The 121,896-nt window shown below is 31.5% G+C and overlaps 10 protein-coding genes and 1 long non-coding RNA gene across 24 annotated transcripts in view; 6 read left to right on the plus strand and 5 right to left on the minus strand.

The window, feature by feature from the left end:
- The window catches only part of LOC123906977 (trihelix transcription factor DF1-like), a 3,597-nt gene extending 2,423 nt beyond the window's left edge, over positions 1-1,174 (plus strand). The window contains exon 2 of the mRNA XM_045957058.1: positions 1-1,174. This exon is cut by the window's left edge and continues 1,034 nt beyond it. Coding sequence (XP_045813014.1) covers positions 1-647 — 647 coding nt within the window. The 3' untranslated portion in view covers positions 648-1,174.
- A 16,069-nt stretch (positions 1,175-17,243) lies between these two features.
- On the minus strand, positions 17,244-20,646 carry LOC123907047 (trihelix transcription factor DF1-like). Its single transcript, XM_045957151.1, has 2 exons — positions 19,993-20,646; positions 17,244-19,155 (listed from the first exon to the last, which is right to left on the minus strand). The coding sequence occupies exons 1-2, from the start codon at positions 20,232-20,234 to the stop codon at positions 17,703-17,705; spliced, it is 1,695 nt and encodes a 564-aa protein (XP_045813107.1). The 5' UTR covers positions 20,235-20,646; the 3' UTR covers positions 17,244-17,702.
- Positions 20,647-45,414: 24,768 nt separating this feature from the next.
- On the plus strand, positions 45,415-49,399 carry LOC123907113 (tubby-like F-box protein 8). Of its 3 annotated transcripts, none has more exons than XM_045957335.1 (6): positions 45,415-45,671; positions 46,095-46,171; positions 46,661-47,122; positions 47,441-47,528; positions 47,912-48,044; positions 48,182-49,399. In XM_045957335.1, the coding sequence occupies exons 3-6, from the start codon at positions 46,775-46,777 to the stop codon at positions 48,903-48,905; spliced, it is 1,293 nt and encodes a 430-aa protein (XP_045813291.1). In that variant the 5' UTR covers positions 45,415-45,671; positions 46,095-46,171; positions 46,661-46,774; the 3' UTR covers positions 48,906-49,399. The 3 variants fall into 3 exon arrangements, with proteins under 3 accessions (XP_045813291.1, XP_045813371.1, XP_045813212.1); XM_045957415.1 differs by having other exon boundaries at positions 45,480-45,984; XM_045957256.1 differs by having other exon boundaries at positions 45,489-45,671; positions 46,095-47,122.
- A 10,519-nt stretch (positions 49,400-59,918) lies between these two features.
- LOC123907293 lies at positions 59,919-65,347 on the plus strand. 3 transcript variants are annotated; one of them, XM_045957692.1, is made up of 6 exons: positions 59,919-60,946; positions 61,998-62,036; positions 64,557-64,629; positions 64,718-64,792; positions 64,938-65,073; positions 65,114-65,347. In XM_045957692.1, the coding sequence occupies exons 1-6, from the start codon at positions 60,933-60,935 to the stop codon at positions 65,140-65,142; spliced, it is 366 nt and encodes a 121-aa protein (XP_045813648.1). In that variant the 5' UTR covers positions 59,919-60,932; the 3' UTR covers positions 65,143-65,347. The 3 variants fall into 3 exon arrangements, with proteins under 3 accessions (XP_045813648.1, XP_045813481.1, XP_045813561.1); XM_045957525.1 differs by having other exon boundaries at positions 59,927-60,946; positions 64,938-65,347; XM_045957605.1 differs by having other exon boundaries at positions 59,929-63,804; positions 64,938-65,347.
- Positions 65,348-66,713: 1,366 nt separating this feature from the next.
- LOC123907472 (pre-rRNA-processing protein TSR1 homolog) lies at positions 66,714-74,888 on the plus strand. 4 transcript variants are annotated; one of them, XM_045957805.1, is made up of 21 exons: positions 66,714-66,945; positions 67,759-67,885; positions 67,973-68,049; positions 68,133-68,210; positions 68,582-68,713; positions 68,933-68,983; positions 69,092-69,232; positions 69,338-69,460; positions 69,579-69,656; positions 69,742-69,831; positions 69,904-70,026; positions 70,728-70,811; positions 71,132-71,230; positions 71,336-71,521; positions 71,655-71,724; positions 71,974-72,077; positions 72,172-72,461; positions 72,543-72,854; positions 73,217-73,295; positions 73,440-73,503; positions 74,305-74,888. In XM_045957805.1, exons 2-21 carry the CDS (start codon positions 67,798-67,800, stop codon positions 74,421-74,423), a joined length of 2,388 nt encoding a protein of 795 aa, XP_045813761.1. In that variant the 5' UTR covers positions 66,714-66,945; positions 67,759-67,797; the 3' UTR covers positions 74,424-74,888. The 4 variants fall into 4 exon arrangements, with proteins under 4 accessions (XP_045813761.1, XP_045813822.1, XP_045813899.1 ...); XM_045957866.1 differs by having other exon boundaries at positions 66,742-66,945; positions 67,688-67,885; XM_045957943.1 differs by having other exon boundaries at positions 66,742-66,945; positions 67,721-67,885.
- Positions 74,889-76,498: 1,610 nt separating this feature from the next.
- LOC123907702 lies at positions 76,499-85,060 on the plus strand. 6 transcript variants are annotated; one of them, XR_006809384.1, is made up of 5 exons: positions 76,499-76,940; positions 77,651-77,723; positions 77,884-80,301; positions 80,377-80,415; positions 84,090-85,060. It is a non-coding gene; the product is annotated as an uncharacterized LOC123907702 (long non-coding RNA). The 6 variants fall into 6 exon arrangements; XR_006809441.1 differs by having other exon boundaries at positions 77,884-80,415; XR_006809371.1 differs by having other exon boundaries at positions 76,500-76,940; positions 80,377-85,060.
- Positions 85,061-91,518: 6,458 nt separating this feature from the next.
- Positions 91,519-93,510, plus strand: LOC123903345 (protein ROH1-like). Its single transcript, XM_045953263.1, has one exon. It carries the CDS (start codon positions 91,963-91,965, stop codon positions 93,193-93,195), a length of 1,233 nt encoding a protein of 410 aa, XP_045809219.1. The 5' UTR covers positions 91,519-91,962; the 3' UTR covers positions 93,196-93,510.
- Positions 93,511-97,843: 4,333 nt separating this feature from the next.
- LOC123903361 (18.1 kDa class I heat shock protein) lies at positions 97,844-99,078 on the minus strand. The gene is made up of 2 exons (XM_045953264.1): positions 98,850-99,078; positions 97,844-98,436 (listed from the first exon to the last, which is right to left on the minus strand). The coding sequence occupies exons 1-2, from the start codon at positions 98,995-98,997 to the stop codon at positions 97,937-97,939; spliced, it is 648 nt and encodes a 215-aa protein (XP_045809220.1). The 5' UTR covers positions 98,998-99,078; the 3' UTR covers positions 97,844-97,936.
- Positions 99,079-104,012: 4,934 nt separating this feature from the next.
- LOC123903377 (abscisic stress-ripening protein 5-like) lies at positions 104,013-105,818 on the minus strand. 2 transcript variants are annotated; one of them, XM_045953266.1, is made up of 3 exons: positions 105,225-105,734; positions 104,956-105,083; positions 104,013-104,500 (listed from the first exon to the last, which is right to left on the minus strand). In XM_045953266.1, the coding sequence occupies exons 1-3, from the start codon at positions 105,607-105,609 to the stop codon at positions 104,315-104,317; spliced, it is 699 nt and encodes a 232-aa protein (XP_045809222.1). In that variant the 5' UTR covers positions 105,610-105,734; the 3' UTR covers positions 104,013-104,314. The 2 variants fall into 2 exon arrangements, with proteins under 2 accessions (XP_045809222.1, XP_045809221.1); XM_045953265.1 differs by having other exon boundaries at positions 104,956-105,818.
- A 7,501-nt stretch (positions 105,819-113,319) lies between these two features.
- LOC123903403 (thioredoxin Y1, chloroplastic) lies at positions 113,320-116,135 on the minus strand. Its single transcript, XM_045953267.1, has 5 exons — positions 115,793-116,135; positions 114,847-114,935; positions 114,570-114,747; positions 113,636-113,706; positions 113,320-113,508 (listed from the first exon to the last, which is right to left on the minus strand). The coding sequence occupies exons 1-4, from the start codon at positions 115,982-115,984 to the stop codon at positions 113,641-113,643; spliced, it is 525 nt and encodes a 174-aa protein (XP_045809223.1). The 5' UTR covers positions 115,985-116,135; the 3' UTR covers positions 113,320-113,508; positions 113,636-113,640.
- Positions 116,136-117,633: 1,498 nt separating this feature from the next.
- Positions 117,634-120,547, minus strand: LOC123903419 (protein PHLOEM UNLOADING MODULATOR). The gene is made up of 4 exons (XM_045953268.1): positions 120,022-120,547; positions 119,022-119,416; positions 118,370-118,563; positions 117,634-118,254 (listed from the first exon to the last, which is right to left on the minus strand). Exons 1-4 carry the CDS (start codon positions 120,309-120,311, stop codon positions 117,856-117,858), a joined length of 1,278 nt encoding a protein of 425 aa, XP_045809224.1. The 5' UTR covers positions 120,312-120,547; the 3' UTR covers positions 117,634-117,855.
- Positions 120,548-121,896: the final 1,349 nt, after the last annotated feature.

Genomic DNA, 121,896 nt, shown 5'->3' on the forward strand with positions numbered 1-121,896 from the left:
AGCAGCAACAGCAGTCGGTAACAAATATGGAAATAGTAAAAGTTGATAATAATGGTGAGAATTTCATGGGAGTGAGTCCGTCGAGGTGGCCAAAAGTGGAAGTTCAAGCACTGATAAATCTGAGAACAAGCATGGATAATAAGTACCAAGAGAATGTACCAAAAGGCCCTCTATGGGAGGAAATTTCTTCAGCAATGAAGAACCTTGGTTACAATAGGAATGCAAAAAGATGCAAAGAGAAATGGGAGAACATAAACAAGTACTTCAAGAAAGTGAAGGAAAGTAACAAGAAAAGACCAGAAGATTCCAAGACATGTCCTTATTTTCATCAGTTGGATGCTTTGTATAAGGAGAAAGGCAAAGGGGACAATTCCGGTGGCAGCGGTGGTTCGAGCCAGGTGGTGAAGGCGGATAACATGACAGCGCCGTTAATGGTTAGGCCGGAGCAACAATGGCCACCTCAGCAGGAAGAAGATAGGATGAATCGGGACCGTGGAGAGGAAGAAGATGATATGGATGAAGATGATAAAGAAGGAGAAGACGAAAACGAACAAGATATGGATGAAAGTGGCGGCTGCGGTGGAGGTGGTAGTAGTAACTTTGAGGTAGTGGCAGCAAGCAAGCCTACGGTGGATGCATCAGCTTGAGATGTAGCTAGTGATAATGGAGCATGCAAAAAGGTCCAAAAGAATATAAACAAAAATGAGTTTGTTGGGTGGGTCAGAGAATATTGCAGGAGTTGTCGAAAAGGTGGAGGAGAATGGTGGTGGTGGTGGTGATGGTGGAGAGAGACACTATCTTGTGTTTGTGGAAGAATTTGAAAAAACGTGTACGGTGGATCGAAATTGGAATGACAGATGGGCTTTGTGGAGGGAAACTTGGTGGGGGTTAGTTGGTACTTTTGTTGTAGCATTGATTATATATGTTTTTCAATTTTATAAAATTTGTTTATTTTTTGGGGGGTGATTAATAAGTGAGAAGTCCAATTAGAGAGAATTATTCAAGATATTAGAGAGAGTCCATCAGTTCATATTTCAAAGTGTCAAAATAATCAAACTAGAGACCTTAATTAATTAAGGTTGTATTTTATTTTCATCTTGTTTTAAGTTTATGCTAGTGTAAATTGGACAAGATTATTTGGGATTTTAGTTTTTTCTAAAATGTTTTGTTGGTAGAATATTTCTCTGCAAAAATATTTTATGGACATTATTTTTCTATACATCTGCGGTACCTGATTAATCACATGCATAAATATGATAATGAAAAATATTATAACATGTGCCCTTAGAACACATGTTAACATAATTATATAATTATATGTATCTTTACGGTGTACTAGGGAGTTGGATTAAACAAAGTAATTGCGTGGACACAATTACTCGTCGTAGCCATCCGATCTAAAACCGATGACTAAGATTGTTTATAGTTGTTTTTATTAATACTCTCTACTCTCTAGTCTTATATATAATAAAATATTTACTTTTTAGATACATTGTAGAATTGATGTATCTAGACTATAATAGTATCTATAGATACATTAATTTTACAATAAATTTGAAAATCAAAATTTTTCTTATATATAAAATTGTATGGAGTATACAATATGAACCATTCGATTAAAGATTAATGACTGCTATAGAAAAACTGTGTGAAACTAGAGTATGTTAAATATCTAGATTTGTCCTGATAATAATATTAGATCCAACTCGGAAAACTATGGTGTTAGATTAAGTGTGGCACTGAAACAAAGGGAGAAGTTAATTAAATGATTATTTGACATTGAAAAATGTGATGAGGTTAATTAATAGCATTGGAGAAAAAAAAGGAGGGCATTAAATAGTTAGGATAGTGACCCTACATTTAACAATGCAACAACAGACCCTTATGATAAACAGAAAAAACCAGCAATACACATGGATGGAGTAATAAAACCCTTGAAATAGGGTCCACTTTCTCACTCACTCACTCACTAGTAGAGGAATCTTATGAGTAAACAATCTCTCTGAAAAAAGAACCCAAAATCACTATTAGCATGCAGTTGTTGTCTCTATCATACACACACATAAGCTGTTTGTGTCTCTCTTCATGGATAGTGTCAGTACTAAGATCATCTATAGCTTCATCATCTTATAAAACTTTTTCAGCTCTTAATTTTTGCTTTTTGTCAGCTTTAATTTCATCATCTATTGTTTTTGTGTTAAAAGGAAAATAAAAGTTAATTATAACTAATTAAGCTTGATTGTTATTTCCATAAAGACGTATAAATTGATTGGTTTACATGTAATGAAATGAAAGTGATTATATAAGTGCTTTTGGTACCTACAGTATTATATATGCACATCAAAGAAGTTGGTATAATGTAGGAATTTTCGTATAGAATAAGGCAAGTCACTATTTTTCTTTGAAATTTGAAACTTGTAATGATATGTTGAGAGAATCCAATTCTCCTATTTAGTGGTATACACTTAATTTAGATTTTTTTTTAAACTATTTTTTCTATTAATTGTTCAATTTTTTAAGTGATTATTTATAACAATAAATTTTTCACCGTTGTAACCTAAAAATACTTAGATGAGATGACGTGAGTCTCTACTAACTTAATCAATGTCATTGGTTCGATCCGTGATTTGAGTATGCAACAGTGTTAAAACTCTTAGGAGAGTTTGTCACTCATTTGGATCCAACATAACTCTAGAGATTAGACTTTTCAGTTGCGGACAGAAAATACATGATTTACAATAATAACAACAAAATCACCGTTGTTTAACCACAGTTAACTTGTGAGCCACATAAAATTATTCGCATCCCAATTTATTTATTTTTTTACAGAGTTTTGTAAGACATGATCTAATATTTATAATTGACAACAATATTATCACTTCCTAAATCGGTTTTTGCATGATTGAGTTATGTTTAATTTAGAAATACTAAGAAATTGTACTCTTCAATTCCACGTGTTATTTAATTATCATTTTCCAAAGTCCAAACTCGTATTAGAAAGAATCATATGCAGGTCATACAATTTTCTTTTGAACTTTTTGACGCATATAATGATTGGGGGCATCCAATTCACCTCTCATATATTCTTTAATTCTATTTGTCTTTTCTTTTTTACATTTCTTGAATTATATAAGTATTTAAAATTTGTGTTAAACTTAAAACAAATGTGTATATTTAGCCCAAAATCATTTAACTTCCTAAGTGTAAATTATCTACGACTAATGAGTTTTGTTAAACAGAATAACATTATTATATAAGCGTTCTAATTATCTTTGGATTTCATTTTGTGGAATTTTTTCCTTATAATCTCTCTATGGTTTTAATTCTTTGTCAGATAAGGTACTAGCACTTAATTAATCTCCAGATCTAACGGTAATAAATTCTTTATCACTAGTAGTACATTTATTTTTACCAAATTTATTACTAGTAGTATACTAGTACTTATAATTGTTTATTGGATCTTGTAAAAAAAATTGTTTATTAGATGATGAATAAAAAAAAATGGTTGGTGCATATATAATGTGGGTAATTGTTGTGAACTTTAGAGGATTAAATTCAATTCTTAATCATAGGAAAAGTTCTCCCATCATTCTTAATCTATAATCTCATGTTTTTTATACTAGGTTTCCAATTGTTTTTGTTTTGTTGTCATGCTACTAGTCCCACACCCGTGCGATGCACGGGTGTTATGCGGTATTTTATATTATAATGTTGAAAAATCATTCGTATAAATTAAAACAATAAGTATTATGAAAATTATAATAATAACATCAACAACAACAAAATAATAATAATAATAATAATAAAAAGTGATGTAAATATAAGATAGATATTAAAGATGTGTTTATACATTTCGAAAAGATTACAATGGATCCTATTGCATCTACCAAAATAAGTTGGTAATCCATAAATTGTTATGTCACTATGAAAACGGTTTGTGGTCATACTCATGTGCATTTGATTCTTAATTGGACACTATAATTCAATATATAGTATAAAAGATTAATTAGTGCGTATAATTTAGTAAAAACTATTATTATTAGTTGAGTGAGTGTATAATGAAAAGTCATAGGTATATAAATGTAGACATATGAAAAAATATATAGAGATGACAATGATGTAAGTAGAAGTGATGTGGCATTATTGAGTGGTTTAATTGGATATAAGTGGCTGACGTGGATTAGGGTTAGATTAGTGGTTGCACAACTATCTAGGAATTATATATATAGATAGATGTTTATACATTTAAAAAACTTATTTATACATCATATTTGAAATTACTTTGTTATCTTGTTCATTAACATTGATTAACAATATCTTTAACTCATTATTCAAAATAACTATGGAAATGACAACATATAATTGACCATGGAAAACAATCGATGTTGAAACATAAGTTTTTATTTATATTATAAATCTCATTGGAGGATTCTGAGTTGGATAAACTACTTTATTATCTCTTACCAAAAAACTACTATATTATCGAATTTGACATTTATATTAATTTGAAATTTATTGGAGTAAAGATAAACCAACTTAACTCTTACTCAAATATCGAATATGATAAAAATCATACAGGGCATAACAACCATTAGTAAATTTTATTTTATCTATTTTTTTTTTACTAACTTTAGAAAGTAGTCCTCCAACTCCTTATATTTACAAAGATTGAACAAAAGATTATTAGCAAAAACATTAACTTTTTTGAAGAAAAAAAAACAATAAAATACACAAAATAATAAAATGAAAAAAAAATTAAAATGAATAATAACCCAAAATAATAATAATAATAATAATAATAATTACAATTAGTACCCCACATTAAATGGATGTAAGTGGATGATGTGGCTAAATGAAAGGTTTTCATTGGTTTGTGGATTAGGGTTTAGATAGTCAATTCCACAACTATCTAGGATTTATATATATAGATATGTCCAAAGTTTTTACAGCTGTTTAATAGCGATTGATCTCTATCAGGAAAACTTGTAAGACATACAATTAAATTTGAAGAATTTATATAAACCCTCCAAAATCTTCCTCCGGTACAATTTTTCAGTTCCATCAAATTAAGATTTTATACTATGAAGAAAAAAAATGAACTCTCCAAACTTCTCTCCTTTCAAATTTCTCTATTTATTTGGCTTGTTCAATTTTTTTCTTCTTTTCAAACCCTTCCCTCCACTCTCTTTCAAACTCACAAAATTATGTCTAAGAAGTTGAAGTTATTTTACCAATAAAACCTATCAATTTGTTGGTAGTTTGCAGTTGCTATAATATATATTCGAAATTGTGGATTTGTTAGGTTTGGGTGATGCACGTCAAGTGAATAAAAATTGACTTGTATATATGCCCTACAAATTTGTCTATTTTGATGAAAATGCTGTCTATTTGTGAGTGGCCCACAATATTGATTGGCTTGAATTTACCTCCTATGGTTGGAATAATTATTCTGTTACACAAGCACTGTATAGGACATAAACGCTCCAGTTGCAGTACCTTCTTTTGCATGCATAAAAGTCTACGGACTCTATTCCCTTGTCGGACCCTAAACAAAACAACTATGGATTCCCATCATAACTCATCACCTTCACCACCTTATTACTAATTGCCATCAATCACCGATATAGATTCACTGCTATAGCATAACCATATAGTTTCACGTTGTAAGTAATCACAGCCGTTGATTGTAGATGAGACGATTTAGATTTAAATCTCTATTTTACAATGTGAAAATTCTCATCCGTTGATTGGAAATCGAACGGCCCAGATCTACGTATAGAAAATCTGATTCCATCAATATCTACTGCTTAGTACATTATCGAATGTAAAATTTTTGGTATTATTATAGTTTGGTTGAAAGTTTGAATTTCTTTTAATATAAGTTAATATAAAATATGATATGATATTGAATTTTGTTTATGAGATATCGATATTAAACTAAATTCTAAAATTTTGGGATATTATTAATATTTATATAATTCATCCGCTTTGAAAATTTTACGCTAAACTTTTACTTCAATCTAAATTTAGATGATTTTTTTTAGATGAGTGTGATAATGTGTATTATTTTTCGAGTTAAATATGTTTTTCAATTTTTTAAAGATGCTTTGCCAATCAAGATATAAGAGATAATTAAAGTTGATATATCTGATTTAAATTATAAATTAAATAGAAGAAATTTTTGTTGATCATTTTATCTCTTGTATTTAGGACTAGAGAGATTAATATTTTAGGTAAACATCATGTTATCTTAGATTATTTTTTTTATTAATAGATGAAATGACAAGTCATTGAGAATTCTCTCATACAAAGTGGAGAAAACGGAGTTCGAACTCCGATCATGACGTCTGACCTAATAATTTTGACATTTCTTTCTGTTGAGCTATGATTCGTGGACATCTTAGAACTTTGTTGGAGCTGCTCATCATTTAATCATTTAAGGTCAGACCATCTTTTTTATATTTAATTACTTTAGAATAATTTCTAAATTCAAAATATTTTGCCTATAGGCCCACCAACCAAACTCAGGGCACCAAAACATCTCCCCTACTTCTATTATTTCTGTGTTTAGTTTAAAAAAAAAACATTATAATTCAAATATTTAAAATTTTAACTCAATAAAATTTTTTAATCTATTTTCAAAGATTAAAGTCATCTAATTTTAAATATAAAACTAAATAACATTTAAATAAGATGAATTTGTAATTTTTTTTTTAAAAAAAGTATCAGCTATTATATAGAGTTGTTCATCATGACTCTCATCTCAAATATGCAACACTGCATTTGTTTTTGGCTTAAATATGCAAAAGGTCCTGCAATTACGGGTCATTTGATTTTTAGTCCCTGCATTTTAAAATGCTTTCATTTTGTCACTGCACTTTCATTTTACTTTAAAAATGGTCCCTGAATCCATTTTTTGTTGAAGTGACACATTTTTTTATGATGTGTCAATTTTATTTTACTTTTAAAAAATTACTTATTTAAGGGTATTTTGATCAATTCACTGCAAAATTAAATGAGTCATCAACTCTAAAGTCCAGTCAACAGTGACAGATCAGCAAAAATGTGTCATTTCAACAAAAAAAAAGGTCTGGGATCATTTTTAAAGTAAAATGAAAGTGCAGTGGCAAAATGAAATGTTTTAAAATGCAGGAACTAAAACTCAAATGACTCGTAAGTGCAGGGACCTTTTGTATATTTAACCTTTTGTTTTTAATATATTGTTTGTTTCGAGCCTTAGTGTCATATCTAACAAATTTGTCGGTTATAAATTTGTCTCGTTGGGTTGAGGAGTATGTGTTATATATAAACTATGTACTTTGACCTCGATTCCCAGACAATGTGAGAGTTTTTAGTGTGTCAGAACAGCAGTCCCTCACTTGAGTTTAAGGGGTTAAAGGGTATGCACCTTATGCCCCCCTTAAATTCTAGCGCACGATTTTGACCTCAAGTCCGCAACATTGTGTTTTTAAGATATTGTCTGCTTCAAACCTTTGTGTAAGTTCTCACAGATTTGTCCTTTGTAAAAGTGCCTTGTTGATTGAGGTGTGAGATTATTGTATGTAAACTAACACTAACCTAACTTCTAAGCGATTCGAGTCTTTTTAGTATACGGAACAATTGCTTTAAAAAGAATCAGATCAGATATTTGAAAAATCCACTCTTAGAATAAAAGATTTTGGTATAAAATATGTGAGAATCTGATTAGCAGCCAATTTAGAACTCTAGCATGTGCATTTGCCGGTAGATGATAAGCAACAGTTTCTCTGAATCACATGAACAGCTATAATATAAATACTAAAGTACGAAAGGAAGCAATTGTGAAGAAATAAATTAATCTCTAAATTTTCTACATTAAAATGCAGAAGGAAGAGATTTGATCAGAATCTTAAATTGAAAAAGTGAGATTGGTGTGGTACAATGAAAAAGTGTTTCCATAATTGAATAATAAGTCCTATCATCGAGTCTTATGGTGTAAACATGTGGTTGTTTTTTTGTTAACAGCAAAATACTATTTTGAATAATAGTGTTTTCAATAGATGTGTTCAATGTACACTTAAATTTTTTGTGTACTAGTAATTGTACACATACTTTCTATAATATGTATTTCTTACCTCCTAAGAGACCATTTTGTGATTTGTTTCTGATGGTTGCATTATAAGTCTCAAAGTGTATAGTAAATTTTAAAACATTCTTAAATATTGCTTCTATGGAAATTAAGTTTCGATCAAACGTGCAAGGTGAATAAGGACATGAATATCGGTTAGAGGTTATATTCAATGAAGATATGATATTGCTAATTAATTACCAAAAGAAATTTTGAGAGCAGAGTGGAGCTGATGGAGGGAGTTGACTTTCTTTTTGGGTAAATGAGAATGGAAATTGACATTTTGTGAAGCTAGTACTTTTTAAAGTGTAAATTTATCTGAGTTGAGTTTACGGTGCTAATTTGAATTAGAATTAGAATAGACTTCAAGATTCAAAGAATACATACAAAATTACTCCTTTTAGTCCTAATTATAAGAAAATATTCATTTTTTAGATACATTCAAAATTTAATGTATTTAGATAATAACATAGACTAGATACATTGAACTTTCAATGTATCTAAAAAGTAAATCTCTTCTTATAATTAGGACCGGAGAAAATACTTATAAATTAGTATCTATTAAAGAGGTCTTCCTCTAACATTGGAAGTTCAAATTGACACCCTTATAAGGTACCACTCTCATGCCATGAATTTGAACTCACGCTATTTTAGGTATGTCCAACTGCTTAAGTGTGCATTAAAAAAAACACTAAATTTTACACTTTCAACTACGATCGGTGGCTGGAATTATCTGATGTCAGAACTGACCCTCGAACCAAATTCAACCGGTGGTGAAAATAAAAAAAAAAAAACACTAAATTTTACACTTTCAAAAAATTTTGGGATTTTATTTTCTTTTTCAATAAACTTTTTTTTTATTTTAAAAAAGTAACACTTTACTTTTGAATTTATCAATTGGAACAAGGAAAAAAAAGACTATTTTATTTGAATTTGTCAATTTTTTTGTTTACAATGAGCTGGGAATCGAACACAGAAGCTACAACGTACTACCCAAATTTAACACCACTAAACCAAACCTGGTGGTTTTGAATTTGTCAATTTGAATGTTAGGAAAAACTGTATTTTTTTTTTTACAAATTGACACATTCAGAAGAGTGTAGTTTTAAAAAAATCAATGGATGATAAAAATAGGTCTTAAAGTCTAGTAAAGAGGACAACTCCTAAGTCATAAGTTGAAGTGTCAAATAACTTCAAATTCATAAATTTTACTTATTAAATATCTTAATAATAATCTCGACCAAAGATATTCAGGTCAATGATATAATTGAGAAGACTAAATTGATGTCGTGAAAATGGATCCAAGCAAAGAAAGTTCATTCACCATGCATTTTTGATGAATGGTGTGAGAATCCATTGGATTGTATAGCTAGCTAGATAGCTTTCTTGATGATATAGGGGAAAAAATTATACTATGATACGAACATATATTGTATTTTGTTTTGGTTGTAGAATTTTGGGTTGAGTAGAGTATCTCTCGTACTTAATTCTATTTTTTGATATATAATAAATAATTATTTTGCTGTTCAAAAATATTAAATTAAATATCTTAATTATGAGTGTCTATTGAAAGGACTTTTTTCTAAGATAACTTTTTACTAACTCGGTACATTATGTTAAAAAAAAATTGCGGGCTTAAGTCAGTGACTTCAAAGTCCAATATTTTTATCACGCAAAAAAGTTAAAATTTATTTATTTTAAATATAACTTATTTTTTTCCCTAAAAAAATATAATAACCATTTTTGGATTGTTTTATTGGGAAAAAAAAGTTTTTTAAGGATTTGTCTAGAATACATATTTTGCCTAAGTTTGATGATGTACAGAACATTTTGAATAAAGAATGCATATAAGCTTGAGAAACTATATTACAGTATTAATTTGCTTGATTAAGACTAATGTGTTAATTATTTTGTGATAGACTTTATAGTGGAGATAAGTTTCAACAACTGTTTGAAAAGGACCTTAAAACAAATTTATAAACAAATGTTGTGGAATATTTGGTCACCAAGTTGAAGAAGCCAAAGGTTTCATTACAACCAGCAAGGTAGCAAGACTCCCTTGTAGGTGCCTATGATTTTTGGTTTCAGTGTCAGGACCACAAGATCAAATTATATACTAATTAGACTATTAATTATTTCAAATGCATGCTTGAAGTAAGGGTAATATTTTAAAAAAAAATTGCATTATAATAAAAACTAAGTCATATCACTTTGATTTGTTGCCCCCACCCTTATGGTTCAACTAAAGCAAAAGAATTTGAATTCTTTCCTTTCTCGCATTCAGTCATATCAGCGGTTTTTGAATCGTAATTAGACTATTTAGATTTTAAATTTAATTATTTAATTTAAAAAAAATAGAAGTTTTTTTAAAACCTACACTGTCCGATGGCAATCAATAACCATGATATGGCTGAATACGAAAATCTGCATAGAATTGAAATTTAAGTGTTCAATTTGCATTTTATTTTATTTTTTAGGCAAAGTGTTCACTTCATCAATTCTTAATTATAGCATAACTATAATAAATCATAAATTATTAGGGGAATATAATGTTTTTGTATAATTTCAATTCAATATTCACAAGTCATCATATGTAGATAACTTAATTCTTCAAAGAGAAAAATAGAAAGACCTATCTATGATTCTATATAGGTTACCGTGTAAGACTATAATATAAATTAATATTTTACACATTAAGCTAAGAGCTATCTTTGTATAAAATTGTAGTGGCTCCAGAAATTATGGGGTGATAAATCACTTTTGAAAGAAAGTCAAATTAACAATTGATAATGTTGCCACTTATGATGATATGTTAGAGATATAGTCGTGTTGAAAAGGATATCATCAAATGATTCTTATATAAATCATTATTAGCTTTAAGTAGTTGTTAATTGTTACTACTAATTACTAAACTATTAGTTTTTCAAAGATGTTCCATTTCGTAGTAGAATAGTAGTATAATCAACAATTGACTAAAAAATTATTGATAAGCACGCGTATAATCACTTTGAATTTGACATTAATACAAAAATATTTCACATATTGGACAAGAATGAAAGTATAAGCATCAAACCAAAAATCAGATGCTTTTCTACATCTAGAGCCACTAAGATATACTTAAATGGATATATATTATGGTCCAATTGATAAATGATTAATCCAAAAGATCAAGAACTACAAATCGAGGTTTATCTTTGGAAGAATGTGTTAATCACTTTACAAAACTAGAGAAAAGACGTATAATGTCCTTGTCATTAACTTTAGCTATCATCATTAGTCACTAAGTAATATTTTTTCAAGGCACGATATCTTGTTTAGTCAAGAAATGGGTTGGGACAATTAAAACCAATTGCTCCATGATAAAGAATGTGATGATCACTTTAAGGAGTTGGAGCAATATAACTAATCAAGACTTAATTATATGAAAGTGACATTTTTTTTTTTATATATATATACTTAGATAATTTTTATAATGATTGGATGTTTGTGGTTTAAAATATTGTCTATGATTAATGACGTAATAATATGGATGCCAATATATACACATATTTCTGAATGGCCCAGGCCCATCCTAAGTAGAGTTGTGCTTTTTAGGCCCATCGATGTCCATGGAACATTATGAAGGATATCTTGATAGCATGATCTCAATTAAGAATCCTACTTCCGGCACTCCTAGCATACATGCGCGTCCCCTAATACTCTGAATTTATTCTTCTCGCTACTTAGAAAGCGAATGCGTAAATAGAAAAAATTATAGCAAACTATAAACTGAGTTCGCTTTCTAGGATGCGAACCTTATAAAAATCAATTTTTTTTGTCCTCTTCATAACACAACGTCTGCGCCTCCTAGAATGAAAAAAAGAATTTGCTTTCTAGATAGCAAATTGCAGCTGAGTTTGCTTTCTAGATAGAAAACTGCAGCTGAGTTTACTTTCTAGAATGCGAACTCCTTTTTTCATTCTAGGGGGTGCATACGTTGGCTTTAAGCTAAAAATATTGTCACTCACTACTTAGAGTGCGAAAAAGTGCTCGCATCCTAAAAAGCGAGAAGGTTAGTTTGGTCATTTCAATGGGGGTGATTGGGGATTTTCAGGGGGCGCGAAAACTAAGATTCCTCAATTAAATGTTGATTTGCACTTCATAGTAAGATCATCGTGTTTGCAGGTATACCACCTCTATCGAGTCTTCGCCCTCTACCACACTCTTCAATACCTTCATTGGATAATTATATCATCACTTTGTTTACAAATAAATTTGTATCAAAATGAATATAAGGGGTACTAAAATTTATTACATAAAGAAATAATTTCAAACACATTAAAGATAAGATATTCCGTTGTTCCACCAAACAGAAAATACAAGTTTTGTTCTTACGTTCCCACTTTATGAACTAAGACTATGACAAGTATTTAATGTGATCCACCACCACCACAACCTCCGGCGATTTTTCCACTTTTCCAATGGATATAATATCATTCCCCTTCATATGCACCAAGTCGAAGACATCCCAACATGTGAAATAATATCGTGCAAACATCTTCATAGGATTTTTTTTGTCAAGTAGCCTAATAGTTAGAAATTTCATCCTTAAAGTGAATAAGTGGGGTATCTAAAATTCAAATTTTGGCCCCTGCATATCATGTGATGTCCTTACCAACTGAGTTAAACTCGCGGGGACGGTGGTAAGAATCATTGTCGTTGAAAACATTACATCTCCTTCCAGTTTAACCTCATTTAATTACCCAAAAGAAGTTTCAACTTTAATGCTAACAAATTCAAACAATATTGGTTTTGTTAAGGTAGTTCAGTTGGTGGGTATTAAGGATATTATTGGAGAGGTCGAGGTTTGTTGAGATACATCGTGTATGATTTAAAGTCTCACATTGGTTGAAAACGTTGATGTTAAGCATCATATAACTGAGATGACTCATAAATCTAATGCATTAAGATTTTGGGTGAAGATGCGTTGTCAAAATTTACTTATATGGTTGCTCTTGGCTCAGTGTATTGATTTAACCCAATGAAGCTCCACTTCATAGCCCAACAGAGGTATCAGAGTCTGGTTCGACTTGATGGAGGCAATAAGAGAGTGGTGTGGTGGATCACATATGATTAGAGAGACTCACATTTGAGGGAATATGTTGAAATATATCAAGTGAGTTAAAGTCTTACATTGGTCGAAATAGTTGATGTTGAGCAACATATGAGAGGATCCGTAAACCTATTGTCATAAGATTTTTTATGAATATAGTGTAAAAAATCATTTGTGTGGTTGCTCTTGACCTAGTGTGTTGATCAAACCTAATGAGACTGCCCCTTATCATCCAATAGTTTGAATTAGGGGTGTACGTGGGCCGGATTGGGTTGGATTTGACCAAAACCAAAACCCGAACCACATAGGGTACTCCGGTTTGGGTCTAGTAAAATAACCACCCGTTATAATGTTGGGCCGGGTTGGGTAAATCCATTAAATTCTGGGTTGGGTAGTGGGTTACCCAAATTATTTTTCTATTTTTTTATATTAAATATCTAAATGTCGAATCATTATATTTTTTCATAAAAATAAGTCAACCATTCTATTTTCTTAAAAAATAGTGTAACTTTTTTCACTATAAAAAATAATCACTCATTTTTTGTGTAAATCCACTAATTTACGGATTGGATAGTGTGTCCAAATAGTTTTTTATTTACTTTTTTAATATCAAATGACTAAAGATGAATAGTGCGATTAATTATCATATTTGTTTATAAAAAATTTTCAATCTTTTTTTTTTTCATAAAAAATAGTATAACTTATTTTCAATATAAAAATATTTAATAATCAGATGGCAAATTCTTTAGTATTTTCATAAAAATTATTTCAAAATTACATAACACTAGTGGGTCAGTGGTTTTTTTGGGTTGGGTCCGGTTTTACCCGAAACCCGATTTTCTTTATGAGTTTTCCATTTTTGAAATCCATATCCACCCACTAGCCCGACCCGACCCACTTTTTTGGATTGGGTGGATTTGACCGGGTCAACCGGATTTGCCCAATCCATGTACACCCCTAGTTTGAATCCCAAATTTTGCATTTCTTCACACTTATAATACTCTCAGTTATAAGTTTTGTTCTTACGTTCCCTCTTTATGAACTAAGACTATGACAAATGTTTAATGTGATCCGCCACCACCACCTCCGGCGAATTTTCCACTTTTCCAATGGATATAATATCATTACCCTTCATATGCACCAAGTCGAAGACATCCCAACATGTGAAATAATATCGTGCAAACATCATCATGGGATTTTTTTTGTCAAGTAACCTAATGGTTAGAAATTTCATTCTTAAAGTGAATAAGTGGGGTATCTAAAATTCAAATTTTGGCCCCTGCATATAATGTGATATCCTTACCAACTGAGTTAAGCTCACGGGAACGGTGGTAAGAATCGTTGTCGATGAAAACATTGCATCGCCTTCCATTTTAACCTCATTTAATTACCCAAAAGAAGTTTCAACTTCAATGCTAACAAATTCAAACAATATTGGTTTTGTTAAGGTAGTTTAGTTGGTGGGTATTAAGGATATTATTGGAAAGGTCGAGATTTGTTGAGATACATCGTGTATGATTTAAAGTCTCACATTAGTTGAAAATGTTGATGTTAAGCATCATATAATTGAGATGACTCATAAATTTAATGTCTAATACATTAAGATTTTGGGTGAAGATGCGATGTCAAAAGTTACTTATATGGTTGCTCTTGGCTCAGTGTATTGATTTAACCCAATGAAGCTCCACCTCATAGCCCAACAGAGGTTCGACTTGATGGAGGCAAATAAGAGTGGTGTGGTGGATCACATATGATTAGAGAGACTCACATTTGAGGGAATATGTTGAAATATATCAAGTGAGTTAAAGTCTCACATTAGTCGAAATAGTTGATGTTGAGCAACATATGAGAGGATCCGTAAACCAATTGTCATAAGATTTTTGATGAATATAGTGTCAAAAATCACTTGTGTGGTTGCTTTTGACCTAGTGTGTTGATCAAACCTAATGAGGCTATCCCTTATCATCCAATAGTTTGAACCCCAAATTTTGTATTTCTTCACACTTATAATACTCTCAATTATAGTGTGTGTGAATGACTCTAACCACTAGATAAAAAAAATTAAAAAAAATCAAACAATATTGACTACTTGAACTAGTTGATTTATTTATGCAATATTCCTTTATCATAACATTTTGAAACATTGTGCACAGATAATCATCTTGCAAGCAACAAAATTAGTTAATCAAGTGATTTGATTTAGTGGTTAATTATTGAGATCTCTAGGATGAATTATTTAGAAGAAATTGAATTCAAATTTTAGGAGAAAAATAATTCTTTGTCGGATTAAATTATTTCACGGTTGAACTTCGAATTGTCAGATCTTCTTCTCTTAAAAACCTGATAATTTTTTTTTTCTTTCTTAGTAAATTACTATCTTGTTAAGAAAGAAAAGAAATAGTTATTCAACAAAGGAGGAAAAGAATTAATTATATAATTTACTTATGCTCTGTATGTTCCTTGTGAGTTACGGTGATTAACATTTTCAACTCTCCCACTAAGTCCAAATCCAACAATAATGAAATTGATGATCTGGAAAATCCTATCCCAATTAATTAATGTCTAAAGTCAAGACAGACAAACACATCAGAAATAGAATATTGTAATTGGATGGCTTAATTTTGGGTTCACATGAGTCATAAGATTCCTCTTTATGGACCCTTAACAGAATGCCTCTTGCAAACTTGTCATGTTGTTGCAAGTAGCTTTGGGACGAGGAGAATAGAGCTGTTATATTCATTTAACAACAAGTACTACTAATTTAATTTTTCTCAAGAATTATTTGTTGAGGGCTTGAGGCTAATTTTTTATTGATGAACAGAACATAAAAAAGTTGTTTCGTTTTATATATGAATAATAAAATAATGTAACTTGCACAACAGTATTTGCCATGATAAATGATCGAATATGGATCAGCTTTAAAGTTAAAGAAGGAATTTACTGTCGTAACGGCGTGACACAGCTATAGTTGTGGTTTATTCGATTTAAATAAACGGATAAAATTATTTAATTGTATACTTAATCTGAATTAAACAATCTAAATTTAATGGATGGAATTAAAAACTATGGCAAGCTATGTGAAACTGCTACATCAGGCAATCCACATCTGTTAAAGAGCGCATGTCGTAGTCACACAGTTATAGTTTGTAGTCGTTTGATTGTGATCAAATATTGTAGATTTTGACCTCAAAATTTTATATTGAATAAAATAAACGGTATTAAAATTTGAGCCGTTTGATTTTGAACCGTAATAAAACGTTGAACTCAAATTGCACCAATCTTACTTTATTGCATCTAATCTATTTTTCAAATATATAAACAAAAACTCAATGGTGAAACCAATTATTAGTCGGTGGTGATTGGTGATGGACTTTGTAAGGATGACCACGGTTTGATCCCTCGCAACTGCGATCGGAAAAGACTGAAATCATTTGATGTTAAAACCGATCCTCGAACCCGTGAAATGGTGGAAATATTTTTTAAAAAATTAACAAATCATGCAAACCCTCTAATTAAGTATTTAATAATTCACATACAAATACACCTAATTAAAACTTTCAACAAGAAAAATTGAAATACAGGGTGGTTCTTAGAAGCATCCACCTCCACAACTTTAATGATAACTAATAAAGGAAAATTACAAGACTATATTATTGCATGTGACATTTTTATTTTAATCATCCTATATGGGACCTCTATGTCATATTCAAATTTAATCTACTTTACACATAAATATTTATTACTAGCCTAAAAAAACATGTACTCATCCCACTATACTTTGCTTTGCTTTGCTGGCCCATGTGAACTGTTTGTTAGTGTTTATAACAATTTTGCATCTCTGATCTATCCCAGTTCATGACGGCTTCAATCTGACCCACAACTCCAATCATCTACTTTTAAGTTGGTCCATGATTTTCAGAATGTATTTTGTGTCAGAAACCCAGATGAACATGAACATACATAATGATGCTTTTTTTTATTTAAATGGGACCATAGTTTAAAAAACAAAACAAAAATAAAATATATGAATTTTTATGGTGCAGGTTTTTGTGGTATATGCTTTTAATATATCACTATATTTGCAATGACAAAGTTCAATAACATCTTGTAATCCCAAATGCACAAAATAATTTAATTAAAATAAAAAATAAAAATCTATCTCGAAATCGAAACATCTTAAGATTCAGGTGCTTCGGTAGGACAGTTAGATTTAGAGTGAAAATTTATCTCTCTAAATCTAATTATCCTTAAAGCTGAAACACTATACATCAGTTGTAGATGATTGATGATCGAGACTGTAATGCCACTCTCTTAGAAATTGAATCATCTACAGTTACAGTATTGTGATAAATCTGTAAGAACTGTTGGATTTAGAAAACGAAAGTATAACCTAAATTTTGATCTCTAAATTCAACGGTTCTTACGGATACACAACACTGCACCGGATGATTCAAGACCCCCTCTCTCTCATTACCATCCAATCAGAAACTTCCTTATCTTGTCTCATCCAACTGTGTCCATTGAAGAAAGTTTATTTGTTGTGACAACTTCATAACGGCTACTAACACCTCCTTCATCTTCTTCCATGCTATCTCCATCTTCATATTCATCCATATTTTCATCCTCATCATCAACATCACCATCATCTTCATCTTCTTTTGCTTCATTAAGATTCTTCTTCACCACATTAGCTTCTTCATCTTGAGTTGGAGGTCTCCATTGTTGTTCTGGTTGCACCATCAATGGCTCCATCATCTCACTTGACTTAATACTATGAAATGAATTAGAACCAAAAGGGTTCTGTAATTTGTTCTTTTCTTTGTAAAGAGCTTCAAGTTCATCAAAATAAGGACATGTCTTACTATCATCACGTCTTTGTTTGTTACTTTCCTTCATCTTCTTGTAGTACTTGTTGATATTCTCCCATTTCTCTTTGCATCTTTTTGCATTCCTATTGTAACCAAGTTTCTTCATTCCAGCTGATATATCTTCCCACAATGGTGCTTTTGGTCCATTTTCTTGATATTTTGGTTCAAGACTTGTTCTTATCCTTATAAGTGCATGGACTTCACTTTTTGGCCACCTTGATGGAGAAGCAACACCACAATCACTTTTGTGACCATTATTCATGTTCTTAATTTCAACAATGTTGTTGTTTGGTATCACAAGTTGTTGTGTTTGTACTTGTGATATCGGAGCCGGAGACATCTCTGGCACTGTTGGTGGTGGTGGCGGTGGTGGTTGTCCAGACAATTTTTGGAGAAAGGCAATAATGGCGGCATTTTTTTGAGCGGCTGATGATCTTTCTTGGACAAGAAGTTCATGTTCTTTATTGATTCGATTTATTTCTTGAATTCTCAAAGCGTCTTGTTGAGCCAAGTGTTCTTTTTCGCGTTTGTCTATCGCTTCTAGAAACTTCTTTTGCATTTCATCTTGTTTTGCCAACACTTGTCTTGTCAATCTCCTGAAATAGTCCTTCCATTTTCTTTTCTTCCTGTACTTCTCTTCCAAGTCTTCATCTGAAGCCGTCGAGGACGAAGTTGAGGTAGGTGTGTTTGAGAATAGGTTATTCATGTTTGGTAAAGAATATGGAACATTGTTGTTGTGGTTAGGGTTGGTTGTGGTATTGGCTGATGGCGGTGAAGGAAAAACGAGTGCAGTAGGGTTTGTGGATGGAATAGTAGTATTGGTTACATGTGATATTGGATTTATGGTTTCATTAGGCTTTGTTGTTGGTAATGAGGATGTGTGATTATTATTTGATTGTGGTTTTGGAGAGTAAGAAGAGAGTGTGAATTGTTTTTCAAGTGCTTGTAATTGATCAAAAAATCTATAAGTTTTTCCTTCTGATTTTCCACTTCTACCTTCTTTGGTTCTTTTGTGATATTTGTATACATTCTCAAATTTCTCTTTGCATTTCTTTGAGCTTCGGTGATAACCAAGTTCACCTAGTTTTCTACATGTATATATAGAAGATGGATCAAGGAAGAGTCATAAAATAATTAATGATGATGATGATTGAATTTTGTAATCTCAATCATTTATATGCCCATTGAAAATGAAAATAAAACACGGTTGAAGAAAAAAAATAAAACTCACGTGAAAAAATCAAGGTAAAATTTGTGATGATGAAAAATACAAAATTAAGTACTAGTAATAATATATAGTGTACTAAATAATTAAAGACACATGAAGCTAGCTAGCTAGGTAGTTCATACCTAAAAGAGTGAACAATAAATAAGACACACAAAGTAATAATAATTAGATGGAAGGATGAATGAAACAAAGAAAATTGAAGAAGAATATGAACTCAACATTAAATTACTTGATGAATAATTAAATTATGGAGAAACAAATTATGATTAAGTTGATCAACATATGCAACTAGCAAGATTATATTAGAAGAATTTTACTTAGATGATTCTAATAAAAAAGATTATATATCTTATGATTCAAAATCTAAGATGACATGAATTATTGTCTCATATACTTGAGAATAAGATATGGTAGTAAAGCTAGCACCCCCATCCTTTTCAACCAAAAAAAAAAAATGATTCCAATCCAAAAGCTATCTTTGACAAGTTCCACTAATAGAAAATTGATTTGATCAAAAACTTATTGGTTAATTTTGAGATTGAAAATAAATTCTTAGTACAATAGATCTTCTTCTTCATGCATGATAAGTTGAAGAAGTGAGAAAACCAAAAAAAAATGAAAAAAGCTTCATAGAATTTAAAAGATGAAGAAGAAAACAAAAAGAGAAAACAAATTATTGAATCAAATTAAGGTATACCTTGAAACTTCTTCCCATAGGGGACCCTTAAGACTTGAATCACGAAAAACACCATCCATATCTGATCTTATCTTCAAGAGTGCCAATGTTTCTTGGCGGGGCCACCTATTTCCTCCACCACCATTCATATTAATCTTATCATCTTCCTCAATAATCTCACTTTCTTTCTCTTCATGACCACCGTTAGCGCCGTTTTGCACCACCACGGACGGAACAATATCCTCACCGGTAGAAATATCCATCACTAGTATAGATAGATAGATAGATATATATGTCCCTACCTTGATAGAGAAAAGAAGAGAAGAAGAAGAAAAAAAAAAGGAAGAATAAAAAGATGAGAAAATAAACAAGAGGAATAGTATAGTTATAGTATAGTATACTCACAATCTCAAAGGGTTTTTATTATGCACATTGAGATGCTTTCATGAGAGTGAATATATTTCTTTATTTTTAGGTGGGATCTGTCAATTTCATTATTAACATCTAATTAATTCATTAGCTAGCTATACAAATAATTAATAAGTAAGCCAGGTAATTAACTTTTTTGCTTTCTGTATTTGTATGTGTGTGTATGTAATTATTATTGTTGGTATTATTTTAAACTTTATGATTAGGGATATGGAATCTTTTTTTATTTTTTATTTTATTGTTGTTGGGTTGAAAAAAAGAAAGACAAGGATGAGTAGCTTTGGGTTGTATTATGTGTGCCATACGTAAGTGCTGGAAAAGTAGTAAAAGAAAATTATACTACTAATTAACATGTATGCAGTTGCAGCCTATTGCTTTCGAATTCAATTCTGAAAATGCAGTAGTGTTAAATTTTTTGAAGTAGAATTTAATTTAATTTTATCGGGCTCGAGATTAATCTTATGCATAGAAAATATACTAGCATAATAGGAGTTCAAGAAGTGTCAGCTCAGTAATAAAAATTTGACTTTAAAACTTAACACTGGTGCATTTTTAGAATTGGTTGAAGTCAAATATTTGGGATTAGATTAATCTTGGGCGCAGTGGATATTTAGTTCACACAAAAATTGATTGAGTTAAAATTAATTAGTGTATGCATTATTGATAATAATTCAATTTCAAAAAATTAAAGAGAAAATAATGATAGTGAAATATATTCATTTGAAAAGATTATAAAATTAATATTATTTTTTATTTACTTATATATCTATAGGATATGTATATTTTTCTAAAAATTTAACAGATGTATAGTGGGAACAGCCTGCAGATAGCGACGATGGAGATAATAAGTTGGCCCATTTGTAGGTCAGCTTTGCTTATTGGGGGCTTTTGGATTTCAGTGGCAAAACGGATTATAAAATTACTGAGTTACCCTTCAGATGGATGCCATTGACCTTTTGTTAATCATGGAACTCTAAAAATCCCAAGATTTCTTTTTTTACAGCTACATAATGAGCTTAGCATTCATGGGCAGCTTTCAATAATTCTTCTTGTACTTATCATTAGGTGCTTTATCCCCATATTCCCAATAATGTGTATGAAATTGATTTTTGTTTAAACGAGTATTTTATCTGTACAATTATTAGGATCATGCGACCCAACTTAAATAGGATTTTGATTTGACGCTGTAAAGAAGTATGCAGTTTTCACGCTTTAATCTCAGCTGTCGATTATTGATAGAATGACTTGAGTTGAAAAAATTATAAAATCATTTAAAATCATATGTAGAGGTTCAAAATTTAAACTGTGTGAAAATCGTGGTAATTTTAACAACAGCAAACTTCAACATATATAGAGGTCTAAAGTAATAAAAATAAAATAATGAGACCTCGAAAAAACATAAATCTTATAAAAATAAATTAAAAATATCAAATTTTAAAGAGTCTTAGGATTGAATCTTAGTTAAGATCTCATTCTGATCAACTTAGTTAGTTAAATGTTTATAAATAATTTATTATTTAATTATATGTTTATAACTAGGCAAATGCTAAATAGTGTCCCTGGGACACTCTTTAAGCCCTTAAATAGTAAGCTTTTTATAGAATTTTTATCGGAATGCGTAAAGTCAACGTATTGGAAATTGTAGTGTTTAACTTTTTGAATAAAAAGTTTTTTTAAATGGAATGCTTAAAGAGTGTCCCGGGGGCACTCGTTAGCAAGACCCTTATAACTAAACTAAAAAAAAAAAGATTTTTTTAACTAAAAATAAAAGGCAAATGCTAACTAGTGCCCCCGGGGCACTCTTTAAGACCTTAAATAGTAAGTTTTTTATAGATTTTTTATGGGAATGCGTAAAGTCAATGCATTGGAAATTGTACCGTTTAATTTTTTGAATAAAAAATTTCTTAAAATGGAATGCTTAAAGAGTGCCCCGGGGGCACTCGTTAAGACCCAAAATAAAATTCTTGCTCAAACTGTTTGGCCATTAAACTGGTATTGTCAACTATAATTGTTGAATTCAAATTTAATACCTTATATTAGGTTGAGATAAGTTCAAATTATATATTGATATAATCTGAGTCCTCTTATATATCAAATTGATTTTAATATTGCTAATGGTGGAGTTTATATATCATTTATATATAAAAAATGACAGATTTCTATCAACTTTTGAAATTTTATTAATAATTCAATTTCTTTACATCGTGATGTATCATTTATTTGTTTTGTAGAAGAAAATTTAGGTGAGTGTGCAATGTATCTAAGTTCTTCTTTCTTTGTTTTTTGGTCGAGTATATCTAAATACTTCTATTAGCTTATTAAAAAGATAATTATTTTATATCTAAATACTTCTAAGTTCTTCTTTCTTTCCTACTCCTCTTTTGGTCTAAAAAAAAAAATATATAAGACGTAGTTCAAGTGATTGAGTTATGACGAGGGAAGAATTTGAAAATGGGATCTTAATTCAAATTCTGAACACTATTATTTGCCTATAAAAAATTAAGCTAAATTATATTTTAATCCTTTAAGTTAATTTTTTATTTTATTTTAATCTCTTATGTTTTATTTTTGTTTGATCCTTTAAATTATAAATGTTAAAATAATTTAATCTTTTAAGTTTTTTGTTTTATTTTATTCTCTTAAATAATAAATGTTGAACATTTTAATCCCATAAATTATAAATATATATTTTGATCTCTAAAAAATAAATAATAGGAGGACTAAATTGTTCAAAGTTTGTAATTTCATTAAAAGATCAAAGTATCCAACATTTATAAATTAAGGAACCAAAATAAAATGAAAAAAACATAAAAGACTAAATTGTATAATGTTTGAAACTTAAGAGACTAAAATAATTAAAACCAAAAAATGCAAGGAATTTTTTTTGAATGGAATACATATATATATATATATATATATATATATATATATATATATATATAGGGGTTTTCTAACTTAGACCCTAGTTAGGTCTAAGTTAGCAAGGTGCACCTTTTGAGTTGGACAAAAATACCCAATTTTTTTTTTTGAAACAATAGAGCAACTGGGGCATGTATGTAATTTGCATCATAAAATAGCGCGCCCCCAAAATAGCGCGCCCCCCATGCAACAACAACAACTATTACATTTTTTAAATTTCTTCCAAATTTCGACCTCATTTTACGTGCGAATCGAACGCCGATTTCAAAAACTAATACCGGAAACCTTTGTAAAATTGAAAAACGATCAAAATCCATATAAGGAACGTCGAGTTTCGTTGAGTATTGAGGGAGATCGAACCGGGTCAAAAACCGGGTCGCGCGACCCGTTTCTGCATAAAACGGGTGGGGGGGACGATGAACAGTGCGCGTCGCCCACGCCCACTCTCACCGGAGGCGCGTGGGGGCGCGTGCGGCCTCAGGGAGGTTCTATTTTTTTTTTATTTTTTCATAATAAAATAGTAGATAATATTCTGGAAATTTTGGTATATTGTATGAAATTTTTGGAGACCTGAAACTATTTTTAGTTAATTAAATGATTAAAAAGGTAATTAAAAATATTATAATTCCATAAAAAATTTCCAAAATTTTATGTAAAGTACTATGAATTATTTAGAACCCTCTTGTGTACCTCACTCTCCCTAGTTCAAGTCATGAAATTATTTTCACAAATTCCGCTGATTATTTAAAACCATTTAACAAATAATAATAATAATTTCATAGATTTGTACTCTGAAACCAATTGTTTTTTTATTTGTTTCTAATAAAATATTAGATAATATTCTGGAACTTTTGGTATATTTTATGAAATTTTTGGAGACCTGAAACTATTTTTCGTTAATTAAATGAGATAAAACGGTAATTAAAAACTATTGTTTGCTTCTGAAACCATTTAGCTGGTACTATGGTTTCAGAGAGTTGTACTTTGAAACCATTTTACTGGTAGAATGGTTTCATTGAGTTGATTCTTAGTTATTTGCTTATGAAACCATTTAGCCGGTAGAATGGTTTCAGAGAGTTATATTCTGAAACCATTTTGCTGGTATAATGGTTTCAGTGAGTTGATTGAGTGGTGCGTGTTAAATTACAACACACAAGTAACGTACTTAGTACGATACACATAATTTAAAATGCAATAGAACATATAAATAACGAGATTAAGGAAGTGAAAAATTATGTTTATATATTACTATGAAACCATTTAGCTGGAAGAATGGTTTCAGAGAGTTATACTGTGAAACCATTCTAGCAGTAAAATGGTTTCAGAAGCAAACAATTAAGAATCAACTCCCCTGAAACCATTCTATCAGTGAAATGGTTTCAAAGTACAACGCTCTGAAACCATTGTACCAGCTAAATGGTTTCAGAATGGTTTCAGGAGCAAACAATTAAGAAATTACTCACTGAAACCATTCTACCAGTAAAATGGTTTCAGAGAGTTATACTGTGAAACCATTCTACCAGCTAAATGGTTTCACAGTATTATATAAAGATAATTAAAGGTAGTGAAAAATTGAGTTTGTTTTTGTGTCCAAATCAAACGAACCAAGTCTCTATTTGTAGACAAAAAAAAATTATGAATTTGGTATAAAAATAAAAAAATAAAAAATTAATTTACAACGAAATAATTGAGTTTAAAGTATTAAATGAAAAAAAAACACGCCAACCACCCAGCAGTAGACACGTGTCCTGCTTTTTTTAAAATAAAATTTTCTCTCTCCAGGCGCAGATCTAGTGTGGTGCACGCGCTGGCTTATCATGGAGCTGGATGATCTAGACTGTCTGATTGATCCGACAGCCATGATGAGATCATCTCTTGGCCGTCTGATGGAAATCAACGGTCTGTAACGGTGGTCCTGCGGTAGGCGCGCGACACTGGATCAGCGCCAATATGTTTTTTTTTTTTTTTATAAAAAGAAAGGGTATTTTTGTCCAACTCAAAAGGTGCACCTTGCTAATTTAGACCCAACTGGGTCTAAATTAGCAGCCCCCATATATATATATATATAAAGAGAATAAAACATAAGTCACCAATACAAGGGGAGATCACAACACAAATAGGAGTACCCGGAGTATTCACAAAAGAAGAAAAACATAAAGAGGAGACAAACACAAAAACCAAGCAGACATCCGTCCGTCCAAATCTAGCAACCAAAATAGAAGATGGCAAAAAATGCAAGGAATGCAAGTGAAAAAATTAACTCAAGAGAGGAAAATGTAATTTAGCCAAAAATATTACTATTATTTTCTTATAAATGGTGTATCGCTTATACTATTATTTATTTTAAAAGTAGGGCATTCAATTTTTAAAAGGTGAATACGTGGGTGTACTCCACTCCTTGCATATTACAAACAATATTTCAATTAACTGAGTTATGTTCATGGTGACGTTAAAATATTTTTCTTACGGTGTGAAACTTTTACCTTTAAGTTTCTTAACATGTGTCTTTTGACAAAACCCTTATAAATTATTATTATTATTATTATTATTACCACTACTACCTTTTGTCAAATGAATTTGTATCTAACTCCAAAAATTAGTTTAAAGGATGAGAGTGTTCATACACAATTATACATCCAACATGCATGATCTTACCTTATCAGAACGGACGTGGTTGGTGGTGCTCACCTTCGATACTGTGGTGTGAGAAGATGGGGAATTGTATTTGCAGATATTTCAACACTCAAGTCAATGTTTACGTGAAATGAGAGTTTTAGAGATATAATGAATAGTATATGATATTTCTCCATGAGAAGAGTATATATCTCCCCCCGGCGCGGAGCCAACACCATTAATTTGAGGATGGATTTGGTGCTCTCGCCATGATTGTCGGAATAACAGCTTAAAAATCATGATTAGTAAACGTCAATCATTCTGATGTCGACAATTACGAATTAACTTATGTGGTTGTTGGACTGAGATGCGTGGCTTTGGGCTAGCATGCATTCATGCTTTTGGGCCGAGCTCGACACCTAAGTGAATCAAGCTCAACACCAAATTGGACTTAGACTCAGATCATAACACAAGAGTCTTAGAACCTAGATAATGTAAGACTTCAATACAATTTAAACACCTATCATCACGACTAGTATGGTTTCTTACTTGAATAATTTTAATGCAATAACGAATTATTTAAGGAAATTCTAATTGCAACTAGCAATTTTGAATTGATCTAAACTGTAAATAACTTAAACGCCTTAAACAAGTGGTCGTCATTCGATATTGACAAAAATTATATGTTTTTTACAAATAAAATTAATCATCACTATTTAGTGGTGAATTTTTTTAATTATACTAATACTTATAGAAAAAGTAAATTCTAGTTAAGCAATCATGAAGCCACGTGACGTGAGTGGGATGTAAATACCGACCGTAGTTTGATAAAGTTAGTTAAGAAAACTATTTTTAGTCTATTTAGTTGTTAACAATGACTTAAATATGTTTTTTTATAAGAAATGAATTAATGATTTATTGGTTAGATTTATCATAGATGTAGGTCATTTTATTATGGCAAACACCATTTATGAATGGAAGTAACCGGTGACAAATTCAGTTAGCTTTCAACCTAACATAATAAATAGAATGAATTTTTTGATATCTGTCAAAAAAAGCTAAATATATTTTAACTCCACATGTTTCACAAATTATTTAAGCCTTTTTTAGGGACCATTCACACAGATGTGCATATATATATATATATATATATATATATATATATATATATATATATTGAGTTAATTGAGTACCTTTTTAATTTCAAGCCTTAAATTTAATGGTAAATATATCTTAATTCTTAAAATTAAAAAAAAAGTATATATAAATATTTTTATAAGTGATATTTTTAATCTTCTATATTTTAGGTTGGGGTATTATATTCTCTCATGATTCCTAAATTTTTTTCATAAAATAAAATTGAGTCACTTCTTCACTTTCTCCTTGATGTAGTTAAATTGTTTAAAAAAAGATGCATGTAAAAGAGAAGAGGATAAAGTGGGCTTTATTTTCCTTATGCTGTTTTTTTTTGGAGCTAAAGAGGTCCATTAGTTCATCATGACCCTACAACGTGCTTCAACGTGATGGGTTTTATGAGCCAATACTATTTTATTTGGCTTTTACTACAAAGAAAAAAATAATTGTCTGGCTACGAGAATTTAGGAAGTTTAACCAAAATTAGTAAAGACTTTAGATAATATTTATAACTACTTTTATAATTTATAAAAAGTGTAGATTGAAAACCAAAAAAAAACGACGAGACCTCTAAATCATTATTCAATTGTACCAAAAAAAAAAACTAAAAGTGAACCGGTTAACTACTAAATAAAGAAGAAAATAATAAAAAAAAAATTATTTCAGTTCAACAATAATCTCTGTTTAATTATGTTTTAACTAAGAACGAAGTAAGAGTCATTGTCAATTTATCACCCATAATTTTCCTTAAAAGAAAATTCTTAGTTATATCTAAAGATTTTTTCCTTCAAATGAGGTACCAATTCCTACTTAAATTCTTACTTATATGGGTCATAAGTAAAATTATTATGTCATGTGTATAATGAAGAGGTTGAGGATGAGCTTCATGTATTCTTTAACTGTATAGTAGCTCGTGCAAGTTGGTGTGCAACTGGTCTTTTTTCGGTCTTACATAATAGCGCATACCAGCAATCCACTGCTATAGATCGTATTTCGTGTTGTGTAACAACGAGAATAGCTATACCGTTGGAAGAGTGACTATGTTACTCTGGTGCATTTGGCACAATCGTAATGATAAAGTATGGAATGACAATGTCCAAATGCCGAGCCAAATCGGAAGACACACTTTCGATTCTTGGAATAGTTGGTACTTGGTTCATAAACTACAATGTAACAGTGTGAGTATGGCTACAAAACCAGGTATGGTACGATGGGAAAAATCAGCTCCGGATTGGCTAAAATGCAATGTTCATGTTGCTTTCGTTAGTGGATCTGGGAAGACCTCATTAGGATTGTGCTTTCGGGATAGTAGTGGTCAGTTCGTGGCTAGATTGACACAATGGCAGCATAATGTGCTTTCAACTTTAGAAGAAGAAGCATGGGCTTTACTTTTAGCTATGAAAGAAGCTAAACATCGAGCATTGGATCGAGTTCAATTTGAAAGTGATTCAAAGTTATTGATTGATGCTATTCACATGAAGCGTAGAGTCAATTCCAAGTTTCTTTCAATTGTTAATGATATGATGAATATTTCTCTACCCTCACATAAATTGAGGGCATATGCCCTGTGCTGATGTGACATCATGTGGCATAAATGAAATCCATCTACATGTATCTAAGTCAAACATAAATAATATTTTACCACAAAGTAATTTTGACAACTTTTATTTTCAATTAATTATATTTTAGATTACTAATTTTCTTTAATTATATTTTAGGCTATTTGGGTAAACGCATCACTTTACCATCAAATTTCATCACAACAAGCTTCAGCCACCAAATTTTACACGATCATCACCAGTTCTATCTCCATTCTTATCATCGGCAACCAAATCCTTCCTTAGTCGTCGCTGCTTCTTCTTCGTCGTCGCCGCTTCTTCCCTAAATAATTTAACAATAAACAAATGAGATACTGGACCTGGATTTTGAAGATCGAAGTTGAAGGTTGAACGAATCTGAGGAGAAGGTTGAATGAAGGCGAAATCAGAGAACGAATCTTAAGCTTGAAAGTGAAATCAGAGAGCGAATCTGAAGGTGGAATCATAACGAAGATGAATTGAAAGTTTTTTGAGGATAAGAAGAAAGTTTTTTTTATGCGAAGAAGAAAGTTGTTTGAGACCGTAAAACAATTTGAAGAAGAAGCAAACAAATTATAAGCAATTATGACCAAAATGTAAATTCATAGAATATAATACCTAAAATATAATTAATTTAAAAATAAAAGTAGTCAAAATTACTTTGTGGTAAAAAATTAATTATGTTTGATTTAAATAACTACATGTGCATGAATTTCATTAGTGTCACATCATGCCACATCAGCATAGGGCATATATTATACCCTCAATTTCTGAGAGGGTTAATTAGAAAAAAACCAAATAATTCTCTAAGCCCACAATATTTTGCTACAATAAGTAAAGAACCAAAGTTCATCCACTTACACATAATATAAACTAAATTTAAATTAGAACTAATATCATCTCCGATTAAAATAAACTAAGAAATATTATTAGAAAGAAATTAAAATAAAAACAAAGTTTATCCTAATTTATAGAGATATGGGTTTGCTTCATGCTTTTTGAGGTCTCTTCAATATGTAGTCATCAACATAAACATGAAAATAATAAGATTTTAGATGATAGAACACAAATGCTCTAACGTTAATGTAACTTCTCCTCTATTCTCTATGTTGTGAATTCTTTAATAATCACACCAATAATCTTGATGTGTGGAGCAAATCGAATAAGCAATCAAAACGTGGAAATAACAATAATAATCACGAACAAAAGATAGGCAATAAAACTGTAAAGAACACGAAGCAATTGTTTACCCAGTTCAGTCAAAACCGACCTACTCTGGGGGAGAGAGTCACTCTCCGTTCCACTATCAATGAAAAGCTTGATTACAAAGATTCAATACAAGAGTTGCAAGAATTTAGCCTTGATCCTAAATTCTACCCTTTTCCCGAATCTCTCCCCATGACCAAGAGATTCAATCAATAAGTATTTACAAGGTGATGAATCAATCCCCAACCCTAGAGTATGCCCAAGAGAAGTTCTCTAATAAACCCTAGTCTTTTGTTGGCTTTAGAAACCCTAAAATCACCTTAAAAAAAGAGAAAAAACGCAAGCAGCAACATTATATAATCGCGCCCGCGCCCAGCTCAAGGGGGGGTTTGCGCCCAACTCAGATGGCAGTGAGCAAGGCTTCATTTTTCTTCTTCTGTTGAGCCCAGCTCAGGCTTGCTGCGCCCAGCTCCAACACCAGATGCAAAACTCTGTTTTTTTCTGCTTAATTTGAAGGCATAATCCAACACTCTAAGTTATTTATTTTTTAAAAAAAATGAATTCTCAGCACGGTTCTCCTTTTATACCATTAGATAGTAGGTGAAAAATTATTTAGCGAATCCATTTTTGCTTAGTGGATTAATTTGGAATTGGTTCACGGTGAAGGAAATTTCACCTATTTAAACCACCTATATTCTCCTTTTATACCAAAAAATGAAGATGTTTTTGGTCTTTTAATTTAACCGTACAATTTTATTTTTTTTTATGCATGATATCATGGATCACTCTCATTTGGATATGAATTCAATTCATTTATGTGTATGATCTTTTGTCTAGAAACATGTCAGGAGTTGTTCATTGAACATCCTTGTTTACTAACGATCACTCAACACTCTTACAAAGTTTTGAAATGATACTCAAATCTGATACAACGAAAAGGACACAATCCAAAGCAACCACCAAAATTTAAGATAGATACGATGAAAGTCAAATTTCTTTTTCAACCATCAAATGGTTATAATTGACATAAAGTGTAAAAAGTTTGCACATACGAATTATTGTTTTTTTTTTTGTAAATAGACGAAATGACAATACCTATTAGAAAGTCTATCTCACATAGACACACGCACAAGTGGAGGAGCCAAAATTTAAATTTCGATCATGACATCCCTAATTGTTTTTTCATTAATTTTAAAATAAAATAAAAATCCTCATTTTTAGAGTTCACATTAGACTTCAAAAATAGTTGAGATGGTGCTGAATAAAGATATATATATATATATATATATATATATATATATATATATATATATATATATTTGCAAAAAGGTGGGCTCTAAATAATTCATCACAAATAAGTAGTAGTATTTTGTATATCACAACTATTTTGGTTTATTTCTTAGTTTAAAAATGATTTTTTAAAGTTTTTTCTTTTTTATTGATATCGGCCCATGCATCATAATTTTAAATGGGGGGATAGATAACTAAAGCAAAGGGATAAGCTAGAGAGGTGTAGAGGGACAAGTAAGGTAGGTAAACATCTTCCAAATGATGCAAGGCGTGTTAAAATTAAAATTATGAAAGAGATTATATAATATAATGTGAATTTAGCTTTAAAAAGTGAGAAACGTTTAAGCCTTTAAGTTTAGTCTAATGATAAGTGATAAATTTGAATAATATGTTAAAGATTTTAAGTTCGATCTTCGATCGTATTGTAAACAAAACAAAAAATGAGAAGCATTTTGGTTTGAAAATCAAACTTTTACTACAACCAAAATTCAAATTCTTACTACATATCTTGAACAATTTATTTATTCTTGTTATTCATTTTCATTTTTATTATAAAAACAAAAACATATTGCTGTTAAATGTAAAAAAGAATGAAAAGATTCAAACTTTTATATTCTTATGTTTACACCAAAAAAAAGATTGACGAAAATTTGATAGCAAGTGGCTCAACAAATTTTTTGAGAGGCTTTGATACTAGTATAAAAATTTTGAATAGTTCATACCACATATTTTATTGGCCCTTTTCAATATTAGGTGACTTTGATGAAATTGATGATGTTAGGGTGGTGGTGAGAGTGAAATGAATAGAGGATAGAGTAGGTTGGGATCCAAACATATTTATCATGTTATTAGAGTCTGGTTAGCAACTGCAATGTGGACATTTGACTCAAACTTACGATAAGCGTGAGGGTGGGTGTTGAATCACCCTCTGAACTACTTTTTGGGAACAAAAAAAAACATATTTAACACAGTCAACTCTCTAATATTCTATGATTAGTTCATCATTAATTCAAGTAAAATATCAATCATTCAATTATTGGTAAAACAAATTTGTACCAAAAGCTTCAATTATTAAAACTCTCACTTATGAGAGGGTGGGGTGGGAGTGCTAGTAAAGGAATTATTACTAGTAATCATGAACGGTGTTGTGTGTTCTGGTTCAAGGAAGAAGAGGATATTGACCATGTTTTTTTTAATCGTTTTTTCACAAGTGTGGCACAATATATTCATAGGGTTGGGTTCAAACAGCATCCCTTTGCAGGAGTCTTGCAACACTTTTTTATATTTGGGAAACTAGTAACAGGAAGAAAATGCAAGAGGCTACGTTATATTATATGGTTAGCGACAACGTGGTGTATTTGGTGAGCGAGTAACAATATATTATTTAGATGAACTTGTTTAGATATTACTCCCTCCGTCCCAATTTGATTGACACAGTTGACTGTTGTGCACTATTCACACATATTGTTTTGACCTTATTTTTTTACTAATAAACAAAAATAAATATTAGCATATAAGATGTTTTTTGATTCGTCTTGATGAGTATTGTCAAAATATCAAATTTTTATAATTTTTACTATTATACAATTAAAAATATTAATCGTCAAAATTATGCATCAGCATACGTGAAACAGTCAAATGTGTCAATCAAATTGGGACGAAGGGAGTATCTCTTTAACGGGGCAAATCATTTATTTTCCGTGGTATTGGTTTATAAGTCGTATAAGGAACAATGTTGATTTGGTGTTCTCTAATTGGTGTAACAATCCTTTAACTTGTTTTCAATGTATTTAAGGTGATTGTGTGCTTGAATTATAAAGATTGAGTACCTCTTATACTCCTTATAATTCAATTTTTGCTTATAAAAAAAACTCTCACTTATGTAATTGGTGAAAACAATTCCTTTTTGGTATTGTCGACCCCTTGTGTGCTGTAAAAGTAATAAAATATTGGAGCAGTAAAGTTGCCTTGGCATTCATTCCCGCAGCTTCCTGCACTTCTTTTTCCCTCGTAATTATTTCATCGTTATTGTTTTTTATTGCACAAAGCCACAAACCATAATTGTTATCGTGCTTTTTAGAATGTGCATGCATATGCAAGGAATCTGCTAAAGTTTTGTGGCAACCAAAAGGAAGAATTTTTATAATTAAAAAAAAAAAACAATTTTACATTTTTAAATTTACTAGTACATCTATAAGAATTAATGTGATTAATTTGACTCAAATTAAGGAAATAAAAAGAATCTCATGAAGATGTCTCGATTTGCAACAACTAGGGACATTATTAGAGTGGCTAGAATTCAGTCGTGGAACAAGAAAAAAAATACACAGGTGGACCATTAAAAAAATTAGAATTTATATAAAAAAATTATGTACATACTTTAAAATAATACTCTAAGTATATTAAGTGATTAAAAGGGAGCTTCTATGATAAATTAAAAAAAAAAAATTGAATGCATAGGTACACTTGATAAATTTAAAGACCTAAGATCGTATATTCTAAATCGTGTTGTTTTAGTACACTGTTATTATGTTCACCAAGGATTTTAAAGTTGATTTTCAAAAACAGTGTGAGTCTAGCCTATGTCGGAATTCAAAGTTTGAATTCCTCCATTTCTTTACATTTATAGTGTGTAGATTTAGCCATTAAACTACTGAACTAGAAAATAAAAGAATGTGATTAATGATGTCGTATCCAAAACGAGGAGTTAGAGTAGACTTTAGTCACACAATTTCTTGAATAATTTTAAGAAAAATGCTGACAAGTGTCTTAGGTAATAAGAAAGAATCATAATTTTTTTGGGTGAACCCTCAAATTTTTTTGGATAAGCAAATATTAGTATTTTAATTAGTGTGTTAGCTAGGAGCAAACACACGCCATTTTGATCTAAATGTATTCAAATTACAAACACGTTCACAAATATGTCTTTTATGAGTCATTTTGATCTTCTAATATATTTTTAGTCATCAAATGTATTTTTTATTGGTTAAATTTTATTTTATTTTTGTTTAGTAGTTTCGTGGCTAGAAATTTCATCTTAAAAACGAATAAGTTGAGTGTCTGGAGTTTAAAGACTCCTGCATAATATGTGATATCCCTACTAACTCAGCTAACCTCACAGAAATTTTTTATTAGTCAATTTAATCCATAAAATTAATAACACAAGATGCACTAAGAATGTGTTTGCAATTTAAATATATAAAGTGTCAACGTCTCACATATTTAAGACTAAAATGCTTATTTGTCCATATTTTTTTTTCTCCTTCATCAAAGTTTGAATTGTGGTCTTAAATTTTTCATTGAAGAATAGATTTGAATTTCGTTATTGATATTAACAACGTGAAACTCATATAATTGAGCTCTAAAATATTTTTCACACCTGTCTCTAAATTACTTTTGCAACCAAAATTGTGACAAACTTATGTTTGGTTAATGATTTCATGTACTCTGTCTCTACAATGATCTAATTTAATCATTTTTTTAATGAAAATTTAATCATTTTAGTTTCATGATTTTAGCCTCATGTTTTTTTTTAAGCCTCATTGTAATATTTTTTTCCCGGTTATCATATGTAATGTTACCGAATATTGATTTACCCTCATTGAATATGTCAGCTTAAGATTCTATCTTTTTGATTTTATAATGTTAGCGAATTTTGATTTACCCTCCTCATTTACCATGTCAAATCATCATTTATGTAAAATCTTAAGTGTACACATATTCTACGAGTGAGTATATTACACGCTAAACAAAAACTTATCCATATTGTAGGGAGTAATAAATAATTGTCAATTGGTATAAACCCACGAACTTTTCATTTTAAATGTCATGTTAACTTGTTATATTTTTTTTATCAAATATGAATGCTTAAATGATAATTTTCATATATTTTTTTGTTAGTTTGGACTTGAACATGATAATAAATAATAATAATAATAATAATAATAATAATAATAATAATAATAATTTAATTGTGTTAAATTGGATCTTCGAATTCATCATGTCAGTGTCAATAGTTTGATTCTAACACCTCTAATTATAGTCGCATTCAATTCCAATATTATTTTTACTTTTTTAAAAACTATATAGCTAATTAGCATATTTTAAACAATAACATCCAAATATATCTTTAAAACAATTTATTTTCGTCCCAGTGAGCTTAGCTCAGTTGATAGGGATATCACACAGTATGTGTAGGAACCTGAGTTCGAACCCGGGTCACTCCACTTATTCACCTCTAAGATAGATAAGATTTTCTACCAACTAAGCTACTTGACAAAAAAAAAAACAATTTATTTCCTTACTTTGAATAATTTGGTTGCGGAGGTGCGTTCAAAGGCTACCAAACTAATTTTTTAGTTTAGGGTTATGTTAACTTGTGCCCTAAGGGCACATGTTAAGCTACCTAAAAATAGAAATAGATCATTTAATGATAGAAAACATTTAATGTTTAGAGAATTGAATACACTACAAGTTCATTAAATTTTTTCCACATTTATCTTCTTAACATGTGCCCTTAAGGGCACAAGTTAACATTCTCCTTTAGTTTATTATGCTTTCATTATTAGCCTTTAAAGTTGCTGTTAATAGGGTTTGACATCATCTCTAGCTAGAAATTGATTCACAAATTGTTACCTTGTCTTTCAAGTAATCTCACGTTATTCCTTAGATTCTTAATATTTGGAGAAACCACTCATATTTTCTTTCACTCTAATAATTTGTCTAAATCTATTTGGAATAAATTCAATTATTTTTGTTTATTTGATTGTTTAAGTTTGAATTCATATCTTGTCTTTGCAACATTTTTCTCTTCAAATTTTTATTCCATTAAATATTTTTTTTGTAAGATTTTTAATGAGACGGAGAAATTCTCACACTATAAATTTTGATCCAGTCGTCAAAGTTCTTTGTGTCTTTCTTATTTTTATTTTTAATATTCAATATACATGTCATTAATATATTTTAAGTAGTCTAATTGTTAGACACACGTTTAAGACCTCTATATATATTTTTGTAACTATCAACTAAGATGTATTTCTATCGGAAAAAAATTAGTAATTACTGTAATTAATACTGTAATTTATAAACTTGACGATGCATGATCTGATCTGCATATATATATATATATATATATATATATATATATATATATATATATATATATATATATATATATATATATATATATATATATATATCACACCAGGCATTAACCTAGCTAGCTTGGATTGCTGGCTGGGGGACTGTTAACGTGAAGGGCATGTGAATGCACCCTGTAAATTATGGTCTTCCATGTGGTTTAAGTTTTAACCCTTATAAGTTACAACATCTATGTGATTCTAATTATTATTAATTATTATCACTCAAAACCCTTGCCACCCAAATCCATATGCTTCTTCTTTTTGTTTACTTCCTCTAAATTTTATTTCAATTTAAAATGATTGATTCACATATATTGCGCTATGTTTAACCAAAAAAAGTAGTACTAATGCTTATAAAAAAAATTAAAAAAAAAATAAACAATAACTAATCTCTTGCCTTTAAAAAAATATCAATCTAAAAATTTTATCACTTCTAATAATGGTCTTTTTGGAAAAGATTCTCAATATTTCAATATATATGTAGTTTAACAATGTTTTGTCAATTCACTTCAAAAAAAAAAAACAATGTTTTGTCAAAAAAAAATGTAGAATTATCAATAAAACGCATAAATGGTTTCTTCACTTTTGAAGATTATTTTGTGCCAATAATCTTTTTGAAGTTGACAAGTAAGTAGTATGTTTTTTAATTTTGTCATCGTAGATGTACAAAATTCTACATTTGGCCATGTAAGCCCTGCATTTTAAGATGTTCAAAATTAGGAGCTTACTTAAAATCCTCTAAGACAAGCTAACTACAACCCTAACATTTCACAAAACTTTACAATGTATAAGCATTGTGAATTTGTGACTCTAATATATTTATTCTTAGAAAAGCGTCTTAATTACTCTTTAGCATAACTCTGGAAGAGAAAACCACAACCAATGCATGACCCTTTATTAGAACGCCAAAAAAAATAAAAGTGGGGGGAAGGAATAAAACTAAAATTATTGAAAACCTAAATATAGTGACCGAAAAAGTGGTAGCTGACTTTTGTGAAATTTAGTCCCTATGTGAAGACTAAATTTAACTGTGGCAAAAATTAAAATCTTGATAAATTTTAATTTTAACTTTTGCCAGATTTTAATTTTTTTTTTTTGAAGAAACTAAATTAGCTCATCTAAATTGGGGTTAGAAAGAATCGAACCTTAGACCTCAAGAGGAGCACACTCTCAGGTCCAAAGTCAATATCAATGCACCAACCTAAGTGGGTTGATTTAATTTTTGTCACGGTTAAATCGTGGCTAATGCTTTTCGGAACTCTTTTTTTCAATTGTTCCGATTGCTACCAGAAAACTTAGGAAAAGTGTTCCGAAAAATGTTTCACCGAAGCTTGTCATGCAGGCTGCATTATTTATGTGTATACTTTCTTTTCTTTTTGACAAATATTTAATTTATGTGTATATATATATATATATATATATATATATATATATATATATATATATATATATATATAGAGAGAGAGTCAGGATCCGTTGACACCAACTAGTTTGACACCAAATGTTACACCTCTCAATAACGTTTTAACCGATATAAATTTTATAAAATCCACCGTTGGATTGAAAGTTTACATCATATAGATCATTTGTGTAAAATTTCAGACAAATCCAAAATCATTTGATATGCTATTGAGACACATAAAGATTAACGGCATTTAAAAAAATACAAAAACCGTTAATTTTGATGTATCTCAATAACATATCAAATGATTTTGGATTTATTTGAAATTTTACACAAATGATCTATATGATGTAAACTTTCAATCCAACGGTGGATTTTATAAAATTTATATCGGTTAAAACGTTATTGAGAGGTGTAACATTTGGTGTCAAACTAGTTGGTGTCAACGGATCCTGACTCATATATATACACTTTCAATGGCACGCTTATGTAGATGGACGAAAATTAATTACACGCACAATTGGTTATGGGCATTTGATTATGCTACACTTGAGATATATATAGCATTACTTTTCTACCTAGTGTTTACATATATATAATTTAAGGACCCCCTAATGAATGTTGCTATTTTCTTCCATCCACATATATATGAAGTCGATCGCATTCTATCATCATCTAATAAAATTGGATGTTTGTGTGGTATAGATAAATTGATCAAAGGAAATGTCATAGTACAAATTAAAAGATTGAAGGGACCATGTAACTACTGTTTGGCTACTATTTGAAGGCAGACCAATTAACCAAGGGTAGGTCATATGGCTAGCTAGGACCCACCCCACATGATCAAAATTTTGGTGACGATGTGTCTCTTGAACAGTCACTTATATATTTAGTGGAATTTCATGCCAACTTGAACAACAAGTTGTTTTAATTCAACTACCTTGGTTAATTAGTAGGGGCTATACTTAAAACATATCTCACTCATGCATTCCCTCTCATAGATATATAGATATATACTGTATTTAATGTTTCAATTTACGTGTAATTATTCAAGGGAAAAAGACACTTTCTATTTTAACCCATACCAAATATAAATTCATATACCATAAGCAGTTAGTTTTTCTCTCGTATGGTATCTGTACTAATGATCTATTTAACTTGCTGTACTATTCAAAATCGTTTGAAAATAAACTAAAATAATGGCGGTAAGTGGTTAATGAATTTTTTAAAAAATGAATTATTTGGAAAAATCTGAGTTCGATTTATAGTAGAAAATGGAGAAAAATTTAGCCAAATTTTACTTATCTTGTGCGAATTCTGGATTCTCAAGATCTCTTCCCCTAAAAACTAGAGGATTAATACAAAAATAAAAATGTTCCAAATAATTTGGACACTCGTATTAATTTGAAAAGTTGGATCTCTAATAAAAAGAAATACAAAAATTCAAAAAGACGCATTTTTTATAGTAATTTTATTGGCTAATTGAATTTGAATGGTTTTTTTTCCCAAGTTCGCCTTCTAGAACTTCAAATAAATAAAACACCGCTCGAGTTCTAGAACTCGAGTAGGGATTTTTGGATTTTCAAATGGTGTTTTCCTTCAAAGATTTGAAATAAGCAAACACATCAAATTCTAAAATTTGAGATAGATTTTTTTGAGTTTTCAAAAGGAGCGAGAGGAGTCTTTAGGCGGAGATTTATAATGCTAGCGGATAGGCTTAGTTTTGCATAAATGGGCAGTGAAGCCTTTCAAAGATTGTGTAAATATTACACCCAAAAAAAATGAGATTTCCTTTTACCACACTATCATTTTTTTCGCATCTTATGCCTTTTTCATTTTATTATTCTACTATTTAAGTAGCGGATATTATGAAAATGAGAAAATTTTGTAAATATCGTCCACTGCCTAGGTAGCGTACGAAAGTGTTTTGGTAAATTCGTAGGGCGCACGAGAAAATTGATAGAATAGCAAAAGAAAATCTAAAAAATGATTGCCTAAAGATGGAGTTAAACAAACTGTAGTTGATAGGAAGGTTAATTGGGCTTGTCAGAATTTGGCCCGATTAGCCATTAATCAACCTGACCATGTTTGGTTAGGAAACTTTCCCGTAGCTATTCGCACACCCCCTGGTGGATTTGGGTTACTTCTAGAAAAATGAATTATTGAACTCCCAAAATAACAGAAGAAGACAACCTAATAGGGATATAGTATGTTGTGTATATCTATTAAGCTAGTGAACAAAATGTGGAAACTTTTGCACTATAATTGTACTCTATTGATTTGTTTGTCGTTAAGACATGATTAAAATTTTTTGAAGAAGCTAAATTAGTCCACCCAAATTGGCACCAGAGATTTCCGAACATGAGACCTTAAGGAATAGCACACTCCTATGTCCCAAACCAATACCACCAGACCAACCCAAGTGGGTTGATACGACAGTGAAATTTGAGTTTATAGGTACACAAATTAACATAAAATTCGTTTTGTCAGAACACAATTTTTTTATTATTAAGATGATTGGTGATTTAGAGACACTTCAAATAAATTATGGGGGTAGAGGTATAATTTGGATGTATTAAGTAAAATTTTCCAAATGTGGGGCAACAAAAAACGAAGATATATCACAAAACTTGAATTTAAAGCATTTTGGATTGGTCACCGGATGAGTTATGTATGGGCTTGAATTGAAAATGTTGGGTTATTTCTTTTCCCACCTCAATACAACTTACACGTCCCCATTTTTGTTTTTTATTTTATTTTACCTATTTACCTTTTTTAGATTATAAAATTCGGATTGGTTCCAAAAAAAAAGATTATAAAATTCGGATGAGTTTTTATTATTATTATATATTTTGAAAGATTGTTATGAGAATTTCTCAATTTAGAAAGAAAAAAATTGGAATGGGTTTTTTTTATTATACATTTTGGACTATTATTATGAGAAGTTCTCAATTTAGAAAGAAAATAAAATTAGTCACAGTTAAACCGTAATTAAATATATTTTCAATATTTTCATACATTCAGATTTTAAATTTTAAATGTGTAAGATCCACTACTTTTCAGTTTTTTCCACTACTTTTCAGTTAAAATACAATTGAACTGCAAATGCATTAATAGAAGAAGTTAAATGGTGCAAATGCAAATCATACACATAGATAAACAATCTAGTCAACACATACATATTAAAATGATCATCTCAAATCATGTACTCCCTCCGTCTCAAAATATAAGAAAAAATTGTCAATAAAAGTGAATGTATTTGATCAAAATCTTTAATCAAATGCATCAAATTTTTTTAACTCATTTTTACTTATATTTTAAAACGAAGAAAATATATATTTTGAATGTCACAGAGGGTCAAGATTTCCAAACATAATCCAGAACATAGTATATGATATGATTGCTTCCAAGGCATCAATTATATTTTACTTTTTTTCTTTTATCAACTCTTACAATTTTTTTTTTCAACGGAGCTGATGATTAAATACAGGACCTATAAAATACTATCTAAATCCCTCATCATTACTAAACCCATTGGGTTCAAACCGTTCATTTTAACATATGGAATAGTAAAAATATAATCTTGTTATCATAATTAGCATTAAACATGTACCACAAATTTAACTACCTAATGGATTAGTAAAAGCATATGGAATCAAACCGGTCTTTTTTTCCCCATTAGCTAATATTTAAACCCTAATCTTTTTATACTTAAATTTGTTAACTCTTAATTTAAATCAGTTGAACTACTCAATTCCTCGACAACAAAATTGTTTTCGAAGAAAAAAGTTATGATTTTTCTCATTTAACAACAATTTGAATTGTTGCAGACCTTTTTTTTTTCCTCCTTCGCCAATATTTAAAACCTAATCTTTTTATACTTAAATTTCTACTCAAGTTCTCAACAACAAAATTGTTCTAAAAAAAAAGTTATGATTTTTATCATTTCACAACAGTTTGAATTGTTATTGACCTTTTTAAAATTGAGGTCTCAATTATTTTTGCCATATACATATAGCCCTTTTGTCTTTAAACATCATGTTCTCTATAAAAAGACCCAAATAATATAGAATTCACTTTGAGATAAGTTAAACATGATTAGTAAAAAAAACATGATGAAGAATTTATTCATATAGCCTTTGTGACTAAGTTATGATGCATTTAAAATTCCAATTTCATCATATTCTCGGTCCATGAAAAGTAGCCAAAACAATTTTGTAAGCATAATATAATTAACATGATCACAAATTCTGCATAAAACTAAATTTGAAGATATAATGCTGGTTTATTTTTAAACATTTCTTATTTCACAGTTTTTAAATTTGTATTTGATAACTGTTTTATTCAATTAAATAGGACATTTGTAAAGAAAAATATATCAAATTTCCATTTAATCGAAATATTTATTAAAGACTAAAATCTGAAATATTTTAAATATCTTTATTTTTGTTGTCGTTTAGACCCAACTTAACCTCTCTTTTTTATTAACCTTCTGATTCCTAAAGAAAGAGGGTTGGTAATTCAAAGTTCAGCTGTAAGATTTGTTCAATGGTAAGATAACCCAAGTAAAGGCTTTAAACCTCCAAAAATATAAAAAAAATTATCAAGAGAAAAACATCTTTCGTAAGTCATAAATTCACAAAGAAAAAAGTCTACGAAAAAGAAAAAACAGTGTTTTCCATCCATAATATAAAATAATATGAGACTTTATATTCTACGTATAAGGGAAAACTATTTGATACTTTATATTAAAAATAAAAAATTGTATTCTTTGTTTTTGTTTGACACTTTCACTCTTTATCTGAATAAGCAAAAAATATTCACTTTAAAAATCGCTTTAGGTGATCTTTAGTGTTAGGTTGACCCAGTTAGGTCGTTTGGTCAATAATTGTTCCCACCATAAGTCGAACTCAAATTTTCTTGAATGATTCGTTTTAAAGAAGCTCATTAACCACTTAAATCTAATCAATTCTAACAATTAATTTTTTATACTTAACAAGTGCACCCGGGTGCACTGTTTAACATGACCCTTAAAAAAAAATATTGTCAATTTCTAAAGAATAATGAAAAACTATTGGGCCGGTGCAATACGACATGCGCCCGCAGAAAGTGATCTGAAGATGAATGAAACATGCCACTTTGAGCATAATAACACAAACACCCGTGTTGTGTTTGTAAGTTAAAATTAGAAAGAAACCAAGTTTGATACGTTCTTCTCAATGGAAAATTTATGTATATATCATGATTCATGAGAGAGTGAGACACTCCATGCCATCAACCCAATTTAATGGTATAATGACGAGTGCATATAATAATAAATATTTTTTTTTTGGTTAAGTAGCCTAGTGGCTAGAGTCTCACACATTTAAATGTGAAGAATTGTGGAATCCGGGGTTCGAACCCCGACCACTCCAATAATATCCCTGGTAACTACCATTTGAGATAAATAAATAAATAAAACATTTATAAAGTCAAGGTTGCATTGCTTAACATTTTCCTATTTTCGTTTGCATCACGACAACGTTGTCTTACTCAATTCCGTTAATTAGTCCCCTTTCAATGTTTTGTAATTTCCAATTATGCAATATGCATTATCAAATGAAAGGATCACTTTCATGTACAATATTTAAATGATTAATCAATATATATATATATGCATTTTAAATTGTAGCAATTTGACCAATATACCTTTGACTTTCATTTACAAAATAGATTAAATCGATTAACGGGTATGTGATCTCATTGTATATAGTTATATACAAGTTGTTGTATTTTCTTGTTCTTTTTCCCAGCTTCTTCTTGCTATAGATCACTTCGCAAATTCTCTTTTTTTCTCTCAATTTTTTTTCTCTCTTCTGACTCACATATTTGATGTTGCAGATGTTATATAGTAGCATACAGTCTCGTTAGTCATTGGAACAAAAAGCTCCCTCGTCCATTTTACATATGAGATTAATTATTTTTATGTATTAGTATAAGCTAAATATCGATGATGAGTCAAAATTTTGATTCATGACTTTTGCTTATGAAAAAAATGATTGAAGGAAAATTCATATGTGTACTCAATAATCAATCTGTTAAACTAATTTGGTTATTAAGTATGTTGATTTTCAATTCATACGTATGAAAAAATTTGATTGGATGAGAAAAATTTACCTTATGTCTGCAAAATTCTCGACGTAGATTATTTAGTCTCCGTATCAAAAAAATTGGTTATTTAGTCTGTTTAACACAATTGGTCCACCATGGATTGGTTGATTCAATGTGCAAATTATTATAATTATATAAAAGCAAATTAGAATTTTAGACAATTGGTCCACCATGGATTGATGCTTAAAATTATCAGAAATTCTAACGACTGCCGACAATGTTCTTTAAAGTAACAAAATCAAAACTCTTCGAGTGTTTACGATTAAAATAATGACATGATTTAAGTAAGTTAAATACAAATTATATTTTTATTTTTCGTTGTTTTACTCAAACCGGTATCAATTATGTTATTATTTTAGTCGTAAAAATATGATGATCGTTAACTTATACTTTCAAACAACAATATATGTCAATGTTGAAATTATAAATATTTTTAAGAATTGATCCACCGTGAATCACTTGAATGAAGGTAAATTCTAATATGGACCACTTCATCAAGTGGTCCATGGTGGACCAGTCATGAATAACATTATAACGAATATGAATTTTATCCACCGTTGGATTGAAAGTTTATATCATATGGATCATCCATAGAAAAATTTAGAAAAATTGAAAATCATTTGATATGTTATTGAGACACATCAAGATTAACGGTTTATTAAATAACGTTAATCTTGATGTGTCTCAATAACATTAAATGATTTTCAAAAAAATTTAAAAAATTTATGGATGATCTATACGATATAAACTTTCAATCCAATAGTGAATTTCGTAAAATTTATATTCGGTAGATCATTTGTCCATAGTGGACCACTTGTGAAGGTGGATCACTGTATCATTAAAAAGGGTACTGCTTTAGACGTCTCTAAAAATTTGACATGGAGGTTAAAATTTAAAAGACTACTAGAAAAAAACTAAAATTCTTATTTCCTACTAAATCACATGATAATTTTTTATCCTCTTTTCACAAGTTGTTTCAACATACTTCACTTTTTGTCCTCAAATATAAATTTATTCAATAACTTAAATGTTAATTTCTTTTTTTAGTTGAGTAGTTTAGAGGTTAAAAATTTCACATTTAAAGTGAATAAGTAAAATAACCGGAGTTTAAACTCAGACCAACAATATATATAATATATATTGCAATGTTGAGTCAACTGAGCTAAGCTCACGGATCCGATGTCAATTTTCTATCTAGTAGTATTTCCTCCGATCCTATATATAAGAACGATCTTATATATAAGAAGAAGTTTACTTTTTAGATTGATTGTAAAGTTGATGTAGTTAGTACCGGAAAGAGTAATTATTTTTTACATCAGATAGAAGATAACTATAACTCATCACCAGCCATAATACACCAAACCGAAACGGTGACGTCGTTATCCTTAACTTGTATGAACCGGTTGGCACGTTATTATCCCACCTCCTCCCTCTCAGTCAGACATATCCACCCACCCCCACACATTGTTGGTCGGTAACGTAACTCTTGTAACAGGTCAACCGTCAAGGTTATATTTGTAACTTTCATCATCCACTCCAAAGTGGAGAAAAGCTGTTTACTTCACTTCAAGTGGCTTACATTATTTTAATTTATGGTAATTAATTAATTAATTAATCAGCCTTATACCTTGTTTCATTTGTTGGATTGGATTTAACGAAGTCTTCGAGTCCGTGTTTTCTCCAGAGTCAGCTTCTTTGTTTGTCAGAGAGAGAGAGAGAGAAAATAAAATAAAAACCAAAGTTTTTAGAGAGAGAAAAAATTGTGTCTTGTTTAAGAACAGAGAGAGGATCTAGCAGCGTGTTCTGTTCTGTTCTTTGATAAGACTCTGAAACATCATGGTCAGCACCTACCCTTTCTTCTTATTCATCTAATCTAATCTAGTACTATCATGTTTCTTCTCATGATGTTCACCACCACACCAACCTCTTGTTTTTTTCTTGTCATAGTTTTTCTCTTTGATTAGATTCTCATGTTGTAAATTGAAAACTTCTAGACCCAGATTTTTTTTTTGTTATTTTTTCATCTGGGTTTTTTTCTACCTTTCAAAAGTTTCCATTTTTATAATCTGGGTTTATGGGTATTCTTAGATTTTTGCAGTTTCTTGTGGTTGTGTAACTTACTAATTTTGGGTATTTGCAAAAACATAAAAAGGTTATTGTTTTGTTGATGTAGGAATCTTCTAAGGTTGTTCTTATCTTAATTTCTTATAGTTGTATTATAATGGAGAATACTGATCTACTTTTGTGTTCTTGACTTCACAGATCTCTTATGTTCTTTGATCTCACCGATTTAGATTGAAGAGACCCTTATTATTTGTCACTGAAGTTTGGTGTTTGAGGTTTGTTATCTTATCCTTACCTTTAATTTTTCTTCTTTTGTTCTTATTGTGTGTTCGTGTGTATGCTTCTTTAGGTGTGTGAGGTATTTCATTTGATTCTTGTTTTCATAAGGAAAGAGAAAAAGATAAACTGAAAATAGAGATGATAGATTCTATTTTGTAAAGTTGATACAAGATAGAACCTTTGACAAGTTGTTTAATCTTGATTTGATAGCTCCTTTGAGAAGTTACTATTGAAGAGGTTTAATTCAATAATCAGATTTGAAACCAGCCGAAAATTGTTTCTGACAAAAGTATGGAACTTTAAATTGCTTTAGCCTTTAGGAATTAGGTCCATCCATGTGGGGCTTCGTTTGAGGAGAATCTCTTTGTTTTTGTTTTGTTTTTAACACTTTGTGCTTTTCTCTATATGTGTTCCTTCTCTTTTATTTCTTGATCATTAAGTTTGAAGATGGAATTTAAATTAAAGTTTGGTTTATTTATATGCAGATATTTACTCTCCTAAGAGTTGTGACTTGTAACTAGAGTGGAAGAACATTTATTTATTCTTGAAGTGGTTTTGGTGACATATTAAGTTCTGTGGCTGTCGCCGTGTTGGAAGAAATGTCCTTCCGAAGTATAATGCGTGATGTGAGGGATGGATTTGGAAGTTTATCAAGGCGGAGTTTTGAGGTGAGGCTTCCTGGCCATCAAAGGGGAAAGTCACGTAGTTCGGTTCATGAATTGCATGATCAGCCTCAAGTTATACAGAACAGCCGGTGGGCTAGCCTTCCACCCGAGCTTCTACGTGATGTGATTAAGAGATTGGAAACTAATGAGAGTACTTGGCCTAATCGTAAGCATGTGGTTGCTTGTGCTGCTGTGTGCAAGTCATGGAGAGAAATGTGCAAAGAAATTGTTAGCAGTCTTGAATACTGTGGGAAGATTACTTTCCCCATTTCCTTGAAGCAGGTGAGATATCGTTCTCCTTTCCTTTCGTTAGATGTTCAAAAACAAGTGGTTAATGAGCTTCAGTTAAGGTCTGGGCAAATTGACCGGGAGTATCCAAGTTTGAACCATGATTGGAACATTCCTTTGCCAAACTTTACTTATCTCTTAACCGGACTTTGGATTCCAAGACCCCCTTTCCCTTGGTAACCGGCGGAGGGTTACGACCAAAAACGAATGTTCAAAATAATTGCTTCATGTGCGCTCACACACACAAAATTTTAAAGTTTGTTAACTTGGCCTAATTTTACATTTTTGTGCTTGGTTGATTTTGTTTTACAGCCTGGCTATAGGGATGGACCTATCCAATGTTTCATCAAGAGAGACAAATCTAAGCTGACATACCACCTCTTCCTTTGCCTTAGTCCTGGTAAGTTTTACTTTATTTGATCAAATAGTTTTGTGATTTATTTGATTTTTCTACAACATGATTATTAACCTAGGAGTTATGGCATTTGATTTTGATGGTGTACTATTTACTATCGTTGATTTTGAAATCTAGTTGTTATAGGCAGCATTAAAATTCCAATGATTCATATTGTCTATGGTGTATGAAAATGAAACTATGAATCCATATCTTCCATATATATCTGCTTAATAAAACACAAGATTTTGTGCCACTTTAATTGTTTGCTATGCTGGCATAAGTAGTTCCTTATTTTGAGGAGTCAACTTTGTAGCATTATTAAATATGCATTTAACAGTTTTAAGATCCTGATGTCAATCTCTGAACTCTTCACTGTGTTCTTGCAGCCTTGCTTGTTGAAAATGGAAAGTTTCTTTTGTCTGCAAAACGTACCAGAAGAACGACTTGCACGGAGTATGTTATATCAATGGATGCAGATAACATATCAAGATCTAGTAGCACTTACATTGGAAAGCTTAGGTATATCTCTTTTGCTTGTTGAAAGTTATGCATAATTTTTTTGCCATCACTAACTGAAGAACTAGTTTGTGAGAAATCATTGTTTCTGGTTCTTCCCTCTCATGTACTTCAACCTTTTTAACTTACTCTTGTTTCAGATCTAATTTTCTCGGAACCAAGTTCATAATTTATGATACACAGCCTCCCTATAACAATGCTCAGCTGGCTCCACCTGGACGCAGCCGTAGATTCTACTCGAAAAAAGTTTCTCCAAAGGTCCCTAGTGGCAGCTACAATATCGCCCAGGTCACCTATGAGTTGAATGTTCTCGGTACTAGAGGCCCGCGAAGGATGAATTGCACTATGTACTCGGTCCCTGCCTCTTCCCTTGAGCCTGGTGGCATTGTCCCAGGCCAGCCAGAGCTCATTCAGCGTTCACTTGAGGATTCTTTCCGTAGTTTATCCTTTGCAAGATCAATTGATAATTCTACCGAGTTTAGCAGCTGTAGGTTCTCAGATATAATGGGTGCTAGCAATGAAGATGAGGAGGGGAAGGAGAGACCTCTAGTTCTTAAGAACAAGTCTCCGAGATGGCACGAACAGCTGCAGTGTTGGTGCCTTAACTTTAGAGGAAGAGTGACTGTCGCGTCCGTCAAGAATTTTCAGCTGATTGCTGCAACACAGCCTGCACCTGGTGCTCCTCATGCAACAGCAGGACCTGCGCCGTCACAGCCGGGACAGTCTGACCATGACAAAATTATTCTTCAGTTTGGTAAGGTCGGCAAGGATATGTTTACCATGGACTACCGATACCCTCTCTCGGCATTTCAGGCTTTCGCGATATGTTTGACTAGCTTTGACACTAAATTGGCATGTGAATAGTAACAAGAGATATATGTGGCAAGACAAGTAGGGTGTAATCTCCATTTTAGGAATTCATAGGATGGTGAAAGCTGAACTAAACATGTGTTTGGTATCACGGTGAGTATGCCAGAATCATGGTGATCCACAGTAATTTTACAGAAGCTAAAGAGTGTAGGTTTTGGAAAATCACGGAGGGTCACCATGATTCTAATATATCCACCGTGATACTAAATATACACCAAGTCATTGTATGCCTCATAGTTAAATTGTAAAATACAAAACCAAAACAATCTCTTCCGTGTGTCCTTTTTTTTATGTTTTGTTGTAGCCCTTTTCTTTTGAACATGTCCCTTATTTTTTTTTGCCTTTGCCCTTTTTCTTTTCAATCCTCATGTTTAGTATGCATTAGAGATTAAACTATCTTTGTCAAACTTTGTTGATGTAGACTTCCATACTTTTATGATAAAGATGTAATGAAGAAAAGTTAGTAGCATTCAACATCTGTTGGGTCATATGATTAAGAATATTAATTACTTTTTGGAACATTTTTTGGGTATTAATTCACAATGCCAAAATTATTTAAATGGCTATGGTTTGTAGGTAAGGGCACTAATTTGGAGTTTGAGGTATGCAAAATCAGGTCAATAATTGTTTCAATAAAATCAGATTTTATTATTTTAACTAAAGATCGTGAATCATATCAACCGCTCATAAAAAAAGTATGGTCATATATCAACCCTATTATTATTTGGTGAATACTCCAGTACACATGACTCTAGTATACATATTATGTGTATAATAGTTGTGATTGGTCTACAAATAATATTTAATATAAAAAAAATATCAATCTAATATTTTTGTTGGCTTAGTTCAGTTAGTAAGAATATTATATTTTATATGCAGAGCCGAAATTCGAACTCCAAACACTTAATTTATCTCCTTTAAAGATGGAATTTCAAATCACTATATTATCCGACAAAAAAAGAAATACCAATCTCATTATTGGGACCATCTAAAGATTCTAAACTAAGTCATTAATGTTTCTTTACTTGATCATTAGATAATTTTGTTGTCCTTTATGTGAAATTGATTATGGTCACGATTTATCGGTTTATGGATTTGATTGTATTTTTTTATTTTCATTCGTGTGACTAAACTATTATAAGGATTATCATTCATTAGTTGGTTCCGTGGTGATTGACGCTAAATTTGATAGGGATGATTATGGTTTCATCCCCGCAACTGCGATTGAGATGTGACTGAAATCACTTGATGCTAGAATTGATTTCCGAACTAAATTAAACCGATGATAAAAGCAAAAAAAAACCATTACAAAGGATAATCTTATGATCTCATTTTCCCTTTTGGATATCTACCGTGCATCACTAAGATTTGGGTGGTGGGTTCTGACGTTTACACAACAAGAGGGTAGTGTATGTCGTGCAATAAAGAATGAACATATACTTTTTTTTTAATCAATAGACTATTTGTTAAGAACTATGTTTATATAACTCCAAGGGTTTGGTCTAGTGGTAAAAAGACGGGTCTTTGATCTGGAAGGTTCCGAATTTGAGTCCCACCGGTCTTTGATCTGGAAGGTTCCGAATTTGAGTCCCACCAGTGCTCTTGGAGGGAGGTAAATGTAATTACCTTTGTAAGTAGTTACTGTATACAAGGACGAATCCAGAAACTAATCGAACGAGAGACTGACTATTTTTTCTTATAAATACTCCCTCCGGTTCTTTTTACAAGGAACAATTTGAAAAAATCACACAAACCAAAGAAACACACTGGAAATAGTTATTTTTATTTAATATTCCTATAAATTTAAATGTATTCCTTGAATACCCCTATTTAATCACTCTTAATTCCACAAATTTACTTATTTTTAAAATTCTCTCACATAATGAATAAAGGCACAAATGAAATTAAACATACAATACACTTAAATATTGGTCAAAGTTTCTTATAAAAATGACCAATTTTTTTCCACTTTTGTTTCTTATAAAAAGGATCGGAGGGAGTATTGCATAAAATTTAATTGTAATTCATATGAATAGGGATCAAATTATACTGATATAAAATTATTTTACACTGATTTATTTATCAAAATTAATTTACACTATAAATATACATACAAATTAATAATGATTATATATAATAAACAACTTTGAAGATATAATATATACACCATTGGGAGGGTGGGAGGGAGGGGTCGAAACCCACCCCTGCCACCCTTTAAATAGTTAAATTCGTCCCTGACTGTATAATTATAGTCAAATATTTTTGGTTTAGATTTTGTATTGGATTTGGTTCTTTCCTAATTTAAGTGGTGTTTTGCTTTCCCCATTATGTTGTGCTCTTTTTAGGATTTGACGGTTCGAGTTGGCTGTGTGTTGATCTAGAGCTTTTGCTTATGGATTTGTTGGTTTGAAAGGACTCGGCTTCACGTTTTGGATGCTTTGTTGTGTTTCATTTGTGGCTGGTGTTGAGTTTTCTTCACAGCGAGTTGTCGGCAATGCGAGGATTAACTTTCGTGTTGGTGGTCGGATTCTCTCACCGATTTTACTCGGTTGAGTTTATCTTGGGTCATCTCTAATTTGATTCTAGTGAAGGTTTATGGGCCATTATTTTATTTTTTTTTGAATTTAGTTTTGTACCTGTTGTATCCGGGTTTACTGGATTGTGCCTTTGGTGCGTATATTTTTAGTTTTTTACTAGTTGGATCTTTATTTTTATTTTTCAAGTAACCTAGTGATTAGAAAATTCACTTTAAAGGTGAATTAATAGAGTGTCTCGGGATCGAATCCGGATTCCTACATATATAATGCGATGTCTCTACCAACTGATCTAAACTTACGGGGACTACTAGTTGGATCTTTACCTATTTGGTTTTTTTTTTCTTTAATGGGTACCAATGTTTTGTAACTTTAATGATTCAACGGATCACACATATAGTAACGTAGTATACAATAATTAATTAATGGTTCAACTTGACTTTTTTATTAGCCGCCATGGTTTGATTGGTTGCACCTATGTTGGTTATGTTATGTGCTTATATAAGAATGTTTCCGAACAAGAGTCTTCAAATTTAAACCGAACAATATTTTTTTGGATTGGTTTAGTGGTGTTAATTTTGGTGGGCTAGTTCACACAAAGCAAAAAAACTTCAGCTTTAAATGGGGTTCCCATAAATGGACGGTAGGATTGGTCCACTCGGATTAGTCAATCTATGGGTCGGACCAATACAATATGTTTGGGTGTTTTTTATGAAAATCACTAGGAATGGATATATATATTTTTTAATTTCTTATCTAAAATTGAACGAAATTACGAATACTTTTATCTTTAAATCAAATGAATTTTTACGCCAAAATTGATCCAAACCACACCACAATACCCCCTATCTCCAAATATACCCTAATTGTTTTCTCTCTAACTACTTGTTTGATGATAGTACCTTGATTAGTAAGTTGAACTGCTGCTATAAGCTAGCTGCTATAAGGCCTTGAACAAAAATTAAATAAAGTAAAATTGAACTATAAGCTCTATTTAAAAAAAAAATTGTTATCTTTTTTTTGACAAACATTGTTAACTCTAAATATTAGATTCTAGCAAATTATTCGACACATTTATTATTATTTTTTTAAATATTTTTTATTAATATCATTAATTTATTTTGAAAGATAAAAAATTAAAGTAAAACACATTAACAATACACTCCAATGGATATTTCAGAAAATGTTCACACAATTGGACACATCATATCCACTAATATATGTATAAAAAAATTAATATGCGCTTATAATTAGGTACAAAGATTTGTATATTTACAAGTATTTCTCATCGAACCGAATTTAATTAAAATTACATTTTATTTCTTCGTAAAACATTCCTCTCATGAAAATAAAATATGATCTCTCACCGTTCATTAAGAGAGAAATACATTAAGAATATCGGATTTGAATGATAATATATCACACTTTAACCTCTTATGTGTAAGTTACACGTGAGAGAATTCATTCAATTATGCTTATATAGAATTTTTTCTTTCAACACTTGTATCTAACCAATTGGATCGTCTGACATGCTTATATATAATATATTTATTCTTTTAACTAATTATGTTCATAAAACTTACACAATTATATTCTATTCTAATTGTCCTTAAGTTTTAGTTCAACTGACAAAATAGATATTGTTAGATTAAACACTTTTACCTGAGTTTAAATCTAGAATCTCATAGTATATATGTGTGTGTGTGAGAGAGTTTTAATGATATTTGTCATTTTGTCTAAAAAAAATGTTATTTCTATTTGATCCGGTTTAAATCCTTTATTGGTCTTCTTATTTTATTTTATTTTTTGAGAAGTCAATTATCTCAATTAAATACCAATGTTAACGATAATGAAATGCTAACGAGTGTCTTCATAACACTCTTTAAGGAGTAGTAGTAATTTTATATGAAAATGTGTGAAATCAATGCATTATAAATTAAAATGTTTAATTTTTTTGAAAAAATAATTTATTTAAATTTGTAACCAATATTTTTTATTTAAATGAAATCTTTAAAGAATATCATTCGTTAGCAAGACTCTTAACTAGTACCAAAAGGAAGATTCATCTAAACGATTAGCCTATTAAACAAAAGAACCCTTTGAATTTATATTTTGCCCAAAGAACCCTTTTTAAATTACAGTGAGAGCCTAAGTCTGAAAGGAAAAAAAACTAAACGAAAATTAACCAAGTGATCTCAATCCCTATAACATTAGCGGCCACTGTTTAAAAAAACATTAGCTGCCAACAAATGATTAACTTGAAATGGACACGACTTATAAACAACAATGTCCCCCTACGAGCAACCAATGTTAGCCGGAGCATTTGCACATTGATTAATTTCACGATAAAAACGTTTCACCATCACCTTCTAATCTAAAAAGTAAGTAAACGACCATTTTTCTTACCACCCAACCCTCTAATAATACCAATTATAGGGGTAAGGGAGTACTATTGAATGTAATCATGCAAACTGCTGTAACAACTAACAAACATTAACTTTGGCAAAAAGTTTAGTACAAATTTTATGTGGTGAGTTGTTACTTTTACTTTACATGAATCTAGAATTATTTTTTCTATCTGAGCTGTATACCCTGAAAGAAAGTTGTTGAACAATAAATTTTGTCAATTTATTTGATGCCTACCCACATGGAAAAATTGGTTCAAAATTTGACAAACAATTAATGTGGATCATAATTACTCCTTACTTCATTGAACAAACTATGCTTTGAAAATTCATGGACCTCACAAACAACAAGAGTTCATCTAAGCTAAAAGCTGATGACTTGGAGAAGTGCAGATTACCTGTACTGTACCCCTTGCCTTGGCCCTTTCTGATACATTTGAGAGTCGAGACAGGTAAACTAGTGGTCCTATTTTCGTTAAAATTTTCAAATAAAGAAACTTTGTATTAAATAATTGTAAAATTTTAATTTTAAAATAGTTTATTATACAAGTTTGTAAATAGAGAATATGTACTGTATATGTTTAGTTCCTTCACAAATAGGTGTAAATTCTGACATTACCATATACCACTTGGTTCTTTCGCTCCATTTTCGTGGAGCAGTTTACCGGAAAAAAGAAAAAGAAAAAATGATCCGGGTCTGGTCCGGTCGACCACATGTTAACATTTTCTTAATAAAATTTATTATAAACCAAATTCTTAGAGTTATATGTTCTACATACTATTAAATTTTTTCCATACACAAAAATCAAAAATCCAACCCCGGCTAGAATTTAAAATCTTTACCATTGTTTCTAACAGTTTTATTTTAATTTTGATTGATTTACTCATTTACATGAAGAAGCTTGATTATAAACAACTTATTAATGACTTTTTTTTACGGGAACTTATTAATGACATGGCAAAATATCAAATATAATATATAATTCATAGGATATTATTTTTCCAGTGTAAACAAATAATCATGAATTATTTTCATGACTAAAATTTTGTTTCTTGATAGTTTTACGGAGGAGTGCTGTGGGTTTTTCTTTGGTTGAACTTGAAGAGTATTACAAAGCTTTTGGATCTATATCGAAGGGTGAAGATTTCTCACTCATAAAGAAGCAAATTATTTTGCATTTTTTTTTGTTAACTCTTCGATTTCTAATAGAAAGAGACTATAGTAATTTTGAATTCAACCGTCATGTAAGTACACTATACCTCTCATTTGATTAGTTTTGCTGATATTATATAGCAATACTCTTTACATAAAACATGTCTTTTCTTAGTTTAAGTTCTTCATAAAAATAAAAATAAAATAAAGTTGTAAAACATCAAAATATATCAATTTAATCCAATCAATTAAGCATGGGAATGTCTAGCCATTTAACAAAATAGCATGTAAAATATGACGCATTATAGTTGTTGAATTAATCCAACTATTTAGATTAAATTAGACCGGCTGCGGCGGCAAAGATTATGATACCAATTATATACAGTATATGTAGTTGAGTGTAGCAATATTATATGTGAAAGCATCAACGTACAAACACAAAATTATTATTTCTAGATGCAGCTAATTAACACATATCAAAATGTCATAGAGTGTATCTAGGGAAAAAAATACATATATATACACTCATTAGGTTGAATCACTTACTTGACAGAGTTACGAGAAGTGAGCACTTGTTGCATACATTTCTACCCCTAGCACTAGTAATCATGCTTATATAATACATGATTAATTATTCTTACCCCTAACTTAAATTAAAAATGAAGTATTAAAACATGACTATATTAAGCCACTAGGTATGATCTAACGGTGACTGATGAGAGGTTTGAGTAATATGCTAGAGGTACGAGTTCGATCCTCAGCTCCATTATAAAAAAAAATAAAATAAAAAAATGATGATATCATGGTGTGCTCAAGACCTGATATCATGGAGGGTGAGATACATCTTCTATCCACTGATTAGTTGATCTGGACTTGAAGGTCCTTCTTCTCTGTGGAAACAAATTAAGAGAGTTGTAATAGAACTTAATTAGTGATTTACATAATGGTTGTTGGAGTTAAAATGATAAACATGAATTTGTGTGATCTGGGCTGGACTGAGCTCCACTCCCCTTCCCCCAAAGTGGATGCCAAAGTACATCCCTTCACTTATATACTGCTATAGGCACATGGTTTGGTTGATTGGGTTCAGAGTAGAAATGTGCCACATGGCTAAAACAGGTTCGAAGTAAAAATATGCACTATATTGTATTTTTTTTCTATCTTCTTAAGTGTTATTTATTTTTATTTTTTTTTAAATGTGAGTGTTTAAGTTCCACATCGACTATGTGTGAGAAGAATGTTGGATTTATAAGAAAGGTGACCCATTAACTTAACACCTTAAGGTTTTGGGTTGGGATGTGGCGTCTCCCTCTCTTATGTGGTCCTGGAGCATTGCCCTATTGTTTCTCCCGAGCTCCCCGGACTCCCCAACAGTGGTATCAAAGCCTAGGTTCGGCTTGGTGGGGGAGCAGGAGGGGATCCTGGTTTGGATCAACTATAGTATGTGGGGGAACTCACACTTGGGGGAGAATGTTGGGTTTCAAGTATGAGTGTTTAAGTCCCACATCGACTATGTGTAGGAAGAATGTTGGATTTATAAGAGAGGTAATCCATTAACTTAACACTTTAAGGTTTTGGGTTGGAATGTGACGTCTCCCTCTCTTGTGTGGTCCTAGAGCATTGACACATTGTTTCTCCCGAGCTTCCCTGGACTCAAATTGAATAATATCTTATACGCTAATATTTTCATTTTTATATATTAATAAATTATGGTCAAAATAAATTATGTGAATAGTGCATAGTAGTTAAAACGACTTTTAAAAAGATACGAACAGAATAATAAAATTAAGTATAAAGGATCTCAAACATTAATTTTAGATCGGATAATTAAAAGTGGTAATTGTGTCACGCAGTTACTGCGTTTAATCCTGACCTAAAAGAGGTGGGGATCTCTCTTGTTACTCATCCATCACTTTCAATAAAAGGAGAGAAAAAAAAACACGTTTTCTCTCTTACAGTGAAGTACACTTCTAGACTAGTCGAGTAGTCTTCAATAAATGGAGATGAATTATGAATCCATTTCAGTTGGAATATGCTTTTTACGAATTATGAGTTTAAATAATTTGTATGATTAAAAAAAATGAAGAAGTTGGTTAAATTTTTTATGAGTTACGAGAATCTGCTTTTCTCTTTTAAATTAACTTACTAATTTTTTTATGAACACAACTACGGGTCGTAACGTATGCCGATATTTTTTGAAGTTATATTTTGTTAATTAAAATTACAAAACAAATGAACAGAATAAAATATTGTATTAAGACAGACATTTCAAACAATACAGAAGATTTTCATTACGTAGACATTCATTCACGAAAACGATATTGTTTTTTGTTGTTGAGACGACAAAAAGTTCTTCATCATTGTCCAAACTTGATAGTCAAATGCATTACATTTATAATAAGAAGTTCATTTCACAATAAGATACAATATTATTCATATTGAACAGTTGATTAAGTTCAAAAGGAATTTCAAATATTAGGAATTCAAAACAACTAAGTTAAAGTATTTCTTTAACTGTATGAATGCGTGATTTACATGCATGAATTCGAATTCAATAGACTATATATAGTACGTATGAGAGTAGTAAATAGATTTAACATCTATATATGGAACATAATCCTAATCATGAACCAAAGTTGTATTGTAAAGGTCAAGTTTTTTTTGTTTTTTTGTTTTCACCACCAGTTTAATCTGGTTCGGGGATCAGTTCTGGCATCAAGTGGTTCCAGCCCCCTCCTGATCGCAGTTGCGGGGGATCGAACTGGGGTCCTCCCTACCAAGTTCAGCGTCAATCACCATTAAACCAACTAACAATTGGTAAAAGTCAAGTTTCTTGTTCAACTTGAAAATTACAAGAAAACTAATTGTTCAAGTGGGTGAATGAGTTTATTTTATCAAGACATATTTCTTCTAAGAACCACAATGAACCACAATGTTAATAAAAAAAAATAACAACAAAAGGAAAATCTTTAGAACCATATTAAAATGGATTGTCAAATAATTCGTGGACCCGAATGAGTGTCATGCGCACACACAAAAGCACATATCAACGAAGAACTTTTTAAATTATGGTCTTTCAATTGGTTGGTGGAAGTGTGGAACACTAAGATTTTATATCAAAATATATGCTACCACACGCACATACATGATCATTTCACGTGCATATTTTGATTGTTTTACTTTGAGTGGGGTTGAAATAAGTTCAACACACCCCAAATTGCATTGGATTTGGATTCAAAAAGTGGTCTAGCTAGTCACTTTTCTTCTGTAGTGCTAGTTAAACGTTTTGGAAGATAATGTTCTTCTTTAGAAATGCAACTTTCCTGTTCCACTACCACTAATGTTTTTTTGGATAAGTATTATTTAGGATGGTGCTGTGCACCATGGGGTAGCTGGGTGTGGTGGTGTTTTGTGAGATCGCCCTAGAGTGTGTGAAGGGTTATGTGTTGCGCAACAGAATGGTCTCAACAATACAAATTGACTCTATGGCGGTGGACCGGTGGTGAGGAATCTTAGTAGTGAGAAGTCTTGAAAGTAATGGAGGTAGGAGTTTGGTTCAAGAAGGGTGGGGTGTTAGAATTTGGATATGTATCGATAGGCAAATAGAGTTGCAAATGTCTTGACTTCGATATGATGTCAGTTAGTTAAATTTACTTTATTAGATGATCTTCTTATAGAAGTAAATCAAACATTGTGTTCTTTTGATTATTCGCCAGCCTCTACTTCTCGCAAGATTTCTCTGTAATTTTCATTTTGGGCTTAACCCCTTTTTAATGAAAAAAAAAAATAAAAATTGTGGAGTAAGTGCTTGAATCTATAATCATTTATTCTAAATATTAAAAAAATATATATTATTTTAAACCAATAAAATTATAAAACAAACAACTTAGAATATATATTTTACGTAAAAAAGAAAGAAAAAAAATCTTAGAATGTATTTGTTACGTACTAGTAGTTAACTTGGTAAATATTGATAAGAAAAAACGACAAATCAACGAATCATCAAGATTTGTTGTTTTATTGACAATGACAACTTCCAAGTTCCAACTGAACCACCATGTCACCAACCATCAGCTACGGTCCCATGTTGTGCTGACTGTGGGCCAAAACTCTCACTTAGGTTTAGGAAGAAAAAAAAATGTAAATAATAATACTACTTGCTATGCAAAATAAGTTACGTAACAAATAAGTATATTTTTGATCATCTTTATAGAGAATGATGCGATATCAATGTCGTTTAACAATTAATATTGTTTTAAGTATTGAGAAAAAGTTTTGTTTATAAACATCCAAACTTACAACACGGATAAATTCAGGAAGAAATAACAGGGAGACAAGTTACTGGGATTAGATATAGTTAACTACTCTTCTAATGCAACATCTTAATCGATTATATATTTTCCAAATTTCAATTATATTTTACCTATTGCTCATCGTATGTTTCCGTTCCTAGATAAGACGAGATATTTAATGTACCTATCTACCCCCAATCCCTCGGGTAATCTATCAATACACTAACATTAAGATCCAATAGAGCATGTGAATGTGAATCTAACACTATTCCTAGTAATTAGCATCCACAAATGTATTTATTTCAGTTCATTTAAATAAAAAGGCTATGTCTAGCTCTTTCTAAATCAAAATATCAATTACAGAGTTTAACGTCAGAAAAGCATTAAACACAAAATTAAATCATCAACATAACGAAATAGAGGTTATATATAACCAGCCAGATCAAAATATTACATTAGAGTCTTAGCTAAATCAACCTAATCCCAATAACAGAAAGAACTAGTTATACATGATAACCTTACAATGATATGCAAGAAGAAGGGAAATTTGACTTCTAAGTTGCTCCCGCAATCTTCTTCACCTTGGTTTTTGGGATATAAAAGATACATGGGCCTAAAGAAAAACATCGAATTTTTTGACCTTACCCATATTCACGGGCCTAAAATTAGGCCCTAGCCGAACAGCCCAAAGTCAGCCAGCCCACACAACAATAGAAGGAAAGCGCGATTGTCCTATTTCTTTCCACAAACCCTTTCTTTCATCTTCTTCTACCATTTCGCTTTCTCATTTTTTTTGCTCAATGTTCACCAAAGTTTAGTTTTTTCTTTTCCGCCATTACTTTAGTTTACTGTTATTTCAACTCAGTTTTATGGTTGTTTACAATCTCTGCTTTATTTTTTATTTTGTTTCTGTTTTTTGTGACCCATTTTTGTGAAAGTTTCCATGAATGATAATGCATGTACTGTGCTATGATAAAAACTGGTTTTTTTTAGATTTCCTGCATTATTATTGTTAAAGGAAATGTATTTCACATCCTAAAATGCTTCATTCCAATGTTGATACCATGATTTAGGGTTTTCAGTAATATTTGTTTTGATACACATAAATAAGAGCATGAGTTTTTTTTTTTTCTTCCGATTATTACTTGATTTGTCTATTTGCAAAAAGTAGTGTTGTTACATTCTTTAGAAAAACAAAGCAGTGTTGTCTCAATCCTGTTTATTAATTTCTGCAACTAAGTGATTGATTTCAAGTGGTTAATGAGCTCGCAAATCATTCGGGACTCGAGTTTCATTCATGAGTAGAATTATTTTTTGTCATGCTTTATTTACCTCACTCGGACTCTGTACTACCGCCCCAATTTCCCCAGTAACCGTAGAATTTTTGTAATTAATTGTTCTGTCCTGTTTTCTATTGTTAGAGGATTCTTTTTGGTTTCACCTTATTTTAAATGGATAGGAATTAGCATGTAGTGCAATTATATTCTTACTCTTTGAATTAAATAGTCAAAATGTAGAAGTCTTTGTTCATAATTCCACTTGCACCTCTCTCAATGTGTGTGTGTGTGTGTGAGCACAAATATTTATAGACTTATGATGCAAGGAAGTCGAGAATGAAGCCATTGTAAATGCCGTAGATGATTTTGTTTAGGTATGAGTTATGCGGGCTTTGTGTTTCCTTTTTTTCTGTCAATTGAGCTAAGTGATAGTTATTGCAAAATGGGTTTCAGCTATGCTTACGAAATTCATTCTATATAACCTGCTGTCATTGCAATATGTGTTTCTGTTATGCTTAAGAAATCTATACTTTATAGGATTAATATTCTGTGGCAGAAACTCAAAATCTATAGTGCATTGGCCCAGAGACAGCCCTAAAGTAGTATAATAAGTTACATTTGGTGTCAATGCACCTCGTTGTTTTAAATGGTTGTCTGCAAAATCTACTTATAGCAGTATGCTACTCGCTTTTAACGACAATGGTCAATCTATAGTTCTATTAATGCTTATTAGATTTTATTTGGTGGATTAAATTTGGTATCATTTTAATTAAAGTTCTATTAATTACTTGATTTTCCAATGGATTTGTTTTCATAATCATATTTACCCTTCAATTTTTCACTTTTCATATCTTTTGGTTTTGCTTTTCAATTGACGACTGCCTATTATGCTTACTCATTTGCCTCTGGATAAATTTCTTATTGTGTCTTCTCGATATGCCCAATGATGATATGCTCATCCGAATAATATACAAAGCCTTTCCGTCCCTTCTGCCTTTCTTCACACTGCTATCACAATTGACTTCTTTTTCTTCTTCTTCTTTAACTCTGTCGTTGCCATCATCATCATCATCATCATCATCATCATCATCATCATTATTATTATTATTATTATTAATTTCTTAGTGACTGTGGGCTGAGATGGTGGAGGTTGTGCTCTGTGTGCACTGCCTTGATGGATGTTGAGAGGCTTTTATGGATGTTGAAAACCTACACATCTAACAATATCTGAGGGCAAAGTTACCATTTTGCGTTTGGATAATCTTGTCAATTGCTTCTTTTTGTTCACTTATTTTATATGTTATCTTCAGGACTCTAGCTGCCTGTCTATGCCCTAGTTGAGGAGAGGTGGTGAGAAGTTTAACTGCTCTTTTCTATCTAGTGTCTACTAATTTATCTAATTTACTTTCTACTTCGTTTTTGCAGGTTGACTTGGCATAATCGGAGATTCCCTTGTTTTCACTTGTAAGGGAACTATAGTAGTATAGTTGACCTATTTATTGTTTAGGGAGCCAATGCTAATTTTAACAGTTGATTTCCGTTAATCTTGGATGTGATATAGTTTAAGTTTGAATTTAGTGTTTCATATTCACTCGTGGCTCCCTCTCTATGGTTGTCAATCTAGGGCTCTCATTTTTGCTTACTAGATTTTTCTTTACAGTTTAAATTTAGATATCATATTACTTATGATTGTATTATCGCACTTGTGTTTCAATAATTACATGGTTTTTTGCTCTTTAATTGTCATTTGTCATTATCAAATTTGACCAATTTTTCTTTATCTTAAACTATTGAATAGCTCTCAATTTTCACTTAGTGTAGATTTTTTTACCATCAAATTGAATTAATTTTACTGGCCTTGGGACAAATTTACATATAATTTCTTCTGGATAAGCCCGATGACGTGTTTTCAATGCTAGATATATTACTCTGAATATCATTCACAGCTTTTCCTTCCATTTCCTACTTTCTCCCCACTGTAATCACTACTAACTATGCTTCTGCTACTGTTGTTGTTTTTGTTTTTGTTCATCGTCTTCAGCTTATACTTATTTTTCTTCTTTGTCTTCTCATTATCATTGTTGTTAGTACTATTACTGACAGTGGGTAGAGATAGTAGAGGTCGTGTGTGGTCTTTCTTTTTGCACTGCCTTGATGGATGGCGAGAGGCTTTTATGGATGTTGAAAAAATACTAACCTAATACCATCTGAGGGCACATTTATCTATCTTGTTTTTGAAATGAAAAGTTTTTTTTGAATGATTTCTATTTGAAATTTTTGTTTGAGATGTTAATTTCATGAATCTTGACCATCATTCTTCCTGTTCTATCAGGTAAGTATCTGTTTGTCTCTTGATTCATATGTCATTTAAATTTCTGTTTTTATCTCATCTTCCTTTTTTGTATTATTTTAATAATTCATAATCTGTACCAGATTGGTTTTAACCAATCTAACCTTACCGACTGTTTGTTTTTAATCTTTTTACATGAATAAAAGAAACAACTGTCATCCCATCTCCTAAATTTACATGCATATGAAAATGATTGACCGTTAAAATACACGTGACATGTAAATCTGTAAGAAAATGAAGTTCCCGGGAATGCTGTTATGCTTTATTCCTCAGCCCAATAGAAATATCTAGAATCGCCTAGAAATTATTTGGACTCCACATATGTAATTTTATATGCTTACATTCTTATTCTTAATTACATGTATATTACTTAATACATACTGTTTACTCTATAAACCTCTGAAAACTGTATATAGCATTATAAATTTGATTCTCGAAGAACCCTGTGACCCTGTCTACTGTTTTAAATAAGTAGTGTTATATCAACCACATTCGCTAATTTGTTTTTCTGTTTCCTATTGTTATGTTATTGTTTTTCGTTGCATCTTGATTTTAAATGAATGACATGGAAATAAAAACATAGTTTTACTCTTTGAAGTAAGTAGTGAAAATGTAGCAAGATTTTTTCTATGATGCCCAATGATGTAATAATTAACCATTGACCGGCTACATGGTTTTGTTCATATCTCTCCTTGCACCTCTCTTTCTCTCACTCACTCAGTGTGTGTGCACGCGCGTGGTTTTGTATATATATGTATGATCATAATCTTTCTCTCTCCTTTCTCTCTCTCTGGATATATCTATCTATCAATCAATCAATCTATTATGATGCAAGGAAGTTGTGAATGAAGCCATGTAAATGCCATAGATGATTTCGTTTAGGTATGAGTTCTGAGGGCTGTGTTTCCTTTATTCTGTCAATTCAGTAAAGTTGTTTTTTATGCTGCCAATGATGTAAAAATAGACTATTGAGCTGTTACATGGTTTTGTTCACTTCTTGACCTGCACCATTACTATTAGATGGTGCAAGAAGATTGTGAATGAAGCTAGTTTCAAAAGCCGCAATGATTTCTATTTCGCCATCTGAGGGCTTTGCATTTATTTTTTCTGGCAATCTTATAGGACTTATATGCTTACATTCTTAGTTACATTTATATAATTTCATAGTACTGTTTAATTTTTTAACATCTGAAAATTGTATATAGCATTATAAATTGGGTCTTGCTAACATGTGCCCTAAAGTAGTAAAGTTGTTTTTAATGCTGCCAATGATGTAAAAATAGACTATTGAGCTGTTACATGGTTTTGTTCACAACTTGACCTGCACCATTACTATTAGATGGTGCAAGAAGGTTATGAATGAAGCTAGTTTCAAAAGCCACACGTTTGCTGAATTGGCTTTTTGGTGCCTCAAATATGCTACTGCTTTTTATAATTAGAAGTTGCAAGTGGTAGCTCGGCACCAACGTGTTAGAATGAAAATTGTAAATTTTGAAATCACAACTTAGTACATGATCTGTATTATATGCAAGTGGTGCTTCAGATTTACTGGTCTTGAGGCAGACAAATGCCTTTATATTATTGTCTTTAGTTTATATGTCAATCCTTCCTCAAGTAATACCTTGCTTATCCAGGTATTTTGCACACGGGACAGCAACCGATTTCATGTATGACGTTGTGAGGGTTCCCATGGCCTTCACCTTTGAGGTATGTATGTCTATGTCTGCTGGACCTCCTCCCAATTTGTATTAGCAAATTTGATTGTTGTGTCCTAACACCTTGTATTTACTTCCAGATATATGGTGATGTAACAGCTCCATCAAGTGACTGTTTTAAAATGTTCAATCCCACTGACCTTGCTAGCTACAATGTATGCTGCTTGAAAACTTCTCAGCAATTATCACTTCATTCCTTCTAAGTTTATTTGAGAGTGTTTTCCTATTCCTTTACTTTCCAAGTGATTTCTTAGAAAAGTAGAACAACATGATCCTAACATTTGACATTATCATTTTCGGAGTGTTCTCGATGACTGGTCTGCAGCTTTCTTTACAATTTTTAAATTGGGGCCACACCAGCTTGGTGAGATCCAATCAAAAGCATCTGTTGTTAAGTTGGATAAGTTGGTGTCAATAGATGAATATCTAGATGGGTATTTGATGGAGAGGAGGAATAGATACGGAAAAAAGATGGAGGTACTTGAGCTTGGAATGCAAGAAATAAGAGGCATATTATAGGTTCTTTTTACTATCTTCAGTTTTACTATTGTGCATGTTCTGTTCTAGAATCTCGAAAACTAAGTGCAGTAGACCAATTGTTTCTGCTATTTCCCTTTAAAATTAGGTCATAGAAGAAACTGTATATCCAAATTTGAGAAAAAGCTTGTAAGTTAAATTGTTGAAACTAAGTGCAGTATGATTGTTTTTATATAAGCTATAACTTTTTTTCATTAGCTGTCAAGGAAACATTTCGAAATATATTGAAGATAATAATATATGAATATATTGTAAGTTTTTTCAAACACTTACACAAATATTTCTATGGTATAATATTGAAGATAATTATTCCGCTCGTTGCACACTACCCAGATACACCATATGATTTGCAAAACAGAAAGTTGGGCTCGTTGCCATCCACAAATTATTTATTAATTTTTCCTCCGTCTCAAAATAATTGTCACTTTAAAAATAAAATTTTGTTTCAAAATAATTGTCATTCTCACTTTTCAATTTAATACTTTCCAATTGCACCCCTAATAATTACTATATGCATTTTTCTCAAGGAAACAAACCTATAATTTATAGGGGCAATTTAATAAAAATATTAATTTTTTTTTTAATATGTGTGAAACAACATTAAATCACAATCTTTTTGAGACGGATGGAGCATCTCACTAAAACAAAATAAAAAGATAAAACCTAGTTTACTTCTCAGCTCAAATTAAGCGCTGCTAGTTAAAGACCCGTGCATTCGCACGAGTATATTGATTTTTATTCGATACTAGCGGGCCAGACAGGCGTGTTCCGCGTCTTTCTGTGTCTAACTTATGTCCAAAGAAAAAAAGTCTTATGTTATGATGAATTTGTTAATAAAATATTTTTATTGCTAAAAAAATAAGAATATTGTTGGTATTATGAAAAATCGATACCAAAAATATTTGTATTATCTTTTTATATAGTATAGATGTAATATTAAGTTGGTAATCATTCATGTATAGGCAACCCATTTGCCACTTATTCACATTTTTATGATTTGAATTTTTTAAATTGATTAGTTAATGGAAGTTGTGAAACTAAGTCAAGAGTAAAATAGGTATATTGAAAAGTTCATCCCAAAGTCACCTATCATTTTTATATATTGTTATAGATTTAAGTTTGTCAAGGTAAAAATTTATTTAGAATAAAATATTTAAAAATTTATTCTATACTATTATTAAAATATAAGTGAAACTATTGTGTTGTGTTATTTATCGTAAAACTTATTAAATGAATAAATTATCAATGACAAATAATGACCCCTTAATATCTATTAATAAAAAAATTATAAATTTGATTATGAATATTAGAGTAATTTAGTAAATTTGATAGTACTTTATTATATTTTTTTATGTCAAAAAAAAAACTTTATTATATTTTTTATAATAACTTTATTATTATATTGCTAAAAAAAAAACTTTATTATTCTTATAAAAAAACTTTATTATTAAAGTTAACTGGTCGTGTATGTGATAAAAGGGTTTAGTTTAATTTGGTCTTCAAAATAGGGTTTTGCACGTGCCCGGGCTGCCCCACCCCAATTTTTTTTTTTTTTTTTAAAAAAAAAATTAATAAAAGAAACAAGAGGAAAAGAAGTACAGTAACGCGTTTCTCCTTCTCTCTGTTTCCTTCATTCGTTTCGCGATCGACCACCGCACCGCAGCACCACTCTCAAATCCGGTCTCAAATCTCTCTATTTCTCATTCTCTCAGTCTCAGGCCGCTCTCCGCCGCCGCTCTCAGCCTCTCTCTCGCAGTCGCAGCGCACACAGGTAAACTAAGCAACCCTAAAATTGAGAAATTGCATAAAATACATAGAAATTGGTATTCCAATTATTATTCTATGTCTAACTTGATGATATTAATCATTATCCTTTGATGTTGGGTTGTAGTATGAGAAAAAAATATGATTCATGTTTTAGGTTATTTAGAAAAAATTGGGATTTCAAGGTCTAAACTTGGTGAATTTGTTAAGAAAAAATTGGGATTTCAAGGTCTAAATTGAGATTTTAATGCTCCTGTTATTAAGAAAAGAAAAGAATATCTCTTGGCCTCTTTGTGGGATTCTTTCCTTTTGTTTATATTCATAAACAAAGCAAGTGCATATTTGATTCTGGGGCCTAGTAACACATGATTAGACTGTGTAAATTTTGTTGTTTCTCACAATTGAGTGTTGAATTTGGGAAAAAAAATAGGCAGTAGGAAAAGTTCTTCCAGCACTGAATGGTAAATTGATTGGAACGACTTTCCATTACCTGGCCATAGATGTTTATGTTTCAGCTTCTGACCTCACTGTTAGGCTTGAGAAGATGGTAACTTATGAGAAGTTGTAATTTTAAATTTAAAAGCCCTTCCATTTGACCAATTAATAAATACTGCTTTCTTTTTGGCCCTGGACAACACTGTTTCCATTCATTTATATTGTTGAAATATATGCATACTATTGGTATGTTATATTTCATCTCTCTTATTTGATTATGTTTTGCTGTTTTTTTCTTATTTGACTCATGCTAGCCAAAAAAATATTGCGGTTAAAATTGTGCCCAGGCTCCAATATAATCCTGGCTCCGCCACTGGTTTTGCAGATTACAACTCGCATCAACAAGCTGCTCAGTGCAATAACAATGGCTCCGACGCATCAAGTCAATAAGTCTCACAAGTCACGATTCTCTTCTAAATCTTCTCGCAATATTCACAAAACTTCTGTTAAAGGTTCGTATTTTTATTATACTAATGATTTTTCAGTTTTTCCATTCATTCATTATTATTAATGTTAGGTTTTTCAATTTAACTGTTTAGATAGACTTGCGATCGTAAAATCTGACCGTAATGTCGGGAAAGGTGCTCGTGCCGCTCGACTCCAGAGAAATAAAATGGTATTTCAATCTGTTTCTATGTCTCTCTGTTCTTATTTTTCTGTTATATTTACTTCCTCAGTAATTCATTTGTCATTTTACAGATTCGTGAACAAAAAAGGGCTACAGTTTTGAAACAAAGAAGAGAATTGAGTGGATCCAAATGTCCTCCGCGCCTAATTGTCAGTAAATTTTTACTGATTTCGACGTTTATTTATGCATTGTTTCGATACTTAGTTTAATTAAGTTCTTATAGAGTTGGCTCTTATCTATCATACAAGTATTTATCTATATGCTGTTTTGTAACAAAAATAAAATATAGTCAAATTATTCTGGAGAGCTTACGGAAATAAGCTGAAAAAAATGTCATAATCTGTTTTCATAAGCTCTCCCAATAAGCTGAAAACATCTTATGAACACATCATAATCTGTTTTCATAAGTTCTCCCAAAAAGTATCACACATGCTTATGTTAGTAAATAATCTCAAATACTCAAGTTGAATACATTTTTTATTGTGCCCTCACATTCCTATTATATTTTTGTTCCTCCCAGGTACTTTTTGCCCTTTGTGCCACTGTGGATTTAGAATCACTTGCAGACGATCTTTTGTCATTGTTATCGAAACAATCTTCTGCGGTGCTGTCAGGGACAGTTTCTTCTTCTGAATATAGGACCAGAGTAACGGTAGATCTGACTTCTGTCTCATTCTTTCGAACATAGTTAATTTGTCGAGTCATTTGTATATACAACATGGATTGAGTTAATTGCTAAGAAAAACTTTTATGTTTAATATTTAACAATAGTTATAATTCTATCGAGTAATGAATTAAAAAATTTATACATTCTCAATTCTCATGTATTAGAAGTTGTAATATCGATACACACCAATATTGTAAACTGCAGGTACTGAAAGCACCTCATGGTGATTTACTATCCTGCATGGAAATGGCGAAGGTACTATATTTTTTTTTCCGGTTTCCTTCTTTTCTCAAGGATTTTGGTTTGCGGGTTTGGAAAATGTGGGTTGTGAGTGATTACCGTTTGACAATATTTGTGTTGTAGGTTGCTGATCTACTGGTTTTTGTGGCCTCTACAAGGTCTTTGTGTGAAGAAACTGATTCTTACTTCATTGATTCATTTGGAAATCAATGCCTTTCTGTATTTAGATCTATTGGTTTACCAAGCACTGCTGTCTTTGTTCGTGTAAGTTATACTGCCTCTTATTTTTGGACCAAATCGAGTAATTTATGTGTGCTTACAATTGTTTCATGAAGAAATTGAATTTTAATCATTTACATGTGCTCTCAGGACCTGCCGACTGAGGTAAAACAAAGAAATGAACTAAAGAAGATTTGTACATCTAGTCTTGCTTCTGAATTTCCTGAGGACTGTAAATTTTATCCAGCTGATACAAAGGATGATCTTCACAAGGTAATTATTTCACTCATCGATGGCTGTAAATTCTGATTGCACCTGCTAAATTTATCATCCATTGTATATCCAGTTTGGTTGTTTAAGCCTTCCACTTCTCTCATCTTTGTCATTGCAGTTCCTGTCGCTCTTTAAAGAGCAAAGGCTTAAAACTCCTCATTGGAGAACTCAACGATCTTACCTCGTGGCAAACAAGGTTTGAATTCATCAATTTGAATCTCCAGCAATTTACATTTTGTATCTCATATTGCGCTCATCATGTTTACCACCCTAAATTACAGGTTGACGCAGTATATGATGGCAATTCTGATAAATGCACCCTCGTTCTCAGCGGTTACCTCCGTGTTCGTAACCTCTCTGTGAATCAACTGGTAATCAGCAAGGTCATGGAATAAATTTTAGTTGCATTTAGTTGTTTGATGTCTCACATTTTTTTTGTTCAGGTTCATGTATCAGGTGCAGGAGATTTTCAACTGTGCAAAATTGAGGTTCTTAAGGATCCCTTTCCTTTGAATTCACAGAAAAACCAGGACTTAATGGATTCAGATGAGATGCAGGATGTGGAGGTAATGTAGTCTTACTTAGTTTTGAAAACAAGACTGGTTAGGAACTCTTAAAGGAAGTGGCATTTAAAGTTTTGAGGTTCAATCTGGTTTTGCACATTTATTATTTAAATATATAGCAGTATGTTAAAATGTATAATATGCACATTGAAGGTAAATCTAATAATGTAAATTAATATTGAATTATAACAATTTAAATTGGCGAAAAGATTTTTTTGTCATTCTGAAAAACCAACAGTTACCTCTTAATTTTTATATACTGAAATTTCAAACTAGACTGGTTAGGAACTCTTAAAAGTTGCGGCCTTCAATGTTTTGAGGTTCAATCTGGTTTTGCACATATATTATGTAAATTATAGCAATCCTTTTAAGGTTTTGAGTTTCAGTCTGGTTTTGCACATATATTATGTAAGTATTATATAGCAGTATGTCAAATGTTATAATGTATCATTATCACATGCACATGTTAAAAAGCTAAGTAAAATAATGTAAGTTAATATTGAAATATAACAATTTGACTGTTTTTTGTCAATCTGAAAACACCAACAAAGTTCCCTTTTAATTTTGATATACTAAAATTCCAAATCCGCTGTTTTTGCAACACTTGGACATTATAATATTTATTTACTCATTTAATCTCGAACCATTTATTTATATTTACACGTTTAGTTTTTCCTCATTTTTCCTACCTTTTAATGTTGTAGGTCATTCGTACTCTAGTTCCAGATGCTGACAACCAAGAATCTTTAGTTGTTGAGAATAAACCCGATCTTCTTGCTGGAGAGCAGGTAGATAATGAAATATCATTTCTACTATTGCCATTTGTAAAATATAATGGTTGATTTATAAGCTTCAGTGTTTGTAATTTCTTAATTGACATCATTTTAATTGATCATTATAGTATTTTAAGTTCTGATGAGTAGCTTATAATTCAATCAGTTGTTGCCTATTATCTGATTTCACTGTTTTCAGCCTAGAATCAGCCCCCTTCCCCCAAACAAAGTGTTTTAACAAATTAGTGGGTGCATTATCTGAATATCATGTGTTTACTTTATTTGCAAGATTCTTTTGTTTAGTGTTTTGGTATGATATTATTACTTGTTGACAGACATGGCCAACAGAGGAAGAAATAAAAAAGGCTGCTGAAGATCGAAAGCAAAAAAAGATAAGAAAGAGGAAGCTTCCTGCTGGCACTTCCGAATACCAGGTATGTACTTGTTTTCTTGATTCACTTCTGATTGTTTTTCGGTCGACCTTATTGTATTTTTTAGTATGGAAATAATAGATATCTAGTATTTATTTTTATTTTCAGGCTGCATGGATTACTAATGAATCTGATGAAGAGGTGTCAGACAGTGACAATGAAGATGGTATGGTGTTGGATGAAGGAGATGAGTCTCCAGGTCAAGAGGGAAATGAGTATTTAGATCTTGATGGTGATGGAGCTTCACTAAGATTAGGAGATTCTGAGGATGAAACTGACAATGAATCAATGATGGTGAGCCTGTTAATACTTTTGCAATACTTAATATATTTACATATTTACCCTTAGACCTTTGACGTTGTTGCACAGTCTCTGGTCCTCTATCATTCTATACCTTTAGCACATGATTACTATTTTGGGAATACAGGAAGTAGATACTAGAGAGAAGATCGAAGATGAACTCAAGGAACTTAAAGAAGCACATGCTGCAGATGTGGGTATGTTTTTCTTTTATGTTCTTATCGGTTTTTTTATAAAGGCTTGAAAGTTTGGTTTTCCTGTGCCTAATGTTGTATGTAAACTTTTTTTTTTGTGTTTCTAGTTTATATCTCATGTCCTGCCTTTTGCACTTTGTTGGGAATTTGCCATGGATACCTATTGCTTTGTTTGAAATTTTGCAGTTGCAGTTGCATTGCTGATATAATCACATTCTTTTTGATTAGTCACTTGTTACTTGTTTGTTGTAGAGTATCCTGATGAAGTGGATACACCATTGGATGTTCCGGCTAGGGTGCGGTTTGCAAAATATAGGGGACTCAAGTCCTTCAGGAATTCTTCATGGGATCCTAAAGTATGTTTGTCTTTTGGAGATTCTTTATAGTGAGACATTGCTAATAATAACATACAAAAAAATAAAAATAATCTGACATTTCTAATAATATCAGGAATCTCTACCCCAAGATTATGCCAAAATTTTTGCATTTGACCAAAAGAATGCCAAATTTTTTGCATATGATAATTTTAAAAGAATCCAAAAGCATGTTCTTGCTAAAGCTTTAGAATTGGATGAAGAAGGCAGAGAGGACTGTATTCCAGTTGGCTCATATGCTAGGCTGCATATCAAGGATGTGCCCAGTGCAGTGGCTTCAAAATTATGTACACTTGCAAAGACAGCCCCGGTTACAGCATGTGGCCTGTTGAAACATGAGTCGAAACTATCTGTCCTTCACTTCAGGTGTGTATATGCTATATCATTTTTACCATATTTTCTGAATATACAAAAGATGTGTAACGAACTAAATTACTTGTTTTTTAGCGTGAAGAAGCACGAAACATATGATGCACCCATCAAAGCAAAGGAAGAGTTGATATTTCATGTCGGGTTTCGACAATTTGTTGGCAGACCAACTTTCTCTAGTGAGTTCATAAACACAGACAAGAACAAGATGGAGAGGTTTCTCCATGCTGGACGTTTTTCAGTTGCTTCAATTTATGCACCAATTTCATTTCCTCCTCTTCCTACAATAGTCCTAAAGAGAGTTGGAGAAGATGCCACAGTGGCTGCAGTTGGCTCACTGAAAACTGTTGATCCAGCTAGGATAATCCTTAAGCGTGTTATATTGACAGGGTATGTTTATTTATTGTTGCCAAGATCCATCACTTCAAAACTTTTATATAATAAATAAATTCGTTGTATCTCGATATATGTATCTTAGACTTAGTTTATCTGTTGGCATTAGTTTCCATAATTGTTAGTTATAGACTATAGTCATGATTTGTTTCCCCATTTATTCTTATTCTCTCTACTATTTTCTGAAACCCTATAATTATAATGTCAACAAAAACCATTGTGTATTACTTATTGGTTCTATTCTATGGTCTTTTTGGTTGATTTCTTTGCATGCTGAATCTGGAAAAAAGTAAATATTTTCATTTCAGACATTTATAATGTTATTCTCATGAGAACTTTTTGAACATTTTGTGGTGCAGCTACCCTCAAAAAGTATCAAAACGTAAAGCTTCTGTAAGACACATGTTCTATAATCCAGAGGATGTTAAATGGTTCAAGGTAAGAAACAATTTTCACCCAGTGTTTCCAAAATAATTGGATTTAACTTTGACGAGGATTTGTAGAGTATTGAAAAAACCATTCTCTGAGAATTATCCTCAATTATCACCCTAATGTGATTTCTTAATGTGGTGGTGATTGCAGCCTGTAGAGATATATACCAAACGTGGTCTTCGTGGCCGAATTAAAGAACCTGTTGGTACACACGGTATGTTATGTTCCAAACCATTACATTTACTATAAAATTCAGGCAGCTACTCATTTTAGGGTGAAATTGATTATTTATTGCTTCATTAATGATGAACTTGCTCATTCCATGATTCTCATCATGACTCATTTATAATGTTTTATCATAATTTTCTTATCAATTGTAAAAAAAAAAATCATAATTTGCTTATCTTGTGAAAATTATGGTTTCATATGGACTTTTTCTATGCCGTCAATTTGAATTTACCTCTTACCTCATACCTCAATTTGGTTTCATATGACTAGTCTGATAAATTACAATTAGATCTGCCCCATTATTGGATATTGATTGCAATCATTGTTTGCCAAGGGAAATCTTCACTATTGGAAACACAACTGTACCCATTTATGATTTTTTTAATGCTCAGCTCCATAGCTGCTTGGAGATTTATTATACTCTTCTGTGAGAGTTATGCTGTACGTACTGTCTAGTGTCTAGGTTTATTAGAATTTTTATACATTGCGTAGATAAATCTAAAAATGCTACTAATTAAAAGGGGTGGATGAGATTATCATGAGTGTGAGATGAGTGATGAACACTAAAATAAATAGAAGCCGAGAAATGATTTCCTTTGGATTCCGTGGGTTGATAAATATGAACGTTAATCTTACAGAACTAATGATAATGAATTATTCGTTTATTGTTTTGTTGACTAAACATAAATTCCCTGTGCAAGTTTTTTTGGTTCATATTTCAGCTTGTAATCGTTAGCATTCAAATAGATATGGGACACCTATTGATTGTAATCTGCTTGTTATTCAGGAGCAACGAAGTGCCTTCTCAACGGGGTTCTTGAACAGTGTGATACTGTATGTTTGAATTTATACAAACGTGCATACCCGAAGAGACCAACCCGTTATTTTCCTTTACTAGATATTTGATGGGATGACAGTTGAATTCTGTTATTGATCAAGGAATTCAGTAGAAAGTCAATGTTATATTGATTGGGAATGAAGCTTTGTTTGGTTCAGATTGACTTCCTTGAACGGAGGATGCAGTTTTGTGGCCGTTTATTTACTGAAAAAATGGCCAGAATACCTTGCTTGTTTGCACCTGAGAGAAGATAAATTAACATATATCATATTTTTGTTTTAAATTTATTTTGATATTTTTGGTATTTGCAAATACTGTGTACTAGGTATAATTTAAATCAGTATGTACTAGGTATTCGCATTATAATTCATTTATATCTTTATCATTATGGGACGGGATGAACTTCATGTCAGTTAAAGCTACTTATGCATGTTTGCACATTCTATTGTATTGTAGTTGTTGATTGGTTTGGACTTTTAATCAATGGTTATAAAAACATCTGTAGGCAGCAGCAAACCTATTCAACTTTGAAATGTTACGGGGTGAATAACTACATAGTATTTTGTTTTAAGCTGTGTATCTTTGTCACGCCACTACACGCGACTTGCTGGTGGAAAAATGACCGTGTGAAATTAGTTGTTGGTTGGATTCTAGTTTCCAACAGAGCGATTCCTTAGTAAGTTTTGGTCCCTGTTTGGATAAATATGTGTATATTAAGTGCTCGTCATACAATTGCTTATTTGGATAAATATTTCCTTAACAAAATAAAATTGTGTTTTAATATAAGTTTTTCACAAGTTATCGCAGTTTATAAAAACAAGTTCTAGACGGTTTATAGGTGTAATAATGTTTTTAAATATATTTTCAAATGGTCTCACAATGGTTTATATTAATAGATAAATTTTAAACTGTTTTTCATAATTGAAAGAGAAAAACGTTTTTCATAATTTAAACTGTTATAATTCAAGGTGCATAGAATAAATGTTGAATGTGATGCACAACAAAGTTTAGAAACTGATGCACTAAGAGGACCAATAATGTGGGCAACAATGCAAGGGGTTACGAATACATTGGTCTCTTTGTACCAGAGGACCACTTCATTACCCTAACCGATGAAGGTTTTTGGGTACATGAGTTTCTCTGCCGCCATGAGGGTCCGTTAACTAGACTTTTTGCATGCACTACAGCGTAGTCTTAAGGAAAATATAATACTTAAACTTTATCTAGTACCTCTAATAGACTTATTCTAAGATTCGAATCTGTAATTTGTTACAAATTTTGGTGCTTTTAAGAGGTTTTTACTTTACGAAAAATTCTCTCCCCCCTAACGTTTTTTTATCCCCTAAAATTCCAATTTCACCCGTGCATAAAAAGTTTGAAAAATATTTTTCGAACTTTTTCTAGTGTAAAATATCATTTTCAACAATTTTTTTTTGAAAAATACTTCCGAACTTTTTTCATATGGATAAAATGTTAAAATTGGAATTTCCGGAGATAAAATAAATTTGGGTGGGAAGAGAATTTTTTGATGTTTTCTCTTTAGGCACCCCATGGTTCTTTTTCCCCCTTTGAATTTTACTTTTTTGCCCTTCAATAAAAATTTCGGTTTCTACAAACCAAATTTTTTTTGCCTTGAAAAAAAAATCGGTTTCTGTTAACCGAATTTTTCTTGAATTTGAACTAGAAAAAACTTTGGTTTCTGCGAACCGAAGTTTTTATCAAGACAACGGTGTGTTTGGTAACACAAATAAGCTAGCTTATAGCTTATTATATGAGCTTATAAGCTTGTTTCAAAAAATTAGAGGTGTTTGGTAAAAAACTTTTTGTACTAGCTTATAGCTTTTTTTCAGATGCTATTTCAAGTAGCATTTGAGCTTATAGCTTATAGCTTTTTACACTTTATTCTATTTTTACCCTTTAATTTAATAACTACCCACTCTAAAAAATAAACTACCCACTATCAATTATGTAATTTTATATTTAATAACCGCTAGCTTTTCAGCTATCAGACAGACCCAAAATTGAAATATTTGGGGTATAAAAGATACATGGAGCCCTAAAGAGAAAACATCGAATTTTTTTACCTTACCCATATTGACAGGCCTAAAATTAGAAAATTGCTCTTTAGGCCCCCTTTTGGTGCTTTCGCACCCCCCAAAAATCCCAAAATGGCCCTGATTTGGGACCCAGGTTGGTTTGTATTGTGCAATCCGAAATCAAAACAACTTCGGAAGATGAGAACCGAACCGCAGAAGCAGATAACTGAAACCCAGAAAACATCAAACGCTCTCCATCTTCTTCTCCGCCGCAGCCTCGTCGGAAATGCAGCTGCACCGCCGCACCATCTTCTTCTTCTCAGCCGCAAACCCACTAAAAACTAGTTAGTATCTTAAATCTTCATGGATTTGCTTTTGATTTTTAATTGTGAGTTTATTTGGTTCTGAAGATACGATCCGAAAATGCCTAAGTTCGGGCGATGCAATCCGAATTCGCATAGGTTCGGCAGCTGCGATCCGAATTGAAGCAGAGTTGTTCCATCAATTCAGTTTTGTGAGTAAGCAACATTAACAGAGCACAATCTTTTGGTAAGTGAATAAATTCTTTGGATGTGGTTGCTGAAATCAAATGATCCACCAAAATCTATGATGTGATTAGTGAATAAATTTTGTTTCTGCTCCACTGGACGAGTCAAAGGTTATCTTGAAAGGCCGATTAGGTCCAGGCATGATGATAACAGTTGATTTACTTGGTTGCCAGATTCAGACTGCACTATTTTGTAATCACACTTATAAACATAGACATATTTGATCTTGTAATGGTTGTTTGCTCCTGCAAATATCAGTATTATTTATTAAGTTAGATATTTATCCAACTAAGAGTTTTTCTTCTATTTGGTGCATTGTTTTGTGTTCCCCAATGTGAACTAAAGTTGCTCTATTTTCTGGTTTGATCTGTTCCTAGTTTTAAACTTGTGATAGGGAGTATAGACAACTGAATATGCCACTAATGTAACCTATCTTGTATATGTTTTCACAGTGCTATTATACACACACTAATGTAACCTATCAATGCTTCCTGATATTGGTTTCATTTTTGCTTCCTGAAATTCCAAAGCTTCCAATTATACTTCCTGAAATTGGAAAACTAGTGCTCTGTTTGTATGCATTCTTTATTCATATTCCTAGTGTTATATCTTTCAAGCAATTTTACGAGTCTTTAGAGATATTCTCTTCATACTACTTTGACCTTCAAATAAAAGTGTTCTCATTCTTTATTCATATATGTCCTGTTGCAGATGTGTTCTCTTCTTGCGAGGTCTCTGCACAAGCAAGTAAAAATCTTGATTCATGGAGGCTCCAGAAGTTTTGGTAATTCATTTAAAGAGATTCTCATACAGTTCGGAAGTTACGTTCCGAAATTTAGTGTTTTTGGATTGTAACTTCCAAAATTATGCAATTTCCGATTGTATCTTCCGAATCAATCTGTTTGGATTTTTCTTCCACTAATGGTGTATTCTTGCAATTTCAGATTGTGTTTCCAGGTGTATTCTTCTTGTTGTTCCTTCATTTTGGCTTGTTACTACGTTGAAGAAGAAGAAGAAGAAGCATACCATCTGTGTTTTGCAAATTAGGTGAAGAAGCATAATTAATGAATTTCCTTCAAAACGTGCAAATTAGGTGAAGAAGCTATGCGTGTTGGCTGTTATTGGTGTAGCAGGTTTTTGTTGTAGCTGGTTTGGTTGTTATAAAAGTTTGTTTTGCGAGACAAAAAACACCCTTACCTAGATGCTACCTTGCATTACATGTCAATATTACAAGAAATCAACCAGGGAACTTGCTAGATTAGGGCCAAAAAAGCAAGAATTGTGTATAAGATTCAATATCATACAGCTATATCACTAACGTGGTAATTCAACTATAGCTACTAAACACTAATTGACAACTATTGCAATATCTTCACAATTCCCGGTAAATCAATTAAATTATTGACAAAATAACAATAGTTGCAACTAAGTTTGAAAGATTAGAGTCTGATATAAAAACAAAGGTATTTGGTGGATGTCTAGTTCGGTTCCTACATACCAAAATTAATTAAATTCGGTTGCTATGTTCCAAAACAGGCTAAGGGTAATTTGGTCGGAACGGGGGGCCTACGAGCAATATAGGGGGCCAGAAAAGCAATTTTCCTAAAATTAGGGTCTAGCCGAACAGCCCAAAGTCAGCCAGCCCACACAACAATAGAAGGAAAGCGCGATTCCACAAACCCTTTCTTTCATCTTTCTTCTACCATTTCGCTTTCTCCTTACTCTAACTCTCACTTTTTTTGATCAATGTTCACCAAAGTGTAGTTTTTTCTTTTCCGCCATTACTCTAGTTTACTGTTATTTCAACTCAGTTTTATGGTTGTTTACAATCTGTGCTTTATTTCTTATTTTGTTTCTGTTTTTTGTGACCCATTTTTTGTGATATCTTACATGAATGATAATGCATGTACTGTGTGCTATGATCAAATCAGGTTTTAGATTTTCTGCATTATTATTAAAGGAAATGTATTTCACATCCTAAAATGCTTCATTCCAATGTTGATACCATGATTTAGGGTTTTCAGTAATATTTGATTTGACACACATAAATAAGAGCATGATTTTTTTTTCTCTTTCGATTATTACTTGATTTGTCCATTTGGAAAAAGTAGTGTTGTTAGTTGTTACATTTTTTAGAAAAACAAAGCAGTGTTGTATCAATCCTGTTTATTAATTTCTGCAACTAAGTGGTTGATTTCAAGTGGTTAATGAGCTCGCAAATCATTCGGGACTCGAGTTTCATTCATGAGTAGAATTATTTTTGGCCCCATTTCCCTTAGAACCGCGTAATTTTGTTTGGGTCATGTTAACTAATGCCCCCATTTCCTTCAATTTCCCTAATCCCTATGAGTTATGAGGGTTTTGTGTTTCCTTTTTGCTTACGAAATTCATTCTATATAACATGTTGTCATTGCAATAGGTGTTTCTGTTCTGCTTAAGAAATCTATACTTTATAACATTAATATTCTGTGGAAGAAACTCAAATATCTATAGTGCATTGGCCCGGAGACAGCCGTAAAGTAGTATAATATGTTACATTTAGTGTCAATGCATCTCGTGGATTGTAAATGGTTATCTGCAAAATCTTCTTATAGCAGCAGGCTCGGCTGTCGAGTGTTTTTCACTGTCTTAAGTTAGGTATTGGCCCTGTCTTATCATCTATTTGAACCTTATGTCTATCAATCCCTTTGCTCAACAAAAGGACAGAAATGAACACTATGAGTATGCTATTTGCTTTTAATGACAAAGGTCTGATATTGCATTTTTATTTCTGGGTAGAATCACAGCTTTCTATTTACTATATCTTTTTATTTACTTGATTTTCCAATGTATTTGTTTTCACAACCCTTCAATTTTTCACTTTTCATATCTTTTGGTTTTGCTTTTCAATTGACGACTGCCTTTTATGCTTACTCATTTTCCGCTGCATAAATTTCCTAATGTGTCTTCTCGATATGCCCAATGATGATATGATCCTCTGCATAATATTCAAAGTCTTTCCGTCCCGTCTGCCTTTCTTCACACTGCCATCACTATTGACTTCTTTTTCTTCTTCTTCTTTAACTCTGTCGTTGCCATCAACTTCATCATCGTCGTCATTATTATTAATTATTATTATTATTATTTCAATTTTCATAGTGACAGTGGGCTGAGATGGCGGAGGTTGTGCTCTGTGTGCACTGCCTTGATGGATGTTGAGAGGCTTTCATGGATGTTGAAAACCTACACATCTAACAATATCTGAGGGCAAAGTAACCATTTTGCGTTTGGATAATCTTGTCAATTGCTTCGTTTGTTCACTTATTTTATATGTTTTCTTCAGGACTCTAGCTACCTGTCTTTGCCCTAGTTGAGGAGAGATGGTGAGAAGTTTAGGTGTTCTTTTCTGTCGAGTGTCTACTGATTTATCTAATTTACTTTCTCCTTCGTTTTTGCAGGTTGATTTGTCATAATCGGCGATTCACTTATTTTCACTTGTAAGGGAACTATAGTAGTATAGTTGACCTATTTATTGTTTAGGATGCTAATGTTATTTTTAACAGTTGATTTCAGTTAAACTTGGATGAGATATAGTTTAACTTTGAATTTAGTGTTTCATATTCACTCGTGGCTCCCTCTATGGTTGTCAATCTAGGGTTCTCATTTGTGCTTAATAGATTTTTCTTGACAGTTTAAATTTAGATATCATATTACTTATGATTGTATTATCGCACTTGTGTTTCAATAATTACTTGGTTCTTTGCTGTTTTATTGTCATCATCAAATTCGACCAATATTTCTTTATCTTAAACTATTGAATAGCTCTCAATTTTCACTTAGTGTAGATTTTTTTACCATCAAATTGAACTAATTTTACTTGCCTTGGGACAAATTTGCATATAATTTCTTCTGGATAAGCCCGATGACGAGTTTTCAATGCTACTAACTATGCTTTTCCTTCCATTTCCTACTTTCTCCCCACTGTCATCACTACTAACTATGCTGCTTCTACTGTTGTTGTTGTTGTTGTTGTTGTTCTTGTGTTTCTTCTTCTTCTTCTTCTTCTTCTTCTTCTTCTTCTTCACCTTATACTTCTTTTTCTTCTTCGTCTTCTCATTATCATTGTTGTTAGTATACAATTACTGACAGTGGGTAGAGATAGTAGAGGTCGTGTGTGGTTCTTTCATTTTGCACTGCCTTGATGGATGGCGAGAGGCTTGTATGGATGTTGAAAAAATACTAACCTAATACCATCTGAGGGCACATTTATCTAGCTTGTTTTTGAAAAGTTTTTTTTGAATGATTTCTATTTGAAATTTTTGTTTGAGATGTTAATTTCATGAATCATGACCATTCTTCCCGTTCTATCAGGTAGGTATCTGTTTGTCTCTTGATTCATATGTCATTTAAATTTCTGTTTTATCTCATCTTCCTTTAGGTATTTGTTTGGCTTTATTGATGTTGAAAACGTCTAACCTAATACCATCTGAGGGCACGTTTTTCTATATTGTTTTTGAAAGTTTTTTTCAATGATTTCTATTTGAATTTTCTTGTTTGATATGTTAATATCATGAATCTTGACCATATGTCATTTAAATTTCTGTTTTATCTCATCTTCCTTTTTGTATTATTTTAATTTAATTACTCATAATCCGTAGCAGATTGGTTTTAACCAATCTACCTTACCTACTGTTTTTAATCCTTCTATCTTTATACATGAATAAAAGAAACAACTGTCATCCCCTCCTAAATTTAGACACATATGAAAATGATTGACCGTTAAAATACAGTGACCATGTAAATCTGTAAGAAGATGAAGTTCCTGGGAATGCTGTTACGCTTTATTCCTCTGCCCAAGGCTGGTTTAAATAGAGAGGATACAGTTAGTTCTCTTCTTGAACTAAGGAGAAAATAGTTACAAAGGAAAATAAAAGGAAACAATAGAAATATCTAGAATCGCCTAGAAACTTTTAGTACTTCACATATGTAGTTATATATGCTTACGTTCTTAATTACATGTATATTACTTCATACATACTGTTCAATTTATTAACCTCTGAAAACTATATATAGCATTATAAATTTGATTCTCGAAGATCCCTGTCTACTGTTTTAAATAAGTAGTGTTATATAAACCCCATTAGCTAATTTGTTTTTCTGTTTCCTATTGTTCTGTTATTATTTTTCGTTTATCTTTGAAGTAATTAGTGAAAATTTAGCAAGATTTTTTCTATGATGCCCAATGATGTAAAAATTAACTATTGACCGGCTACATGGGTTTGTTCATAACTCTACTTGCACCTCTCTGTCTCTCTCTCTCACTCACTTACTCACTCATTGTGTGTGTGTATGTATATATATGTATGATCATGATCTTTCTCTCTCCTTTCTCTCTCTCTCTGGATATATCTATCTATCTATCTATTATGATGCAAGGAAGTTGTGAATGAAGCCATGTAAATGCCGTAGATGATATTGTTTAGGTATGAGTTCTGAGGGCTGTGTTTCCTTTTTTCTGTCAATTCAGCTAAGTGACAGTTTTTGCAAAAAGGGGTTTCTGCTATGCTTAAGAAAGCCATACTATTTTGTCACTTGTGTTTTAATTATTATTTGGTTTTTTGCTGTTTTATTGTCATCATCAAATTCAACCAAATTTTGTTTATCTTAAACTATTGAATGGCTCTCAATTTTCAGTGTAGATTTCCTTATCCATTAAAGAGAACTGATTTTACTTGTTCAATTTTCCTAGGGATAAATTTGGATATAATTTCTTACGGATATGTCCTATGATGAATCTTCATTGCTAGAAATGTTACTCTGAATATCATTCATAGCTTTTCCATCCATTCTGCCTTTATCCCCACTGTCAACACTACTAACTATGCTGTTGCTGCTGCTGCTGCTGCTGTACTTCTTTTTCTTTTTCGTCTTCTGGTTTTTATTGTTGTTATTGCTACTACTGATAGTGAGGTAGAGACGGTAGAGGTTGTGCGTAGTTTTCTCTTCCGTGCACTGCCTTGATGGATGGCGAGAGGCTTTTATAGATGTTCAAAAAGTACCAACCTCTAACATCTGAGGGCACAGTGGCTATCTTGTGTTTGAATAACTTTTTCAACGATTTCTTTTTTTAAATTTTTGTTTGATATGTTAATTTCATGAATCATAACCATCATCCTTTCAATTCTATCAGGCAGGTATCTGTTTGTCTTGATCCAGATGTGATTTAAATTTCTGTTTTGTCTCATCTTCCTTTGTGTATTAATTTAATAATTCATGATTTGTAGCTGATTTGTATTTACCAATCTTCCTTACAAACTGTTTGTTTTTAATCCTTCTATCTTTTCAAATGAAGAAAAGAAGCAACCATCATTCCCTCCTAAATTTACATGCATATTACATTTATTGACTGTAAAAATAAATGTGACCATGCAAGTCCCTGGGATTTATTTTCGTAGATACAATGCTAAGTTACTATTTTTTTTTTCATTTCTGATTACCCAGTTTATCTATGTCCAACATATAGTGTTAATTCCACAGTTTATATATTATTATTATTATTATTATGGATTCTGTGTTTTTGCTTGATATAAAGTCCAAAAGTTTAAATAGATAATCGAACCCAAAATCACAAATTACTCTTTTAGCTGAAATAGTGAATATGTAGCAAGTTGTTTTTTATGCTGCCAATGATGTAAAAATGGACTATTGAGCTGTTACATGGTTTTGTCCACAACTTGACCTGCACCATTACTATAACTCTTGATTCTGTTAGAAGGTGCAAGAAGGTTGTGAATGAAACTAGTTTCAAAAGCAGCAAATGATTTCTATTTCGCTATCTGAGGGCTTTGCATTTATTTTTTCTGGCAATCTTATAGGACTTATATGCTTACATTCTTAGTTACATTTATATCATTTCATAGTACTGTTTAATTTATTAACATCTGAAAATTGTATATAGCATTATAAATTGGGTCTTGCTAACATGTGCCCTAAGGGCATATATTAAGGAAACCAAAAGTAGTATTTTGAATTTTAAAAAATTTAATGCACGACTTTTAAGATGAATATTTCTATATTACGTTCTTTAACATGTGCCCTTAGGGCACATATTAGCTTTTTCCTTATAAATTTGATACTCAGGACTCTGATTGCTGTTGTTTTAAATAATCAGGGCAAGCTCCTAGGAGAATATGATCATATGATGCATGCCATAGAAAATTGAGTATGTTGACAAGTAAGCTGTTCTGTTTCCCTCTTTGCGATGTCTGCGCAAGACAATTTACTTAAATATCTGGAATTCCTGATTTGTTTTATTGGCTGTTACGGTAACAGCCTTTAGGATCTTATGGGCAATCAAGGAGAGTTTGCCCTTTGCATAACTTTTAGATTCTTTCTACCTTCATAATGTTTGGTTTTTTATATTTGTTATTTTTAGATTTTGTTTGATACCTTATGAGCAATCAAGTAGTATTATCTGAATTTTAATGCTTGTTGACAATTATAAATTATAAATACTAGGGTACTAAGCATTTGTGAGGGAATTCTATCACACTGAGAAGTAATGACCAGTACAATGTTGCATAAACTGTTTTTGGTCTAGTGGTAAAAAAATAGGTCTTGGAGCCCCTTTAGTGTGCCCTTGGTCGGAGGCAAACGTAAAAACTGTTTTTTGAGTCATAAGATCTTCTCTGCCTAAATTGAGGCATGGTCCTCTCACCATAATGACTGGTCCTGTGAATTAAGCTTTTTCTTGGTTTTTCCCTTGATTGTTTGTACCTGTTTTAACGATTAACGGTTTGGTTTGTACTTTTACACTTTGAAACTTTTGTATCTAACTTAAACTGCTTTTCTCCTTTTCTTCTTATGACAATGACAATAAATCTCCTTGATTCATGCTATCAATTTCAAATCTTTTCAATTGAGTGCTTCAACTTTGGAATCCTTCAAAGGTCAAGGTCAATATGCTTGTTAAGAAAGTGATGGTAAAATTGAATCATGCTGTCTTGTTGGGGAACTATAGGGAATAGGTCTGGTGGTGTTGGTTTTCTATAGGAAACAATCAATTGATGGGCCCTCCTTGAAGACCTCTGTATGTTTTTGATATATCTTATGGAAGAATAGTCAAAAAATCCATACTCCTGATTCTTTTGTTAATTTATTTATGTGCATGAATGTATACCTAGTAGCTTGTAGCAATATTTGACAAATAGAAAAGGATAATATTGTTTAAATTAAGTTTGAAAAATAAGTTTGGTACCAGAGAAACAAAGTTAAATTATTTTTGTAGATGACAATGTGTGCCCTTTTTTATTTGATTCCTCGTTGTATTGAGAACCAATTGATGAATGATATGAAATAAGTTTGTTTAAAAAAACTAGAAATAGTTACGAGTCTATTTGTATTCTAATCTGTATCTCTAATTCTAAAAGAAGAAAGAGAAAGTAGAAAGCTAGGGGTTAAGTGTTTATAGTTCATAAGAGGAAGTCAGTGTTTGTGACTGCATGTAGTCGGAGAGATCACAGTCATCCGAGTCGTCCGATTAAGATTGAACGGTTCAAATTTTAAAGTTTAAATATTTATATTTTAAAAAATTAAAATATATGGATGCAGTAAGTAAATATCTAATTCACATTGTTCATCTAGATCCTTCATTCATCAATTAAAAGAGAAGATATGATATGAAGCAATTAAGGGTCCAAATGTTTGGTTTTTCACCCCCCATACATACATCCAATCCATGAATGGGATGCTTTCTTGCGTATGCTCTGACGTGTTGAGTTTTGAGACCAATTGTGGACTAAATCCCTAGCAAAAATTTTTAATTAATACTCTACCATCAAATATTAAAGTTTGTTTGGATGATAAATTTCAAAATCCAAAAGAATTTATTATTAAAAAAAATCCAAAAGGATTTTAAATTTCGTGTGCAGCCTCCACTGAGGGAGCCTATATTTATTCCAGTCCACTGTACTATAATATTCTAAAAGGATTTATTTATTTTGATATTTGTAATTATATAGTATTAGTTAGCAATCAGCAATAATATGTTAAATATATCATATCATTGGTTGCTCATTATTTTTAATTTTTAAATATTAGTATAATATTTAACTAAAACTAAACATTTGGCAAGCCTTGAATGGCTCAAGACACGTTTTCTTTCTTGACAACATTGGTATATATGATTGTAAATATTTGTCTTCATATGCGATGTGAAGCTTGACCATATAATAAGATTAGGTCGTTACTCATCGTTTTAATTTGTACCAATATGTATATGTTTACTAATATATACTAATGCTATATAAATTAAGACAATGAACTTAAATAATTAGTGAACTTTGTTGGGAAGAACTTGAATTTTTTTAATGATAAATTATTAGTATGTTAGTAATTGTTAAGTTATATTTTTTGTTTTTTGTTAGGACTTAATGATAGACCTTAAACTCCTAAACTCTTATTTCAATCGGCTTATCAGTTGAACTATCCATTCTACCTCGTAAATAATATGATGAAATAGTAACGGAGAAAATGTCTGAACGATTTCATGTTCATCGTGAGAGTGAGTGTTATGTCACATCTATAGATAGAGACAATAATAAGGACAGAATGTGTGTGTAGTCTATGAATGAAAGAAAGGGTCCAAGAACTCAAAATAAAAATGAATGAAAGAGTCCAAACCTTCCAATTGGCGATTGCTTGCGTGGACAGTCTCAGTATCAAGATGAGGTATATAAGTTTTTATGTAACTTATAATTATATAATTATTTTTTTCAAAAAAAGAAAAGGAAAACTATGAATAAAGATCCATTTGAATTTGACTAATTTTTTAGATTATGAAAATAATTTATACAAATAAATAAATTTTTATGTTAATTAATAAGTTGTCTCTAACAAAAATTGTGTCTTTATAATAAGTGGAAAAAAATTGTGCCTTTATAAGCTTTTTTTTATAGGTTACCTTGAAAAACTCATAATAATAATAATAATAATAATAATAATAGATAAAAGTTATTTATTTTACATAATCTCAAAAATAAATCGATTCAAACGGACTTTAAATATATTTATTAATATTTTTCAAACATTATTTCATTAGTATTGTTAAGTTATCTTAAAGGATGAAAAGTTAAAAATAAATATTTTTGTAAGTGTTCGTTAAATCTTAAATTATCTTTACCTTGAAGTTTGATAAAAAATCTCTACCTTAAACAGTAACATTATTATTTTCACTCTAAATTTCTAGTATTAAAGAAAAAAGAAGTAAAGAATTAATACATACATATTATTAATCAGAATGAATTTTATACAAAATAAAAAATGCAAAATGAATTATTTTGTTTGAAGTATATGTCAATGTCATGCCACTATTCAATGGAATCATACTCGCATTTATTTTTTCTAAATTTTTCTAGATAAAACAACATATTGATAATGAATAAAAAATTATGAGACTCAGTCCCTTCTTTTTCCCACGCACCAACGTAGACTCGGTTTTTATTTTTATGAATAAAGGTAGACTCGGTTTATGCGCCATATGTGCACCCAAATTTTATAAATTTTGTTATTCTAAATTTTTAATAAAGAGTGACGAATTTTGTTCGTCCCTCTTTTTTTATTCTAACCTTGGAAATAATTTGAATTTTGTTTGGCGTAGCATATGGAAATCTAGACTAGTATTATATTGTTGCTTAATTGTAGGTGGGAGATAGGTGATAGTGATAACATTAAAGCGATGAATGGACCATGGATGTGAGTAGAGAATGGGCGTTGGGTAGAAGGATCACAACGCCAATGTTTGTATAATTCAAATGTACAAGATGTTATGCTACCAAATATAAAGCAATGGAACTCATGAAAAAATTAGATTATTATTTTCATGAAGTGTATTGGCTACAATCCAGATATAGGAAATTCATGAAACTCCACCTAAAGCTTAACACTTATTGTGGCGGATTTGTAAAGATTATTTACCGACACAGGTGCAGTTAAGAAGTCGTTAGGTTCAATATTCGTTAGAATGTCCTTTATGTTTAGCGGAATTAGAGGTAAAAGACACTTGTTCTTTGAATGTGATTATAATAAGGACGCTTGAAGAATTGGACTATATTATACATCAAGGATCAATATTTGTCAAAATGTTAGAGAATTAATCTTTAATATTTGCTATAAGGAAAATGTATGGCCGTTGCAGGGAAACTAGCCATGATATTATCAAACTTGTGGCAGCACCGTAACAACATGTATTGAATAACAACGAGTTACTTATAATAATTCATAATAAACTCAAAATTAATATTTGTAGAAAAATGATTTAAAATCAAAATCATTAATAATACATATAAAAAAATTTGGGGTGGGGTGTGCCGTGACCCACCTCAGCCCACCCCCTAGTACCGCATTTGACGGTACACATGTGGAACGAATGAACTATGGTTCAAGTCTTACTACAAGAGCAATACTCGACAATAGCAAAGCACAAAACCTGATGCGCAACAACAAATAGTCCCTATAATGCAGAATTGGCATCCACCAAGTCCCATCTATTTGAAGTGTAATGTTGATGCTAACTTCTTTGATGCAGCTGGAGCAACGAGGTGGAGTTGGTGCATTCGCGACCACCAAGGTTGATTCATCCTAGCAGGAAATCTATTTCATGGCTCAATACTTTGGAAGGAGAAGCAATGCCTCTTAAAGGAGGCAATTAGTGACGTAATGCACAAAAACTCACATGTCGTATTTGAAAGTGACTCTAAAACTGTTGTTGAGGTTATCTATTCAATACATGTAGAACATTGAAAATTAGTATTTTAATTTTTCATATTATGGCTCTACCGATGTTAGTTCTCAGCTTTGAGGTCAACTGGTCAAGTTTGTCAAACGACAAACAAATAAGGTTGTCCATCCTTTAACAAGCGAGGCCTATTCTATGTCTAATCGGTATATTATCGAGTTGATTCTTTATTGTATTAATAACTATTTGATTAATTAAATGAATTAAGTTTGCTATTGTAACTTTTTATTTTTATTGAAATGACACTTATTTTTATTTTTGTTTTACAAAAAATGACACTTATTTTTATTCACCAATGTATACAAACAAGTAATTGCTTCTATTTTTTTATTTTTTTTACAGTAAATGCTTCTATTTTATTGTTACTTGTTTCTTCCATAGCCATGTTTCTCCTCCAACAAAAAGCAACTTCACATAATCCAGAAACACTTAAATTAGATGAAGGTACTTCTCTCCATGTTTGATTATTGATCGAGTATGTAACAAATACTAACAATGTTAGAAATCCAAAATCATAGTGTTTGATTACAGACAATAATTTATTAGTAAAAAAATTGATAAAATGTATAATAAAAATAGAGTCATGTTAAATAGTGCACCCGGTACACTTGTTAAACATACTAAAAATAGAAATAAAACATAAAGTTAATGTTGATAAAAAAAAACTTTTTACACTTTCAATACATTGAATGCACGAGTTTTAAGACAAAATTTCCGTATTTATGTGTTTAACTATTGCACTGGATGCACTGTTTAATATTTTCCATTTATAAAAGTAGATTATATAAAGGAGTAGATCAAATTACACCGGTGTAACATCATTTGAGTAATGTTACACCGCTCAATAACGTTTTAACGAATACAAAATTCACCGTTGGATTGAAAACTTATATCGTATAGATCATCCATGTTAAGTTTTACAAAAATCTAAAATCGTTTTATGATGACATGCGTCATTACATGAATATAAGACCAATTTCAAGTCTTTTTAGAAGAATTGTAACTCATTTCATGGAAGAATAATGCACTAGTTTGAAGATATTTGCAAAGGATGAAAGTAGCTGAAGAATGAAGAAAATAGCTAATATTCTGCTTTTTTCGCCCCGGGCGAAAATGTTGGTGCCTCAGGCGAAATTTTTGTGCCTGAGGCGAAAAGTCCCAGTTGAAAAGCACCTCTCTGTCTGCTTGTTCGCATGAGGCGAAAAATCCTGTGCCTCAGGCGAAAAGTCCTAGTTGAAAAGCACTTCTCTGTCTGCTTGTTCGCCTGAGGCAAAAACTCCTGTGCCTCAGGCGAAAATTTCACCAGAAAAAGTACCTCTCTGTTTGCCTGTTCGCCTGGGGCGAAAATGTTGGCGCCTTAGGCGAAAATTCTGTGCCTGGAGCGAAAATTCTTGTGTCTGAGGCGAAATTCTCATTTATTGACTCCGGTTATAAAAGGAAAACGCAGATCTGAGATGAGGGATCGAAAATTGACATTGGAAACATCAAATTGAACAACTTTGGAAGATCTAGGAGCTTGGAGGCAAGGATTGAAGTGTGGAAACACATCAAGATCATCTTGTAAACATGCTTTCTCTCATTTCTTTGATTGTAATGTTTTCTTATACTATGTGTAACTAAATTCCCATGATTGGTCCTTAGGGGATTCTGACTTCTATTTCTCTTGAACCATGTGATTCTCATTTGAATTGATATATGAATTACGAAGTTAGTTTCTTTGATTATTCCTTATGCTTAATGTTTTATATGAATTAGCTACTTATATGATGAATTCAATGATTTATTTTACTATGACGATAGGAATGAATTATCGATCTAGGAATAATTGATCGATTAACTTTCACTTAAGACATTTCGGATTGTTAATTGAGATTTTATAGATTAAAGTTTGTAATCCTCAATTGATCATAGATTACCTAAGACATTAGGAATCGATGATCAAGGGAGAGGATTATGTTGACATTGGGCATAATCATTTTTGATTTAATCTAATCGTGAAACTAAATTGAGTAAATTTGTAATCATACATGAAATTATCAAGAGAAGTAGTAATTAGATGAACCAAAAGGATCAATAGCTTTTCTTCATTTGATTTGAAACCTAAGTTATTTTTGTCAGTTTATGATCAAACTTGAACCAAACAAATTTCCCCCCTTTTTACATTTAAATTTATGTGTTTAAATATGTATTCAACTTGTTTTTGAATTACAACAATTCGTGTGGAAAGAACGATTTTTATACTACTTGACTGCTAATTGTATACTTGCAAATTATTCATCATTTTACATGTTATTGAGACCTGTCAAGATTAATGATTTATGCGCTTTTATCGAATACCGTTAATCTTGATCTATCTCAATAACATATCAAACGATTTTAGATTTTTATAAAACTTAACATAGATGATTTATACAATATAAATTTTCAATCAAACGGTAGATTTTGTAAAATTTGTATTCGTTAAAGCGTTATTTAACGGTGTAACATTACTCAAATATTACATATGTGTTTTTGGACAATAGTAAACTTGACATCATCACCTGAAATTCCGCCACGTGGCTTGTTTGACAGTTTCACAACTCCTCACAGGCCAGTAGTTTTAAACTCTCCTCCTATCAGGTGTCATCGTACAGGAGACAACTGAATTATCTTTGTCCCAAAACAAATCCCACGGCTCAGATTTCCCCCGTATTCTCTCATCAAAATCTACGCCGCTAATTTCAGAATCTTTGTTCCTTCCCACCGTGTCTCAAACGTGTTCGGTACGTGTTCATAATACTCTCTCAACTTTTAACATTTTCATTAATTACCCAGTTTAAATGCTAATCAAACCTTATTTACTCCTAATTAAAGAAATAAACTTTCCTTTTTAATTTTTCATTTCTTTTTTTGTTTTAGCGTATTTGGTTTTTTTGTTATTTTTCCAACCACCATAAAACGCGGTCCAATTGTCCCCAATATAATCCCTCACCTTCCTACTAGGGTTCCATGCCTCATTTCTTCCCGCATCTCTCTCTTCTTCTCTCACTCTCTTTGTCTTTTTCTCTCTCACCCTTTTACTAATTTTGATTTGATTTTGATTCTTCATTTCTTTCATTTTTTTCAATTTTAGGGTTTCAGTGCTTTTTTTCCCCCTTTCTTGTCAAAATTCAATTTTGATTATTGGGTTTGTGAAATTCAACATTTTGAAATCTGGATTTTGTAATTCAAGGTAGAAAGTTTCATAATTTGTGTGAATTTTTTTGTGAGAATGCCAGCGACGGACTATCAAGGTTCGTCTCCTTCATCGTTAACAAATTTTGGTCGTTCAATTCTTAGTTTTCGTCGTGAACAGGTTCATTCAATGGAAGGGTCAACCTTAGAGATTGAACTTGATTATTTTCAAACACATGTTACTGATCGTTTTCTTGAATCATCTTCTGTTAATCAAGATGATTTGCTTTCACTCAAATGGGTTGGGAAGCTTCTTGATAGTTTTCTGATTTGTCAAGAAGAATTCAAAGCCATTCTTCATACTCATAAGGCTCAGGTTTTGAAATCTCCTTTGGATCGAATGGTTTCTGATTATTTTGAACGAAGTGTTAAGGCTTTGGATGTTTGTAACGCGATTCGTGATGGTGTCGAACAGATTCGATTATGGCAGAAGCTGTTGGAGATTGTTCTTTATGCATTGGATCAACAAAGGAGTCTTGGTGAAGGGCAATTTCGGAGAGCGAAAAAAGCTTTAATCGATTTGTCGATTAGTATGCTTGATGATAATAAGGATTCTAGTGCTATTGCACATAGAAATCGATCGTTCGGTCGTAGCAATGGTGGTAGAGACAAAGATCATAACCATCATCATAGTCATGGTGGTAATAGTCATACTAGCCATGGTAATAACAGCTATCAACATCGGTCTTTGGGGCATTTTAGATCGCTTTCGTGGAGTGTTTCTCGCAATTGGTCTGCTGCTAGACAACTCCAAGCAATTGGGAACAACATTAATCCTCCAAAAGCAAATGATCTTATGGCGACTAATGGTCTTGCAATGTGTGTTTACATCATGAATTCGATCTTGTTGTTTGTCATGTGGGCTCTTGTGGCTGCAATTCCATGCCAAGACCGCGGATTGCAGGTGCATTACTCCATTCCAAGGAGTTACACTTGGTCTATTCCATTTCTCTCGCTTCACGAGAGGATCATGGAAGAGTCCAAGAAGCGCGACAGGAAGAATGCTTGTGGCTTGCTTAGAGAAATTCAACAGATTGAGAAATGTGTTAGAGTCATGAGTGAATTGGCTGATTCGGTCCACTTTCCATTATCCGAGGAGAAGGAAGGGGAAGTTAGACAAAGAGTTCAAGAGGTTTCACATGTTTGTGATGCTTTGAAAGATGGACTCGATCCTTTGGAGCGCCAAGTGAGGGAAGTTTTCCATAGAATTGTTCGTAGCCGAACCGAAGGGCTTGACTCTCTTGGTAGGCCAAACAATGCTTCTGAATAACTTATGATGAAATTTAGAATTTGTGATAACATTATAGTTTGATTTTGCTTTCATAGAAATAGAAAATTACAAAAGGAGCAAGGGATTGTATAGGGAGATTGTTGATTTGAATTAAAGTTTATTCCAAGAATTAAGTGGTAAGGGGAAGGATTCTTGTAAAAAACCATGTGAAATACTGTTTGGTTTTTTCCCCTCTTGTTTTTGTCTTGTGATGTTGCTTTGTATAATCAATCTTCTCTTTAACTTGCAATATCCTCATTGTAGCTGATTTTGTTTATGAATATCTATTAAATTAATCTCCTTTTTGTTCATATATACTTGCAAATTGTACTTTGAAGAACAAGAGCAAAGTATTGTAACATATTCTCTTTTCGATTAGCCATATTGCTCAGTTTCATGTGTGTTAGAGAATGTGCTTTAACAAAGATTTTTGTTCTAGCAGATGGTCTTAGAATGCATTTGCTTCAATAAAATCTAAGTTTAACAGATAATAATATACTAGTGTCTCCTTCTTGAGCCACTCATTCACAGAATCAAGAGTTACTAGCGAGATACAGATTCCCAGTAGACAGAGAATCTAATGGAGTCATGCTACATGGATTGTTGGATCACAATTTGACAGCTAATGTTTCTTTGTCAGTACTATATTGGGTTCAAACTACAAAGTTGAAATGTGAACTGTTCCATCTTGATTCAGATGAGTGACTGTGTGTGAATGCTTGAAAATCAAATCTTGAAATTGGGAATATCAAAGCTTTATGTTAATTTTGTCTGATTTGGATAGTTTCCTTGTTAAGGTATCTATCTTTATGTACAGCTCTCTGCCTCTATCTGTCCTATATTAAATTCAATGTCACTATAATTTACTAGTATTTCACAAAAAAAATTATCAACCTTTGGGTGTTAACTATTGTGATACATTGAGTATTGTATGAAAAAAGAAATTGAGTTTTACAAAAGCATCCTTCATGAGAAAGAAAAATTAAAAGGATTGAAAAGGGTATATGTCCACAAGTCTTAACTTAATTGGCAAAAAATGTCGAAATTGTTAGGTTAGATGGCTATGATTGAAGTTTGAACTTTGACTTCTTCACTTGCAAGTGAGTTTTAATGACTGTCATGGCGTACTAGTACTTTATAAACCGGAACAAATTTATTTTGCTAGAATGACATAATTTGGAATCAAAGAAGCACTCTATAATTTATTTATTTTTTGAGTTAACTCTTTTGTTTGTTCTTGGGAAAATGGAGTTCTAATAATTTGGAATTCGACCGTAAGGTAACCAAAACTAAAACTAAAACCTGATAAAAACCTAAAACTAAAACCTGATAAAAAATTATTTCTCTCAGAATCAAACTCAAATTCTTATGAATAATTTCTTTTTAAGAGAAACTTATTTACCACTTGAATTCAATCATTTGATTAATACTCATAATTATTATATTGAAAATATAAAGCAACACTTATTTTGTCATTTTTTTTTACTAATGTGACATCCAATATGAGATAGGTCAAAGGATGAAATATTTAGATGTGCAATGTTATACTAGATGAATTTTGGATGGAGTCATACAGAAATTTAGTGCAGTAAATGAGTTTCAGTCAAGTCAATGGAATCGGTGGACTTTGACTAGGCTTTTGATCCATCCAGAAACTTAATCTCTTAGCAATATAATATAACACTACTACTAGTTCCTGGTCAAGATAAAATTTGTTGACTAGATGTCAATGTATTCTTTATGACTTCTTCTAAACCTTTTTTTGAGTAACATTTGTGTTACAAGTGTTTGACATATTTTCTTCAGTAAATTGCTTTGGGTTTGATTCAACATGGTAATGCTGTAATCCTTTCTGGACACATAAACTATGCATTTTTATTATTTTTTTAACATCACTTTTTTTTTATCATACTAAGCACGTTTAAGAACATTTTTAGTCTACTTTTAATAATAATTAGTGTCATTGGACAAATATTCAAGTATCTGTAGATAGTGTCTTCATGTTAATTTGTTTATGTAAGAATTTCTTTATCTATCTGTATATGCACATGCTGTGTCTGCTGCAACTTGTGCTTAGGTTTTGAAGAATAAATGATTTTTGCTTCATTAGCAAACTATCGTCTTTCCAGCTCAATACACAGAAAAAATTAAAAAAGGTAACGGTATGATCTTTATAATATAGTTTTAAGTATGTTGCTACTAGGTTTAGGTTTAGTATGTTATATGCTAGAGATTCTGGGCTCAACTCCGTTCTAAAAATAAATAAAAAAATAAAATTTATGGGATAAAAAAAAAATTAGATAACCAACGAATTGATAGTAGTGAGATTCTAAACCAAATGGTTATGAGTTCAATCTTTAATTCTTGCGTATGAAAAAAATTAGTTAAGAGAAAAAAAATACATCTTTGTAAACCCTATATATAAATTATTTTGTTGGAGATTAATCATTATTAAATGACATGAAATATTTTGAAATAAAAAAAATAGATTTGTTTTTACTAGAAATGCATGCTGTATGAGGCTATAAATAGGATAGTGCCCTCCTTAATCCACATGCATATGGTGGTTAGACTAGGTCCACTCAAGCTTGGAAATTGATTGCTGAAACAATCTACTTAAACTCAATTATTTTAGCACCCTAGTGGTCCAAAATAGTAGTAAGTTTGTATTTATTTTATATTGATAAATCAATTCAAGCTTTCACAAAAAAAAAATAAAAAAAATTCGAGCTATAATATTTATTTGGCAATAATTCAAGCTAGGAATTAGAAACCTAGTATTGAATATTTAGTGGGAATATGTTTATTTCAATTTTATCTTGGTGACAATTACATTTTAACTAAATCAATAATTAGTTGCCTATGCCTGAAAACAGAGTCTAAAAACCCACCACATGTCATTTGGGGCCATTGTTGAACATTATAATAATAGGTAGATAATGTATTGACTTGTAAGAAAAAAAGATGATGTACACATTTTTAAGTAAAAAATATTTAGGGGTTGTGGAGTCCATGGATTAACAAATTAAAAATGGATATAACAAAGTATGGTGGACGCAACAAATTTAAAGGCTTAAAGTCAGATTTAAAATAAGGTCCTTAAAATTAACAACAATAAGCCTTTAAGTCCCTGCAATTTTTTTTAGTCTTTGCAAAATATATAACTTTAGTTTGGTTTTTGATTTAATCCCTTCAAATTATTTGCAATAAATTCTGATTTTAGCTTGTGTGGTGAGTGGTGCCAAATAGGCGGCGAGTCTGAAATGATAAATTCTGATTTTATAAAGATTTTTATTTTAGATATAACTGAGTCACACAACACAATACCGTGTTGTAGGGTGTTGAGTATATAAATAATGAATGATCATATCAGATGAGGTACATAAGGTGTGTTCTTCCCTTTCAACTGAATTTTCTTCATACACATGAGCTAAAAATCGAACTTCTGACCACATGTTTAAGAAGATCAAGACCCTTATCACCTGGATCAATTCATTGTTGGTCCAGATCAATAAGTTCTAATACCATATTATATGTATTTATATTGGACTAATTTATTTTTAGTTTATAAAGTAAAAACCATCTCTATTTATAAATTCATATTCAGGTTTTATCTCATTTAATATAATATCCTTAACAAACGAGTCTAAGTGAATTTTTACACCACACCTGTACACCATAAATAAATTCAAACACACAAATCTTTGTGAGGTTAGTTCACTTGGTAGAAATGTCACATTATGAAAGGAGATTCTCTCCCATCGGCCATCACAGTATCATCTAGTAAAATATCAACCTTTAGACTTGGGACGTTTCACTTATTGATCTTAAAGGTGAAATTCTAGTCACCGGATTATTTAGAAGAAAAAAAAAAATCAAACATACAAATATTTCCATTCAATCCAAAGTCATACTATTAGTCAAAAAAACTCCACCCACCCACATCCTTATGCTTATGGTTAGCCACAAATGCATGGTGGTGCTTCTTTTCGCCAGCTTCCTCTTTGCCATGATGATGCTCATGAAAATTGAGCCAATGCATTTATTTTATATTTTGGTTTTAAAGGAAAACACAAATTAAAATGACCAATATATATGTGACATCAAAATTGTACATCTATAAAGTTTAAGCTTTCAATTATGCATGTCTTGATTAAATTTTCTAGTAGAGTTTTGAGATATGGCCATGATGACATAACTACGATGCTTCTAGAATTTAGAGTGAATCTCATTGCTACGAAGAGCATTGAACTAATATATCTAAGGCAAAATTACATGTTTTTTATCTTATTTTTTTTAATATTTTAGTCATTTATTTTTTTTTTGTGACACTTTGATCCTTTATTTTTTTTATTTGTAACACTTTAGTCTATTTTTTTTGTAACAGTTTGGTCCTTTATCTTTTTTATTTGTAACACTTTGTTCATTTATTTTTTTATAAATAAATAAGATAAGGACCAAAGTGTTACAAAAAAAAATAATAAACCAAATTGTTACAAAAAAAAAAGACCAAACTGTTACAAAAAATAAAAATAAATGACATGTAGTGTAATTTTGCCTATATCTAACCAACTTCATTGTACTCTCCAAAATTAAGAAAACAAAACATATTTGAATCAACCTAACACACTTTAAATTTTAGCTTGCATATTTGCGGCACCGATAAGCTCTCGGAATTCAACTCATCTAAATTTTCTATTATATATAAAAAAAAAAAAAAAAAAACTTAACAAAAACAAAATCAACTCTTATTGGCTCTAATATAGTGCATTACAAGAAAGATAATAGTTGCAAGCAAAGTTGATCCTCCAAGAACCAAAGGGGGACAAGGTTGCCATGGTTTTTTAGGACGTTTCTTCTTCACAGGAGCATTTTCCTCTTCAGTTTCACTCTTATGATCTAAAACCTTTTCTTCTTCTGCTGCACTTTGTTGTTCTGGTTCTGATACCATACTATTTGCACCCTCTTCTTCCTTCACTTCTTCTATTCCCACCCCACAAAATACTCCTTTTGCAATTTTTGGCATCACTATTGTCAACACTCCTTCCTCTTCATTATACTTAGCCTTAATCCTATCCAAAACCACCTCATTAGGTATTTTAAACTTCTTTCTAAACCCTTTTATTTTTAACTCTTTCTTGAATGGTATCATTTGCATTTCTTGCACCTCCTTTTCACCACTCACTGAAAGTTTTGTACCATCTTTGTTAATGATGATGTCAATGTTCTCTTTCTTATAACCTGCATAGATATGCATCACATCAAGTGATCATGGCCTATTTGGATAAACAGCTTAATTAAGTGCTATAATTTAAGCACTTACTATATAAGTGATTATTTATAAGATATGAAGCACGACACAGGCACAAACACAACAGGGACACTGACACGTCGATGCCAATAATAATTTGAGAAAATGACATAATTCAGGGCCGATACTAGAGTTGTAAAAAATGGATCAAACTGATGGGCCCGACCTAAAAACATAGCCAAATGCAATCGGGCCTTTTGGCCCAAGCCCATGTTGCCCATATAAATATCGGGTTGGGCTGGACTAGTCTATTGGGCTTCAGTAGATAAGTTCAAATAAGAAAATTCAAATGGGCTTAAGTTAAGTGAATAATATGATTCAAAAGAGTTGAGAATGAAGAAACCTTTGAGATGTGCTGTGAGGGTGAAAGTTGAATCAGTTTCTTTAGATAAGAAGACAGGACCTGCTCTGTCTTTGGCAAACTGAAAATCAGAAATGGAAGTTTTGTCATCTATTGTTCTTGTGATCTTCAGACCCAACTCAACTTCCATGGCAGTTGATTCTTAATATTTCCTGAAAATAATACAAGCTTATAAAAAGGAAATGTTTCAAATTTATGTGTTTGTTTGAGAATACATTATGGTTATTAAGCATTGTTAGTATGTATCATAGTACAGTTTTGCAGTCCTAAGAACACAATTGTGCAAGCAAAGCATATATTCATTCCTTCCAGTTTCTTCTATGTTACCATTTTCTATTCATTACTGTCTTTGAAGGAATCTATTGCTTTTGGACACTTCTAGTTCTAAGGTGTAGTAGACATGTTGTCTATGTAGAAAATTTATTAATATATGATATGATGCTACAATTTCATCAAATTTGCTCAAATTTAAACCTTAAATTGTAAGAAGACTTATTTATTAATTCAAAAAAACAAATTTGATTATAGTCTAAATGTATTCTTGAATTATTTTTTAGTTAGAGCGAGGTGCTAGACCATACATTCTTCAACAAATATTCGGATTCGGTCTTTTTGAATTATAGTATTGGAGTAGATGACGTTCGAGATGCATCGTGGATTCATCCACAACACCATAATAGTTTTCAAAATATTCGTCACAATGACTTTTACATGACTTCTATTCCAATAGAAGGAACAAGTTTTCAAAATAAAAGCCATGTGAAAGTCATTTTATTGTTCATATTAATCTAATCATCATAATAGTCATCTTTAAGGATGTTATTTTTCTAAAAAGTTGTATATACAAAATTCATTTTTATGGTATTGATTTTTCTTCACGGTAAAAGAAATATTTAGGGTAATCATTGTAAAAGTGATCTTTATGGTTCATAATTTTTCTTCACCAAAGTCATAACGAGACACAATTAAGTGGGAAAATCTTGAAAAACAAAACATAACGAGACAACTATATTTGGCATAATTTCGGTGGGCTAAGTCCATACAGGGCAAAAAAACTCTGGCTTTAAATGGGGCCCCCGCAAGTGGGCGGTGGGATTGGTCCCCTTGGATTAGTCGGTACTAAGGCCGGATACCAAGTTTTCAAAAAAAAAAACTATATTTGGCATAGGACTAATTTACAGGGTATAACAAAAGTTATTGGGGTATGTTTAACAATTTTCTATATGTACCCATATATATATATATGAAACCTTATGTCCCAATTCTAATGGGCTTCTTTTGCCCATTAACTAACTAAAGAGACGGCCGGTTAGTTGCATTGATTAAATTTTAAGTATTTCTTTTCGCGCCTCCTAAATTTCTCAAGCGCCCCCTGAACATTCAATTTTTTTTCCCTCGTAGGTTAGGTAGTCAGTGTGTAAACTAGTAAGAACTGGGAAAAAAATAGTTCGCTACTTAAGCCGTGAATCTTATAAAAATCAAATTTTCTTCTCCTCCTCACCCATCCCTCCCCTCCCATGAATATTTTTTGAATGAAACATGGTTCGTAAGTTAAAGTGCGAACCCTTCCTTCACCTCCAAGAAAATGTTTTGATTGAAACACTGTATGAGCAGGTGATTGAAAAATGAAAAAAGAGGTTTCGGTTTATAGAATTCTACGGTGTATATGTGTGTGGTCGATACTATGTCACAACCACTTTAGTGGCCAATAAAATATAGTCTTATTATCACTAGTTAAAGTGCAAACCGAGTTTGCACTCTAAATAGCTAAATGTGTTTTTCCATATTATTTTCATTTATGGGGGGCATGACGGGTGCAAACATTAGTAATGAGATGGAAAAAAATTATCGTTCACTACTTAAGGTGCATTTGTGTTTCTTGGCGGGGCGTCTCTTACCAATCTATGCTATTAATTTAGATGTAAGAGTTTGTTCACATGTTTATTTTTTATTATTTTTTACAATGTTAAATTTGTTTTTTGTGTTAATCATTTGGTTCTTAAGAAAATGAGACCTGGTAATCCATAGTTCGGTCACGAAATAAGTAAAGTCTAACAAATAATTGTTCACATCAAAAATTTAACTCAAGTTCTCCCGAGCGATTCGTCTAAGAGAAATTCATTAATTGCTTGAGCTCAATATCTTGATTAATATATAAATATATTTTATTATTTGAATGATGAATATCATTTTATTTTAGTCCAAAAAGACATCAAAACTTCAATCTCATATCCTCGGATTAAAATAAGTCACACGGGAGAAGAGATCACGCGAGTTAGTTTAGTAAATATTTATGGATCCTTAGGGGTCATCTCGACTACACAAGCTCGTTGACTTGTGTTCCGAGTTTCTAAGCTCGGCCCAGAACACTAATTTAATTCTATACGCCTTCTTTCAAAAATATAATATAAATAAGAAAAATAACCTTCCCCAGTTCCCCCTGCTTAAGTAGTTATCTATCAATGAAATGTGAGCTAGCTAGTTTGTGTCCGAAGTCACAAGGCACCTTTAAGGCATTAAATCACAACATGGCTATTGAAGACATTTTGGTAGAAGCATGCATGTCCATTAATTTAGATTAGATTATATACAAATGTGAAAGCTGCAAATATCCAACCCAAATCAATTGTCAAAAAAATATGATAACCTCAACCATGATCAACCAATAATGGCCGTTCGATTATAAATTAACGGTAAAGATTGTTTCATATAGATTTTATAAAAATATAATATCAACCGACTGATCATAAATCAATATTCAGATTCGTTACTGCGTGCAACTGTGGTGTATGCTTATTAGAGATTATCTTGGTACGAGTATATCCTTCCCGCAACCATAGGATAGGATGCTTATTAATTGCACGACACCTGTCCATAAACCTTTTCCGTCGTTTTCTTATATGAATAAAAACAACACAAAAAAACTTTGGCTTTTTCAATCATCAAGACTATGAAATATCTATTAAAGGAGTTTATTATTTTCAAAGAAAAAATAATTAATAGTAATCATTAAACCCATCCACTTATGCTCTATGTTGAGAGTTTGAAAGGAGGATATGAGAGGGCTTTGGAGGGAGGAGTCAAGAGAAAAAAGAGATAGAAATCTTCCATTAAGTAGAAAATGAGAAGTGTGGTTCATGCTTATAATGCATTAAGGAAAATGCTAATTAGTGTTTCAGAGATATTAGTTAAGATGTTTATAGTAAAATAATTTGAAATTAGTACAATCTCTCTTTTTAAAATAGAAAAAATGTTTTTTTCGATACAAATTTGATCTCATTTTGTTTTTATAATTAGTATTCCAGGATACTAATTAACATGACCAATAAATTAATAATAAGACCTAAAAGCAAATGAAAATTGTAGGAAGATGAGAAATCAAACAAACATCACATAAATATGGAAATCAAACAATGTCACTGACACTCAGACGATGAAATCACAACAATAAAAAATTTAAACTATGTGAAAATCACATATTTAAATTAAAGTAGATGAAAAAAGATGCACAGAGAATTCTAGGTCAAAAAGACCCAAATTCACCTTCTTTATGATGAAAGAATATGAAGAGAAATTTAAAGAGAATGAGTTTATTGTTAAGAAGTCTCACATCGGATGTGAAATGACCTAGACACGAGTTTATAAATAAGAGACAATTCTTACCGTAGAAGTCAATTTTGTAGAGTTGAGTTATACTCAACTCTCAATTCAAAAATCATATCATAGCCTCTCAAAGATCCATTAGACCACCTGCTATCAAGTTTCCAACCACCTACTATTTATATTCATGCATCAAGCTTGATAGTATTGGACATGAAGGTCAACATAAATGATTCCTTCTAAAAAAAAAATTTTGTGAAATTTCCAAATACTCCACATAATATGTGAAATTAACAACACCTGATGTATGTTTTCTATATAAGTGTGTGTTCTCTAATTAGTAGTATTCCTCTAAATGTGATGATATTAAATCAGAAAGTGATGCATCACTTATTTGTAAAGAAAAATATAGAAACATTAGGTCAAATGTCTACGAAAGATTACTCCTACCTTCGATACCAACTAATAATATTACTCATCTATAAAAAAAAATAAACATAGCAAACTCTTGATTATTATGCCTTGAGCATGATTAAAACTTTCTTTTTTTCATTTCCATAAACTTATTTGTTAAAAAAAATTGAAATTATAATTCTATAATTCCATATTAATGGGATTGTTTTCTTTTAATAGAATTGATTGTGAAGAGTTAATGTTAAATTATTTTAAAAAAATTGACTTCTGCTTAGTGATGATAGATATTTCAAAAGCTTTTTTATTTATTTATTTCTGTAATATTTCAAAAATTTGCTACGAAAAATTGATTTCATTTTAAAGATAGGAATAAGAATATACACTATGAATACAACTTTTATTCATTTTTTTTATAACTGTTTTAACTTTATTCTAATTTTAATTGTCAAATTATTCATTTCATTTCCAATATATATTCAAGAGCTCCACAGGAACAAAATGAAAGGAAATTGAGACATTTCAATTCATTTCACAATCGGATGTAGAGAATAACAAAGACAGTATATTGAGCATGATGAGAAAAATTATTTGTGATCCCAACACTAGGAAACATAATGAATATGGGGAACCAATAATGCATAACAAAGTCTCTATTCTTTTCTATATCTTTTGAGATTAATATCACCAAATTGCAGTGTTAGAAAATATTAGTTCAATCAACGAAAAAAATTAAAATATTAGTTTAACCCTCTTTCCCTTTGATTAAGGAGGCAAAGAATGTTAACCATCAAGAACACACAAAGGGGGACCAATTTTCTTCGTTCAATTTTAGCCGTTTGATTTAAATCAATATTTTTTTTAGATTGAATATTTGGTCTAACTCAACCCTACAAAACTGACTTATAACGTTAGTATTGCTATTAGTATATAGAACACATATTCAGACTATCTCACAACCGATGCAGAACTTTGTTTAACACACCCCCTCGCGTTCAACACTATTGAATTTGGGGCGCGGATATAAATGATGATAGTAGGCGGTGTAGCATATCGCAGAGAGGCTCTGATACCATTTTAAAATTGGGTATTGGGTCTAACTCAACCATATAAAACCGACTTGTAAAGTGATGCTTTACTGCAGAACAAGTAATTTTATTGAAATCATCTCAAATTCTTTTACAACAGTATATTGTGTACTTAACAAATTGACACAACATAGATCCACACATACGTGATACATCCATCCATATGACACCAAGCTGAAAACATTCTCCAAACCACTCAAAGTAAACTATAGAAGATGAACTTAAATACCAATTAATACACATAAATAAGCCAAAAGCATAATTAGAATACAAAGCTAAGCAGAATGAATATATCCATAATGCTTTGTGTGCTTATTATTTTTAGTTATATTATACACATATGTTGATTTAGCCAAAGAGATGGTGTTTCTTCTTTCCATGAGCTTCCTCATCTTCCTCCTTTGATTCCTTTTTCTCATGATGTTCATGAAAGGCAAATCCACCAGATCCAACTGCAGCTGCTGCTGCAACCTCTTCTTCTATCTTGTGCCTATGAGCATTTTCTGGATCTTTCTCTGACTCATGCTTCTCATACTACATAAAACCAATTAATTTCAGCAAATTAGCAAAACCAATTACTTTCGAATTTTCAACTTTAGTTTAAAAAGGTCAAAATTCTATACATATTGTGCGACATTTGTCCTACCAACATTCAAGCAAATTTGAACCGTCCAATCAAGATAGTATGTTGACATTTCAACTTTGTATTTTGGATTTAATTTACAAAAATTAAGTTACACAAAGTTCGACCAATTGTGTGTAGTCGTCTCTAATAGTAGGGTGACTGATCTAGTTTTGATTATGCAATTTTTAGAGTCATATTACAAGTTTGTCCATAAATCATTCAAGCTGAGCTCGAGTATCTGTCCACTTATTAGTAAATTTGTGTCGTACCATTCAAATATGGCTCAAATTTTGAGAAATCAATTCTTTACTATTTAATTAAATAGCAATTAGGAGTATTGACAATAAAGTTAAAGAAAAATTACCAGAGCAAAACCACCAGCAGCTGCAGTACCAAACTCTCCAAGGTGTTCAAGTTTCTTGTGGTGTTTCTCCTCCTTCTTATAATCAACATCATCGTCATCACGACGATTAGTATCCTCGCCATAACCACCACCGGTGGTTGTTTTGGTGTCTGAGTCACCATAACCACCACCGTACCCACCAGCGGTTGTGGTTTTGGTGTCAGAATCACCATATCCACCACCGTATCCACCACCGGTGGTGGTTTTAGTGTTTGAGTCACCATAACCACCACCGTATCCACCACCGGTGGTTGTTTTGTTGTCAGAGTCACCATAGCCACTACCATAACCACCACCAGTTGTAGTTTTGGTGTCAGAGTATCCTCCACCACCACCATAGCCACCAGATGTTTCGTCATTCGAGTAATTCGATGTTTTCTTATTGTAACCAGTTTCATATTCACCACCAGATGTCTCATTACCATATGATGATGGTTTATTGTAACCACCAGCAGATGTTTCATCATTGGAATAATTAGTGGATTTTTTGTAACCAGATTCATAGTTACCACTAGAAAGTTCATCATTGTATGATGTTTTGTTGTAACCAGTGTCAGAATCGTCCTCATTTTTTTTGTGATGGAAGAGGCCACGGTCACGGTTCTCTTCAGACATGGTGGCTAATTGATAAATGGATATAAGAGAAATTAATTAATGGATCAAATTAATAATGATGAAGTGAAGTGATATGATTTTTTGGAGAGGATTAGTACCCTATTTATAAAGTGGTGATCATGCTATACATGCTGGTTAAGTTCTTTATTTGTTTCTTGGTAGGCCATAAATGGTTTTGTTGAAGATTTGAAAATATGGGGCCATCCTATTCTTTAAGATATTTTTTTTACTTGTATTTAGTTTTATACAATTTTTATTTTAAAATTAAACTCAATATGCAAAATTAAACTAAGTCTTATATAAATTTTAGGGTTAAAATATTTCAGTACAAGTTTTGATGAATGCGAAAAAATACAAATATTAATGTGTGACATTCTATTGTGTGGTATATCTAGATTTCATGGAATGAATATATCATTGTGAGTGAGTCTTCTTTGGTCGAAAAATTGATGGATAAAGTGAAACTTTTATTTTTTTTTAAACTGAATAAGGTGAAACTTATCTCCAAATTCATAAAGTTGGTCTAAATTAAATTTTTCGTAATTTTCTTTTTTCCATATTTTTTTTCTTCAAACCAAACACGCTATTAGGATATTATGATAGACCCACAAATTCATCAACCGGTTACACAATAATACCATGTTGAATCCTTTGCATTATTTTTTTTATCCTCTTGACAAAATCCATTGCATTATGTATTAGTTTATATATATATATAATCTTCGTTATAGTCAAATACTCATTCCATTCTAAATTTTTAATCCAACAAATCAAATATGATGTATTCTGTTTTTTTTTTTTTTTTTGTGTCATATATTCTACTACAAAATAATTTCATAAAATAAATATGATATATAATGTTTCATATTTATGTTAACACTCTGGTTCTTAATGGAAAATGATACCGGTAATCTAGAGTTTGGTCCTGAAATATTTTCCACTAGACATTGAACTCGAGTTCTTCCAATCGTCATAAAAGGAACTAATTAACCATTTGAGCTCAATATTTTAATTAAATAAATGTTAATTTTGCTTTACAAAAACAAAATGCTAAAACTTCAAAAGATTTGGAAATAAATGATAACATTCAAGTGTCAGGTCTCTAGTTTCCATAAAATGAATCTGTTGATGTGAGGTTCAATTAAAAAGTAAATAAAAACATTCTCGTGAGTTTAGCTCAATTCGGAACTCCAAACATTCTATCATTTATCTTAAAAATAAACTTTTTATCTATTAAACTACTTTAAAAAAAATAAAAAATAAAGACCGATAAAAAAATTATTCCACTTAAAAAACTGAATTTGAACCTCCTGACCAATTCCTTTTTTGATGAAATTGATTAACCAAACATTTATATATATTACTTTGATCACTTAAAATTATCTTTTGTTGATTGGATCACTTGAACAATTTTGACATTATATTACCTGTGATACTAGAATTGAGGAATCAAACTTAAGGATGTAAGGTCTCAATGAAATTCTCGTGCATAGTCACATGTACCAATACTTTATTTATATAAATCTTAGTAAGAAATACTAATTCTCGTGCATAGTCTAATACTTAAAAATTCCATTTTTTTAAGGTGGATAACTGAGTTATTTGGGATACGAACTTAGACATTCAGTGATTCACATATAAAATGTGATATTACTATGAATTAAGCTAAACTCATAGAACCTAATTTTTTGTTACAAGTTTTTATAAAGGATACCATTCAAAAACCAATATATTAAATTAGTAATAATAATAGGGAGCTTCTACGGTACATTCGAATAATTTGAATGTATTGGTACATCAAGTCCGTAAATTGATAAATTAACGATTAGTTTTATGAATTCAAAAACTATTAATCGATTATTATATTTTAAAAATAATAATATTACAAGAAAAAACACAATATATTGTTTATAAGCATGATACTAATTTTTCTAATATTTTCTTAGAAAAACAAATTCAATATTGACTATAATGATGAATAAAAATTCAAAAAAATCAAATTTAATATTTTTGACAATTTTGATGACTGATATTTAGTTACTATAATCATTTTAATGATAAGAAAAATAATTTCCATTAAAAAGTATTCATTTACATATTAATTTAATTACCTGATGTACCGGTATATTAAGAATTATCACATGTACCATAAAATTTGCCTAATAAATAAATAAATAATAGACTATGTGTTGGACAAATAATAATAATAATAATAATAAATTAGTAATAATAAGTTGAAAATTATGAGATCTAACTCAAATATATTTTTGTTTAAGAAATCCTCAACTAAAGATTTTTATTAAAAAAATTTAATGAGTTAAAAGGTAATGTCAATGAGAATTTTTTTTTTGAAAGAATTATAAAAAAAGAAGAAAAAAAATGAAAGAAAAAGGAAACGGATAAGATGGACGGTGATTGGGAATTGGGACCCATTTGAATGGCAGTTGGTTTGCTAGTTCATCCAATTACAAGTGTCGGCACCAAAGGATATTCCATGCTGACTCAAATCTATTCTCTTCTCAATCTCAACTCAAAAATAAATAATTTGTAAATATTATTTATCTTTTGATCAAAAAAATTATGTTGGACCTCTACATATGAGAACAATCTTCATGAATATTTGATGCTATTTTGCAACTAAATTTAGTTTAACCATAAAACTTTTTTTTTGGTAGTTTAATTTTTAAAGAGCAACCAGAACCACAAAAAATAAAATTCGAATTTTTTCAAACGATTTATTTTAAAGAAAATTTATTAACCACTTAAATTCAACATCTTAATTATTTAATCATAAACTTTAAACAATTTAAATTCAATCTAGTCCATCCATCGTCAATTATCAACTTGTTTCTCCATGTTAGTTTATATAAGATGGTACACTATCAACGGTATCTTATTTTCTCCAACAAATATTTGTCATAATTTTTACCAAACCGAGTCTAAATGATCATTTCATAAGTAAGTTTAAATATCATATACTCCCTCCGTCCCAAAATATAAGAGAAAAAAGTCCATTTTTTTGTCCCAAATGATAAGGAAGAAAGCCATTTTCAATAATGTTTTTCTCTTATTCTCATAAAATTAAATGCAAATTGCATTTAATTTTCTCTCTCTACCCTTTTCTCAATAAACAACAACCAATAAAAATTGTTTTTACATCTTTCTATGCAACTTATTCCAAGGAAAACTCACAAAAACATATTTTAAATTCTCATGTTTTATTTTTTTTTATAAGTGTAATTTTTTTATTTTCTCTTATAATTTCAGACGGATGGAGTACGTCACTATTCACTGTTGTATGAAAAAAACGTACAACATACAAAACAAGAAAGAATAAAAAGAAGATAAAATTAGAAATGGAAAAACCAATCGGTAGTTGGTTCAGTGGTGATTGGTGCTGAACTTGGTAGGGAGGACCGCGGTTCGATCCCCCACAACTGCGATCGGGAGGGGGCTGGAACCACTTGATGCCAGAACTGACCCCCGAACCAGATTCAACTGGTGGTGAAAAGCCGAAAAAAAAAAATAGAAATGGAAAAGGAAACTAAAACTCAAAAGTTAAATTCAAAATAGTAAGTGGTGTGAAAGGGTGCTGGTATATATTACTTAAAAGAAGAAGCTTATGGGTTGTAAGAATTTAATTTTTTTAAAGTGAATAATTTAAAGTTTTTTTGAACAAGCCAAAATGAGATATATATAAACAAAAAGCCTTCTTAGCACAAGACGTGCCAAGAACGACCAGATAAAGTGAATAGTTTAAAGTTAAAATTAAAGGATTGAAAAAACATAATAATATTCTTTTGCTTTTTTGAAGGAGTGGAATATATGATTTTTTATTTATTTTTTTTTGTCTGTGTAATAAGTTATTATAATTTTTGTAAAAAAAAATAGTTATTATAAGTTAACTGATAAATATTAATATTATTAAATCGTAAAATTTATTCATATTTAAATCTAAAATATTGCCGTTGTGTGTAAAAGTTTTTGTAATAATTGTACCAAAATATTAAAAAAAAAATTATTTTAATATTTTTTTTGTCAAGTGGTTTAGTAGCTAAAAATTTAATCCTTGAAATAGATACATGAATGATCGGAATTCGAATATCATCCTTAAACTGTATCTATAATTCAATGTCTCTATTAAGTGAACTAACCTCACAAAACTATACTTTTTTTACTAAATAGTAGTAGTACCTATTTTACATTTGAAGTGGGTTATATATTGAGTTTAGAGTATTTGGAATCCGTGTGTGGTGGTGATATTTATGTTGATTGTGAAAGTTGAATTAATTAATTGGGTGTTTGGATTATGTAGGTGTGGCTAAAATTGAACCACGTCGTGACGCCACGTATATGAATTGACCAATAGGAGTAGAATGGTAGTTTGTTTCGGTAATGTGGATTGATGTTGTAACCTCAGCGTAAGACAATGCTCCTGCAACGCGTTACGTGCTTATTATTGTGTTTATAATTTCAAATTGAACTATACTACTGAATTATATGAATATGGATAAAGTTTTTTTGAACCAGTGAATATGAATATGGATAAAGTTATGTAGCCTCAAAAACTGATTTGTTTGTTTTACTAGTAACATTCAATTCAGCACTAATGTGACTTGGGTTGCCACTTAAATGGCACACGTTATGAAGGATACGAGAGTTAACTATCGCTTTCTTTCTTTTTCTTCTTCTTCTGATAATACTTTCTTTGTGAGTATTTGATATACTACGAGTGTATCTCTATATGGGTTTAATTAACAACATTGCATTCAACTAAAGTTATAAATAATAGGATTAAAAAATTTCAGTTAAAATTAAATTGTTCGGGATATAAATGACAATTGATAGGGTCGGTGGCCGAGACAAAGGTGGTTTGGCTGGACCATGGTCCACTCCAAAAGAATAAAAATTACTAAAATATTCTTTATAGATTGTGAATTAGGGTTTTAGTGGATCTTGGACCTTCTCTTGGACACATGTATTATGGACAAGTATAGGCTCATATGTTTCGATGGATGATAATCATGTGCATTTTAAGACTTGTCGACCGTATAGTCGTGGTTTAAGTGACTCAATCTAGTTTGCAAATGAACATTAGGCTAATCCGAAACGGTAGTAGTACTCATCCATACCCCTCAATTTTCTGAGCAATTATTCGAGCTCGCACGTGTACATATTTATTGTGCGGTTTTTTAGTACTCAACAATGTATGTATCTTTTACGGTTATTTATTGTAATATATGAATTCAATTATCATCATCAATTCAAAATAATCTAAATTTGAAATTCAAATTATTATGTGTCTAACATTATTAATCTTTCATTAAACTTTAGATCATCAAGCTTCTATATTTCACACAATAAAGCAAAAAGCTAAATTTATTGAATTTTAGATTTTCAAGCTTCTATATTCACACAAAAAAGTAAAAAACTAAATTTATAAATTAGGGTCATGTTAAACAGTGCACCCGGTGTACTTGTTAAGTATACCAAAAATAGAAATAAAACATAAAATTAATGTTGATAAAAATAACTTTTTACACTTTTAATGCATTGAATGCACAAGTTTCAAGACAAAATTTCATTTTTGATATGCTTAACTAGTACATCGAGTGCCCTATTTAACATTTTCCTATAAATTATTAGTATAGTTTTTTTTTTACAATATTAGTATAGCTTTTCACATAACGTTAAAAGAGGAAAATTAATGTGGACGCAAAAGCAACCATATACACTTTTGATACTATTTTCGGTATATGCAAGCATGCGATGGAGCCCATAACGGCCTTAGGCCCCTCAGTTGTCTTATGGCTCCTCCCCAAAATATTTGTACACTTTATTTATTTATTTTTTGACAAAAATATTTGTACACTTTAAGAAATTATATTATTATTAATTTACACTATCGAAACTAAATTTTATTATGATATTTTAATCGTTCTTTCGTATGTTTAATATCACTTTTTAAATTGTTTTTAACAACACAACAATTATAATTTTATTCTATTTTTTAAATGTTCAATTATATTTTTGGCTCTTATGTTTATTTTGGGTTGCGCTAAGAGTTTCAAAAAACAGTCTTGAGATATTTATAATTAATAATCGGGGAAGGAGCATCCGTCCCTGCGGATTCCCCGAATCCGTCTATTGGTTGGATATTTACCAATTACCAATAGTTTTGAGATATTTTTGGTATGAACTTTTGTATGATTATGCATACTTTGTTATGAAATATTTTGGCCGTTAGGTTTTGTATGATTATTAGTAGCCAAATATTTTTTGGTTATGAATACATTATATGTTGTTTTTATTTTTTTTAAAAAAAATATGCAAAATATTTGTTTTTTTTTAAAATAAGAGAGAAAAAATAACGTCATACTACTGTCATAATTTGACCTAAAAATATAAAAATTTCGTTAATATTTGATATCCGTGGATCTCCGTGGAAATCGTGGGGATGGGGATGAAGACAAATATTCCCCCGTGAAGACGGGGATAGAGGCAAAATCTCCCCCGCATGCACTTTGGGGCGGGGAACAGGGAAGCTTCCCCCGCACATTCCTTGCCCCGTTGACATCCTATGATTGGTTTTTGAACAGGAAGAAAGACTACAAGGATGGAAAGTACTCAGGTGGTTTCAAATGCATTGGATATGAAGTTGAGGGATGACTTGGAGAGTCTCAAAAAAATTAGGTTATTAACATTTGGACGGTAGTTTTTGTTTAAAATAAGGCAAAATTACACTACAGGTCCTTTATCTTATTTTTTTGTAACACTTTGGTCCTTTATCTTTTTTTTGTAACAATTTGGTCCTTTATCTTTTTTTTTCGTAACACTTTGATCCGTATCTTATTTATTTATAAAAAATAGAGGACCAAAGTGTTACAAATAAAATAAGATAAAGGACCAACCTGTTACAAAAAAAGGGACTAAAATGTTACAAATAAAAAAAATAAAGGACTAAAGTGTTACAAATAAAAGATAAAGGACCAAAGTGTTACAAAAAAAAGATAAAGGACCAAAGTGTTACAAAAAAATAAGATAAAGGACCTGTAGTATAATTTTGCCTTAAAATAATGTTTAGCTATAACTGTTCTAACGGTAATGGTAACTAGTCTAGTTTGTTGCATACTGTGCTGTTTATTAATATGGCATGACAATGAGTATAGAATATTGTAATTCATCTTAACATTGTTTTGCCCTCCTCACAAATACTTGATCCTAACACATTAGTTGAGATTCTCATTCTTTATTTCAATCATCAAATATAAATATGTCATGTAAGCTGCTAAGTTGTTAAACACTGCATATGAAATTAGATTCATAGAAGAACCTTATTCTCTCTTTTACATCTTTTGCAAGTCTTAGTTTCAGCTAAAATATATTCTCATCTACAGAAGGTTCTGCTTGAACTTGAAGCCATACAAATTAAGTACCAACATAGTAAAGCTATTCACTGCACATGTTGTTCGATACTGATGTTTTAAATTTATACATATAGCCCTATAACCATGGAACCACAATCAATTATTATGGACTACTAACATGCACTAGTCATGTGATGACAACGATGAAACCAACTCCAACTTTCGTATGAACGCAATTTGTTTTTGAACCGCCAAAAACTTTACTAGACTATACATTGTGTACATATTGAAGAACGTGATGACAGAAAACAAAGATACTGAAGAACTCAAAAACATAACTGAGTTAACTCGTGAATTTTTAAAATTTCTACTGCTAATTAAACAATCAAAAGTTTTATAGGCCTGGATCTTGGCAAAAACAATGTGATAAATATAGCAAAATGTTTGAATGAAGTTGAAGCAGCTGTTTGATCCTCCTATCCAATCATGTATGTGATCCAACATTCCAATACTTCCATGTCTTTATTTTTAACTGAAAAAAATAGGAAGGTGAGGGCAGAGAGTTTTGCAGAGATGGACAAGTCACATAAAGATGTCCTAAAGCAAGTATCTTTAAAATAAAATGGTAATTAATTAATGGCATTACAATAACAACTTACCAGAGTTATTGCTTAACGTTGAGAGTGGTTTCTATGCGTTCAATTAGCTTATCTGCTGTTAATGCTCCCTCCTGAAAATCATGAAGACCAAATTTTATCTTACTTGAGGAAGATAGTTGCTAAAAGCCTAAAATAGCAGAGCCAACATCCTAGTTTTCTTTAGTCTTGTCAAGTATAAAAACCATATGTAGGTTCACAATGTTTGGAAGACGCGTGCAATGAATTTTTCGAGTAAATAACATATCGAGCACACAAGAAGATGCCAACCAATTGATTATATGTTTATTAATTTTTACAATATAATGAGTGTGATAAGATTTAAGATGGATGACAATTTACAAGAATAAGAAAAGGCAGTAAACAACCAAACACCAGATGATTTCACTTTTTCAAGTATGACGTTGAGAGAAAGCATTTGAATAACTAAAATCTGCAACCATGAATGTTTCTACTTTAGTCAACAAGCCTTAGTCGGTAGTGACCATAAAGGTGAATGTTCCAACATTGTGTTTTAACCAAAATTACGAACTAGACTATTCCTCTACATGCAAGTCTTCTACAAAATGTTGTCAACAAGAGCCAAGTTGAAAAGGTTTCCAACAAGATGCCAAAAAGATTTCCACATATTTCCTATGACAGGTTAGCCATCAAATGCAGGTACCATTAAGGTTTGTGACCTTCACATCACAATTTTTCATGTACCGAGCTTTCCATTGAAACTAACTATCTATAATTGGTACTTCAAGTTTTAACATAATCGAAGACTAGAAGTATAGTCAGTTCAAAGAATATGAGAATATTGCAACTAATGCTAATGCAAATACATTTATAAATAGAAAACATTCAAATTCAGTTTGACGATTTAAATTAAATGCAATGTCATGTAATTTTAAGTCATTGCAAAAGAGACAGAAAGAAATATAATCCAACTTACAAAACGATCGAAGGGTTTTCCATCCTTAAAGATAATGAAAGTTGGCAATGCCTCAATTTTGTATTTGTTGGCAATGCTAGGATACTTCTCAGTATCAATCTTAACTATTTGTATCTGATCTTGAAGCCGAGCGCTCACTTCTTCAAGTACAGGAACCATGAATTGACAAGGACCACACCTGTAAACCAGCATTGGGTTAAAAAGTTTAAACATGAAACATGGCCAGTTAAAGGGAAAAGGTTTCAAACCCAATATGAAGAGATAAGGAGAAAGTTACCAGGTTGCATAGAAGTCAACAAATACAGGCTTGTCAGAGTTGGCAAGCAAATCATCAAAAGATGAAAAGGTTTGTTTCTTTGCTTGAACCTCCAGAAGAAAAATAATCAAAACATGATGGTCAGTTCTAAATCGATTATTGCAGAAGAAGAAAAGTACAGTTTAATAGGTTTGAGTGCAAGCATGGATGTACATGGCCTATCATCCTTAAAGCCATAGTTTTAATTGAAACTGTAACAATGTAACATGACTATGAGTGAGGCTGCATCCGCCACATTTGACCATGATTCTCCAATCCATACTATCAAGGATCGCGACACAACTGCAACCGATAGTTAAAACCCTACTTATAACTGCTTAAATTCAATAAGTATATGTGTTTAGATATTCACATTAAAAAACTATCTGTTTTTTCAACATTTGTTTACCTTTCACCATAAGGGTCTGTTTGGGTGGAGGGAAATGGAGATGGAGGGCAGGGGATCAAGATCCCCTCTAGACCAACTTTAGCATCCCTCCAAAATGGGGTATATGGATGAGAAAGAAGACTTGTTTCATCGACCCCCCCCCCCCCCCCCAACACACACACACACGAAAGTCCTCCATTCTGACCATCCCGTCCTAAACTCTCACAAATAAACCCTAAATGAACTCTTTGTAGAGTCCTATAGTCCACATCATCTCAAGTATTGGAACTTGGAAACAAGTCAAAGCATCATCATCATCATATAATAAAAAGATAAAAATGTTATTGTCATATAATAATTCAGCATAATATAATACCCTAAAGTTCCAAACATATTGGAAAATCAATCCAAATGGGTAGCAACAACAACAACAACAAAATAAAAAATCAACACCTCTAATGATAATAATAAGAAAGAAAAAAAAAAGTAATAAAATAATGGTTATTAATGGAAATAGATAGAAGTAGTTTGGTTACTTACTGGAGGAAGGAATCTAGGGCGCGAGGAGGAAGAGGGAAGACGGGGAGTAGCAATTCGAAGAAGGGGAGTTCGAACAGAAAACTGAAGCTGAGAGGAAGAAGAAGAAGAAGAAGATGAAGCTCGTAGACGTGTGGAAGAGTTCCAAGAAGCAGGGAGGATTAAGGAAGAAGAAGGTGAAATGGAAATGGCCATGGTCAAAACTCAAAATATGAACAATCAATGGGATTGGAGGGATAATCAGAAAAAATGGAAAATATTTTTATATTTGTTTGGAATTGACGGAGAAACAAACAATGCACTTAACTGGATTTCTGTGCTTTGTTCTCATCTCACTAATCACTTCGTTCCACCTCAAGTAATTACAAACAAAAAATATAAGAAAAATATCATTTTAGGTTAGTATGTATTTAATTTATTCTTGACTAAAAAAAACTATTTATTTAATCTATGTCATGAAATTAGATAAATCAAATATTTTATAAATCTAAAAAATATAATTATAACTTTTTATCTCACAATATATATACTTTTTTTTTTTTTGACGTGAACAATATATATACTCTCTCCGTGTGATACTATATAAGCAAACAACACATTTTTAAGTTAATTGCTTTATTAATGTGTTTGGTTTATATATATATATATATATATATATATATATAGGGTTATGCTAACCGGTGCCCCCGGGACACTGGTTAAGGAAACCAAAAAATGAAACTTTTAAATTGAAAATAATACTTTTTAGACTTTCGAAGCATTGACTGCACAAAGTTCAATGTCATATTACTATATTCGCTTCCTTAAACAGTGCCCCGGGGGCACTGTTTAGCATTTTCCATATATATATACTAGGTGAGAAAATAGTCCCCAAAAAACTTTAGCAGGAGTAATCATACTCCTGTCCTCAACGAGTAAAATGGTCCCTTAAAGATATTTTTGGTTTCAGATTGGTCCATTAAAAGAAAAAAAATCTGAATAGGTCCTGTTCTGGACCGAGCTTCCATCTCGGGTACTTAGGCCTGCGAGGTTGTATAAGCCGAGGTAGCCTATGATACCCGAGCATAGGATAGATGGTCGACACTCCAACAGTCACTTTCTTGACATTCTCGTAACGTTTAAGTCCACCGGAATGATGAGCATTAACTGCTCATCAAGGCTCTCAGCCGTTTTTCGGCAGCCACTTGATGGCCATAAATGCCATCAAGGGCCTTGGCCCTGCGCTGGGGGCTATATATACGTGATCTCACTCCTTTCACAAGGTACGTATCATCTAGCACAGAAAACCTACACTCCACACTAAAACTGACTTGAGCGTCGGAGTGCCTGCAGGTACACAACCCCCTCCGCTTCAACAGGGGCAATCAAGAGCACAACACTGGCGCGGTCGCATCTTCTGATCAGGCACGATCAGATCCCTTAAAGACATCTATGTTAATCAGTTTGGTCCCTAAAAAAATGTCCAAATAGGTCCCTTATATTTAGTATTCATTATTCAAGGGAAACCTAAAATTTCAACCACATATATATTTCATAAAAAGAAAACACATTCAGTGAGTTCTTGAATTTTCATTTGGATTGCAAAAAAAAAAAAAAAAAAGCGTCGTTTTCCTTATCATCCATGTATGCTTTTTCTCCCAAACACAAAATTGGAGACAAGTAAACTGAGCCAACAAAGGTTGGTCGAGGACCTAACTCGCCTAATTTTTTTCATAAAAAAGGCGAACAAAACCATTGGAATTTCTATTTTCCTTCAGTGACAAGTTTTCAATTTTGTTATTGTACAAAACCATTCATACAACAAAAAAAAAAAAAAAAAACATTCATACAGATTATAGAGTAACTTACATGTCTAATGATGATATGATACAAAATGAAACCATTCATACAGATTACAGAGTAGATTACATGTTAATGATACAAAATGAAACAGCAGTAACAATGCTAAACACTAGAAATCCGTGTGACACTCCAAAACTATTGCCGGAAACAACAGAATACACAAAAAAACACATACAAAAAGTCAAGACCGTGTGACAGTGTAAAAATTCAGGTCTGCGACAAGATCATCCATCAGTTGTTAGTGTGAAGGCCAGAACAACAATAATGAGTGCAAAGATGATGGTGGCACTACGAAATAACCGTGCATACTTAATTGTAGTCTGATTTTTGCCCTCATCACTGCTTAACTCAATCTCTTTGAGTAGTTCTCGCACTTTATCGATGTCTGAGTCCTTCGAAGCTTGGATGAGTCTACTTTTAATCTTCTCAAACTTAATCAGACTCTTATTTCCATGTCTAATTTCATGTGACCAGATAAAACCTGTCATCTTCCACAGAAGGATCCCTACATATATGGCTACAATGCAGTCTACAGAGTAGTGATGGCGTTCTCGCACTTCTCTCTGGGCACTGTGCAATACAAGAAGCCATACAAGAGCTGAACTGAAACCTCCATACGCTTCCTGCAACCCATTTTTAATAAATTGAAGTCACAAATTATGCTGCAACTTTAAATCAAAGGCAAATAACTTCAAGATGATAAGACAATGCAGTCTTGCAATGGATTTCAAATCTTACTGTCCAAGCCATAGCTGTCAGTACCGCAACAAGCATGTGTCCACTGTATAGCAGGTCATTGCAGCCACCTCCAGCTTTCTTTAACAGACCGAACCATGATGGTCCTTCTGAGGCAGTGGGTCGTAGAAAATCAATCAGAAAGCTCATTGAACCCCATTGTGGCTGGTAGTCACCAATTGGTTTCCCAATGTCAACTAAGAAAGAAGACTGTTAATTTTCAGGACTTTCTCATTGAAAAATATCTGTAAATGAAGAAAGGTTCATATATATGTAGAGGAAAGTATAAATTATACACATATTCATAATCCAGCTTTTAGAAACCTTCAACATTGTATTTACAGCCTGATGGGAGATACATAAATAACAACTAAATTCCATATGATCATACAAAATGGAATGTTCAGATTTCTATTTTAAATCGCATCAAGAAACCCAAAGTGGCTTGCAAATAATTCCAGAGTCTAAAAGCTAATATTTTTCAGCTTAAATTCAAAATTACTTTTTACGTGCAAAGACATGTACGGGAAAAAAAAATTGAAAAGGATCTTAAGCAAACATTACATGTCCTGTGAACTTGTTAAATAAGTGTAAAGTCTGAGGTCAAAACTTCATAAGAGCAATGATTAGAATCCAGTGAAATAAGTCTGCATACCATAAGCTTGATCGCTTCTTAACAGCTGGCTGATAGCACCATGATCCGAAGCATAGGGAACATAATATTTCTGAGCCCAACGATGAGGATATCCAGGAACTCTAAACCGAGAACTAGCACACCAAGGACGAGCTGACGGAAGAATTGTAGACGAAAAACTTATGGCACGAAGAAGGCGTCCAATTCCCATGGTAAACATGTATCTAGCACCGAGTCCAAGGCCAGGAGCTTTCACAGAACCAAATAGCACAGAAAATGCCAGCATCATAAACAACATCAAGAAATGGTGCAATCCAATAATACGAGCTCTTAATATCCCAACAATTGGAGCAGGAAGTTTCTCATTTAATGCCAAGAGAAACCATTGACCAGTATCTGGAAGAGGAGCTGTATTCCTATCAGAACAAATTAAGTATATAAACTTTCAATTTTTTTCCCCAAATAGAAATTAACACAAAACAACCCTAGTTATAAGAAAATATTTCTAACGGTAGCTATGTAGCACTGACACTTCATATTGAAAGCGTATTCAGTGTCTGACACCGGCATAACACCGATACATGTGGTTACACTCCTTGATCATTTCTATTTTCTGAAATTATTATCAGTATTTCCGTGGATAGTAGCAACTAGCATGTGGTTACACTCAATCACTTCTACTTTCTCAAATTATTATCGGTGTTTACGTGTCTGTATTGTGTTTGTGATACTTCCGTGGGTAGTAGCAACCAACTAGCAAGTGGTTAAAGCGCGCATAAACAAGATCATTAGAATTGAGCAATCATACACTAGAAGTTACCATAAAAATTCAAAACTATTAAACATAGATCTTGAACTTGAAAAAACATATAGTGCCAAAATTTTGAATCCAAAATTAGAAACAAATTTAATGCTAAGAGAATCATGCATATCATGCTAATACTAATAGAATATAGTAATAACTAACTTAGATCTACTAACTGAAAATTATTTTAAAAGAAGAACGAACGGTAGTTATTACCGGTGCCAGTCAAGGCCGAGTACGGCGGTGACGGAGCGAACGGAGAGAGCTTCAAAGAGGAGAGCAGAGAGCATGAAAAGCATTGAAGCGATGAAAGGAATAGCGGAGCGGAACTCGGCGGACCAGTGCCGGTAAGAAGGGACACGGAAGACGGCAGCGAGAGCGAGGATAGACCATAGCGCCGGTTGAAGACGTGAGTGCCACTTTGGGGAAAGGTGGCGGAGGTAGTCAACGGCTATGTAGGACATTGCGGCGATGCCGAGGCCGGCGTTCATCGCCGGCCACTGCATTGAGTAAATCTGAGGGTGAGTTGAAGTAAAGGCGGGATCGGTGGGGAAATTAACATTTTTGCCTGTGGCTCAATATTTACTATCAACATTTTTCGAATGTGTTTGGAATTACGGTGAGTTTGACAAACTAAAATAATAGTAGTAGTATAAAATGTAATTTTTGTTAAAATTATCGTGATTCAGTATAAAAAAAAATTATCATGATTCATCGATTCTATTAAATTCATTGTTAATCTAAAGATAGAAAAAATCTTCACTAATTATAGGTTTATGAAATTAATTTCAAACTTTTAAGTGATAATTTTATTCATTTTATATGTCCCAAATTAATGACATTTTTTCTATTTATGATTCATAATAACTAACATGTATTACATCTCAGTACATCTCCAATAACCCGATTTAAGAAACTGTTTTTAATACTAGCATATCTCTAATTTAATAAGCTTTATGGACAATTTAAGAATTTTTATTTTGTTTGTGTCAAAAAAAAATTAAATAGTCTAATGGCCAAAAATTTACCTCTTGAGGTGAACATGTGAAAAATCTCGAATTCAAACTTCAGTCCAATATATAAAATGCAATATTTCTATCGATTAAATTATGTTAATGAGAATTTAAGAAACTGTTTTTTTTTTTTAAGGAAACTTAAGAAACTGTTTTTAATAGCTCATCTCTTGTCTCGTTTTTTAATAGCATATCTCTTATTTATAAGCTTTATTGTGTCACATTATAATTATGCAACTCATTATATAAGCTTTATTTTGTTAATTTGGATGGCATTCTTCAAATGCTCTATATACATCATTCCCTCCTTTAAACTAAGTGTGGATGCATGGAATACCCAATTAGTTTATTCAAGTTTGTTAAAATTTCGTTTTAAATCGCAAACTCTATGGATCATTCGTTTTTAGATATGACACAATTGGTTTATTCAAGTTTGTTAAAATTTCGTTTTAAATCGCAAACCCTATGGATCATTCGTTTTTAAATATGACTTTTAGGTTAAATTGGAAGTTCAGGCGATTTTTCGATATTGTTGAACAAGATTAATTATCTTTTCATTTATATTAATACGTATATTATTTACAAGTTTTAAAAGTTTTTAATTTTCTTGTTGTATTTCGGTTGATGAGATTTGCTCGGGAGATGATATTGATACTAGAAGGAGGGGGTTATAATCCTAATGTTAATGCAAGCGCAATGGAGGCTTGTGTAAAGGTATCGTTGGGAGATAAGCCCATTGAACAATCTTCTTTGTACAATGCAGATCCGAATAATGATGATGATGCAGCCATTGATATGATATAGAAGGTAAATTTTATGATGTTACTTTAGGGAAGTTAAATTTGTGATTGAATAATTGATTGTACGTGGGTCATTCCGTGTTGATGGTCAGTTCATTCACCTCAATGTGTAGGGACTTCTATGTTGTCTTAGGATTATCTAGAAGTTGGTTTACTTTTTGTCATACACGCTTTTGTGGGGACCCCCTGATTTAGGTTTATGTCCCCAAGTTTTGTATATATTTCTTTTTTCCTTTTTTTAAATATAATAAGGAGATATAGACAAATGATGGGGGTAA

The sequence above is a fragment of the Trifolium pratense genome, linkage group LG1, assembly GCF_020283565.1.
Source record: "Trifolium pratense cultivar HEN17-A07 linkage group LG1, ARS_RC_1.1, whole genome shotgun sequence".
NCBI classification, from domain to species: domain Eukaryota; kingdom Viridiplantae; phylum Streptophyta; class Magnoliopsida; order Fabales; family Fabaceae; genus Trifolium; species Trifolium pratense.

Coding starts and splice junctions, on each gene's coding strand:
- LOC123907293 (XM_045957525.1), top strand. Junction 62,037..64,556: donor AGATTCCCTTGTTTTCACTT/GTAAGGGAACTA, acceptor TTGCTTATCCAG/GTATTTTGCACACGGGACAG. Junction 64,793..64,937: donor CTGACCTTGCTAGCTACAAT/GTATGCTGCTTG, acceptor TATCATTTTCGG/AGTGTTCTCGATGACTGGTC.
- LOC123907113 (XM_045957335.1), top strand. CDS start 46,775: ATGTCCTTCCGAAGTATAATGCGTGATGTGAGGGATGGATTTGGAAGT. Junction 47,123..47,440: donor TCCCCATTTCCTTGAAGCAG/GTGAGATATCGT, acceptor TTTGTTTTACAG/CCTGGCTATAGGGATGGACC. Junction 47,529..47,911: donor CTTCCTTTGCCTTAGTCCTG/GTAAGTTTTACT, acceptor GTGTTCTTGCAG/CCTTGCTTGTTGAAAATGGA.
- LOC123903361 (XM_045953264.1), bottom strand. CDS start 98,997: ATGGAAGTTGAGTTGGGTCTGAAGATCACAAGAACAATAGATGACAAA. Junction 98,437..98,849: donor CCTCACAGCACATCTCAAAG/GTTTCTTCATTC, acceptor ATATCTATGCAG/GTTATAAGAAAGAGAACATT.
- LOC123907472 (XM_045957805.1), top strand. CDS start 67,798: ATGGCTCCGACGCATCAAGTCAATAAGTCTCACAAGTCACGATTCTCT. Junction 69,657..69,741: donor CTTACCTCGTGGCAAACAAG/GTTTGAATTCAT, acceptor CCTAAATTACAG/GTTGACGCAGTATATGATGG. Junction 72,462..72,542: donor CTATCTGTCCTTCACTTCAG/GTGTGTATATGC, acceptor CTTGTTTTTTAG/CGTGAAGAAGCACGAAACAT.
- LOC123903377 (XM_045953265.1), bottom strand. CDS start 105,609: ATGTCTGAAGAGAACCGTGACCGTGGCCTCTTCCATCACAAAAAAAAT. Junction 104,501..104,955: donor CTGCTGGTGGTTTTGCTCTG/GTAATTTTTCTT, acceptor GGTTTTATGTAG/TATGAGAAGCATGAGTCAGA.
- LOC123903403 (XM_045953267.1), bottom strand. CDS start 115,984: ATGGCCATTTCCATTTCACCTTCTTCTTCCTTAATCCTCCCTGCTTCT. Junction 114,936..115,792: donor GCCCTAGATTCCTTCCTCCA/GTAAGTAACCAA, acceptor TTTCTTCTGGAG/GTTCAAGCAAAGAAACAAAC. Junction 113,707..114,569: donor GAAAACCCTTCGATCGTTTT/GTAAGTTGGATT, acceptor CATGATTTTCAG/GAGGGAGCATTAACAGCAGA.
- LOC123903345 (XM_045953263.1), top strand. CDS start 91,963: ATGCCAGCGACGGACTATCAAGGTTCGTCTCCTTCATCGTTAACAAAT.
- LOC123903419 (XM_045953268.1), bottom strand. CDS start 120,311: ATGCAGTGGCCGGCGATGAACGCCGGCCTCGGCATCGCCGCAATGTCC. Junction 119,417..120,021: donor CTCGGCCTTGACTGGCACCG/GTAATAACTACC, acceptor TTGTTCTGATAG/GAATACAGCTCCTCTTCCAG. Junction 118,255..118,369: donor TGACAGCTATGGCTTGGACA/GTAAGATTTGAA, acceptor AATGGGTTGCAG/GAAGCGTATGGAGGTTTCAG.
- LOC123907047 (XM_045957151.1), bottom strand. CDS start 20,234: ATGGATATTTCTACCGGTGAGGATATTGTTCCGTCCGTGGTGGTGCAA. Junction 19,156..19,992: donor CTATGGGAAGAAGTTTCAAG/GTATACCTTAAT, acceptor ATATACATGTAG/AAAACTAGGTGAACTTGGTT.